At 44.3% G+C, this 138,166-nt stretch overlaps 1 protein-coding gene across 1 annotated transcript; it reads left to right on the forward strand.

Moving 5' to 3' along the window:
* The first annotated feature begins 4,678 nt into the window (after positions 1-4,678).
* Positions 4,679-121,280, forward strand: ATP1A3 (ATPase Na+/K+ transporting subunit alpha 3). Its single transcript, XM_029577136.1, has 23 exons — positions 4,679-4,908; positions 63,278-63,406; positions 63,657-63,716; positions 63,968-64,171; positions 69,979-70,092; positions 70,479-70,613; positions 77,518-77,635; positions 77,941-78,209; positions 78,445-78,643; positions 101,060-101,169; positions 102,216-102,350; positions 103,197-103,389; positions 104,752-104,927; positions 109,759-109,895; positions 110,620-110,770; positions 111,758-111,926; positions 112,035-112,189; positions 112,848-112,971; positions 113,310-113,455; positions 113,946-114,076; positions 114,368-114,469; positions 117,836-117,927; positions 119,209-121,280. The coding sequence occupies exons 1-23, from the start codon at positions 4,903-4,905 to the stop codon at positions 119,235-119,237; spliced, it is 3,084 nt and encodes a 1,027-aa protein (XP_029432996.1). The 5' UTR covers positions 4,679-4,902; the 3' UTR covers positions 119,238-121,280.
* The last annotated feature ends 16,886 nt before the right edge of the window (positions 121,281-138,166 follow it).

Consider the following 138,166-nt stretch of genomic DNA (forward strand, 5'->3'; position numbering starts at 1 on the left):
GCATTAACCAGAAGCGTCTGAATTTTACACAGGAGAGACTCGACTAGAGTTCTGGATTTTATTTTGATGGGAAAAAAAAGATTTCTGAAACTGGGTAAAATTCTTAAGAATCAAGATATAACTTTACAAGAGATGGCATTATGTTAACTGATAAAAAGACATATGATAATGCCTTCCACCCTAGGCTGACATTTGTTTGCTAGTGCTGCCTGTGGTTGATGGTTTCTTGTGGTTCTGTTTTGCTGACATCACTCATTCCTTCTTTTGTTATAATTGGTGTATTTATTTTCTCACTGCAGACTAAGAGAGGTTTGTGAGGATATGCTTTCTACAGCACTTCTGGTTCTGTGTATGTGTGCATATGTGTTGCTGGGTTCATACATCACACATCCATGTCCTCTAACTCCCATTCTGTCACCTTCAACCTTGGAATCCCAGAGATTTTCTTCTGAAGAAGGAGGGGAGAATAAAGGACAACTTCTTTGCAGTCAACTGTTCCTTTATGGAATAGAGTTGGACTTTGATACTAGGGATCTGTGTTGCAGAGAGGATGAGGACAATGCAGATGTGCCTGAGGTTGAGTGTATTTTACCTTTTCCCCAATGAAGGTCAACTTAACCTTTGGGTCTCCCATCAGCAAACACCTCTCTGCAGTAAAGTAATATTATACCACTGCAGTATTACCAGGTGATTGTTAAACTACAGTGTAACAAATCCTGAGCATTACCATAGGAATATTGTACAATCTAGTGTGCAAATCCCAGAGTATGATCTTAGAGAGCACTATAGTATGCCAAATCTAGAGTGCTCCCAGTATATTTCCACCACACTGCTAATGGGATCCATATTGCTATTGGAGAACTACCAGACTATTGCTAGACATCTTGAGTTTGGGAAGAGATATACAAACTTAGATTTGAAGTCCTCTGTAGGTAATCCACATTGAAGTGCCAGAAAAGTGGAATATAAATAAATAAAATAAATAAATTAGCAGAGTCAGTGAGTCCTGAGGAGAAGGAATTTAAAGAGGGAATGTGTGCGTATATGTGCATGTGTATGCATGTGTGTGTGTATGCATGTGTGTGAGAGAGAGAGACAGAGATTATTTATGTATTACATTGACAACATAAACAAAATATGGTGCCAAGAAAGTTTCTTGAATCTGAATCTGAGAGAGCGTGCAGTGAAAGAGAGAGAGGCTGTGAGTGAGGGGAGGTAGAATATGAGAAGGAAGGAGGATGTGAATGGACAGACATACAGAGGTAGGAGGGAGAAATGGAAGGAGAAAAAGGTACTTGTACAGAGTGTGGGCTTTTGGCTGGATGACTCTCTATATCTTTCACACTGCAGACTGAGTAATGTGTGAAGTCAAGCTCCAGAAATCTAAGTCTATTTTTGCAAAATCTGATTAGATTTATATTTATTAAAGGCCAGATGATTTGAAGATTAGCAATCTTATCCTCTACCCCCATAGCTGAAACCCCACTGCTCTCTTCCTTAGTATAAGTACCTTTTAGGATGCTTAGAGAGAGGGCAAAGATGGAAGCACAGAAAAAGACTCAGAATAATGGAAAAATGTAAAGAAGGAATTAGAAATAGCAATTGTGGAAATCAGAGAGGAGAGACAGAGGGAGAAAGGGGGTGAGGGGAATGGGCTTTGATCCATAGGTAAATGATGTAGTTGTCTTCTCTGATGAGAATCCCCTCTGTTACCATGCCAACTGAATGCCACGTGACCTCCAATCATCCTTTATTACTCAGCAGCTGCTTTCCTCAACAAAAAATGCAGAGGTGAAAGAGAGAGAGAGAGAGGCAAGCACAGAAAAAGAAAGAGACTGAGAGAAAAAAGTAGCAGACAAATAGAGAGAATTAGATGTGGAAGTAGAAGAGAGACATAGAGCAAGACTGAGATACAGAGACCAGGAGAAAGAGAGATACAGACAGAGCCAGGAAGAGACAGGGAGATAGAATGAAAAAGAGATAGAGAGTATGGATATAACCCTGGGGGAATTAGGAGATGCAGCACAGTACGTTGTATCCTGCCACCAGGCCAGAAACATGACCTGACCAGAGACAATACAACCAGTGCCAGAATCCAGGAATTGTCCTTGTTATTGTCCTCTCTATACTTTGTATAATACCAATAGTAAAATAAAATTACAGATATTTTACATATTTTTATCATTGTATGTATTACTTTGGGAACACTGTCATATCAATACAGTTTCTGAATCTCAGTGAGAGACAGACAAAGAGATGGAGAGAGAGAGTTGGAGTGAAGGATTTAGGGAAGAAAGGAAAATCAGCTCTCTACTGCAGGGAGAGAGCTAAGAATATGGTGCTAGATAGATGAAATGACTACCCAGACTGAAGTATTGTTAACTCTTAGAAAATGAATTGGAAACCATATCGCTGTCCTCCCTGGACTACTGTGGACTTTAACAATAATAACAGTAAATGATCTAAGGATCTGGCATACAGCAGCAGAATACAGAAAGGGAATCAGGAAAACAGTGTAATAAAGTCAAAGTTTGAAAGATATGTAAACAAATATTCCAGAAACAAAATAAGTAAATGGAACTAATAGTGATGCACCAAGTCAATATAAATACAACATATCATTTAAAAATCAAGTAAGAATTACATAAACATAATACATAGAATAAATCAGACAAAAATGCTCAGAAAAGCAATCAATGAATGCCCATTTATTGAAAAAAGAAATGCGTCAAAAATAAAACTGAAGTCCCAACATGGCCGTGTATTGACTTAAATTGCCTGCTTCAGGGACAATAAACAATTGTGCTGTTGATTTCATAGAGTAATATTCTTCAAGGTAGGGAAGAAATTCCCCCTGTCTCTTTTGTCCTGTATGTTTCTCTTGACCAGACTGTAAGCTTTATGGAGCAGGAGTTGTCTCTTCTGGTTATTTGTACAGTGCTGCATATACATTCATCTTGTAGAAATGATAAGAAGTAATAGGAATATGTTACTTACCTAGAGATGCTCCAAAGGTGAACTCTCAGTGCAGCTCAAGGACTCTCCAAACTGGTATCCCAAAATGTTATCCCTGGGTATTTAGAAAGCAGAGACTCATCATGAGTTGGTTCTTGGGCTCTACTGCAGTTCACTTTGCATGAGGGATTGTGACATTTTTTTGCCTCCCCTGTGAAGAGATTCTTGATATAGAATTGGGAGGAGGTGGTTCATGTGATTGGCTGAAAGCAAGCAACTTCACCACCCAGCCATTGCCTTGTCCTTCTGTCTGTCCAGCTATGCTCACTCATTTTCCCACCAGGCCTCTTCTTTTACATCTGTTCAGCATCCGGGCTCCTCCATTCCTTCATTCATTCCCCCATGCATCACACAGAAAGGTACATATATATACGGCAGAGAGAAGCACACATACCTGAGGTGCAAAGCAGTACGCCCGGCCGGAACTCCATGTGCACATAAACACAGAGCAGTGTAAACGTGAGAGGCGCAGGACCCTCGCTGCAGCTGCTCTGCTCCATTTGCCACCGTCAGTCTGCATCACTTCGTCCTACCCACCGCTATTCCTCCCCTCCCCCAGTCAAGCAGATGGCTACAGACCAGAGCCCCAGAACACAGTCTTTCTGAGAGGAGGACAAGAAAGGCAAGGTCATTCTGACATATCAATATAAGGAGTGATTCCTGAATGATTCTGAGGCGAGGGGAGCAAAAGGTCAAGAGATGTGGGTGTTTCTGCCAAAGTGTCCCATCCCTTCACCTGCCCGAGCGAGGGTCAGACGCTCAGAAAGAAAGCCGAATTCTAGCAATGTCAGAGCCTTGATAACAGGAACTTGGGCAGTCCCTTACCTTAAAGGATAGGCAGCTGTCCAAGACCTTCACATGGACAGGACAGTGCACTCTGACTTCTCTTTGGCAATGTGTGACTTTTTTTTGGGGGGGGGGGAGGGGGGGGGGAGAGATGAGTCGCTTTAAAAAAAAAAGTTAATTTTCTACTTTATTCCTGAAGAAAATCCATCCATTCTGTGAAATTGTCTTTGTATGTGAGCAAATGAAAGGACGAGGATGGTGTATAAGTGTGTTTGTGTGTGATGGGGTGTATACATGAGAGGCAGTGTGTGAATGTGTGGGTGGCATGTGTATGAGCACATCAGTTTGTTGGTGTGTGTGCGTAGCGGTATATTTTATAAACTCATGAGAGAGTTTACGTAGGTATGTGGGGAGAAGAGGGGTACATGAGATTATGTATACATGAGTGTGTTTAAACTACCCACCCGCACACACACAGCACACTTAAAACCCCAGAATTCTCACATTTTCCCTGATGGCTTCCCTTGTCATTCTCTTCTCTTCCACTCTACTGTTTCTCCACAGAAAGTCGGTCTCAGTGGCTGAGGATGGGGGATTCCTGGTGTGTGAGGTGAGGGTGGGGTTAGCTTGGAGGGGGTTGGCTATAGGTACACCAGGCCGTGCATGCCACAGATCTGCTGTCACACCCGCCCCTCCCCCCACAATATGCCATCCACCTTGAAGAAGGTGAACTCTGCAGTAAAGGGGGCGTGGCTTGCGAGAGGTGGGGTTAAGTTCTAGCCTTCTGATTAGCTCCCAGCCTTCTGCTGGGCGGAGCTGAAGGGGGCTGCAGCAGATCCCTCTGGCGTCGGAGAGAGGAGCTGAGAGTGGGGTTTGGTCCTTTGCTGGCCGAGGCTGGGAAAAAGCATAGCCAAGTCCAAGCAGATACCATCAAGGATCCCATCCTAGCCCTCCTCCTCTCCTTCCGTTCTCTTTCCACAACTGTTTCTTCTGCTTCTCTTAGCTGTTCTTTTTTTTTTTTTTAATTAAGCATTTGCAAATTTTCTGCTCTGGCTCCGTGAAGATTTTCTGCTCATCCAAAGCTGTTGCGCCGGAATCAAGATGGGGGTATGTACTTGCACAAAATAAGAGGAACTAAAAAAATAGAGTTTTAAAAGGACAGATTAGCTGCGTGTATGTGCAAAACAGCAGGGATAAAATTGATCTGTTTTCTACATACAACGGAAACAAATAAAAAATAAACACAACTGAAGTTTTAAATGTTTCCCCTTTGTTCCTTGGCGAGATCGTCACACATTAAATAATCATAAGGAGAGTCATAAGCTATTTAAGAAACGAATCTTTAGTCTATTGAAATGCTTTACTTCGTGGTGGGAAAAATTAGTAAGGAAATGGGTATTTTTATTCATTGCCAAAAATGGAGCATTCCATTTTAAAGAAAAAAGGTTAAAATAAATAATTCGTGTTATTTTGTTTCCAGGCGGAAGGAGAGAGTGTGTATGTGTATGCGAGAGAAATGGAAAAAAAATATTCACCTGGTATTAAGGAAATAAAGAATCGGGGGGGTTTGATGATTCAAGGACTGTTGATTTATGGAACGAGGATGAACTGAATGAGCTCATGAAGCAGAGAATTTATAGGGAGTGGGGGATGGGTGGTTAATATTTGCTGTGAACACTGAGTGCATTTACTATATGCGTTAGGGAAGGAGAAAGCAAGAGAGATGGGGAAAAGCAACAGGAGCGGGGAGAGTGAGAACTGAAAAAAAAAGAGGGCGATTGCATAATGAGGCAGAATAAAAGAGGAAAGGAGGAAGAGAAATGGAGAAGGGAGTGCAGCGAGGAGGAGAGATGGGAACGACGATTAGGAAGGAGGGATGCAGAGAGAAAGAAAGGGAAGGGGTAGGAAGTAGAGAAAAGAATGGAGAGAGATGAAGGGTAAGGAGTGAGAAGGATGGCGAGATGAAGGGTAGAAAGGAGAGATAGGTGGATGGAAAGAGAGAACATCCCAATAGAAACCCTGTAGCTTAGAATCTGGAGGGATGGCGAGAAAGAGAGGGAATCCAGTGAGCTGAAGGCATTCCTTGCTCCTGGTGTCACTGCAGCAGTCATCAGGATGCTGAGACTCTTCTCCTTTCAGGAAGGGTGGAGGGAGGGAACAGGAAGATGAGGAAGAGGCATAGAATTGCTTCTTCTATGGACTGGAGCTCTGGCTGCTCAGTCATTGAAATTCTGTAGCAGTTGCTGTCTGAAGATGCTCTGTGAGCCGGCAGCAAGGCAAAACGGGGTGAGAGTGACCTGGCATGATGATATTGGATGCCTCAGGCTATTTGGTTTTTGGGGGGCTGCCTGCCCACTGGTGTGGAAACATGGGATCCCATTCCCCATTTTGGATGGGGGCCCTTGTAGCCCCAACACTGCTGACTCCTGTCTGTGGAAAGTACAGCATTTTACTGTAGAAATGAGGCTGCTATGCAGCTGGAATCATGTGACCTCCATAAATCTGCATATTTTTGCTGATCACAGGGAGAAGTCCTATTTGCCTCCTCCCAAATACAACATTCTAAACCTTTCTATTTCACCAATCCATCACCAATATTCCAGATACTCCTTCCCTTTCCTTAGCACTCAGCCCCCATCTACAGCCCTCTGCTTACCCTCAGCTAACATTAATCCCAAATCCAGTCCCCTCGCCCTTCCTATCCTCACCAAGCTCCCAGCCCTCATCTAATCTCTTTAGCCCTTTACATCCCAATCTACATCCAATCCCATGGACTCATTAAACTCCCATCAAACATCAAACCTCATTCCAATCCGATTCAGCTTTTACATTCCTGACAGAATTCCCAGCCCACATTCAGTCCTATTCACACAATATACCCTCCACATAACATTCATCCCCATTCGATCCCCTGCACCTTTCCCATTTCTACCTGACACCTAGTCATCATCCAACTTTGTGCACTCTTCCCACCCCTTTCTAATTCTCAATCTCCATCACATCCCTTGAATCATTCCCATTTCCAGCTGATACCTAGGCACCTTTCAGACTCCTGCATCTTTTCATTTCTCACCTGACAGTCTGCATCAACCCAATCTTATATACTCTTCCTATATTACATCCAGTCCTTTGTACCATTTTATTTGACATATTTCCATTATCAGACTCTCTGCAGTCTTCCAACCCCTCTCTTAATAGCAAGCCCCCATTTAATCCAATTTGATTTTCCTACCTTCCATTTGATACCCAGTCCTCAGTCATTCTCATGCATCATTTTACTCCACTTAACAACCAGTCTATATCCAATCCCCTGCACCTTCCTACCCCATCTAACACCCAATCACCACCCAATACCATGCCTACTTTATATGTTCCACCAAATACCCAGCTCCCATTCAAACTTACGTATCTTAGTTACACAACACCCGATATGCAACATCATCCAATCACCTGCACCTTTACCCCTTCCTGCCATGCAGTGCCCTTTAAACCACTGCAACTTTTTACCCCCACACAACACCCAACTACCATCCATTCTTCATCTGACACCCAGCACCCTTCAGACCTATTCAGCCTTCCTAACTCCACCTATCCTCCAGTCTCTTGCACCATTCCTTTTCTCTACTTGAGATCTATCCCCATATAAACGCTTGCAGACTCCCTACGTCCACCTAATATCAAGCTCCCATTTAATCCACTACATTCTTTCCATCCTCTGTTTGACACCCAGGTCCTATCCAATCCTCTGCAACATTTGTATCCCCACCTGACATCCAGGTCACATCTTATCTCATACCCTTTCATCTAACATATAATCTCATCCAATTCCTTATATCATTTTACCCCATCTACTAACTAGCCCAAGTCTAATTGCTTGTATTCTTCCTACCCCTACCTAACATACCCCTACCTAACATCCATCCCATGCATAGTTTCATGCACCCTTTATATGCCCCACCAAGAACTCATTCTCATCCAACTGCTTGAACCCTTCATACCCCCACCTAATAGCCATGCCTTGCAGCCTTTCCATTCTCACCTGTCACCCAGCCCCTATCCTATCTGCTGTACAATTCTAATCTTCCACCTGACATCTAGACCCATCTAATTCTCTGCCACCTCTTATGCTTCACTAATAATCACTGTCCAGTTAATATTCAGTCTTCTGCAGTCTTCCTACTACTACCTGACCATATGCTCCATGCACTCTTTCCATGCCTACCTGGCATTCAACACCATTATATTTAATCCCACTCCCATAGGACATCCATCCATTTCCCCAAAACTGTCTCACCCCCATTTTATATCTAGTTCCTCTCCAGTTCTCATAATACTTTATATCTGCCACCTGACACTCAAACTCCCATCTAATCCTTTGCCACATTCCTATGATTCTTCCAACACTTAGTCAACATCCAGTCTCCTGTAGCCTTCCTACTACCACCTGAATCAAATGCTTATCCAATTTTATGCCTCTTCCAATCCACACCTAACATCACCACCCAATCCTTTATGCACACTTCATTCTCACCAAATACTAAGCCCCCATCCAGTGCTCTTCCTACCCTTATTTGACATGCAGCCCCCTTTACCTTTACCAAGTACATGACAGCCAGTCTTCAGTTGGTCCTATGCACTCCCTGTCTTTGCTTACTCCCCTGTATCCTTCTTACCACCTCTCCCCTTAATACGCTGCCCCATCCCATCACTATTCTTCCTGCCCTTCATATGACCTCTGTCATAACATGTAGCCCATTTAGTCTCCTGAACCCTTCCTGTCCTTCCGTCTGATCCTATGACTCATTAAAGCCCATGAGGTCTTCCAGTCCCTACCTGACAGTCAATCAGTTCAATCTTACTTTTATCCCAATGGTACACCCAGTCCACATCTGATATGCTGCACACCTTCACACCCTAATGTGATACCCAGCCTCTCTCCAATGCCCTGTAACCATCCTATCCCCAGTCCTTATCTAATCCCCTGCACATTTCCCCTACCACCTCATACCCAGTACTGACCCTCTCTCCAAGAATCTTAGACTTATTTGTGGGTACTGGGAAGGGTTTTTGCATATGGTGGGGGCACTAGTCTTGGATTAATTTCTGATGGTATTATCTTCACTTTTATAGTAACTGATCCTAGTCCATGGGTGTCACTTTTTGCTCTTTCCTGTGGACTGGAGGTTGGGTCCTAAACTTGTCCTAGGACTGAAAATGCTAGGGAGATGTTCCTGGCAGGAAGACCATGCTTAGGTGCAGAGGTTTGCAAGGTTCTTGAGCAATGTGGGCATTTGTGTGGGATCCAGCAGAGCAGTTCAGGATGTCCCAGAAAAGGCTGATGAGAGGCTTCCTCTGATTCTTGGCTCAAGCTCAGTTGCTGTGATATCTGTTTAAGGGAACTGGATGCTAGGGGTGTTAAGGAGTCCAGGGACTTAACTGTTGTGGGAGGAGAATGGGTGACCTATGGCATGTCCAGCTGTGGCTGGAATTATAGGATAAGACAGATTCATTTGGCAGTGTCTGGAAAGGGTGCTGCTGCATTGGGGGGGGGGGGGGGAAAAAAAAGAATTATGGCATCAGATGAAAGCAGGCAGACGGCAGCTGCAGCCTTCCAGTGGGAGGGAGGGCTGAAGGAATTGAGACAGACAAAGAGGAAGAAGGAAGAACAGAAGAAAAGGAAGCTAGAGAGAGATACAGAGATGGAGGGGAAACGAGAAATATAAATATATAATAGGAAAGGGGATAAGGAAGAGGGGCATACGGAAAAAGACAAAGGGAAAGACAAAGAAACAGAGGAGGAGGGGAGAGGGGGAGTTGTGAGTTTTGGCAGACAATAGGAAGAGAGGGTGAGATGGGAATGAGACTGGGAAGGAGAGACAGCAGGAGGGAGGCAGATCAATCCCTATTATTTGCTGAGATTGTGTTTGTTGGTTCTAGATTTACCTTTCTTCATTTTGGGCTGGACAGTCCACTGCTAATGTATACCCATGAAGAAATTGTTCCCTGGCTCAGGCTCCCTGAAAAGAGTTGGCAATCTCTGCAGGAGAAGGAGAGAGACCTTGCAGGTCCACCGTGGACCCCCAACAAAGTCACCCAACCCTTCTGACACATTGCTGCTGTGAAGAGGAGTAGGCAGGCAGATCTTCAGCACAGTGCTAGGGGATGGGTGACTAGGGAGATAGAAGGCATGGACCAGAAAAGAGAGGCAGAATATAGAGACTGTGAAAACAGATACAACAAGCAGGAAGGAAACAAAGTATGAGAGAAGAGAGAGTGAAAATGAACCAGAAAGGATGTGGGTGTTGGGAGAAGTGAGAGAATGGATTGCAGGAAGAGAAGGAATTGGAGAATTAGGGAGATGACATTAGAAGGGAGGTTGTGGTGGAAGAAGAGAAAGAGCGGTGAGTGTGAGACAGCCTGCACATACTGCTCACTTCTTGCTGATTGCTGTGGTGCTCAGGCCTCTCCGCCAGCTGTCTTATGCTTGCACAGTTGTCTCTTCTCACAGGCCTCCTTCACCTATCACTGAGTGCACATCCGTCTTCCTTCAGGATTAGGATTCTCATGATATCTCTCTTTGTTACTGGAACTCTCATGGTGTCTCTCCTCAGGAATCTCCTGGGGTCTCAGCACTGGGAGCCCCATGGTGTTTCCCCAGGACTGCATGTCTTATGAACTGTCCTTGGTATTGGGAATCTCAGGTCATGGGGTTGCCAGGATAGGAATATAACATACAAGATATTTTGACTGCTCCGCACATCTCTTAGTGAGACAGCTAAGTGCTTTCTTGGTCTGTGAGTATTTTGAAATGTATGCTTATGTTACTGGATACTTGGAAAGTGGAAGAACAGGGGAGGCAAGGTCAGCTTCACAGCCACTCCTGGCTGATCACAGAAAAGGAGACAGTATTGATGAGTTCCCCAGGAGATCTTTTCCTTCACAGATTGACCTCTCAGCAAAATGCAGGACCTTTCTTTAGAAGAATGAAATCCCTTCTAACCTTTCCACCTCAGTCTATCTTTGGGAATCTCATAATGCAGCAGGAGACTTCCTATGAGTCTACCTTATGGAGGAAGACAAATTGGAGCTCATATACTTGGGGGTGGGGGTGGTCAATTAATACCACAGAGAAGGTAATCCTAGTTCATGTACAGTTTACAGCAGTTGGGCTTATCAGTAGACATTTCTAAGACAATACGATGTTCCCCCCTCTCTTCTTGTGTCTTCCTGTCCATTTGTGCAGGGACTGCAGTGGCGCCCGACATCCTGTGGTACTGCAGCACTGGCCCTGTGCCAGCTGAGACACACTCTCTCTCAATCTCTGTCTCGCTCACTCCCTCCACCTTCCACCGCAGCACTGCAGAGGAGGTTGGGAAAGAGTGGGGGTAGGTAGATAGGTAGCAAGGGCAGAGTGTGATTATCACTGCTGGCCACTGAGCGTCTTGTACGGAGAACCAGAGAAGAGCAGACAATAGGAGAGAATGATAAGAAAGAGAGAAAGTGAAAAACTTAAAACACATTGAATCCTGTTGCTACCTGTCTGTGGTGAGAAAATACAATGATTCAGTGCCACCAGATGGCTCCAGGTCAGCAGAGACAGGCTGAGCATGTCATGATTGCACACCCATTGCCGTGGTTCAATTTTCTCATATGTAGCAGGAAGTAAATGTCCATAGATGCACCAAAGTAAAACAAGGACCGTCTCAGACATCTCTGATGACCTGGAGCAAGTTGGTCAGCCTAGAGTTATACTACTGGTAGAAAGGTTTGGATTCCCCTTCTAGTTGCTACCACATGGTTTGTACTATTTTGGGGGATTTCCATCCTCCATGGCATGCTGGGACTTGTAATGCTGCCTTCCCATGAAGGATGACCACTGATTTCAGGTTTCAGTAAGAAAGGGAATGCCCAGCTTGATCCATCTTTCCATATGGTGCTGAGGTCACCCACTTTTCACAGGGAAATGAGAACTATAAACTCCAAATAGGCTGACTCAGTTTATCCCTGTTGGCCTGAAGCCAACTGGTGACTGGCCCATGGAAATCACAGGGACAGAGCCATCTTTTGGCTGATGTGAATGGTGACACTTCACAAAATCCCATGTCTGAAAGGGTTCCTCAGTGATCACACTGCACAGGCCTAAAGATGGACCTATACTGTGATACTGTCAAAAAAAAGTAACTAAGTATTAATGGGTCAGAAGAGCTGGCTCACTTGTGGCCCAGCCGGATGAACATTGTTGGGGACAGGAGTCTAGATTGCTAACTAGCTCCAGGTTTTCAGGATAGGTAGATTCAGTCCTAGTTTTACCCCATTGCATGCTGGGATTTGTTCTAATTTTCCTTTTGCATTCCTAAGAAAAAGCAAGACTATAAGTATCTGCATGCAGGGGAGTAAAACCAGGACTGGATCAACCTGCCCAGAAAATCTGGAGCCAGTTGGCAATCCTACAGAAGCCATCTTGAACAAAAAGAGGAGAAGAGGAAATAAGCAGGGGAGGGGGGCAGAGAAAGGAGAATTAGAGATAAGAGCAATGAAACAAGAACAGGGAGAAGAGTGGTGGAGAGAAAATGGTGAAAGGAAGAAGAGTGGTGAAGATGGGGAAGGAGATAATGGTGAAGATGGGGTGGAGGAGAAATGTAGTGAGGAGAGATCATTGGAAGGTGAATGGGGAAAGAAGTGGTGGGGAAGGGGTCTGGGGAGATGAAAAAGGGAAATGAGGGATGGGGAGAAATGGTGAGGAAAGATAAGGGGAAGAAGGATGGGGAGAAAAGTAGTAAGGAGAGAAGAATGGGAGGACAGAGGAAGGGATTGATGAGCAACGTGGAGGAGACAGAAAGAGAGGGTAGGGAGGGAGAGAGAAGATGAGGAGGAGGAGAGACAGGGCAGGAGGTGAAGTCTCACCATTTATAGCAGCCAAAAGATGGTCCTATCTTTGTGATTTCCCTGGGCCAGTCACCAGCTGGCATCAGGCCAACAGGGATAAACTGAGTCAGCCTGTTTGGAGCTTCTAGTTCTCATTTTCCTGTGAAAAGTAGGTGACCCTGGCTCCAGATTATATGGAAAGGGGATGGGAGGAGGAGAAAGTCAAGGAAGATCTAGAGGGGTGAAATGTAGAGTTGCTAATGCTCAGTAAATTTACTCTCCGTTGGTAAAAACACAAACAATAAAATGACATGTCAGTAAAAATATCATGAGTGACAAGCGCCATGGACTCAGACTCCATGAGACTGCACTACTCAGAGTCTTGGTGCATAAACGGGCCAATTCAGCACTGGAAGTCGAGGCATGCACAAAATGGCAGCGGTAAAATGTATGTCCATATAAAAGTAAGGACGCCAGTAAAAATCTCAACACCATCAGTAAAAGATATGTTGAGTTGACAGCCCTGGTGAGGAGATGAGAAAAGAGGGTGGGGTAAAGGAAAATGAGAGAAACTGATAATGAGGTAAGAAAAAGTAAAACAGAAGCAAAACATACAACAAAAGAAATATAGAACAAAAGAAATGACATTGGAGAAAGTGAGGAGGCAAAACCCATGGTAAGATAAAAAAAACAAAACAGAAAACAAAGAAAAAGTCAAGAAACAGAGGATTTGAAAAAAAGAAAAAAAGAAAGAAAGAGGAAACAGAAGGAAAGAGGCATTAGAGAGGGGAGAAAGAAAAGAGAGAGAAACCCAAAGGCTGGAACCAAGCTAGTTTATTGAAAAGTATGAATGTGTTAATTACAGTATGATGGGCAAGGAGCAGGAAAGTGACCTGCTGGACCAGGGATCCTGAGTGAGGTGCAAGGGAGGGGGCAGATAAAGGTGCCAAGATAAGAAATGAAATGGAGGGGGTGGAAGCAAAAACAATTTAAGCTGACCTCCTCCTCTGTGTATATATAGTCAGGCAAAGATGGTGCAGAGTCAGCATTTTACTGATTTTCTTACACTTTTTTCTCACCTAACCACTGAGTGCTCTAGGTAGGGTACAGCATTAAAATACAGAAGTCTGAGGATGCGGTACATGCGGGGAAGGGGGAAGAGGGTAAGATACTGATATACATTGACTAGGAGAGAGATCTGATTACCTCCGATGATCTCAAGATAGTGAAATAGTTTGATAAGGCAATAACAATAGCTAGAGAGATGCTGGGGTGCACAGGTAGATGTCTATAAAATAATGAGTGGAGTGGAATGAGTAAACATGAATCAGTTGTTTACTCTTTCAAAAAGTACAAAGACTAGGGGGCATTCAATGAAATTACTCTGTGATACATTTAAGACAAATAGGAGAAAATATTATTTTACTCAACACATAATTAAACTCTGGAATTCGTTGCCAGAGGACTGGTGAAAGCTGTTGGTATAGCTGGGTTTAAAAAAGGTTTAGACAAGTTCCTGGAAGAAAAATCCATAAACCATTATTAAGGTAGACTTGGGGAAATCCACTGCTTATCCATGGGATATGCAGCATGGGATCTATTGACCTTTTGGGATCCTGCCAGGTACTTGTGACCTGGATTGGCCACTGTTGGAAACAGGATACTGGGCTTGATGGACCTTTGGTCTGACCCAGTATGGCAAATCTTATGTTCTTATGTTCTAGGAAGGGAAGTGATAATGCATCTATACAGGTCATTGATGCGATCCCATCTAGAATATGGTCTCCAGTTTTGGGGTCTATACCTCTTGAAAGATACAGTCAGACTGGAGACTGCAAACAGTCTAGAGAAAGACTACCAACATGACAGAAGATCTGCACCAGAAAACATATGAGATGACATTTAAAGACCTAAATATGTTACTCTAGAGAGGAAAGATTGAGGGGATATGGTAAAGATATTCAAATACCTCAATAAAGGAATGCTCTTTCAGAGTAAAGTAGGACACCCATGGGTGTCCTTCTTCTGGCCTATGGCAGCAACATCACTTCTGCCAGCCCATAGGAGAAGAAGTGACATTTGTAGAGTGGTTGAAGTGATGTCACCACTTCAGGCTGGGTCAAGATGTAAATCTTTGCTTTATGCTGTACCAAGGGGGTCTCCTTACCCCCTACTCCTCAGCTGGAGCTCCATAGGGGGCTTTCAGTGCACAATCCCCCACAATAGAGTAACCTGCCATTTAGGCAGAGCCATCAATGTGGCTGTCAGGCCAAAATGATTTGCCTAAGTGGTTACAATAAGAGGGTCTGGGGGAGGGGGTCAGGATCAGCATCAGAAGAGATTTCTTTGCTGAAAGGGTGGTGGATGCATGGAGTGGGTTTTCAGTAGAGATGGTGCAGACAAAAATAGTAATAGAATTCCAAAAAAGTCTGGGAAAAGCACAGAGGATCTTTAGTGGTGAAGAGTGAGGAGAAAGTCAGAGATTGGCTGGCATTGTACCAGGATTGAGGATGGGCACACTAAATGGGCCTAATGATTCTTATCTACCATCATATTATATGACAGTGGGAGGAATAGGGTTGGGAGGTTGCAGTGCTGCAAACAACTCATGCTTTCTCCCTCAAGCACAAAGGCAGGGCAGAGGTCATAGTAACAAAGCAAAGGATAGAGAAAGAAACTCAGCCTAGCTATTCCATAGACTGGGAGGTAGCCAGGTTGGTAGCAGCAAACTACAACTCCCCAGAAACCACCTAGGTCAGTGCTGGCAGGCTGGTGGTGGCCAAGTACTGTTCAGCAAGCCCAAGAAAATGTAGGAAGCTGGATGTTTGAGGAACAGCCTCACTAGTGCTCCATGGCCCGCTCCAGTCATTCTACTATATTGGCCAGTGTGGGTGTCTTGATTAATATAGGCGGTTACATTGTCAGTGATTGGATTTCTATGTGGATAGTGAAATACATTGAACCAGTGTCAGTAACTCTTACATTGTTGCAGTGATTGGTGGATCTCCGTATGTTGCTAAATTTCCAGTGATTGGTGGATTATTATATTCCCACTGACTGGGGCTTGTTCCAATGGCAGCAAATGATAGCGTTACAGTGATTGTTGGGACATTACGTGTAGATGATTGGAGGGTATATTGTTAGTGATTGTATGCCATTACATTGTTAGTGGTGGTAGGTGAGTTCTCATGCTATTAGTAGGATACTACATTGTCATTGATTTTTGGTTGTTACAGTGTTAGTGATTGATGGTTCGTTCTACACCTCAGCCATATGTGTGGATCGCAACCTCCCTACACCAATAGCCAGCACTGCAGTCATAGGTGAGGACCTCACAGCCTCTACAGTACTCCTCAGTATTACAGCTACATGTAAAGTCCCCTGCAGCTCAACTCAGCATTTCAGCTACAGAATCCTTATGAAAAGCATCTACAGGCGTAAGATGTTGTTTTATGTGCATAAAGAGGCTTTATGAAAATTACACTGTAGGCACAGTTTCATGCATACACTTCCATGTACTGCAAAGAGTCCTTCCTGGGGGCAGAGTGGGGGCAGGGTAATCATTTGTGCACATAATTTCACTTTTCCAAAATAGGAGTTTAAATATCCATGTGACATTTGTACCTCTTCTCTAGTAGACGTGAATTTGAGTGCTGATATCATGCTAAGGTACGCACGTTCTTGCTAATTTTCAAGGTGGATTTATGCAAGTAAGTCTGCTTTGAAAATAGGGCTGAAATCCATGTTTTTGCAGCTGCTATAAAAGTGAGCTCTATATGTACACGGTGCTGGCTTCCATACTAGGAGTCACCACCCAGGACAATACCTTGTGGACAATAGTTTGAAATCTTTGGCTCAGTGTGCGGCAGCAATCTAAAAAGAATGTTAGGAATTATTTGGATAGGAATGGAGAATACAACTGAGAATATCATAATGCATATCTATCAATCCATGATGTAACTCTACCTTAAGTATTATGTGCAGGTCTGGTCGCCTTAATAAAAGACATATTGGATGTAGAATAGGTACAGTGAAGGACAACAAACGTGTGTAAAGGGGATGAAAAGGCTCCTTTATGAAGATCAGGTTAGAGCTCTCCGACTTGGTGACGAGACTAAGAAGGGATATGTGAGGGGTGTGGAACACATTATCAGGGAATGGTTATTTACCCCTGACAAACAGTAGTAGGGACTAGGGAACACTTCATGATCCTAACAGGTTGTGGATGTAGAACACATTTAAGAAAGTATTTTTTTTTATAGTCCATGCACAAACTGTGGAATTTGTTGTTGGAGAATGTGGTAAAGGTTTGGACAAGTTTCTGGAGGACAGATCCATTAAGTTATTAGCCAGGTAGATATATAGGAGACCACCACCCCTTACATTTGGCTCTTCTATTAAGATCTGCTGGGTACTTCCAAGTGACTCAGATTGGTCACTGTCAGAAACAGGAAGCTGGGTTGGCTAATCCAGCATAGCGCGTTTTCTATTCCTGTGCCTTTATGTTACATGTGAGGGTTGCACACTCCTTGAATCTCTCACCAGTTCTACAGTCACAGAACAGAACATTTTCATAGAAACATAGAAATGACGGCAGAAGAAGACCAATAGGTCCATCCAGTCTGCCCAGCAAGCTTCACACTTCTTTTTTCTCATACTTATCTGTTTCTCTTGGCTCTTAGTAACCTTAGGTTCTATTTCCCTTTCACCCCCACTATTAATATAGAGAGCAGTGATGGAGCTGCTTCCAAGTGAAATATTAAGTTTGATTAGTTGGGTAAGCGGCAGCATAGCTTTCTGCCGTTGAAGCAGAGAGCAATGCTGGATATGCGTGAAGTATTAGTTTTTCTTCTCCCCTGCCGTTGAAGCAGGGAGCTATGCTGGATATGCATTGAAAGTGAAGTATGCTTTGAAAGTCACATTAACTATCATCAAATATTGAAAAGCCTAATAATTGGTAATTGAATAAGCCTAATAATTGGTAATACCTATATCCCATGAACCCAACCCTGTTTTTTTGTTTTGTTTTGTTTGTTTGTTTTCTTTTTTTTAATTGGGAGATGGCAGCCCTCCATCCTTCTGCTCCGTGAAGGTGGAACACCAACCACTGGCCACTGGCATCCCGCTCCGTGAATGCCTCTGTGGCTACTGCCGCTCCGTGCAGTGTTTTGCTGCCTGCTCTTTATACACGTCCTCTAGACCTGATGGATCCACAGTGTTTATCCCACACCCCTTTGAAGTGCTTCACAGTTTTGGACTTCACCACTTCCTCCGGAAGGGCATTCCAGGCATCCACCACTCTCTCCGTGAAGAAATACTTCCTGACATTGGTTCTTAGTCTTCCTCCTTGGAGCCTCAGCTCGTGACCTCTGATTCTGCTGATTTTTTTCTGACGGAAAAGGTTTGTCGTTGTCTTTGGATCGTTAAAGTTTTTCAAGTATCTGAAAGTCTGAATCATATCACCCCTGCTCCTCCTTTCCTCCAGGGTATACATATTTAGATTCTTCAATCTCTCCTCGTATGACATCCGATGAAGACCCTCCACCTTTCTGGTCGCCCTTCTCTGTACCGCTTCAATCTTGTCTCTGTCTCTTTGTAGAGATTGCTTGCCATGCCACAAAGGTGCCCAAGACAAGTTACAACAAACAATAAGATGATAAACAATTCATCCAAATAAAATAATAGCATTAGCAAAAGCAATGTAAAAATCAATAATAACACATATAAGCACAAAAGGTAAGGTAAAATTCATAAACAACATTAAGAAAATAATCACAATAAAAAAAGCTAATCAAGTAAAATAAATAACAATTGCAACTACTGGCTTTCACTACTCAATGAAATGGCACATAATCTATTGTCAGATGGGCGTCCCTGGGGAAAGAGTACCATAAAAACAAAATCAAGCAAGAAAAACTAATCTTTGAGTCCTCAAGAGTTTTACCTCTTTCACAGGGGAAACAGACAAAAAGGCCTCATGGGATGATCTTAGTGAACAGGTGGTCTCATAGGTAACATGGGGCTGAACCAGTAGAAGCCATGCATTGGGCATGAAAAGAAAAAGACTAGGAAGCCAATGTAGCCTCTTCAAAACAGGGGTTATGTTATCCATATATTTATCTCCCATCAGTACTGGGGCTGTGGCATTTTGTAATCTCCTAGTTGTCTTCTGCAGAAGGCTCAGATACAGGCTATTGCACAAGTCTAACCCTGAAATGACCATTCAAATGGACTAATCTCACCCATGGCTGGATTTAGGCAGAGGCAACATAGGGAAGTGCCTAGGGCAGAAAATTCTGAAGGTGTCCCAAACCTGGGATTTCCCCTTGCTACTCTTTAATTTCTGGGGACAAAACCCCCACCCCTATTCTTCAGCCTATAGGCACGTAATCTTAAAACTGGCCCTGATTTCACCAGATCTGATCTATTAACATAACCGTGTAATTTACATACACAGCATAGTTGAAAGAAGACTCTCTTAGAAATGTTAATTATATGTTCCTCAATGCTGAATTTAGAATCTACTCTCACGCCCAAATTCCGAACTTAGCCTTTAACAGGGAGAGAGACTCCATCTAACGCAAGTGAGAAATCTCTCATGTGTGTATAGAACCTTTCCCCACCCAAAGCATTCTGTTTTACATGGATTAAATAGTTATTTGTTAGTAATCAACCAATTCCCTTTTTCCTCAAGATAGTTATTCAGAAGGCTCACCTACCTTGACCCTTCAGAATCCAAGGAGATGTAAATTTCAGATCTGCTAGTAGTTTTACATAAATATTAAACAGCAGAGGGGACAGAATTGATTCTTGTGGTACCACCCACAGCTCAGAGACCTCCTGCTGGGATGTCCCCATCAAAAAAAGACTTAAACCATGATAAAATAATACCTTTTAACCTGAATTCCAATAGCCGATCTAATAAAATATCATGATCTACAGTGCCAAATGCGGTGGCCAAGTCTAGGAGAACCCACACCTCTATCAGAGGGCAAACACATGTCATTTGGTACTCTCACCAAAGTCTCAGTGCTGTGGCACACCACCGCTCCAAACCCATTTGTTGCTGTTCCAGGAACTGGAGGATTTCTATGACCACTGTTCAATTAATTAACTCCCTGCAGCACTCCCTAGTAAAAGGCCCTGCAGCTCTTCCCAGCACTACAACCACATCTGAGAGTCCCACGCACCCTGCAGCTCTTCCCAGCACTACAGCATCATCTGAGAGTCCCTGCAGCTCTTCCCAGCACTACAGCCACATGTGAGAGTCCCTGCAGCATTTCCTAGCACTACTGCCACATCTGAGAGTCCCCGCAGCTCTTCCCAGCATTACAGCTATATCTGAGAGTCCCACACATCCTGCATCACTTCCCAGCACTACAGCTACATGGAGAGTCCCACACACCCTGCATCACTTCCTAGCACTACAGCCACATGTGAGAGTCCCTGCAGCACTTCCTAGCACTACTGCCACATCTGAGAGTCCCCGCAGCTCTTCCCAGCATTACAGCTATATCTGAGAGTCCCACACATCCTGCATCACTTCCCAGCACTACAGCTACATGGAGAGTCCCACACACCCTGCATCACTTCCCAGCACTACAGCCACATGTGAGAGTCCCACACACCCTGCATCACTTCCCAGCACTACAGCTACATGGAGAGTCCCATACACCCTGCATCACTTCCCAGCACTACAGCTACATGGAGAGTCCCATACACCCTGCATCACTTCCCAGCACTACAGCTACATGTGAGAGTCCCACACACCCTGCATTACTTCCCAGCACTACAGCCACATGTGAGAGTCCCACACACCCTGCATCACTTCCCAGCACTACAGCTACATGGAGAGTCCCATACACCCTGCATCACTTCCCAGCACTACAGCCACATGTGAAAGTCCCACACACCCTGCATCACTTCCCAGCACTACAGCTACATGGAGAGTCCCACACACCCTGCATCACTTCCCAGCACTACAGCTACATGTGAGAGTCCCACACACCCTGCATCACTTCCCAGCACTACAGCCACATGTGAGAGTCCCACACACCCTGCATCACTTCCCACCTCTACAGCCACATGTGAGAGTCCCACACACCCTGCATCGCTTCCCAGCACTACAGCCACATGTGAGAGTCCCACACACCCTGCATCGCTTTCCAGAACTACAGCCACATCTGAGAGTCCCTGCAGGTCTTCCCAGCATTACAGCTACACCTGAGAGTCCCACACACCCTGCATCGCTTCCCAGCACTACAGCTACATGGAGAGTCCCATACACCCTGCATCACTTCCCAGCACTACAGCTACATGGAGAGTCCCATACACCCTGCATCACTTCCCAGCACTACAGCTACATGGAGAGTCCCATACACCCTGCATCACTTCCCAGCACTACAGCCACATGTGAAAGTCCCAGACACCCTGCATCACTTCCCAGCACTACAGCTACATGGAGAGTCCCACACACCCTGCATCACTTCCCAGCACTACAGCTACATGTGAGAGTCCCACACACCCTGCATCACTTCCCAGCACTACAGCTACATGTGAAAGTCCCACACACCCTGCATCACTTCCCAGCACTACAGCTACATGGAGAGTCCCACACACCCTGCATCACTTCCCAGCACTACAGCTACATGTGAGAGTCCCACACACCCTGCATCACTTCCCAGCACTACAGCCACATGTGAGAGTCCCACACACCCTGCATCACTTCCCAGCACTTCAGCCACATGTGAGAGTCCCACACACCCTGCATCGCTTCCCAGCACTACAGCCACATGTGAGAGTCCCACACACCCTGCATCGCTTTCCAGAACTACAGCCACATCTGAGAGTCCCTACAGTTCTTCCCAGCACTACAGCTACACCTGAGAGTCCCACACACCCTGCATCGCTTCCCAGCACTACAGCCACATGTGAGAGTCCCACACACCCTGCATCGCTTCCCAGCACTACAGCCACATGTGAGAGTCCCACACACCCTGCATCGCTTTCCAGCACTACAGCCACATCTGAGAGACCCTGCAGCACTTCCCAGCACTATAGCTACCTCTGAGAGTCCCACACACCCTGTAGCTCTTCCCAGCACTACAGTCACATGGAGAGTCCCACACACCTTGCATCACTTCCCAGCACTACAGCTACACCTGAGAGTCCCTGCAGCACTTCCCAGCACTATAGCCACATGAGAGAGTCCCTACAGTTTTTCCCAGCACTACAGCTACACCCGAGAGTCCCACACACCCTGCATCACTTCCCAGCACTACAGCCACATCTGCGAGTCCTTACAGTTCTTCCCAGCACTACAGCCACATCTGAGAGTCCCTGCAGCCCTACCCAGCACTACAGCCACCTCTGAGAGTCCCACACACCCTGCATCACGTCCCAGCACTACAGCCACATCTGAGAGTCCCTACAGTTCTTCCCAGCACTATAGCCATATGTGAGAGTCCCACACTCTCTGCAGCTCTACCCAGCACTACAGCCACCTCTGAGAGTCCCACACACCCTGCATCACGTCCCAGCACTACAGCTACACCTGAGAGTCCCTGCAGCACTTCCCAGCACTATAGCCATATGTGAGAGTCCCACACTCTCTGCAGCTCTACCCAGCACTACAGCCACATCTGAGAGTCCCACACTCCCTGCAGCTCTTCCCAGCACTACAGCCACATGTGAGTCCCACACTCTCTGCAGCTCTACCCAGCACTACAGCCACATCTGAGAGTCCCACACTCTCTGCAGCTCTTCCCAGCACTACAGCCACATGTGAGAGTCCCACACTCTCTGCAGCTCTACCCAGCACTACAGCCACATCTGAGAGTCCCACACTCCCTGCAGCTCTTCCCAGCACTACAGCCACATCTGAGAGTCCCACACTCTCTGCAGCTCTACCCGGCACTACAGCCACATCTGAGAGTCCCACACTCTCTGCAGCTCTACCCGGCACTACAGCCACATCTGAGAGTCCCACACTCTCTGCAGCTCTTCCCAGCACTACAGCCACATCTGAGAGTCCCACACTCTCTGCAGCTCTACCCAGCACTACAGCCACATCTGAGAGTCCCACACTCTCTGCAGCTCTACCCAGCACTACAGCCACATCTGAGAGTCCCACACTCTCTGCAGCTCTTCCCAGCACTACAGCCACATGTGAGAGTCCCACACTCTCTGCAGCTCTACCCAGCACTACAGCCACATCTGAGAGTCCCACACTCTCTGCAGCTCTTCCCAGCACTACAGCCACATGTGAGAGTCCCACACTCTCTGCAGCTCTACCCAGCACTACAGCCACATCTGAGAGTCCCACACTCCCTGCAGCTCTTCCCAGCACTACAGCCACATCTGAGAGTCCCACACTCTCTGCAGCTCTACCCAGCACTACAGCCACATCTGAGAGTCCCACACTCTCTGCATCTCTACCCAGCACTACAGCCACATCTGAGAGTCCCACACTCTCTGCAGCTCTTCCCAGCACTACAGCCACATGTGAGAGTCCCAAACTCTCTGCAGCTCTACCCAGCACTACAGCCACATCTGAGAGTCCCACACACCCTGCATCACTTCCCAGCACTACAGTCACATCTGAGAGTCCCTACAGTTCTTCTCAGCACTACAGCCACATCTAAGAGTCCCTACAGTTCTTCCCAGCACTACAGTTACACCTGAGAGTCCCTGCAGCACTTCCCAGCACTACAGCCACATCTGAGAGTCCCACACTCTCTGCAGCTCTACCCAGCACTACAGCCACATCTGAGAGTCCCACACTCTCTGCAGCTCTTCCCAGCACTACAGCCACATGTGAGAGTCCCACACTCTCTGCAGCTCTACCCAGCACTACAGCCACATCTGAGAGTCCCACACACCCTGCATCACTTCCCAGCACTACAGTCACATCTGAGAGTCCCTACAGTTCTTCCCAGCACTACAGCCACATCTAAGAGTCCCTACAGTTCTTCCCAGCACTACAGCTACACCTGAGAGTCCCTGCAGCACTTCCCAGCACTACAGCCACATCTGAGAGTCCCACACTCCCTGCAGCTCTTCCCAGCACTACAGCCACATCTGAGAGTCCCACACACCCTGTATCACCTCCCAGCACTACAGCTACACCTGAGAGTCCCTGCAGCACTTCCCAGCACTACAGCCACATCTGAGAGTCCCTGCAGCACTTCCCAGCACTACAGCCACATCTGAGAGTCCCACACTCTCTGCAGCTCTACCCAGCACTACAGCTACATCTGAGAGTCCCACACACCCTGCAGCTCTTCCCAGTACTACAGCTACATGGAGAGTCCCACACACCCTGTATCACCTCCCAGCACTACAGCCACATCTGAAAGTCCCTACAGTTCTTCCCAGCACTACAGCTACACCTGAGAGTCCCACACTCCCTGCAGCTCTTCCCAGCACTGCAGCCACATCTGAGAGACCCATGCTTCCTGCAGTGCTCCTCAGGTTCAGCTGTTGAACTTATTCAGAGCCATCCTTTGAAAGGGATGTGTGTCAGAGACAACTGCCTCTGGATAGGATTGTAAGCCTTGCTCTATGTACACAGTGTGAGCTATTTATAGATAGGGATTGTCAGTGTGGGTGAGTCAGGAACAAAGCTCATTAGGATTAGGTGAAAAGAACTTCAGGCAGGCCCAGGCTGCAGCAAGCTAAATTTAATATGACAGGAAAAGTTTTAAGTAGGATCCAGTACACTGTCCTCTTTAGAGCTGGGCAGGCCAGAGCAGGGTCTTCCTGACAAGCCAAAGGTACCCCTGCCTGCCTCTCTCCTCTGGCACTGACTGCATATCATCGCCACTACCTCTACTGCTCCCTTCCCTCTGGACTCAGAACAGAATGGTAGCAGTAGAGTGGACCTCTCCCTATAACCTGTGTCTGCCTCGCTCTCTCCTGAACCTACTGTTGGCCAGATGTGGAGTATAGAATGAGAGAGAAAAGGCAAAAGAGGAGATGAAAGGGAGGAAGAAAAAGAGGACATTGAAGAAGGCAGGGAAAGAGACTTGAGAGAGATTGAGAGAGGTAGATGTAGGAAAGGGAGAAATGAGAGAACGTAGTGGGGGGAAACCAGACGAGATATGTTGGGGTGCTGGAGGAATGTCAGGAGAAGTTACAAATCTCTCGTTCATTAGTGATGAGGTGCTGGAAAGCAGTATACAAACTGGGCTGGGGTTAGAGAGAAGAAAAAATGAGGGGTCTGAGAGAGAGATTAGATACAGAGATGGGACAAAAAAAAAGCTGAAGAAATGAGAGGAAGACAGGAAGAGAAGAAAAGAGGGAAAAGACTAAAGAGCCTTTTTACTAAGCTGGGTTAATGCTTATTAAGCATCAAATTCAGACAGGGTAAAGGGATCCCTAGGTCATTCTGTGTCATTTTAAATCGTGGTGCCAGTGGGGCAGGAGTGACTGAACATCCCTCCTGCGTTATGGACATTTCAGGCACTAAGGAGACGGAGTGGGGGGGGGGGATAGGGAGCATTCAGGAGAGTGCCAGGTGGAGGTTTCATTTTTTTACATCATGTTGGGGGGGGGGCTAATATGGGGAGGGGCGTTGAAGAGAGCAGCGTAGCTGGTACATTTTACCTGCATGCCTGGGGGGCTGGTGATGTGTCACTGTGTTAACCAGTTGTGTTGGGGAAAGCCGACAGTCACTCAGCAGTTCATGGTTCGGAAAAATGTATCCTTGAAGGATACTAATGAAACAGGAGAGTTAGGGCATCCCGACAGTGAGGTTCCAATAAAAGCAAACGTAGTCCATGTGCCTATATGTAAAAAATCACTGAAGCTAATGATTTCCAAATTATCCCTAAGAACTGAAAAGCAGGTTGTTAATACAAACAAAAAACACACTTTGAAATATCTGTATGCCAGTGCCAGAAGTCTAAGAAGTAAGACGGGAGAGTTAGAATGTATAGCAGAAAATGATGAGATTGACATAATTGGCATCACAGATACCTGGTGGAAGGAGGATAACCAATGGGACAGTGCTATATCAGGGTACAAATTATATCACAATGATAGGGAAGATCAACTTGGTGGGGGTGTGGCACTTTATGTCCGGGAGGGTATAGAGTCCAACAAAATAAAGATCATACAAGAGACTAAATGCTCAGTAGAATCTATATGGGTAGAAATCCCATGTGTGTTGGGTAAGAGTATAGTGATAGGAGTATACTACCATATACCTGGCCAAAATGAACAGGCAGAAGATGAAATGCTAAGAGAGATCAGGGAAGCTAACCAATTTGGCAGTGCAATAATAATGGGAGATTTCAATGACCCCAATATTGATTGGGTAAATGTAACATCAGGACATGCTAGAAATATAACTGAATGCTTCATGGAGCAATTGGTTCATGAACCGAGAGAGGGAGCTATTTTAGATTTAATTCTTAGTGGAACACAAGATTTGGTGAGAGAGGTAACGGTGGTGGGGCCACTTGGCAATAGTGATCATAACATGATCAAATTTAAACTAATAACTGGATGGGGGACAATAAGTAAATCTATAGCTCTAACACTAAATTTTCAAAGGGAAACGTTGATAAAATGAAGAAAATATTTAGAAAAAACTGAAAGGTGCAGCTGCAAAGGTTAAAAGTGTTCAACAGGCATGGACATTGTTTAAAAATACAATCCTAGACACACAGTCCAAATGTATTCCATGCATTAAGAAAGATGGAAGGAAGGCAAAACGATTACCGGCATGGTTAAAAGATGAGGTGAAAGAGGCTATTTTAGCCAAAAAACATCCTTCAAAAATTGGAAGAAGGATCCATCTGAAGAAAATAGGATAAAACATAAGCATTGTCAAATTAAGTGTAAAACATTGATAAGACAGGAGAAGAGAGAATTTGAAATGAAGTTGGCCGTAGAGGCAAAAACTCATAATAAAATTTTTTTAAAATATATCCAAAGCAAGAAACCTGTGAGGGAGTCTGTTGGCCTGTTAGATGATCGAGGGGTTAAAGGGGCTCTTAGGGAAGATAAGGCCATTGCAGAAAGACTAAATTAATTCTTTGCTTCTGTGTTTACTAATGAGGATGTTGGGGAGATACCAGTTCCAGAGATGGTTTTTAAGGGTGATGAGTCAGACGAACTGAACCAAATCATTGTGAACCTGGAAGATGTAGTAGGCCAGATTGACAAACTAAAGAGTAGCAAATCAACTGGACCGGATGGTATGCATTCTAGGGTACTGAAGGAACACAAAAATGAAATTTCTGATCTATTAATTAAAATTTGTAACCTATCATTAAAATCATCCATTGTACCTGAAGACTGGAGGGTGGCCAATGTAACCCCAATATTTAAAAAGGGCTCCAGGGGCGATCCGGGAAACTATAGACCAGCAAGCTTGAGTTCAGTGCTGGGAAAAATAGTGGAAACTATTCTAAAGATCAAAATCGTAGAGCATATAGAAAGACATGGTTTAATGGAACATAGTCTACATAGATTTACTCAAGGGAAGTCTTGCCTAACAAATCTGCTTCATTTTTTTGAAGGGGTTAATAAACATGTGGATAAAGGTGAACCGGTAGATGTAGTGTATTTGGATTTTCAGAAGGCGTTTGACAAAGTCCCTCATGAGAGACTTCTAAGGAAACTAAAATGTCATGGGATAGGAGGTGACTTCCTTTCGTGGATTACAAACTGGTTAAAAGACTGGAAACAGAGAGTAGGATTAAATGGTTAATTTTCTCAGTGGTAAACAGTGGAGTGCCTCAGGGATCTGTACTTGGACTGGTGCTTTTCAATATATTTATAAATGATCTGGAAAGGAATATGACGAGTGAGGTTATCAAATTTGCGTATGATACAAAATTATTCAAAGTATTTAAATCACAAGCGGATTGTGATAAATTACAGGAGGACCTTGTGAGACTGGAAGATTGGGCATCCAAATGGCAGATGAAATTTAATGTGGACAAGTGCAAGGTGTTGCATATAGGGAAAAATAACCCTTGCTGTAGTTACACGATGTTAGGTTCTCTATTAGGAGCTACCACCCAGGAAAAAGATCTAGGCATCATACTTTGAAACGTCAGCTCAGTGTGCTGCAGCAGGACTCTCTACCTGGGTAGCATCAAGCTAGGTGGAGAGAACATTGCCCAAATCTCATCTTGGAGTGAGTTTCCTCATTCCGAAGGTCATCAAATCTTCACAAGAGACCACTGTTCTGTTCGTACGTGTCATGTAGAATGTCAAAGTGGCCCCTAACCCCCTACACTCATACCTAAACCTCACCTCGAGTTACTAGGTGGGCCTACCATAGGGATACAAATACCTACCTATGGGGAAGACATTATGGCTAGCCTCTCTCTCTCTCTCTTTCTCTCTCTCACTAATTCACCTCACAAAAGGCAATGAAACCTTACTACACTATCACACAACCTAATGCAATTCAAAGTGTTGTTAAAATTGGCATTATAGCTGTGCAATAGCTCTTCACAGACAGGCTAACCCAACCCACTCTCCACTCCTCCTATTTTCTGAATTTGCATCGCACCATACAATATGGTGCTATCGCATGCGAAAATGCCTTATCACATTTTGATAAATGACCCCCTTAATTTGATAAGAACATAAGAACATAAGAAAATGCCATACTGGGTCAGACCAAGGGTCCATCAAGCCCAGCATCCTGTTTCCAACAGTGGCCAATCCAGGCCATAAGAACCTGGCAAGTACCCAAAAACTAAGTCTATTCCATGTAACCATTGCTAATGGCAGTGGCTATTCTCTAAGTGAACTTAATAGCAGGTAATGGACTTCTCCTCCAAGAACTTATCCAATCCTTTTTTAAACACAGCTATACTAACTGCACGAACCACATTCTCTGGCAACAAATTCCAGAGTTTAATTGTGCGTTGAGTAAAAAAGAACTTTCTCCGATTAGTTTTAAATGTGCCCCATGCTAACTTCATGGAGTGTCCCCTAGTCTTTCTACTATCCGAAAGAGTAAATAACCGATTCACATCTACCCGTTCTAGACCTCTCATGATTTTAAACACCTCTATCATATCCCCCCTCAGTCGTCTCTTCTCCAAGCTGAAAAGTCCTAACCTCTTTAGTCTTTCCTCATAGGGGAGTTGTTCCATTCCCCTTATCATTTTGGTAGCCCTTCTCTGTACCTTCTCCATCGCAATTATATCTTTTTTGAGATGCGGCGACCAGAATTGTACACAGTATTCAAGGTGCGGTCTCACCATGGAGCGATACAGAGGCATTATGACATTTTCCGTTTTATTCATCATTCCTTTTCTAATAATTCCCAACATTCTGTTTGCTTTTTTGACTGCCGCAGCACACTGAACCGACGATTTCAATGTGTTATCCACTATGACACCTAGATCTCTTTCTTGGGTTGTAGCACCTAATATGGAACCCAACATCGTGTAATTATAGCATGGGTTATTTTTCCCTATATGCATCACCTTGCACTTATCCACATTAAATTTCATCTGCCATTTGGATGCCCAATTTTCCAGTCTCACAAGGTCTTCCTGCAATTTATCACAATCTGCTTGTGATTTAACTACTCTGAACAATTTTGTGTCATCTGCAAATTTGATTATCTCACTCGTCGTATTTCTTTCCAGATCATTTATAAATATATTGAACAGTAAGGGTCCCAATACAGATCCCTGAGGCACTCCACTGTCCACTCCCTTCCACTGAGAAAATTGCCCATTTAATCCTACTCTCTGTTTCCTGTCTTTTAGCCAGTTTGCAATCCACGAAAGGACATCGCCACCTATCCCATGACTTTTTACTTTTCCTAGAAGCCTCTCATGAGGAACTTTGTCAAACGCCTTCTGAAAATCCAAGTATACTATATCTACCGGTTCACCTTTATCCACATGTTTATTAACTCCTTCAAAAAAGTGAAGCAGATTTGTGAGGCAAGACTTGCCCTGGGTAAAGCCATGCTGACTTTGTTCCATTAAACCATGTCTTTCTATATGTTCTGTGATTTTGATGTTTAGAACACTTTCCACTATTTTTCCTGGCACTGAAGTCAGGCTAACCGGTCTGTAGTTTCCCGGATCGCCCCTGGAGCCCTTTTTAAATATTGGGGTTACATTTGCTATCCTCCAGTCTTCAGGTACAATGGATGATTTTAATGATAAGTTACAAATTTTTACTAATAGGTCTGAAATTTCATTTTTTAGTTCCTTCAGAACTCTGGGGTGTATACCATCCGGTCCAGGTGATTTACTACTCTTCAGTTTGTCAATCAGGCCTACCACATCTTCTAGGTTCACCGTGATTTGATTCAGTCCATCTGAATCATTACCCATGAAAACCTTCTCCATTACGGGTACCTCCCCAACATCCTCTTCAGTAAACACCGAAGCAAAGAAATCATTTAATCTTTCCGCAATGGCCTTATCTTCTCTAAGTGCCCCTTTAACCCCTCGATCATCTAACGGTCCAACTGACTCCCTCACAGGCTTTCTGCTTCGGATATATTTAAAAAAGTTTTTACTGTGAGTTTTTGCCTCTACAGCCAACTTCTTTTCAAATTCTCTCTTAGCCTGTCTTATCAATGTCTTACATTTAACTTGCCAATGTTTATGCTTTATCCTATTTTCTTCTGTTGGATCCTTCTTCCAATTTTTGAATGAAGATCTTTTGGCTAAAATAGCTTCTTTCACCTCCCCTTTTAACCATGCCGGTAATCGTTTTGCCTTCTTTCCACCTTTCTTAATGTGTGGAATACATCTGGACTGTGCTTCTAGAATGGTATTTTTTAACAATGACCACGCCTCTTGGACATTTTTTACTTTTGTAGCTGCTCCTTTCAGTTTTTTTCTAACAATTTTTCTCATTTTATCAAAGTTTCCCTTTTGAAAGTTTAGCACGAGAGCCTTGGATTTGCACACTGTTCCTTTTCCAGTCATTAAATCAAATTTGATCATATTATGATCACTATTGCCAAGCGGCCCCACCACCGTTATCTATGATTGATCAGTGACCCACAGAAATGTGTTGCTGAATGATCCCAGTATTTTCTGTGTTTGGTCTGTGGATGTCATTTGTGGGAACTATGAAACCCCTGGCTTTAGTAGGGGTCACAGTTTCCTTAGAAACCACAATGGGATAGGTTTGCCAACTCACTCCAAATTTTCAGGACAGGTTCATCCAGTCCTGGTTTACTCCCACTGCTGGCATGGACTTGTAGTTCTGGTCTTCCTATTGATTTTCCTAGAAAAGCATGCTGGCAATGGGGTAAAATCAGGACTGTGTCAGTCTGTCCTGAAAATCACGAGCTAGTTGGCAACCCTACAATGGGATAGGTTATGGAGCAGGGAATTTACCCATAGGCAAGTGGAAACCTAGTTAGTGATCAGGAAGCACATGTACAGATGCAAACAAAACCTGTGTAATGACAACGGGTCTCTTCTAGAACCAAGGGTTAACCCTGAGTGTGTGTTAGGGGTAGCACTAAGACCTTAGGTGATAGATCTTTCTTTTCTGGTGGCAAAGGTGACATCATCAGGCACAGCATGAGAACTAGATTAGGGTCACCACCCACTGAGGGCTTCAGAGTGGAATTTACTCTGGAACATCCAGATACAGAGCACAGTGAATGACTACAACAGCAGCAGATCTCCCACTATTTAAATGTTGTTGGTAGAGTTAGGAGTTTAGCTAGGTGCTGATGGCAGAGAACAGCATGAAGCAACCTTGAATCCATAAACCATGCCTGTCCTACCCAAGGGAGTATCAGAATGTCCCAAGTTCCTCTCTTAGAGAGTGATGGCTCAGGCATGAGAATTAGTGTGGTCTGATACATCAGTGTCTGAAATCTAGCAGCTCTACATGCAGCTGCATAAAGAAGAGTAGGAAGCGGTACTGCAATGACAATAGCAAGAGCAGCACCAGCAAGAGTGGAAAAAGCAATTCCAGCTGGAGAAACTGAAGATGGAGATAGAAATGGATCACGTCCTAGAGTTCCAGAGATGCAATTTGTTAGTGTGCAGTACCTATACAGAAATGGCTTACATCTAAGAGTCCAACCCATCACTTGTGGAGAAAACAGAGAATGGCTCTACTGCCCAGACATGGCTCGGTTTGTTTGTCCAGTTTGACAATACTAGATGTAACTATGCAGAGAAAATATGCTGCCTAGATAAGCTACCTGAGAAGGACAAGGTATATATGGGAAGAAAGCACATTCAAAAAGCATACGAGATGTTCCAAGGACTGTCCATGGAGGTAAGCTCCCACTTTGAAAAGGTTCACAAATGACTATCACCAACCCCATGCTTCATAAAAGGCAGCTGAGCTATCCGACATCTTTGTGGCTAACAGCCCAGATCTAATTGGCCAAGAGACACCAGGGGTTGTTAGCCAAAGGTCAACCAATGTCCTGTCTAATGTTCTTGTGACTTCAAGGTCATTCAGCAAACCATCCAGTTTTCCTCAGAAACCCCAGGACTTTAAGAGTGAGTACCAATGTTACCAGTGTGGGTGCATAGACATTTCAAGATGGTTTGCCCTGATAATCCTAAGCCTGCCCCAAAAAGTATTCCGGCCTCTGCACTGAAACTGGCAGCGCTAGTGGACAGACTCAGTTTCTTGGAAGGGGCAATTGTGCCCATCAAGTGAAGGAGTGGTTGAGCTTCCACAATATTACAGTACCCCAGTAATTATGAATCAGATCTGGGTGATTGAGCTTATGGACACTGGCTGTAGCATAACCCTGCTGTGACCAGAGCTGGTGCCGAAAGTTGCTATTCTTCCAGGGTGTATTGTCAAGTTGCTATGGCTAATGGAACCCAAGAGACTGTACTCATTTCTCATGCACACCTAGACTGGAGTACCAAACCTGAATATAGAAAAGTCTGAGTAATGAAGGACATGCTGGTACCAATGCTGTATAGAAATGAGGTGGGTCCAATGAACATTACTCTTGATAAGGGAGTTAAATGCTGCTGCCATGGTACCTGAAATCAGATTTAGCAGCTCGACACATTGGTTCCAAATCCAGAGCCAGTTTAGGCAGAACCAGCTGACCTTTCAGCTGGGGTTTGTAATTCCATCATCCCAGCTGAACCAGCTCCTGAGTTGACCAGAGTGGTGAGTTTGGGAGAGTCTGATGTTTCTGACAAACCTACTGACCATACCATTGACCCTAATCTGACCGAGTCAACAGCTCAGATTCTTAACAGCTAATGGTAATAACACAGGGCAGAAATAAGCTTTCCAGGAAGCTCAGCATACTGACACTGATCCTGAAGTCCTAAGCCATTGGCCTAACCAATCCTATTGAAGAGGACAACTGTACAGGGAGACTGATCTTGATGGGGCGGATTGACCATTCACGCAATAGGGCACTGCCTGAGGACTCACAGCACTCTCCCCTAGCCTCGGATGCGTGGTTAACAGCCAATGAGGGGCCAATGACCCTTAGTGCCCTGGAGCCCAGATCACCCTCAGCTTACCCCTGGATTTTGTTGATGCCAACCAGCTGTAGAGCCCAGAGCATATAGGGAACTCCTTTAGACTGCACATGACATTCCACTAGTTGGACATTAGGGAGTGAAATGAGCATGTACCAGATTGACCCAGGACTTCTGTTGGCTGAGAGTGATCCTGGTATTTTATGGATTTGGTCTGAGGAGTCATTTCTGTGTGATGCCTGAGTTTTGGTGGAGGTCGCATCATCCTTAGAAACTACCAGGGGATAACTTATGGGGCAGAGCATTTGCCCATAGGCAAACAAGAACCCAGTTGGTGGGTAGGAGATGCCTTGTGCAGTGCCAGTGGAACTCTCTATCGGGCCGATTCAGTAAAGTCCGCGGGAGAGCGGGCGAACACCTGTGCGCGCGATTCAGTATTTAAATTAGGTCCGGCGGTAGAAACGGGCGTGTCCCTAGCACCTCCTTTTGCCCCGGAGCGGTGGCTGTCACCGGATTTGACAGCTTATGCTCAATTTTGCTGGCGTCAATTCTCGAGCCCGCTGACAGCCACAGGCTCGGAAACCGGACGCCGGCAAAATTGAGCGTCCGGTTTTCGACCCGACAGCCGCCGGCCGACTTCAAAATTTTTTTCTTTTTTTTTTACTTTTTTTACCCTTCGGGACCTCTGACTTAATATCGCCATGATATTAAATCGGAGGGTGCACAGAAAAGCTTTTCTACGCACTTTCCCGATGCCCGAAGAAATTAGCGCCTACCTTTGGGTAGGCGCTAATTTCTGAAAGTAAAATGTGTGGCTTGGCTGCACATTTTACTTACTGAATCATGCGCCAATACCTAATAGGGCCATCAACATGCATTTGCATGTTGAGGGCGCTATTAGGTTCGGCAGGTTGGACGCGCGTTTTCCACTCCTTACTGAATAAGGGGTAAAGGAAAACGCGCGTCCAATGGCAGGTTAACAGTGCACTCCGTCGGAGCGCACTGTACTGTATCGGCCCGTATGTGACTAAGGGGTTAACCCTGAATGAGTGTTAGTCATAGCGCTAAGGCATTATGTGCCAGACTCGTAATTGAAGTGCATTTGTTCAGCTGATGAGTTAATTACTTATGGGATTTTCAGTGGTTTTCTCATTTCACAAGAAGAAAAGTGCAATCACCTACATTGTGATGTATTACTATGATGCCACAGGATGAGGTCTACACTGCCATGTGGTTGCTCTGCTGAAGGTTTGAAACAAGTCTTTCTCACTATGAACTTTAGCCTTGAAAAGAAAGACAATGAAGAACCCTGGGAACACATTCTAAGGGAAATATTGTTTTTAGAAATGGAAGGTTTATTTTTTTGTGGTGTGAGCAATACATTGATTGTATTTATTAATTTGCTGACTTTTATTAGGTAAATTCAGCCTGGTGGCTGTTACACTTTGAGTTTGTTGATTGGGTTATTTTTCTATTTTTAGATGTGTTTGGTCTGTCTTTTTACTTTTCAGATTTTATCGATGTTGTAATTATTTTATTTTGTATACTTTTTATTATTTTAAAGCATTTTTTATCTTTGCAGTTTTTTTATTTAATTATGTTCATGACTTATAATTATGGAATGCTAGTAGATAAGTCCATCCAAGGAAGTATAGGAAGTGTGTAATTGAGATGCGTTAATAGTTGTAGTTGTGAAAGTGTCTACAGGAAAAGATCCTTCTAGGGTAGGGGACATGGACCTCCTTCTGCATGCCACCCCATGTTTTTTGTGTTATTTTAAAGTATTGTAAAATAGTAGTAAGTCCATCCAGAGACAGAGACATCCTGTGAAATGTAGCAGGCTGAACGCTGCCCCTCCTGCCATTTGCAGACAACCTGCCCCCGCCTCAGATTACCATATGCACTGCAGCTGAGGGCAGTAGCCAAGTCCAATTAATATATTTGCTTCTTTATTAAAGGAAAATAGATCTTAATGATTGGTGCTTGGGAGGATTGAGGGGGAGGATCTGGAAGTGGGTAAAGAAGGAATCTCAGGGGTGGGGAATGAAGAACAGATCTCAGGCAGGAGGGGTAGGGCAGGGTTTCTCAAACCGATCCTATGGGCCCTCCAGCCAGTCAGGTTTGAGGCATGAAGGCAGAGAGGGAGGAGAGGATGGGGGAAACAGGGGGGATAAAGAAAGGGATTGAGAGGAAGGGAAAGAAGAGGAATCCAGAAGGGAGGAGGGAGCTGGGTAGATGGGAAGAAAGGGAAGATTGTGGATGGGAGTGAGGATGGAGAAAGAAGGAGGAAAGATTGGAGATGGGATTATAGAAGGAGGTCCTGAGATTTTGTGAGGGAGGAGTTAGAGATCTCCAGGAAGTGTCCCCTCCTGTAGCTTCAGCCCTGCTCCCCCTCACATTCCAACCTATGGTCTCTGTCTTCTCTCTCTCACACACAGCCCCATCTTCCCTCCACCCCCAATTCTTTTCTTGGCCCCAACCCACCTGCCCTTAATCACACACCCACCCACACACCTACCCACCCACACACACCCTTTCCCAGATACTCTTTCACACAAATCCTGATTCCCCAGTACCCAATTACATATCTCTTCCATCCCTTGTCACAGCTCCCCCCAGCACCTTCATCACATACCCATCTCCCAGCCCTTTTCCCAAACCCCTCCAATCTCTGTATCACAACCCTGTTTCGCACAACACCTCATCCCCTCTTTCTCTTTTCCCTCCAGCCTCTCCCCCTCACACACCTTATAATCTCTTTCCCTTATCCCTCTCAGCCTCTCTCTATATCAAACAGTTACTCCACCCTTTTTCCTCATACCCCCTCCATCCTCTCCCTATTTAACCCAATCACCCCATCTCCTTTTCCCACTATTCCTTGCCTCTCCCTCTTTCACACAGTCACCTCTACCCTTTATTCCCCTTTTTCCTTCCAGCCTTGCAGTTTCCCCAAATCATCCCTATTGCCTATCACCCCAAAATCATCCCTATTGCCTATCACCCCCTTTACTTATTCCCCCTAACCTTCAGGCTCTCTAACTTCCTCCTCTCTCTCCAGCTTCTCCCTCCTCCCCCAGTGCTGGTTACTGGAAGGAGGAGTAGGATCGTGACAGCATATCAGGTCATGGCTTCCTCCTCTGCCAGCAGGGCCTGACAGCTACTTTCAACCATGGGACTATATAGTGTCCCACGTTTGAAAGTAGGAATTGCGCTTGACCGGCAGAGAAGGAACACACAGCCTAATGTACAGCCGCGACCCTACACGTCACACACTCACGAACGAGTCGGGGTGGGGAGGGGTATGGACCATGGACCACAAAGAATGGGAAAGGTCATAGTTATCTGGCAGGCAATGTGTCATAGTTATCTGGCAGGCAATGCTGGAGACAGCTCGCTAGTCCGCTGCGGCAATTCCATAGAGCTCTAAACTTTCCATGGGACGGGGCAGATAATGTGGCCCTCCCCATGCCCGTGGAATCACGGGAGACTAGAGGCCCTGCCCATGGCACTTCAACAGCCTAACTTCTAAGGTGCATGTGCCCAGCCAGGGCCTGCACAGTTGCAAACTGGCAATGCAGGTGCAGTGGCTATTCCCTAAGTTGACTTAGGGAATAGCCATTGTTTATTACTGGTGTTAGTAGCATGGGATCTATTTAATGTTGTTTGGGTATTTGCCAGGTGCTCGTAACCTGGACAAGCAATGTTGGAAGCAGGATGCTGGATATGATTGACCCTCAGGCTGACCCAGTATGGCAATTACTTATGCTGTTAACTTTCCTCTTTATGATAGTTACTCAGCTTTTATTTGCTGGTCACAGCCTAACATAGTAAAAGAAGAACATAAGAAGAACATAAGAACTGCCAAACTGGGTTAGAATGAAGGTCCGTGAAACTCAGTATTGTGTTTCCATCAGTGCCCAATCCAAGTTAAGCACATTGCAGGATCCCAAATACTAGATAGATCCCATGGTGCTAAACCCAGGGATAAGCAGTGGCTTTCCCCAAGTCTACTGGTTAATAACAATTTATGGGCTTTTCCTCTAAGAACCTGTCCAAACCTTTCTTAAACCCAGCTATGCTAACTGCCTTTACCACATCCTCCAGCAATGAATTCCATATTTTCTCTGATTTGTTTTAAATGTGCCACTTACTAACTTCATGGAGTGTTCCCAAGTCCTTGTATTTTTTGAAAGAGTAAACAACTGATTTGTATTTACCCTTTCTACTTCACTCATGATTTTATAGACCTCTAACATATCTCACCTCAGCCCTCTCTTCTCTGAGCTGAAGAGCCCAAACCTCCTTAGACTTTCCTCGTAGGGGAGCCATTCCATCTCCGTATCATTTTGATCACCTTTCTCCTTCTCTTTTCTCATTCTGCTATAATTTTTGTGAGATGCAGAGACCAGAATTATACAGTACTCTACGAGCAGTCTCACCACACAGTGATGCAGAGGTATTATGACATTCTCCATTCCTTTTCTAATAATTCCTAGATTATTGTTTGTTTATTGAATGCTGCCAGACACTGAGGCGAGGATTTCAAATTACTGTCCACCATAACATCTAGAATCTTTTCCTAAGTGGTAACTCCTAATATGGAACCTAACATTGTGTATCTACAGTTTTGGATTACTTTTCCCTATGTGCATCACTTTGCACTTGTCCACATTAAATTTCATCTACCAATTTAATGTCCAGTCTCCCAATCTTGTAAAGTCCTTCTATAGTTTGTCAATCTGCCCTATTTCATCTTCCAGGTTGACTGTGATTTGTTTCAGTTCTTTTGAATCTTCACCATTAAATACAGGTTCTGGCAAATGTATCTCCCAAACATCCTCTTCAGTAAACACCGAAGCAAATAATTAATGTAGTCTTTCCACTATAGCCTTATCTTCCCTAAGTGCCCCTTTAACCCTTCAGTCATTTGATGGTGCAAGCGAATCCTTTACAGGCTTCCTGCTTCGGATGTATTTGAAAAATGTTTTTATTTGGAGTTTTTGCCTTCATGGCTAGCTTCTTTTCAAAATCTTTTTGTTCACCTTATCAATGTTCTGCATCTAACTTGCCAGTGTTTATGCTCTCTTCTATTTTCTTCAGTTGGATTCTCTTTCTGTTTTTTGAAAGAAGCTCTTTTGGCTAAAATAGCCTTTTACACTTCACCTTTTAACCATGCTGGCAGTATTTGGCCTCCTTCTGCCTTTTTTTAATGCATGGAATACTTCTGGTCTGGGCTTCCAAGATGGTATTTTTAAACAATATCTATGCTGGATGTAAACTCTTAACCTTTGCAGCTGCACCTTTTAGTTTTTTCTATTTTCCTCATTATATCAGTCTTCCTTTATAAAGTTAAATGCTAGATCAGCAGTTTTGCATTACGTCCTCTCACTTATCATCATTATTGCCAAGCGGTCACACTACTGTTACCTCTCGCACCAATTCCTGTTTTCTACTAAGAATTAGGTCTCAAATAGCTCCCCCTATTGTCAGTTCCTGGACTAGCTGCTCCATGAAACAGTCATTTATTTCATCTAGACAGAAACTTCACCTCCTTAGCATGGCCTAGTGTTATATTCTAATGCTTCCATCTTATGTTTTAAATTTCTTGCCTTTGCATATAGACATTTCAAGATGTGTTTTTTATTTGCATATATAATTTTCTTAGCAATTGACAGGGATTATTTTCAGTCTTTTAACTCAATCTGTTCTTTACTTAAAGGCACCTGGTCTACTTTTTCCTTTATTGAAACCTCTCTATCAGGATGCTCTAACTCTGTTGTTATTATAGTATCCTTTCAAGATACTTCCCTCCGAACTATGCACTGCAGAGCAATTGTCGGCTTCCCCCATGTTCTAGTTTAAAAGCTGCTCTGTCTCCTTTTTAGTGTTTAGTACCTGCAGCTTGGTTTCACACTAGTTAAGGTGGAGCCCATTCTTTCAGAATAGGCTCCCCCTTTCTCAAAATGTTGCCCAGTTCTTATCAAAACTAAAGCCCTCTTCCCTACACCATCATCTCATCCACTCATTGAGACTCCGGAGCTTTGCCTGCCTCTGAGGTCCTGCGCATGGACTAGGGAGCATTTCAGAGGTTTTATCTAAAACTTCCTTTGTCATTGGTACCCATATGTACTATGACAGTTGGCTCCTCCCCTGCACTGCCTAAAATCCTATCTAGGTGACACGTGAGGTCCACCACCTTCACACCAGGTTGTCAAGTCTCCAAGAGACCCTCACAACCACCAGCTATCTACATTCCTAATGATTAAATCACCAACTATGACAGCCAACCTAAACCTTCCCTCCTGGGCACAAGCCCATCCTTGGTGCAAAAGGATAATTCATCACCTGAAAAGTAGGTCCTAGCTACAGGATTGCTTCCTGCTACACCAAGGTGATGCTCTCTTTCCAGGTAAACTTCCTCTTCCAAGGCTACATGGTGGCTGCCAGGCTGGAGTTGGGGTTTGGCTATTATGTCTCTGAATGTCTCCTTTCTGTCTGCCTCAGCTCCTCCAGATCTGCCCTCTAGCCTCCAGAGATTGGACTTGTTCTCTGAAAGCCAGGAGCTCTTTGCACCAGGTACACATATATAACACCTCACCAAAGGACTGGATAGCCCCCATCTCACTGCTGGACTGCTCTCTGCATCTTAATATTTTTTAGTTCTTAGTTATTTAATGTTGCTAAGGAGGTTGGGATGCTTAAAGTAAAGTTCTTTAAATGTATTTTATGTTAAGTTAGCAATGACTTGCAACGGTATAACAATGAATCTATTGATAAGAGCTGGGTCATTCCTTTGTTTTATCTAAATCCCTTATTGATTCTTGATGTGAAAATGGCTCTTGTCCTCTTAATTGGGATAAGAGTCTATAAATCAAAGAATGTGCTTAGGAGTGGGTGGGAGTAGGGGTGGGTTGATAAAATGCTTTTTTATAATCTGCAGAAATGGCTTTGAACATTGCCTTCCTACTGTGTAGTAACTGAGACGTGATGCTGCTTAAATCTTGTGAGTGGTACAGAAACATTCAGGTAAAGGGTACTCATGAGGTCTAATTTCTCTTACTCCCACCCCTTACACTGCTCCCCCTGACATCAGCAATGCAGACTTGGGCTGTCTGTCACCGGAAAGCTCAGCTACTAACTCTCAACATTTCTTCACAAGCGTGGGCTCCGCGTGGGAAAGTGTACAAGAATGCCCCGGCGTGTACAACAAGGAGGAGAGTTTGGTGCTTTCCTGCATCTTTCTGCACGTTGCCCCGCTTGCAGAAAATGCTGCAGCTTTCGGCCAATCTCCATAGTAAACTTTCACACATAGTCTACTATGTGTAAAACGCTTATTTAAGTTAAAAATGCATGAGCTGCTGCACTGCAAACATATGCAAAGCAGCACATTATTTATAAATTAGTAGAAAGCCAGTGCACAGAGATGAAGTTCTCTTTCTTTTCTGGACTTTCTGTGAATACATTTTTGCTTGAAAGTTTGCTGCCCAGCTCATTGACATGGGTAGCACATTTTCACATAAAGAGGCTTCTTACCTCTGGGAAATCTTGCAGTTTAGTAGTGCGCTTCATAGAGTAAATCACTCTCTATATATTTATTAAAAGTAAATCAGAAGAAAGGTCATTTTCCCACCGATCTGTGTCAAGAACAGAAGAAATATACAGCACATATTGAGTCACATGGTACAGGGATTAAAGTCCTTCCCCGGGCATTTCTATCCCTTCCATCTCACTGTATCAAATGCTGCAGGGAAAGACCATCCCCAGGGGTTTCTATCCCTTCCATCTCACTGTATCAAATGCTGCAGGGAATAAAGATCATCCCCAGGAATTTCTAACCCTTCTACCTCACTGTATCACAGGCTGCAGGGAATAAAGACCATCCCCAGGCATTTCATTCCCTTCTATCTCACTGTATCACAGGCTGCAGGGAATAAACACCATCCCCAGGGGTTTCTATCCCTTCTATCTCACTGTATCAAATGCTGCAGGGAATAAAGATCATCCCCAGGCGTTTCTATCCCTTCTATCTCACTGTATCAAATGCTGCAGGGAATAAAGACCATCCCCAGGCATTTCTAACCCTTCTACCTCACTGTATCACAGGCTGCAGGGAATAAAGATCATCCCCAGGTGTTTCATTCCCTTCTATCTCACTGTATCAGAGGCTGCAGGGAATAAAGACCATCCCCAGGTGTTTCTACCCCTTCTATCTCACTGTATCAAATGCTGCAGGGAATAAAGATCATTCCCATGCGTTTCTATCCCTTCTATCTCACTGTATCAAATGCTGCAGGGAATAAAGATCATCCCCGGGCATTTCTATCCCTTCTATCTCACTGATCACAGGCTGCAGGGAATAAAGACCATCCCTAGGCGTTTCATTCCCTTCTATCTTATCACAGGCTTCAGGGAATAAACACCATCCCCAGGTTTTTCTACCCCTTCTATCTCACTGTATCAAATGCTGCAGGGAATAAAGACCATCTCCAGGCATTTCTAACCCTTCTACCTCACTGTATTACAGGCTTCAGGGAATAAACACTATCCCCAGGTGTTTCTACCCCTTCTATCTCACTGTATCACATGCTGCAGGGGATAAAGACCTCTCCAGTTGTTTTAATTAGGGGCATGCACAGAAAACATTTTTAGTTTGGTTCATTCATTTTGGTTCTCAATTTCATTTGTTTCATTCCTTTCCATTAGTCAATGGGGGAAGCAATGCTTCCTATTTTGGGCTCTAACACTGAGGTCTTCTATCCAAAGAAATTTGTAGGCAGGCATCAGCAGCAGAGGGAACAACATTCCAAGATGGCACAGATGTGGAATATGGCAACAACCGTGGCATAAATAGTCTAAGGCACCATGATGAGAGCAAAGGATGTAAAAAACAGTGTTATTAACACCACATAGCACAGAGAAAGGGGCAAAGCAGCAAAAGCTGTGGCATGAAGACTCCAAAGCACCCAAAGAGGAGCAAAGGGCACCAATAATTGTGACATGAAGACCACAAAGCACCAAAAGAGGGGCAATGGACACCAACTATAGTGGCATTAGCACCCTGAGGCACCATGATAAGGCAAAGCCATGAGAGAGGGCCATGAAAAGTCTAAGATATCCAAGGGCACTGAACCAAGAGAGAGAGAGGCAGGGCAGGAGAAGCAGGCTAGGCAGCAACAGTGGCCCAATAACACAGCATAGAATTGAACCAGGGTATGAGGATCTGGCTAAGGAGGGGGCAGCGACAGCAGCAAGCATCCTAGATCCCAAGGCATCCAGCGGTGGGGGCACAGAACAGCTCTGTATAACCAGGAGAGAAGCAGGGCAGGAGAAACATGGCTGGGCAACAGCAGTGGCCCGAAATACAGCAAGACAGTAAGCCAGATGCAGGGTAGGAGGTGTGAGTCAGCAGGAGCAAGAGTAGCAATTGGCAGCAATACAGCAAGGTGCTGAGGTAAAACGTCTGGCCATTGGTTGGGTAGTAGTCAGCAAGTCCTCTTACCCCTCACATGTAAAAGGGTAAGAGGAATGTGGAGAAACCCAGTAGACAGATATATTATCCAAAGAAGTATAACCTCTAGCACATTCAAAAGATATCTATAAATGAATAAGTGAAGAGAATAAATGTATATTGTTTATATTATTTTGAAGATCTCAGCAACCACAATTTAAGAGAAAATTGACACCAGACGTAGAACTCTGGAGAAACTGCAAAAAAAGAGATACCTATTGACTTTTGTCACCTGCCAATCTTTCTCAAGTCTGTTTTCAATTTTTAAATTGCAGGTAAAACATTTTGGTATTAGAAGGGGAGGATAGAAGGGGAAGGAAGATGGAAGATGAGAGGTGAGAGGGTTTGGAAATGAAGGGAGAGAGAAGGATGGAAGTTGAGGGGATTGGAAAGGGAGGGAGTGGATAAAGAAGGATTGAAGGTGGGGAAGGGTTGGAAGGTGAGGGAGAGGAAGGGAAGAGTGGAAGGTGGGGCTGTGAAAGAGGAGGAAGAAGAGGGAAAGATGGAAGATGATGAAAGCAAGGTTGGGGATGATGGGCATTAGAAAGTGAAAAAGAGGAGAAGAAAGAATGGAAGTTGAGGGGTATGAAGGTGAGGAAGAGGAGGAGAAGAATGGTAGATAAGATAGGGCTGAGTGAGAATGGAAGAAGAGGAGGAGGGTAGAAAGTGGAGAGAAGGATGAAAGTTGAGGGAGGAAAGGGGAAAGATGGAAGGTAAGAGAGGTGGAAACATGATAGATGGGAGGCAGATAATTTCAGAGAAGAGGGAGGTTTTGAGAGAGCAAGAATGGAAGCAGCTGTTGAGAAAAAGGACATGAAGCCCAGGTAGTTGGAGATGGGGAAAGGAGTAAACCATGATGGGGGTTAAGAAGAGGCAAGAGGGGAGAATTGGGGAAGTGTAGGATTGGGACAGGGAGAACTGGAGGGGAAAAAAGAAGGATACAATCTAGCTATGAGTTTATAGTGAGGCAGAGAGAGAGAGAGAGAAATGGAGTAAAATGAGATGGACATGGAAAGAGAAATGTCAGATATGTGGAGAGGAAGTAAAGAGCACGGGGGAGAGAACAAATGGAAAATGGACAAGAGACCCTTGTAAACATTAGGACCAAAATGATTAAAACAATGTCCAGAAAACAAAGGTAGAAAGAAGCATTTTGTTTTCAGTTTCATGAATGGAATATGTCAACTTGGGAATGTGCGTCTCATGTCTTTATATTTTATGCAGTACAGGAAAAAACACATTTCTGTTTATATCTCTGTTGTTGCACTGCATGCAGACTCTGGCTTCTTGGGGCTTTCATTTCAGTTTCTGTTTACATGTTTCTATTTCTAATTTGAGGTCCCTTTTTCTATATTGAGGGTCTGTCTATGGGATGCTTGGCTTGAAGTCACACATTCTTTTTAAATCTCTACTGCCTAACAAGGTAGATATGACTAATCAGTTGGATAGAGGTTACGGGTCAGTTCTGGTAGTGGTTAAGGATCACATCTATACAGAACATAGGGTTACTCTTTGGGGACCAAGGTCCCATTTGTGTCTACTTAAATATTATAAATAATGGAGTTATATTTTCCATTTAACTGAGTCTCCCAGCTCATGGTGTCATGTGTTGGATACAAGGTGCTTATTCACTTGGCCATCGGTGCTAAATTATCTGGCCATAGCTGTGGGAGGAAGGGCCTTACCTCTTCCTCTCCCATTACTATGTTTGCCTTTTGATGCCAGTGACATAATGGAATTTATTAAAACATCATTAGTGGGTAGGGAGGAGCTTGTAGAGTTGCAATGTTTGTACACCCTAGTGTGGACACTCACAGACGGCAGACTGTCATAAACAGCACAATGAGTGAACTGATAATGCTCGCTGAGTGACTGTGTACAATGAGAAAATAAGTCAAACTTAGTGCAAGAAGCAGTAGTATACTGTCACACTGCTTTACATACAGAAAGCAGGAGGCTGCTTCTAAGTCCCTGCAGTGCAGAAACATGTCACATACTACAAGAACAGACAGTCTATGTCAGTATCTTTTCAGCTGTAGTGGGAGTCCTTGTCCTGATGATAAGAACATAAGAACATAAGAAAAATGCCATACTGGGTCAGACCAAGGGTCCATCAAGCCCAGCATCCTGTTTCCAACAGTGGCCAATCCAGGCCATAAGAACCTGGCAAGTACCCAAAAACTAAGTCTATTCCATGTAACCATTGCTAATGGCAGTGGCTATTCTCTAAGTGAACCTAATAGCAGGTAATGGACTTCTCCTCCAAGAACTTATCCAATCCTTTTTTAAACACAGCTATACTACCTGCACGAACCACATTCTCTGGCAACAAATTCCAGAGTTTAATTGTGCGTTGAGTAAAAAAGAACTTTCTCCGATTAGTTTTAAATGTGCCCCATGCTAACTTCATGGAGTGTCCCCTAGTCCTTCTACTATCTGAAAGAGTAAATAACCGATTCACATCTACCCGTTCTAGACCTCTCATGATTTTAAACACCTCTATCATATCCCCCCTCAGTCGTCTCTTCTCCAAGCTGAAAAGTCCTAATCTCTTTAGTCTTTCCTCATAGGGGAGTTGTTCCATTCCCCTTATCATTTTGGTAGCCCTTCTCTGTACCTTCTCCATCGCAATTATATCTTTTTTGAGATGCGGCGACCAGAATTGTACACAGTATTCAAGGTGCGGTCTCACCATGGAGCGATACAGAGGCATTATGACATTTTCCGTTTTATTCATCATTCCTTTTCTAATAATTCCCAACATTCTGTTTGCTTTTTTGACTGCCGCAGCACACTGAACCGACGATTTCAATGTGTTATCCACTATGACACCTAGATCTCTTTCTTGGGTTGTAGCACCTAATATGGAACCCAACATCGTGTAATTATAGCATGGGTTATTTTTCCCTATATGCATCACCTTGCACTTTTCCACATTAAATTTCATCTGCCATTTGGATGCCCAATTTTCCAGTCTCACAAGGTCTTCCTGCAATTTATCACAATCTGCTTGTGATTTAACTACTCTGCACAATTTTGTGTCATCTGCAAATTTGATTATCTCACTCGTCGTATTTCTTTCCAGATCATTTATAAATATATTGAACAGTAAGGGTCCCAATACAGATCCCTGAGGCACTCCACTGTCCACTCCCTTCCACTGAGAAAATTGCCCATTTAATCCTACTCTCTGTTTCCTGTCTTTTAGCCAGTTTGCAATCCACGAAAGGACATCGCCACCTATCCCATGACTTTTTACTTTTCCTAGAAGCCTCTCATGAGGAACTTTGTCAAACGCCTTCTGAAAATCCAAGTATACTATATCTACCGGTTCACCTTTATCCACATGTTTATTAACTCCTTCAAAAAAGTGAAGCAGATTTGTGAGGCAAGACTTGCCCTGGGTAAAGCCATGCTGACTTTGTTCCATTAAACCATGTCTTTCTATATGTTCTGTGATTTTGATGTTTAGAACACTTTCCACTATTTTTCCTGGCACTGAAGTCAGGCTAACCGGTCTGTAGTTTCCCGGATCGCCCCTGGAGCCCTTTTTAAATATTGGGGTTACATTTGCTATCCTCCAGTCTTCAGGTACAATGGATGATTTTAATGATAAGTTACAAATTTTTACTAATAGGTCTGAAATTTCATTTTTTAGTTCCTTCAGAACTCTGGGGTGTATACCATCCGGTCCAGGTGATTTACTACTCTTCAGTTTGTCAATCAGGCCTACCACATCTTCTAGGTTCACCGTGATTTGATTCAGTCCATCTGAATCATTACCCATGAAAACCTTCTCCATTACGGGTACCCTCCCCAACATCCTCTTCAGTAAACACCGAAGCAAAGAAATCATTTAATCTTTCCGCGATGGCCTTATCTTCTCTAAGTGCCCCTTTAACCCCTCGATCATCTAAAGGTCCAACTGACTCCCTCACAGGCTTTCTGCTTCGGATATATTTAAAAAAGTTTTTACTGTGAGTTTTTGCCTCTACAGCCAACTTTTTTTCAAATTCTCTCTTAGCCTGTCTTATCAATGTCTTACATTTAACTTGCCAATGTTTATGCTTTATCCTATTTTCTTCTGTTGGATCCTTCTTCCAATTTTTGAATGAAGATCTTTGGCTAAAATAGCTTCTTTCACCTCCCCTTTTAACCATGCCGGTAATCGTTTTGCCTTCTTTCCACCTTTCTTAATGTGTGGAATACATCTGGACTGTGCTTCTAGAATGGTATTTTTTAACAATGACCACGCCTCTTGGACATTTTTTACTTTTGTAGCTGCTCCTTTCAGTTTTTTTCTAACAATTTTTCTCATTTTATCAAAGTTTCCCTTTTGAAAGTTTAGCACGAGAGCTTTGGATTTGCACACTGTTCCTTTTCCAGTCATTAAATCAAATCTGATCATATTATGATCACTATTGCCAAGCGGCCCCACCACCGTTACCTCTCTCACCAAGTCCTGTGCTCCACTGAGAATTAGATCTAAAATTGCTCCCTCTCTCGTCGGTTCCTGAACCATTTGCTCCATAAAGCTATCATTTATTCCATCCAGGAACGTTATCTCTCTAGCGTGACCCGATGATACATTTACCCAGTCTATATTGGGGTAATTGAAGTCTCCCATTATTACTGCACTACCAATTTGGTTGGCTTCCCTAATTTCTCTTAGCATTTCACTGTCCATCTCACCATCTTGACCAGGTGGACGGTAGTATACCCCTATCACTGTAGTCTTCCCTGATACACAAGGGATTTCTACCCATAAAGATTCAATTTTGTATTTAGTCTCATGCAGGATGTTTATCCTGTTGGACTCTATGCCATCCCGGACATAAAGCGCCACACCTCCTCCCGACTGCTCCTCTCTGTCATTGCGATATAATTTGTACCCCGGTATAGCACTGTCCCATTGGTTATCCTCTTTCCACCATGTCTCTGAGATGCCAATTAAGTCTATGTCATCATTTACTGCTATACATTCTAATTCTCCCATCTTACTTCTTAGACTTCTGGCATTAGCATACAAACATTTCAAAGTTTGTTTTTTGATTGTATTTTTATTCTGCTTTTTAATTGATAGGGATAAGTTAGAATTTTTTAGCTCAGGTGAGTTTTTAGTTACAGGCATTTGGACTACTTTTCTAATTATTGGAACCTCACTGTCGGGATGCCCTAATTCTAGTGCATCATTAGTATCCTTTAAAGATACATCTCTCCGAACCATGCGCTGCTGAGCGACTGTCGGCTTTCCCCTTTGTTCTAGTTTAAAAGCTGCTCTATCTCCTTTTTAAGGGTTAGCGCCAGCAGTCTGGTTCCATCCTGGTTAAGGTGGAGCCCATCCCTTCGGAAGAGACTCCCCCTTCCCCAAAAGGTTCCCCAGTTCCTAACAAAACTGAATCCCTCTTCCTTGCACCATCGTCTCATCCACGCATTGAGACTCCGGAGCTCTGCCTGCCTCTGGTGACCTGCGCGTGGAACAGGGAGCATTTCAGAGAATGCTACCCTGGAGGTTCTGGATTTAATCTTTCTACCTAAGAGCCTAAATTTGGCTTCCAGAACCTCCCTCCCACATTTTCCTATGTCGTTGGTGCCCACGTGTACCACGACAGCCGGCTCCTCCCCAGCACTGTCTAAAATCCTATCTAGGTGACGCGTGAGGTCCGCCACCTTCGCACCAGGTAGGCATGTTACCAGGCGATCCTCACGCCCACCAGCCACCCAGCTATCTACATTCCTAATAATCGAATCACCAACTATGACGGCCGACCTAACCCTTCCCTCCTGGGCAGTAGGCCTTGGGGAGATATCCTCAGTGCGAAAGGACAATGCATCACCTAGAGAGCAGGTCCTTGCTACAGGATCCTTTCCTGCTACATCTGGTTGGTGCTCTCCCATTATGAGACCTTCTTCCTCCAAGGCAGCACCAGGGCTGCCAGTCTGAAGTTGGGACTGGACTACTATGTCCCTGAAGGTCTCATCTATATACCTCTCTGTCTCCCTCAGCTCCTCCAGGTCTGCCACTCTAGCCTCCAGAGATCGGACTCGTTCTCTGAGAGCCAGGAGCTCTTTGCATCGCGTGCACATGTACAACTTCTCACCGGTGGGTAAAAAATCATACATGTGACACTCGATGCAAAAGACTGGGAAGCCCCCCTCTTGCTGCTGGACTGCTGCCTTCATCTCAATTTTGATCAGTTCCTAGTTAAGTTTTAGGTTGCTATGGGATTAGGAATGTGTCTAAGTTCCTTTAAATGTATTAGTGAATTCACTATATGTCTGGTAGTGGCCTACTGGGGTCTGATCGAATTCTCAATAAAGTTTTTGTTGATGGGGTTTTTTATTTATTTTTTTTTTTTGGGTTTTTTTTTTTGTGCAAGTGGCACCTGCCTATAAATTAAGGGATGAGCTTGGGGTGGGTGGGCGAGGGGTGGGAGGGTTGGGAATTACAAACAGTCTAACTTTAGTTAGTCAGCCTGAGTGACTCACAGCTCCCTTGATTAACAAATGTTGTTCCCTATTCAAACCTAATCACACTACCTCAACACCTTTCCAAGGTGAGTAACTGAGCTGAAATATTCAACTTTTTTACTTTGGTATATACTGCTCCTAGCTTATTTCTAGCTTCTGGCTACTTTTTTTTTGGGTTTTTTTTTTTTTTTTTTTTGTGGATTTTTTTTGTTTTTCAATACAATGCACTCAGTTATTTATTAAATAAAACACTTAGCTCTTTAAAAGTCTGGAGGACACTTTAATAGTCAGGCAGACTTTTTAAAAAATAAACACACTACCTACTGCTACCTTATTGACTGACTATTTAAAAATGCAAACAGTCTAACTTGTTTTATTTACTGACTGACTATTAAAGGCACAAACACACAAACACACTAAATAATATTCCCAAATAGTTAACTTTGCCCCAATACTTTTAAAAAAGTCAATGTCAATGTCCCAAGCAAAAACTTACTGATTCCTTTCAGCCACCAGCAAGGTGATCCTCTCCTCTCAGTGTTTCCACTGGAATGTGGGTTACTGAGCTCTTTCCTTCTAATTTATAATGTGCTTCTAAAGTAAATTAGTGCAAAATAATCCCTTAGGAGATGTACACTTCAGTTAGATTTCCTGAGTGACCTTTCAGTTAGATTTCCTGCGTGACCTTTCAGTTAGATTTCCTGAGTGACTCACTGCTGTGCTGATTAACAAAGAATAGCACCTATTCACAAATACACAATAGTACCTATTAACAAAACACACAATCTTCACACTTAGTTAGTCAGCCTGAGTGACTCACAGCTCCCTTGATTAACAAATGTTGTTCCCTATTCAAACCTAATCACACTACCTCAACACCTTTCCAAGGTGAGTAACTGAGCTGAAATATTCAACTTTTTTACTTTGGTATATACTGCTCCTAGCTTATTTCTAGCTTCTGGCTACTTTTTTGTTGGGTTTTTTTTTTTTTTTTTTTTGTGGATTTTTTTTGTTTTTCAATACAATGCACTCAGTTATTTATTAAATAAAACACTTAGCTCTTTAAAAGTCTGGAGGACACTTTAATAGTCAGGCAGACTTTTTAAAAAATAAACACACTACCTACTGCTACCTTATTGACTGACTATTTAAAATGCAAACAGTCTAACTTGTTTTATTTACTGACTGACTATTAAAGGCACAAACACACAAACACACTAAATAATATTCCCAAATAGTTAACTTTGCCCCAATACTTTTAAAAAAGTCAATGTCAATGTCCCAAGCAAAAACTTACTGATTCCTTTCAGCCACCAGCAAGGTGATCCTCTCCTCTCAGTGTTTCCACTGGAATGTGGGTTACTGAGCTCTTTCCTTCTAATTTATAATGTGCTTCTAAAGTAAATTAGTGCAAAATAATCCCTTAGGAGATGTACACTTCAGTTAGATTTCCTGAGTGACCTTTCAGTTAGATTTCCTGCGTGACCTTTCAGTTAGATTTCCTGAGTGACTCACTGCTGTGCTGATTAACAAAGAATAGCACCTATTCACAAATACACAATAGTACCTATTAACAAAACACACAATCTTCACACTTAGTTAGTCAGCCTGAGTGACTCACAGCTCCCTTGATTAACAAATGTTGTTCCCTATTCAAACCTAATCACACTACCTCAACACCTTTCCAAGGTGAGTAACTGAGCTGAAATATTCAACTTTTTTACTTTGGTATATACTGCTCCTAGCTTATTTCTAGCTTCTGGCTACTTTTTTGTTGGGTTTTTTTTTTTTTTTTTTTGTGGATTTTTTTTTGTTTTTCAATACAATGCACTCAGTTATTTATTAAATAAAACACTTAGCTCTTTAAAAGTCTGGAGGACACTTTAATAGTCAGGCAGACTTTTTAAAAAATAAACACACTACCTACTGCTACCTTATTGACTGACTATTTAAAAATGCAAACAGTCTAACTTGTTTTATTTACTGACTGACTATTAAATATTTTATAATACTCTCTCACAGAGATCACAGGCTTTCTTCTGCTACTTGGTAGCACCCCAAACCACACCTAGGCACAGTATCTAACTCTCTGTAAATTATCTTTTTTTTCTATTTATTTCTTTTACTCTAAGATTTTCAAGAAAGGAGATTCAGAACCTGTGCCTTCTCTGTCTGAGATTCAGCAGAGGAATGAAAACAAAATGACCACTGCTCAAAGTTTCACTTGTATCTAAGGAAGATGAAGTCATGTCCTGCAGATGCCAGCTAGGATTAGCTGGTTGAAAAAGTACTGAAATATGATTGGTCCTATTCCTTCCTTCTGCCACCCCCAGCTGGCTTTGCTCTGTTTGGCTTGGAGTATAAAAAATGCATTGCTTTGCTTCCCTCATAGACTTAGCAAGGGGGCCTCTAGTCCTCATGAGCCAAAAAGGATTCAGATTTTTTTGGCGACCACAGCCATTTTGGTTTGGTGAAAACAAACAAAACATTGAGCTCTTTATTGTGTTTTTCCGTTTGGATCAAAACAAATAGTTTCTAGTCTTTTATTTCACTGCATCACACATTGCAGGGAATAAAGGCCATCCCCAAACTTTTCTATCCCTTCCATCTCATTGTATCACATGGTGCAGAAGATATAGACTATCCCCAGGTATTTCTTTCCCTTCTATCTTAATATCATAATGCAGGGAATAAAGACCATCCCCATGCATTTCTATCCCTTCCATCTCACTGTATCACATGGTGAAGAAGATACAGACTATCCCCAGGTATTTCTTTCCCTTCTATCTTAATATAATAATGCGGGGAATAAAGACCATCCCCAGGCATTTCTATCCCTTCTGTCTCACTGTATCACAGGCTGCAGGGAATAAAGACCATCCCCAGGCATTTCTATCCCTTCTATCTCACTGTATCACAGGCCACAGGGAATAAAGATCATCCCCAGGGGGTTTCTAATCCTTCCATCTCACTATTATTTAATGGTTTTATATTACGACGTTCATTGGGAATATCACATCGGTTTACATTAAATGTAAGCTACGCTTATATAGCGCTTAACAGAGAACTAGAAAATGCAAGCAACCTAGAACAAGAAATAGCAAAGGTTTTGCAGGGGAGGGGAGCGGGAGCTGAGATTCATGCAGGGGAAGAGGGAACAGTGGCTATATAAAAATTAAGTATAGAGGGGGGGGGGTGGAGGGAGGAATCCAATTTAAATGCATATCACTGTCACCTACACTCTTTAACATTTATCTTTTACCTATCTGCCAACTCCTCTCCAACCTTAACCTCAAACATTTTCTCTACGCCGACGACATCCAGATCGTGATACCCATTAAAGAATCTTACACAAAAACATTGGTTCACTGGGAAAACTGTCTCTTCGAAATTAAACATCTCCTGGCTAACCTAAACCTAGTTTTAAACTCCTCTAAAACAGAACTGCTTCTCATCTCCCCAGATAACAATGCCATCTCTAATCCTCCAACTATCCCAACTACTACACAGGTGAGAGATCTAGGAGTATTAATTGATAACCGGATGAACCTTAAAGCTTACATCAACAGAACCACCAAGGACTGTTTCCACAAACTCCAAGTTCTGAAAAGAATTAGACCACTCTTCCACACTCAGGACTTCAGAACCATTCTACAAGCTATCATTTTTTCTAAGATCGATTACTGTAACTCTATCCTACTGGGCCTACCTTCCTCCTATACTAGACCCCTCCAGATGTTACAAAACGCTGCGGCAAGATTACTGACAAACTCCAGGAGGAGGGACCATATATCTCCAATCCTAAAAGATCTCCACTGGTTGCCTGTTCACTTTAGAATCCTCTACAAATCTCTTTCCATAATATACAAAACCATCCATCAACACACCCCACTCGACTTACAATTCCCATTCCAAATTTATAACTCCTCCAGACCAACAAGAGACACACTCAGAGGATCTCTTCAAGTGCCCCCAGCCAGAACTACCAAACACATTACCTTGAGAGATCGGGCCTTTTCAACAGCCGGCCCCCTTCTATGGAACTCCATCCCACCGGACCTTAGACAGGAGCCCAGCCTCCCAACCTTCAGGAAGAGACTTAAGACCTGGCTGTTTAAAAAAGCTTTCCCGGACACCGATTAATTCTATTCAGCCAGATTCTACCACTTCCACATGTAAAAATGTTATTACTAATGTAAATACCTATACCTAATGTTATTCTCTCCCTTTTCTTCTCTCCTCCCAGTTCTGTTACCTTGTTATTTGTAACTGCTTCCTTCTACACAAATAGGTTATTGAATTGTTCACTGTACACCCCTGTTATATGTAAACCGGCATGATGTGTTTGCAACATGAATGCCGGTATATAAAAATTTTAAATAAAATAAATAAATAAAATAAATATTATACAGGCTATATTATAGGCTTCAGGGAATAAAGACCATCCCCAGGTGTTTCTCTTCCTTCTTTCTCACTATATCACAGGCTGCAGAGGATTTTTAGAAGGTGTTTGACAAAGTCCCTCATGAGAGACTCCTGAGGAAATTAAAAAGTCATGGGATAAAAGGCAAATGGATTGTGAGGCTGGGAACCACAGGCCAGTTAGTCAGACCTCTGTGCTGAGCAAATTAATGGAATTGCTGCTGAAACAGAGGCTAGTGGAGGTTCTGGAATCCAAAAGATTGCATGATCTGAGGTGCCATGGTTTTACCAAAGGTAGATCTTGTCAGACAAATCTGATCAATTTCTTTGAAAGGCTGATCAGAGTATTGGATCAGGGAGAGCACAAGATGTAGTGTACTTGAATTTCAGTAAGGCTTTTGACAAGCTTTGACATAGGTTAACTTATAAATAAACTGAGTGGCCTTGGATGGGGCAGAGAAAGGGAGGCTGGGTTAGAAACTGGTTGAGTGGAAGACAACAAAGGGTAATAGTAAATCCGAGGAGAGGGAAGTTACAAGCAGTGTGCTACAGGGATTGGTACTTGGACTGGCTCTTTTCAGCATTTTTCTGAGCAACATTGTGGAAAGATTATCAGGAAAAGTTTATCTCGTAGCCGATGATACTAAAGTTTAACAGGGTAGACAGCCAGGAAGGTGCAGAAACATGAGGCAAAGTTAGAGGAATGGTTTAGAGTCTGGAGGCTAAGATTAAGTGTTAAAAAATGCAGAGTTATGCATTTAGGAGGTAGGTTTCAAAAGATTTTTCACATGTAAATGGGTTTTTGAAAATCGCTCTTTTACGTGTGCAGTTTCTTTGAAATTTCAATAAATTTTCAAAAGGTATTCTCGCGTAAATGGACGTTAAGCATGTAAACAGGTTTTTGAAGATTGCTACAATATATGCAACTTTTACCCGCATAAATCCTTTTGAAAATTGCCTCCTTTGGCTGCAAACACCCAAGTGAGAGGTACAGAATAGATAGGGACCTTCATTTTCGGTTTTAATTTTATTTCAATGTTATGGCAAGGGGAAATCAATGGAAGAATTACTTTTCTACTTATTTTTCTTCTGTGTGTTATACAAAGTCATTTTGCACTGTTTTGTTTCTTGTCACATTGAAATTGCCAGTTACAAAGAGAGAGAAGCTGAAATCAAAAGTCCATAAGATTTGGGGGAGAAATTCTAAGCACAAAGGAAGAGCGGGATCTGGGGGTGATTGTATCTGATCATCTTAAAGTGGCCAAAGGGGTGGATAAAACAATGGCAGAAGCCAGAAAGATGCTTGATTGTCTAGGGAGTGGAATAGTCAGCAGAAAAAGGGAGGTGATATTACCCTGCAGAGGTCCCTGGTGAAACCTCATTTAGAATACTGTGCACAATTCTGGAGACTGCACCTTTAAAAGAATATAAACAGGATGGAGTCAGTCCAGAGGATGGCCACTAAAATGGTCAGTGGTCTTCATTCTAAAGCATATGAGGACAGACTTAAAGATCTAAACAAGTACACCCATAGAGGAAAATTGGGATAAGATAGATATGATAGAGACATTTAAATACCTTTAAGGTTTCCATGTACAGGAGGTAAGTCTCTTTCAATGGAAAGGAGGCTCTAGAAGGAGGGGGTCATGGAATGAGAGAGAAAGGGGGTAGACTCAGACGTAATCTAAGGAAATGTTTCTTTACAGAGAGGTGGTGGATGCAGGAACAGCCTCCCTGTGGAGGTGGTGGAAACAAGATAGAATCTGAATTCAAGAAAGCATGGGATAAATGCAGAGGTTCTCTGAGGCAGTGGTAGGGATTGTAAAGCTGAATATTTGGTGTGGATGGGAAGACTAGATAGGCTATAATGTATTTTTTTCTGCAGTCATGTTTCTGTTTCCTACCATGAGTAGGATTAAATGGTCAGTTTTCTCAATGGAGGAAGATGGATAGTGGAGTGCACCAGAAATCTGTACTGGGACCAGTGCTTTTTAATATATTTATAAATGATCTGGCAGAGGGAAAAACAAGCGAGATGATCAAATTTGCAGATGGCAAAAATTATTCTGAGTTGTTAAACCACAAGTATATTATGAGAAATTGCAGGTGGACTTTATATACTGGGAGATTGGGCATACAAATGGCAGATAAAATTTAATGTGGACAAGTGCAAAGTGATATGCATAGGGAAAAGTAATCCAAACTTTAGATACATGATGTTAGGTTCTATACCAGGATCATCATCCAGACAAAGGATCGATGTGTCATTGTGAACAATATTTTGAACTGTGTGCAGCAGCGGTCAAAAAACAAACAGAATGTAAGGAATTATTCTGAAACAATGGAGATTAAAATGGAGAATGCCATAATTCCTCTGTAGTGCTCCATATGGCAATTACATCTAGAGCAGTGGTTCTCAACCTTTTTCCCATCGTTCTTATAGTTCACTTAGAGAATAGCCACTGCCATTAGCAATGGTTACATGGAATAGACTTAGTTTTTGGGTACTTGCCAGGTTCTTGTGGCCTGGATTGGCCACTGTTGGAAACAGGATGCTGGGCTTGATGGACCCTTGGTCTGACCCAGTATGGCATTTTCTTATGTTCTTATGTTCAGAAATAATAATAAAAAAAGTCCCCATATTATTTTTATTATTAAGAATGACACAAGGGAACAATAAGAGTACTCTCTCTGAACAAAAATTATATAAATAGTAAACCAGAACAGCACCAACTTTCAGCACTCAAATCGTAACGACCTTACCTAAGAAAAGGCAACATTGAAAATATTACACCAGACCTTAAAACTCCAATATTTCTATTAGGAAAATGGAACAAGCCAGGCTGCTCTAGAGCCCTTCACAAAAACTACACACAAGTAGAAAACCTCACCTGAATCACATGTGTTGACCCTTACCTAACAAAGAATAAAGAAACCATAAAGCATAATTAGAAACATGCAGACAAAAACTGAGCTGGAAATCGCAACAAGCCAGAGAGACTGTATGCAGTGTAGCAAAGGAAAAAGAGAAACATCACCCATCCTCATAAAACAAATCAAGAATATAAAATCAATAGCAGTACAATCATACTAATAAAAAGAACAGATTATTTCAAAATAGCTGATGAATGGAATGTCCAAGCATTAAAAACTCATATAAAATGTTTCTAGACACCAATAAAATATTTCAAAACAACAGACACAAAGTCCTAATAATTAAGAATAATAAAGATTTAAAAAATGCTCTGCTCTCCATACCTGGAAACGTTTATTCATTTATTCATTACTCACTCGCTCACTATCTCTCTCCCCACCAAACTAGTGGCAGCAGCAGCCTCCTCCTCCTCTTCCAGCCCTTATGGCCTCGAGAAAGGAGCCCCATCGGCCTCAGGGCTAACTATGCTTCTCTTTTATCTCCGGGCTGCACTGCTCTTCTTTGGACCAGTGCTGCACACACCCATCTCACATGGTCTCTTCTTCCTGCGGGCAGGGCTGTTGCACACCACTTCCTCTTCCGGGCCATGGGGGGAGGGGTGGGAAGAAGAGTCCATGCTGGTGCCACTGACTGCAGCTCTCCTGCTGCATCACGCCCAGGCTATCAGCATTTTAAGCCTGGGTGGAGGAAGAGTTTCCATTTTGCTGGGGCAGGGGGAGCAGCTGGGTCAGCAGGGGACCAGGAAGTGTCGCGACACACCTGTGTGTGCCTGGGGACACACTGGTGTATCACGACACACCGGTTGAGAATCTCTGATCTAGAGTACTGTGTGAAATTCTGGTCACCACATCTCAAAAAAGATATAGCAGAATTAGAAAAGGTTCAGAGGAGGGTGACCAAAATGATAAAAGGAATGGAACAATTTCCCTATGAGGAAAGGCTAAAGAGGTTAAGGCTCTTCAGCCTGGAGAAGAGACAACTGAGGGGATGTATGACAGAGGTCTATAAAATCATGAGTGGAATGGGTAAATGTGAATCAGTTGTTTACTGTTTCAAAAAAATAAAAAAATTTGGGAACACTATGAAGTTACTAAGTAGCATATTTAAAACAATTGAAGATAATACTTTTTCACTTAATGCACAATTAAGCTCTGGAATTCATTGCTGGAGGATATGGTAAAGGCAGTTAATGTAGCTGGGTTTAGAAAAGGCATACGAGGAAAGCCACTGCTTACCCCTAGGCCTTAGCAACATGGGATCTATCTACTATTTGGGATCCTGCCAGGTAATGGTGACCAGGATTGGCCACTGTTGGAAACAGGATGCTGGGTTTGATGGATCCAGTAAGGTAATTCTTATGTAAGACAATCTCCGGGTGTTTCTATCCCTTCTGCATAACTGTATCACACTGCAGTTTAATATAATTCTGAAAAATCTATTCATCTAATGGAACAATGTAAGAAAAGAGATGCTTACCTTAAAATATTTATTTATTTGATTTACATTCTACTTTGTGGCACTTCAAAGTGTATTACATTCAGGTACTGTGGCTATATGAAGTTGTGCTTTGGGATACAGTATTTTATGTGTGCTATAGAAGGGATGTTTGTTGTACAGTGATGCATTGTAGGGTCATTTTGCATCCTGAGTTGTATTAGGGCTTAACAGTGCAGGTTGGGAAACTTTGAAGCTGTGTGGATTTTGCTTATTATTTACCCATACTGGATCTGGAGCATCTTCTCACAATTATATAGTGGCAAGAAGGCAAACACAATGTTTCTACTGGTTTATAATCAGAGGTTCTGTCTCATGTGTATCACTTTAACATTTTCTCAGAATTGTATCTAATTCAGTTGGGTAGTTGGTTCTTGGATGTTCAAGGAAACAGGTATCCAGGATATGGGAATTTGTATGTTTGAGATGTGTCTGTGGGTGTGTGGGTGGGTGGGAATAAAAGGGGGAAAAATAAATTTATTCAAACAAATTCATTCAAAAATTGGAAGAATGATCCAACAGAAGAACATAGGGTAAAGCATAAACATTGGCAAGTTAAATGTAAGACATTGATAAGACAGGCTAAGAGAGAATTTGAAAAGAAGTTGGCTGTAGAGGCAAAAACTCACAGTAAAAACTTTTTAAAATATATCCGAAGCAGAAAGCCTGTGAGGGAGTCAGATGGACCGTTAGATGATCGAGGGGTTAAAGGGGCACTTAGAGAAGATAAGGCCATCGTGGAAAGATTAAATGATTTCTTTGCTTCGGTATTTACTGAAGAAGATGTTGGGGAGGTACCCATAATGGAGAAGGTTTTCATAGGCAATGATTCAGATGGACTGAATCAAATCACGGTGAACCTAGAAGATGTGGCAGGCCTGATTGACAAACTGAAGAGTAGTAAATCACCTGGACCGGATGGTATACACCCCAGAGTTCTGAAGGAACTAAAAAATGAAATTTCAGACCTATTAGTAAAAATTTGTAACTTATCATTAAAATCATCCATTGTACCTGAAGACTGGAGGATAGCAAATGTAACCCCAATATTTAAAAAGGGCTCCAGGGGCGATCCGGGAAACTACAGACCGGTTAGCCTGACTTCAGTGCCAGGAAAAATAGTGGAAAGTGTTCTAAACATCAAAATCACAGAACATATAGAAAGACATGGTTTAATGGAACAAAGTCAGCATGGCTTTACCTAGGGCAAGTCTTGCCTCACAAATCTGCTTCACTTTTTTGAAAGAGTTAATAAACATGTGGATAAAGGTGAACCGGTAGATATAGTATACTTGGATTTTCAGAAGGCATTTGACAAAGTTCCTCATGAGAGGCTTCTAGGAAAAGTAAAAAGTCATGGGATAGGTGGCAATGTCCTTTCGTGGATTGCAAACTGGCTAAAAGACAGGAAACAGAGAGCAGGATTAAATGGGCAATTTTCTCAGTGGAAGGGAGTGGACAGTGGAGTGCCTCAGGGATCTGTATTGGGACCCTTACTTTTCAATATATTTATAAATGATCTGGAAAGAAATACGACGAGTGAGATAATCAAATTTGCAGATGACACAAAATTGTTCAGAGTAGTTAAATCACAAGCAGATTGTGATAAATTGCAGGAAGACCTTGTAAGACTGGAAAATTGGGCATCCAAATGACAGATGAAATTTAATGTGGATAAGTGCAAGGTGATGCATATAGGGAAAAATAACCCATGCTATAATTACATAATGTTGGGTTCCATATTAGGTGCTACCACCCAAGAAAGAGATCTAGGTGTCATAGTGGATAACACATTGAAATCGTCGGTACAGTGTGCTGCGGCAGTCAAAAAAGCAAACAGAATGTTGGGAATTATTAGAAAGGAAATGGTGAATAAAACGGAAAATGTCATAATGCCTCTGTATCGCTCCATGGTGAGACCGCACCTTGAATACTGTGTACAATTCTGGTCGCCGCATCTCAAAAAAGATATAATTGCAATGGAGAAGGTACAGAGAAGGACTACCAAAATGATAAGGGGAATGGAACAGCTCCCCTATGAGGAAAGACTAAAGAGGTTAGGACTTTTCAGCTTGGAGAAGAGACGACTGAGGGGGGATATGATAGAGGTGTTTAAAATCATGAGAGGTCTAGAACGGGTAGATGTGAATCGGTTATTTACTCTTTCGGATAGTAGAAAGACTAGGGGGCACTCCATGAAGTTAGCATGGGGCACATTTAAAACTAATCGGAGAAAGTTCTTTTTTACTCAACGCACAATTAAACTCTGGAATTTGTTGCCAGAGGATGTGGTTAGTGCAGTTAGTATAGCTGTGTTTAAAAAAGGATTGGATAAGTTCTTGGAGGATAAGTCCATTACCTGCTATTAAGTTCACTTAGAGAATAGCCACTGCCATTAGTAATGGTAACATGGAATAGACTTAGTTTTTGGGTACTTGCCAGGTTCTTATGGCCTGGATTGGCCACTGTTGGAAACAGGATGCTGGGCTTGATGGACCCTTGGTCTGACCCAGTATGGCATTTTCTTATGTTCTTATGTTCTTAAATTCTTGATAGAGCCGACAATGTTGATATGTTATACAGTTTGCGATTACTGTTACCATATGATGGTACTGAAATTTAGTACTGGAACCTGTTTTCCAGCTGTTTTGTCATATCTATTTTTTCCTGAATAAACATGTTTAAACATAAAATTGTCTCACAGTACATAACAGTTATGCTGTGATGTCACCAGGTACTGTTGGAACTTCAAAGCACTGCACAACTGCATTGTAATGTCATCAGGCATGGTTCCGAGCCTCCAAGCCTGGCACACATGCATTATGATACCATAAGGTATTGTTAGAACCTTAAAGCACTTCACAACTGCATTGTGATCTCAGGCATGGTTCCGAGCCTCCAAGTCTGGCACACATGCATTATGATACCATAAGGTATTGTTAGAACCTTAAAGCACTTCACAACTGCATTGTGATGTTATCAGGCATGGTTCCGAGCCCCCAAGCCAGGCACACATGCATTATAATACCATAAGGTATTGTTAGAACCTTAAAGCACTTCACAACTGCATTGTGATGTCATCAGGCATGGTTCCGAGCCTCCAAGCCTGGCACACAGGCATTATGATACCATAAGGTATTGTTAGAACCTCACAACACAACTGCATTGTCAGTTGAAGAAAAATGACTTCCCACTGATTTTTCTCCTGCGTGTTATGTCAAAGTCATTTTTCCACTGACATTTTTTGTTCTAACATTGAAATTCCCAGGGAAAATAAAATAAAAACTGAAAATGAAGGTCCCTAGGTATGGGTAAAGCCCTAGTGATAGCACAGCTGCACTGTGATGTCATCAGTCAAATTCCTTTGATTTGTTCAACATGTATTGGAATTGCTCAATCTCCTTACAGGATTTTCTAGGGGTTTTGATTGTCCCTGCATGGGCTCATGTTGGGATATGGCATTGGCTGGCCTCTCCCTGTCTGAGCACTGGGACTCAAGCCTTTACTCACTGTTTGTCAATATATGTTTTGCCGAGATTGCTGCCAGCTGAGTTGGAACCACTCTCTGTTGGGTTACAATGCCATGAGCCTTCATTTTCTTCTACCCATGGTTTAGCCCCTATTTTATATTCCCTTTCCAACTTAGCCTGATTAATGCAGCCATAGTCCTTAGGCTGGGGGCCATGCACTAGGGATGTTCTGGAACTCAGCTAACATGGACCCTAAGCCTGGCAAGTAGGTACTGTTATACAATGACTGGGATGCCCTCCCTCCAGAGGCTGTGTGTGCTGCTTCTGTAGCACCCTCAGCTGTTGCTGACCTGGGAAGACCTGACCCTGGAATTGGACCAAGATCCTCCACATGGCAGTGCATACCAGTAAGCCACCAGGACAGAGAGGATATTGTACAATCATCCATTGGATAAAGGTCTCACTCTCCTGTTCTTGTGTGGGAGAAGCTCCCATAATTCATGAGCTATGGCTCAGTTATGGAGAACCCCCCTCCTCAAAAGCCAGTATGGAAGCTGAATGGTACTTTAGGCCAATGCCCATTCTGGATCCTGTTCGTGATAAAACAAATGTTAGCTTTACAGCCATTTGGCTATTTCACAATGATTTGGCTTGAATGTATTACAGATAGTTTAATGGCCTGAGGTGTGTAGCAGTGTAGCAGTGAGGTGTGACAAGGCGAGTACCACTGCCTTACAATTGCACGCCTCATGCATGTTGTAGGTTGTCAAGGCTTCTTTATCATGACTGAGAGTTTTGGATGCTGGACTGTAAGACATATTTGCCCAAAACGTTCACACCATTTTAGTGGCACAAAACAATAGCTGAACCAATGACATCATCGGTTGCCTTCAGACAGTGATGTCATTCACATGAGATGTGGGAGAACTCATTCCTTTTTTGGATAGAAGGGATGGGTGGTGCTGGGGATATTTACTCTGGTATTGTTTTCTAACTTTACATAGGATGTAACATTTATTTTCATTAATATTATTTATTTGATTTTATTGACTGTAATTCCACATTATATCATCAAAGCAGTTCACAAATAATAACATAAATTTACAAGCTAAAATAAACATATAAAAAAGCAGTCACAAGTTATCTTAATTTATAATACATTTCCATATGTAATTTAAATTCAATAATAAAAGCAATCATATATAATCAGCTAAACAAAAACATTTAATAATGATCTTAAACAATTATAAAAAATGCAAATAAATTCAAAATTTAAAAAAGTTTAAAGTAATAAAATCTGAGAACCCTCCATCTAAAAGAGAAAAAAATTAAAAAAGTATTTAACAGTCTTGATAAGTTTGTGAGAACAGCCATGTTTTCAAGTTTTTCTGAAACCTTCTCGGTTTCTTTCCTTCTATCTGGAATTCTATTCCTCAATGATGGGGGCCATAAAACTGGAAGCTTTTTGATAAGTAAGTTCCAATCTGAGTTTAGTATGAGAAGGTACTACAAGAAGATCTTTCTATGAAGAACGCCAATCATGGGTGAGGTAATAAGCCTGTAAGTGATTAGCTAAGTACTGATGATAACCCCAATGAAAAGCTTTGAATGTTTAGGAAATAATATAGAGTTTAACCCTCTGAACTATAGGTAGCAATGAAGCTTTATTAAAAGTGGAATAGCAGTATTTTGTACTACTTGAAAGGACTGAAATTGTCTAATGATAGATCCAACAAGGGTGGGAATCAGAAGTCAGTAGTCAAGTGACAATGCTTGACCTATTTTTCCAGCATTCCTTATGTACCAATCTCACTGGCTCCTCCGACCCTGTTCTTCCTGTAACTAATGGAACCTCTCTGTCTGTCTCTCGGCACAGTATGGAAGGTCGGACAGTTACCGTGTGGCTACCACGCAGGACAACAAAGATGACTCAAATTCACCTAAATCAGGCAAAGGGTTAGTCCCAAAGAAGGAAATGGATGATCTGAAGAAGGAAGTGGCCATGGTAAGTCAGGTCAAATAGCCAAAGAACCACAAGGAAGGGGGAGCTGTGGGCCAGCTCAAAGCTTTGGCAGTCACATACTTTCCCAGCAGGAAGCACTGTAGGGAATAGTGCAGCTGCGCTGGCTGTGGGGGGACTCTCAGTTTCTGCAGTCTTAACCGCTTACACCAGGAGGTGCTGTAGGTAAATAATCTCTTCTGTATATCCTGAGAACAATTAAATTCTGTGTACATTTTCTACTCTTTTTGAATAGACAGAGCACAAGATGTCAGTGGAGGAGGTATGCAGAAAGTACAACACAGACTGTGTGCAGGTGAGTAGAGAAGGAAAGAGAGAACTGATGATCTAGAGAAGTGAAAGGCGGAGTCAGTCCACTAAGCCACCCAGTCTTTGAATGGAAACATCTGTGTCTCCTGAGCCATCCCTTCTAGAGATGACAGATTCTATATCCCTGTGCCCTTCCTGTTGGGATTACCCAGTCTTAGAGGTGAAAGGATGTGGTTTTGCCTTTGATCTTGCTGCTATTGATTTGCTGAGTGTATTTTTTATGTTTGCATGCTGCAGGGTCTGACTCTTAGCAAAGCTGCTGAGATCTTGGCTCGCGACGGTCCTAATGCCCTCACACCACCTCCTACCACCCCAGAGTGGATAAAGTTCTGCCGACAGCTCTTTGGAGGCTTCTCTATCCTACTGTGGATTGGTGCCATCCTCTGCTTCCTGGCCTACGGCATCCAAGCAGGCATGGAAGATGATCCAGCTGGAGACAATGTGAGTGTAAAACTAGTCACCTCCCCCACCCAGAATCACATATCTGCCTCTTCTGAATTTATAACTTCTAGAATTTTGTACAGAGTCAGGGTGTTTATATAACATCTATTGAGATGGTGCAGGGACTGTGTAGAAGGTCTGTGTTCCTGCAACACATCTGCCGTAATATAGCAAGGATGATTCTTTGAAGGCAAGCCAGTTCACCTACTAAACAAGTGGATCAAATTGTGTTGAATAGAAAGGCAAAAACTTCTCTCTGTGACAGTTCCCATGCTGCGGTGCTCCCACAGCTCTTGGCAGATGTGTTTTCTTCCTGCAGCATTTAGTGATGAATTCTCTCTTTTCCTAATTTTGGCTCTTCTGCTATATCTTGCCTACTGGAGTTTGTCTTACTAGGGTTTTTCAGCACATACCCAAATTGTATTACTTTCTATGTTTCTGCCTTGCTGGCCCTATGTCTTATTTATGTGCTGGCATGCCACCTAGCCAAACGTTTCTTCCTCAATGGATTGTCTTTCTTTAAAGAACAGGAAAATGTCTTAATTTGATTTGATGTCAACAATTTTCTTCACCATATCCTAAAAGCAAGCCAGCAGCTTTAAGTTGTCACAGATGCAACCAAATCATCACAAGGTTTGCCACAGATGTTTGGAACAAGACTATAGTTGTGATATCTTAGCAAGAATGTCGTCCAAAATGGTTCAGACCATGAAGGATAGACTTTGAGCTTTTCTTGTCAGTGAGGTTAGGTCCAGTTCCTCAAAGCTGGTCTCAAAGGCCTGGCACAAAGACCACAGAGCTAATCATGACATGGTGACCAGGATTTGCTGAAGAGGCCCTCAACCTGTTTGGCTCTTTAACCAGAAGTTAGGCTTGAGTCGTGAGAAATCTCACTCTCCCAACTCAAATTGTGACAAGAGCTTCAAAGACTTGAGAAAGGAACTAAAATGAGCTGGCACTGAACCTTGAGCATAGGCATCAAAACAACTCTTTGATGCTCAGTCCTGACAGCCCAGAAGTGCAGGAAGTTCTGTATCTCTGAAGAGGCCATGTCTGCAAGTGAGCTCTGCCTCTCAGGCTTGCAAGTTGCCACACCAGTCTCTCCAGGACCAGTCAGGGGTTTTCAAGTAACACCTTCAAAGAGCAATGAAGAGAGTTCTATAAGGCTAATCCCAGTGCAGTCATCTGCCTTTATCATTGGCAGAGCTGGACAAGAAGAATGCTAAGGCTTTCACTTTCACCTGGATGTCACTAGAGCATTTTGATTATGCTGGGTACATCAAGAAATCCACCCTTGGGCACCTCCCCTTACTCATCAAGTATGTTGACACCAACATCATTTGGCACACTTTGCCTGTTTTGTTGCCATCCATGCCAAGCACAGGTTGAACAGTTTTGGGGCAGGGATTCTCTTCTGCCTCTCAATGTGGCTGAGCCTCAAGGACCACTGAGCTAAATTTCAGGCCTTTATAGGCTTCAGGTCCAGGGTTGACACATTTTCAGACATCCTTGGAACTTCTGTTTATAGAGAAATAAAAGTATGAGAGGATTATAAGGACATATTTATTTCCAGTCTGATAAATTATGTTCTGAAGAGGTCTACTCCATAGATTTCCCTTCAAGGTCCTCTCTGCCCCAGGCACAGAATAGATCTGAGGACTTATCCTAGATTTAGTAAAAAGAATGACCAAGGCCATTTACTTTGAGCTGCAGATCGAGGGTGAGCCCGAACACGTCTTCTTGGCCTCAAGTATCTGGATGCACCCAAAAAATTGATGGAGGGCCCATCCATTCTGTCTTTCAGGATGTGGGGAAGAGGATATAGGAGATCCCACACATTTATACTTCTTATTAATAAGAAAGCTGACACTAAGGACTGTGGCCAGACAGCTCAAGGATTTGATGAACTACAATTGCCACACCACAATGTGGTGATTCAGCTCACAATCAAAGGGTGCAATAATTAAACCTGCCCATGCTGGTGCAAACTCCATGGATACTTTTATCTGCAGGGCTTGCACCAATAATCAAAGCAAAAGCTTTGATTATTACTCCCATAAAAATTGCCTGCAGAAATTGTTCTCGCTTTCTCTCTGGGTAGATTTTTGATTGGAAATAACATGAACCTCTCTCTACCCCTGGAAATGCCTTCAGAGTCCATGAGTGAAAGCATGCAGATTGATGAACAATGCATATACTTTTACCTGCAGGCAGGGTTGGGCAGTATTCAAAGCTCCCAACTTCCATTGATAAAATACATTTGTAATCATGGAAAGGGCTTTGAATACTGCCTTCAAAGGCTAAGAAGTCAAGAACCCATGTCTTGATGCACCCTGGATGAGATTGTCAGAAGGAAGAGAAAACATTCCCAAAATGCTGTGCTTCATTTTTAAGCAATTTCTTACCAGATTTACATGATCATTTCCTATATACAATCCTGTAAGGAGTGTAAGATTCACTTAGTTTCTCCCTCACGGGAAACAGACTAAATTCTGTCACCTAGTAGATGCATATGAGGTGTGTGAAAAATAGCTCATTCATATGACCTATAATGTTTCTGAGATGTCATTGAGAGCTTCTGCCATGGCTATTGACATGAGCAGACTCTCGTTGCTGCCACTTCAGGTCTCCTTGAGCATGTCCAGGAAAGGTTTGCAGACAATGCCATGCAGTGGAAGCAATTTCTTTGGAGATGGGGTTCCGAGCGCTGTGGATCTTATCAAAGACTTTCATTCTGTGTTTTAAACCCCATCCATTGCCACCTCCAAACCATTTTTAATATTTCAAAGGTTTCACAGCAGGCCAATCCGGAAGCACTTTTGTCCTCAAAAGTAATCCCAGGACCTGTTCATCCCGGAACAGAGCTCAAGGCCTCATCAAAATGAGCAAAGGAGATCAAAGCCCCATACCGCCAACCAGGATTGGGGTTTTGACTGGATCTTGAGAACTTAACCAGAATTCCACTCTCTGTTCCAGAAGATCTCTTAGCAGAAGAGAGGTTAAGGTTTTCATAGAACACTGGCCCACTGTAACTTCAGACAGCTAGGTACTCAGGAATGTACATATCTCCAAATTTCCATACCCAAAGAGCATTCAAACTTCAATAACAGATTGGAAATCTCCTCCCTCTTGCAGGCCAAAGTGGTCAAATATGTCCAACTGTAGGAGAGAGGGTGAAAAATGTCTGCCAGGTTCTTCCTGTTCACCAAATAGAGTGGAGAGCCATGAACAAGTTCCTAGGAAAAAAACCATACATAATGGTTACCATAGACACTATTATTTCCTTCTTAACCAAGGGATACTTGCTATATTCTTTAGATCTAAAGGAGGCTTCTACACATCCAAGTCACAAGAAGTATCTCAGATTTGTAGTAATGACACAGCACCTCCATTGGCCTGACAGTAGCTGTAGCTTATCTAAACAAATTCATGTGTTTCCCTACTTAGATAATTAGCTGATCAGCAGCATATCAGGCAGGAGCGGATGAATTCATACAGATCACAGTCTGTGTGTTGCAATCACTAGGGTTTTATTATCAAATTTTCCAAAGTCCAAACTGAACTTAACACCTTCACTGGAATTTTTAGAGGTGTGTTAAATATGGCCTACCTCCTCACCAACACGGCCAATGACATTGTGGCTGTGATGGAAGAGATATTTCAGAATTAGTAGACATCAGCTAGGTCGCTGTTGAGAATACTGAGCCTAATGGCTTCCAGCACTGTACAGGTAACTCCCATGATATGTCTCCGTATGAGACAAATCCATCAGAGCCTAAACTCCCAGTGGAACTAAATCACCCAATGCTTTTAGGGGATCATATGTATCATGGAAGAGCTCAGAGATTCTCGGTCTTGGTGGCTTCTTCATTACAATGTAACCTTGGGTTTGCTCTTTCAAATCCCTCCTCACCAAATTGTCTGTACCACTGATGCATCCAACTTGAGTTGGGAAGCTTACATAAAAGTGCTTCATACCCAGAGCACTTGGGTCTTTCAAGAAAAGAGGCTACATATTAGCCTTCTGGAGTTAAATACAGCACTGGATGCTCTAAAGACGTTAAAAAATCAGGTAGACAATAAAATTGCCCTTGTACAAACAATCAGGTAGTCATGTTCTCCCTGAACAAGCAGAAAGGAACAAGTTCTTTCTTCCTGTGTGGGGAGATTGTCAAGGTGTGGAAATGGGCCACCTCTCACAGAATGGCCCTAAGAACCAAGTGCCTTGAAGGAAAAGACAACAGCCTGGCAGGCAGACAAAGTCAGTAGCCATCTTGACCCCCACGAGTAGTCCCAGGTCTAGGATGTAGCAAATAGGAGCTTGCTTGAGTATCCACCAGAAGTAGATCTGTTTGTAACATCGCTGAACAGGAAGGTACCAGTCTTCTGTTCCAGGAGATCAGAAGGCAGACTAATGGCAGATGCCTTCTTCCTTCATTGGGGGACCAGTCTTCCATACATGCATCCTATAATACCTATGGTGGCCAAAAGAAAGGACTGAGGAAGTATAATCATCATAGTCCCATTTTGGCCAAAGCAGACTTGGTTTTAGCACTTTAGGGTTTATCCTTGAAGAAACCTATCAAGTTGGGAACATCCTGAGTTTCTGCCTAAGGTGATATTGGACATCCCATATAATCTGTCAATTATGCCACACGTTCATAAAAGTAAAAGGTTTCTTCAACTCTCCGGATTGCAAAAGAACTCTTGCCTTCTACAAGGAGTGAACTCAAATGAAAGCCCATGCAAATTTTTGTTTCGTTTGATCCCAGTAGGACTGGGGTTGAAGTAAGAAACATAGTAACATAGTAACTGATGGCAGATAAAGACCTAAATGGGCCATCCAGTCTGAAGCAGAACATTTCTAGTTAGATAGCAGATTGCATCTCCTATTATGGCCAGATAGACCTGACCTTAGAAGGACATGGCAAGGCCCATAATGTAAGGGCCATGATAAGATCAGTCACTCATCTAAGGTTTGATTCTACCTCCATTCAGAAGATTTACAAAGCTGTGAGATGATATTCCTCACTTTCACATCCATTATTGTCTGGACATAACCTTTGAGTGGGTTAGCATTTAGGCTGTCTGTCCTTCATGGTTTCTTTCAGGGTTAGATCTAAACTCCATCCTTCTTTGGGTCCATTCTTATGATTTGGAGCTGTTTTCTTTGCTGTTTAAAAAATAACAAAGTGAGAAAAGAGTTATCCCCCATTTTATTCAACAACCCATAGCTAGGGAGTCCCACATGTGTGACTTGGTGAACTGCCTGTCTTCAGAGAAAGCAAATGTGCTTACCTGTAATGGATGCTCTTTAAAGACAGCAGATCACTGGTCACACAAACCTGCCCATCTCTCCTTTGGAGTTGTTCTTCCCCAAACCAAAGCTATATGAATAGAACTGAGCGGTCACAGGACTGCTATGGGAACTACTCTGTATGAACGGAGAAGGGTCTGGAAGTTTCCATCTATTTGAGACAAGGCCTGATCATGTGACCCATGTGAGTGACTGGTGAGGTGCTATCTTCAGTTACCTGTTAAAGGTAAGCAGCAGCTGCGCTGTGTTCCTGTAACATATATATGTCATGTTATTGCAAGGGACTCTGTAACATATCTGTCATAGGAGGCAGTTTGTAGAAATGCCAAGTGTTCTCACAGTGTCTCTCAGGGGTGCATATAGTCACTTATGCTGTGTGACAGTCTAACCCCAGAGTGGAAATTGGCGAAAACACTGAACTATGATGCAGCATTTCCTTTAAGATCTATCTTCTTCCCCATCTTCCCCCACCATCCCCTTTCTCTCATAGCTGTATCTGGGCATCGTGCTGGCTGCTGTTGTCATCATCACAGGCTGTTTCTCCTACTATCAAGAAGCAAAGAGCTCCAAGATCATGGAGTCCTTCAAGAACATGGTGCCTCAGGTGAGAGAAAGGGGGAAATGGGAGGGGAGTGAAGGTAAAAAGGGAGTGGGGGGGAAGAGGAGGATTATTGTCATGGGAAGTTACAATAGAGAATAGATGCGAGCTAGATGGGAAGAATTAAGGAAAAGGGTTATACAGGATGACTTCATAGTGACAGCCTGATGGGATGGAGTAAGGAGGGAGACCATTTATGATGGCTTCCTAATGAGAGACAGATGGAAAGTAGTAAGAAAGTAATCAGAGATGTCATGGGTTTTAGCTTCCATAGGAGAGGCAAATGGGATAATCATTCTTGTTATGCCCCAGCCAGAAGCATGCTACTCTTTATATGACTTCAGAGACCTTTCTCATTAACCCAACTTGCATATATACCCTGTTTCCTTCAGCAAGCATTGGTGATCCGTGAAGGGGAGAAGATGCAGCTCAATGCTGAGGAGGTGGTGGTGGGAGATTTGGTGGAAATCAAAGGAGGAGACAGAGTCCCTGCAGACCTTCGGATCATTTCAGCCCATGGCTGTAAGGTATCTATTCTGGGACACATCCCCTACTCCCATCCCTTGACCACCCTGTCCTGAGAGAAATTCCAGTTAATCTTCTTCATCATCTCAAGCTCCATCTGACTACTGCTGGAGAAAAAGTCTCACTGAAATGTCTCCATGAGTCCACTGCAGAAGGTGAGATCTTACTGAGAAACTCCAAGAATCCACTGCAGCCCACAGCTGGTAATGGACTGTTCCACTAAAGATTGACAATGTAATGGTTTATTTCACTCTAGTAGGGTTAGTATACAAACACAAATCAAGGGATGAAAATATTATTAAATTCAACATCAAATACCAAAAAACTGTTTATAAGACTATTTAGAACACGGCATCAGAAATAATGGTGTAAACTTAATTTACATCCACTGCCTCTTGCCACGCAATGGGCCCCAAGCAGTATCATCAATGGACACCTCTGATCTCATTCATATGCCGGTTCGAAAGACTATTTTTTTTTGTTATGACCAAATATGTTGTTTATTTTTGATTATGGATATAAATGTAATTAAAAATCCAAGCCTATACTCAAATCATTTATTACACAACTCTTAAACATCAACATAAATCTAGAAAATGGTTATTCATCTTAAAGAGACAAGGATTACTTCTACGTCCTCACTGAAAACTCCAAAATCAAAACACCCGACGAGCCCATGTTTTGGCGGACAACGGCATCTGCTTTAGGGGTGACAATTTAAACTGGGATAACCATTTACTGTTGCCTGTTGTAGGGGTCATCAATCAGTTTTAACAGAGTAATATATGAGGTCTGACAATTAAGTTCATGAACTCATCCCAGAAAAAGTTCTACATACCTTATTGCTGAATATCACTACGATCACCTTCGAAGTACTCCCCTTGGGAAGCTATTCACCGATGCCAACACCTAGTCCACCCTTCAAGACAATTTTGGAAGTTTTTTTTTGGAATCGCCATCAGAGCTGTCGTCGTATTACCCTTGATGTCTTGAATGTGATCAAAATGTCTTCCTTTCAATATTTCCTTTATCTTCGGATAAAGAAAAAAGTCATTGGGGGCCAGATTAGGTGAGTAGGAAGGGTGTTCCAATACAGTTATTTGTTTACTAGCTAAAAACTCCCTCACAGACAGTGCCATGTGAGCTGGTGCATTGTTATGATGCAAGAGCCATGAGTTATTGGCGAAAAGTTCAGGTCTTTTTCGTCTAACTTTTTCACGCAGCCTTTCAGCACTTCCAAATAGTAAACTTGGTTAACAGTTTGTCCAGTTGGTACAAATTCATAATGAATAATCCCATTGATATCAAAAAGGGTTAGCAACATCGCTTTGATGCTTGATTTGGACTGACGGAACTTTTTTGGTCGTGAAGAATTGGCTGACTTCCATTGTGCACTTTGATGCTTTTTTCAGGGTCATATTGATACACCCATGTTTCATCACCAGTGATAAAATGGCCCAAAACATCATCTTGCCTCTCCAAAATGTCTTGGCAAACTTCGACTCTCCTTTGCTTTTGTTCATTGGTGAGCTCCTTTGGAACCATTTTTGCACACACCTTTCTCATACCAAGATTTTCGATTAAGATTTTCCTAACTGCTTATCCATTGATGTTTACTTGGTCCGCTATGTTTCTCACAGTCAGCCGATGATTTTGATTAATAATTCAATTAATTTTTGTAATGTTTTCATCGGTTCTGCTCATTATTGGCTGCTCTGACCTCTCTTCATCAGTGACGCTTTCTCTCCCCTCAGAAAACCGTTTACTCCATTTGTACACTGCTGTTTTCTTCATGGCATTATCTCCATAAACTTGACTAATGTGTCCCTGATTTCACTTCCACTCTTGCCAGGTTTAACAAGAAATTTAATGTTTGTTCATTGCTCTATTTCAAGTTCCGACATTTTCGCGATGGCACACAAAAACATGCAACTGTTATGGAGTCTCAGTTTAGTGGACCCTTGGGCCGGCCTGCAGGAGACTGGGAAAGGTGTACAATGTCTCTGGTATGCTGCAGGTTGGGAGGCAGATGTTAGGCAGGACGTAGAGGTGCTCTTCACCCTGGAAGCTGGTGCTCCCTCGGGAGGAGCCCGTAGGAGCCCAGTCGCTGGGAATTAGGTGGTTTCATCCTTGGAAGCTGAAGCCCCCCCTGGAGGAGCCCGCAGGGACCCGGCCACTGGGACTTAGGCGGGTTGATGATCAGGACTGAGAACTGGAACCAGACTAGAATAGTAGACAGGAACTGTAGCAGGACTCGGGTACTGGAACCAGGCAGGAACTGTAGCAGGACTCGGGTACTGGAACCAGGCAGGAACTATAGCAGGACTCGGGTACTGGAACCAGGCAGGAACTATAGCAGGACTAGGGTACTGGAACCAGGCAGGAACTGTAGCAGGACTCGGGTACTAGAACCAGGCAGGCTCTGTAGCTGGCAAGCAGGAACCAAGCAGGCTCTGTAGCTGGCAAGCTGGAACCAAGCAGGCTCTGTAGCAGGAACGGAGCGAGTTCCAAAGGCAGCTCACTTCGGGGCACGAAGCAACAGGGAACCGGATGGTAGGCCTGTTGCAAGGCAAAGCCAGAATGAAGTTGAAGTCCTTTTATAGGGCTGCAGACCGGCGACTCCCTGGGAGGAGTTTGGCAGGCCCACACCTAGCTGGCCCTATAACTACGGAGAAGTGCTGCAGGCCAGGCCCTAGGGAGAAGGGCGTAGCTCAAACCAGGAGGTTCATGCAAACACAAGCAGCCTCGGGCAGGCCCCAAGGACATCGAGGCCTCCCAGGCCCTGGAGCAAATCCTGGATAGTTCGCAGGCGAGACCCTGGTTCCGGAGCGGCCTCCAGGTAGAGGTAAGGAGCCTCCTGTAGCACCGCTACAGGAGGGTTCATAACAGTACCCCCCCTCAAAGGCCCCCTCCTCAAAGCCCCCCTCCTCATCGTCCAGTCAACAATTCCGAGGAGAGGGGTAACAGTCCATAGCGAATGGAGGTATTCGAGGATCCAAAAAGTGGAAGCTGGTAACACTGGGGACAGCATGAACAGAGAAAACCAGCAGGGAACTACAAAAAAAACATGAAGACATGATGAGAGACCAAGAGCACGAGTCCGAGAGCAGACGAGACCAAGGGAACATGGGACCAAGTGAGCAGAGACCGAGTGAACGGAGACCACGCGAGCAGCGACTGCACGAGCAGCGACCTCGCGAACGGCGACCGAGCGACCGACAACACAAAAACACAAAAGAGGGAGCAAGGGAGCGGAGAGCAAGGGAGCAGCGAGCAAGGGAGCAGAGAGCAAGGGAGCAGAGAGCAAGGGAACTCAAGGAGCGAAAGAGCCAAGAGCGAGAGAGCAGAAAGCGAAAGAGTGAAGGGCGAAAAAGCGACAGAACGAGAGCTGGGAAACAAGGGAACGGAACACGGGAACAAGGAGCACACAAGCAGGAAACGCAGATGGGCAAAGAACAGGCAAGAAACAAAACAAGAACAGGACCAGCGAACAGCAAGCGAGAAACAACAAGGAACATCAAAAAGCCCAGGGGGTAAAGAAAGACCAGCAAACCAGTAGGGGTGCAGGCGCCTCCTGCAGGTCGTAAAACCCCAACCTGGTAACAGGATAGCCAAAAAAGGGTCTGGATACAGGCGCCTCCTGTAGGTCATTTCAAAATGGAAATCCAGACAGCTGGCGCCTCCAGCAGTTCATAAACAGGCAAGAACAGTCCAGAAAAAGATTTTTTGGAGCAGTCTGATAATTCCCCTACCGAAGCAGTAAGGACCTCGAGGTACTGTTGTTAATACTGCAACTGCTGGGCCACTTCTGGCAGGTCCAAGGGGACAGGCACATCTGCCGAGTCCATGGCCTTGCAATCTGTTATGGAGTCTCAGTTTAGTGGACCCTTGGGCCGGCCTGCAGGAGACTGGGAAAGGTGTACAATGTTTCTGGTATGCTGCAGGTCGGGAAGCAGATGTTCAGGCAGGACATAGAGGTGCTCTTCACCCTGGAAGCTGGTGCTCCCTCGGGAGGAGCCCGCAGGGACCCAGCCGCTGGGACGTAGGCGGGTTGATGATCAGGACTGAGAACTGGAACCAGACTAGAACAGTAGACAGGAACTGTAGCAGGACTCGGGTACTGGAACCAGGCAGGAACTGTAGCAAGACTCGGGTACTGGAACCAGGCAGGAACTGTAGCAAGACTCGGGTACTGGAACCAGGCAGGAACTGTAGCAGGACTCGGGTACTGGAACCAGGCAGGAACTGTAGCAGGACTCGGGTACTGGAACCAGGCAGGAACTGTAGCAAGACTCGGGTACTGGAACCAGGCAGGAACTGTAGCAGGATTCGGGTACTGGAACCAGGCAGGAACTGTAGCAGGACTCGGGTACTGGAACCAGGCAGGCTCTGTAGCTGGCAAGCAGGAACCAAGCAGGCTCTGTAGCAGGAATGGAGCGAGTTCCAAAGGCAGCTCACTCCGGGGCACGGAGCAACAGGGAACCAGATGGTAGGCCCATTGCAAGGCAAAGCCAGAATGAAGTTGAAGTCCTTTTATAGGGCTGCAGACCAGTGACTCCCTGAGAGGAATTTGGCAGGCCCATACGTAGCTGGCCCTATAACTACAGAGAAGTGCTGCGGGCCAGCCCCTAGGGAGAAAGGCGTGGCTCAAACCAGGAAGTTCCTGCAAACACAAGCAGCCTCGGGCAGGCCCCAAGGACATTGAGGCCTCCCAGGCCCTGGAGCAAATCCTGAATAGTTCGCAGGTGAGACCCTGGTTCCGGAGCGGCCTCCAGGTAGAGGTAAGGAGCCTCCCCTAGCACCACTACAGGAGGGTTCATAACAGCAACAACAATAATGAATGCCATTCAGAAATACAGTGCCACACATCGACATGAACACAGCTGTGAGACACTGATATAATGTAATGCCCTGTTACTAGGCCTACCTAACACTACAGTAAGACCTCTACAGATTTTACAAAATGCTGCTGCAAGAATCCTCACTGGAAAAAACAAAAGAGATCACATAACAGATACACTCACCACCCTACATTGGCTTCCCATTGAACAAAGAATACAGTTCAAAGCACTGTGCTTAATACACAAACTCATCCACGACGATAAAGCAGAATGGCTGAACACAGCACTTAGAGTACACATCCCACACAGAAATCTAAGGTCAGCAAACAGAGCACTCCTTCCCATTCCTTCTGTGAAAACCGCAAGACTTACCCAAGTGAGGGAGCGAGCTCTGTCCCTAGCCGGTCCCATATTATGGAACTCCATGCCCCTTGACCTTAGACTCCAGAGCAATCACAAACTTTTCAAAACACAGCTCAAAACCTGGCTCTACATACAAGCCTTCAAGAAAGAAAACTGATGCAGGTTATTTGAAGTAAAAGATATGCGGCATAAAGCACCAAATGCCTAATTTTATAAATCCTTACTGAATTAGTTCAACATTTTTTTTAACTGTAAGCAACATTCAGGTCATATTGCTATGATACACTTAATCCCCCTAATAAACCCCTTATTGTTACCGAACACTATTGGCACCACCTATGTAATGTACGACCCATATTTTTTACTGGTGCCCTATTGTAAACCGTTGTGATGGTGATTAACTTAATGACGGTATATAAAAACTCTTAAATAAATAAAATAAACATTACCGAGCTGTTTGTACAGTGCTGTCAATGTAAGCACACAGTGGCAAGTTCACGAACTTAATTGTCAGACCTCGTACAGTGAATGGTTGTCCCAGTTTAAATTGTCACCCCTAAAGCAGGCGCCATTATCCACCAAAACGTTGGCTCATGTCAGGAGTTTTGATTTTGGAGTTTTCACTGAGGACATGGAAGTAATCCTTGTCTCTTTAAGATGAATAACCATTTTCTAGATTTATGTTGATGTTTAAGAGTTGTGTAATAAATGATTTGAGTGTAGGCTTGGATTTTTAATTATATTTATATCCATATAAAAAAACCCCAACATATTTAGTCATAACAAAAAAATGGTCTTTTGAACCAGCATATGAATGAGATCAGAGGTGTCCATTGCTGATACTGTTTGAGGCCCATTGCATGGCGAGAGGCGGTGGATGTAAATTAGGTTTACACCATTATTTCTGATGCCGTGTTCTAAACAGTCTTATAAACAGTTCTTTTGGTATTTGATATTGAATTTAACAATATTTTCATCCCTTGATTTTTGTTTGTATACTTGGTCTGAAGGGATATCTGCTTGTGTATATTTGTACTTTAGTAGGGTTGCCATCTTACTTCATTTGGGAAAATGGCCTCATTTTACTTAAAAATTAGCCATATTTGTAGTCTGTACTACAAAGATAGTGGAACTTAAGAACTTTGTTCTTCATTCCCACATGTCCCAAAGTGTCCTTCAAAATAGATTCTGTAGTTCCACTGCCTATAAGGGTATCAGACCATTAGATGGCACTAGGTGTGTTAATTTAGTTTCATCTTTGGCATATTTTAGCAAAATCAGAGTGAACAGAATTAAAATAAAGTTATAGATTATTGTATTTTGACTGTATAGTTTTCTGTTGTTTATTTTATTATTTTTATTTATTACAAATATATTTTATATTTTCTGTTGCCATTCATTTTGTTTTGCATTTTTTATCATAATCTGCCTTGTGCTGAATGGTGGAAAGGCAGAAAAATCAAATATAAATAAATACATAAATTTGTAAGACTAGAGGGCTAATAAGATGGTTCCACTGTGCTTTTTTAGGTAGACAAGAGAAATGGATGACTATATCTTTCTACTGCAGGACTAGGGAGTTGTAACAGTTAGAACATCATTTTCTGCTCAGCTGTGAGCCACCAATCTCTTCCCCTAAAGGTGACCTCAAAAGGGAAATGCTAGACATAATGAACCATTCCTATGTTCTCCTTCCATTTAGGTGGATAATTCCTCTCTTACTGGTGAATCAGAACCCCAAACTCGATCACCTGACTGCACACATGATAATCCACTTGAGACCAGGAACATCACCTTCTTTTCCACCAATTGTGTTGAGGGTAAGAACTTAGCATGCTCAGAATATGCCATGCTCCTTTTCAGGATGTTGTGCATTCCAAGAAGTGCTCGCTAAACTATATTGTCTGCTGAAAGATCAGAATTTGGTTCAGGCTGATGGTAACTGAAGGTCATTCCCATCTATTAGTCACTTTGTAGTCAATGTGGCATGATTTGACAGTCCTGTTGAGTTTTTCTGAATAAAATTGCTTTGCTTTTTTAAACTGAGATAATGCTGAGACAGAATGGAATGGAAAGTGCAGTATGTGTTCTTGACTACTCTTTGTATCATTACATGTGTTTTTAGGGACTGCTCGTGGTATTGTTGTTGCTACTGGAGACCGCACTGTCATGGGACGCATAGCTACGCTGGCATCTGGGCTAGAGGTTGGCAAGACGCCCATCGCTAAAGAAATCGAGCATTTCATCCACCTAATCACTGGTGTGGCAGTCTTCCTCGGCATCACTTTCTTTGTTCTCTCCCTTATCCTGGGATACTCGTGGCTGGAAGCAGTTATCTTCCTCATTGGGATCATTGTTGCCAATGTGCCAGAGGGACTCCTAGCTACTGTCACTGTACGTATATTGACCCTGTCCTGGCTACCATCTCTGCCTTATGCACACTGGCCCTATGTGTATGTTAGCTCTGTTCTGTTAGTCTTCTACATATACAAATACTGTTCTATCCATTGTCCCTGTATGTATACTGACCATGAGTTTGATTATATTATTGAACATTACACAAGCTTCCAATGTGCTGCCTTTGTCTGTTGATTTAGTCTCTCTCCCTCTTTCTTTCTCCTCCTCCTAGGTCTGTCTCACATTGACTGCAAAGCGTATGGCCCGCAAGAACTGTTTGGTTAAGAACCTGGAGGCTGTGGAGACCCTAGGATCTACATCTACCATCTGCTCTGACAAGACAGGAACCCTAACTCAGAACCGCATGACTGTGGCTCACATGTGGTTTGATAACCAGATCCACGAGGCTGACACAACAGAGGATCAGTCAGGTATATAGTAGGTGGCACGCAGTTGGAATTGACGGCATTGTAATGCTAGAAAAATGTACTAAACAGCTCAGTGTATTACTAGAGTTATGTGCAGTGCAAGACAGTGTAACATTAGTAGTATATCAGGAACAGTGTAGCACTAATGGTATACATAGTGCAGGGAAATATAGGACTAGAGGTGTATAGGATACAGGGCAGCATATCCTATACACAGCTATATGCAGCTAAGTGTACACTAGAGGTATATAGAAACATATTTGGCAGAAAAAGACTGCATGGCCTATCTAATCTGCCCAAATGCCCAATTAATTTAGTTTTACAATTCTGTGTGGAGAGAGTCAAAGAAATGGCAGAAATATTAAGTAAATACTTCAGTTTAATATTCACTAAAGAAGACCTTGGAGGAGGACTGTTGCTGGTTGAGAAGACCGTAGATCGGGGTAGGATAGATGAAACTCCATTTACAGAAGAGAATGTATGGAAAGAGCTAGGAAAACTGAAAGTGGACAGGCCATGGGGCTGGATGAGGTACATCCCAGGATACTGAGGGAGTTCAGAGATGTGCTGGTAGTCCGCTAAAAGACCTGTTCAATAGATCCCTAGAAACAGGAGTGGTGCCACATGACTGGAAAAGAGCTGCGGTAATCCTGCTTCACAGTAGTGGGAACAGGCCAGTTAGCCTCACCTCTGTGGTGGGAAAATTAATGGAGACTCTGTTTGTAGTAAACTTTCTACAAACTGGTGGGTTGCTGGACCCGAGGCAGCATGGATTCACCAGGGGAAAGTTCTCTCAGTCAAATCTAATAGATTTTTTTGATTGAGTGACTAGAGAATTGAATTGAGGAAGAGCGCTCAATGTGATCTACTTGGATTTCAGCAAAGCTTTTGATATGGTCTCGCATATGAGGCTCATGAATAAAATGAGAAGCTTGGGACTTGGCACCAAGGTAATGGAGTGGCCTACAAACTGGTTGACTGTCAGGAGACAGCATGTAATGGTAAACAGAACCTACTCTGAAGAGAGATCGGTGTTAAGTGGAGTGTTGCAGGGATCTGTTTTGGGTCCGGTTATGTTCAATATCTTTGTGAACAACATTATTGAAGGGATAGAAGGTAAAGTTTGTCTATTTGCAGATGATACCAAGATCTGCAAAATACAGACCTTCAGATATCAGAAAGGTTTTAATGATGCATGAATGTCAAACTTTTTCCATTGGAAAGCAAACAGTAGAACTAGGGGTCACGATATGAAGCTTCAGGAGGGACAATTCAGAACCAACATCAGGAAATATTTTTTCATGGAGAGGATGATGGCTGCCTAAAATTCCCTGCCCGAAGGGGTGGTGAAGATGAGAACAGTAAACAAATTCAAAAAGGCTTGGGATAAACACTGTGGATCCTTAAAGACTGGAGGTGGAATGAAGAAAAGGGGCATGGGGGTAACCTGCATGGAGTGGCAGTTACTACCCTTAAAAAATTAGCCTTGATGCAACTGCAACATTGCTCTCCTCTTCAATGGGTGGGGATGGGGGGGGGGGGCAGAAAAAAGGGGGATTTAGATGACAGCCAATGTTGGGCCCTCAGTTTTATGGTTTGAGGTACTGATACACAGACATCAGGGAAAGAGCACAGAACTGCATCTATGGCCAAAAGCACATTCAAACAGCACTGTCTGAATTATCAAGAAGGCTGCTCACCCTATGTTACTAGCAGTAATTTTGTTATGGGTTTAACAGTTGCTTGGTTTGGATTGTAAATATAACTCCCTTAACATAAGTCTTAGGGATAACTGCATGGAGAGGCAGTTACTAACCTTAACAGAAATGGGGGCTACCTGCATGGAGCAGCAGTTTCAACCAAAAGAAACTGGCTGAGCAGACTGTATGGACCATTTGGTCTTTTTCTGCCATCAGTACTATGTTACCATGTTATATTTCCAATGCTCTCTTAGAGATCTCCTTTGTTTACCCAATGCTTTCTTGAATTCAGATATTGTTTTTGTTTTCACTACCTCCATTGGGAGGCTGTTCCATGCACCCACTGTCTTCCCTGTAAAGAAATATTTCCTAAAATTAATCCTAAATCTACCCCCTTTCACCATCATCCCATGATCCCCTAGTTCTAGAGCCTCCTTTCCACTGAAACAGGCTTACTTCCTGTGCATGGAAATCTTGGAGGTATTTAAATGTCTCTGTCATATCTCCCCTATCTCGCTTTTCCTCTGTGGTATACATGTTTAGATTTTTAAGTCTTTCCCCATATGCTTTAGAAAGAAGACCACTGACCATTTTAGTAGCCACCCTCTGGATCAACTCCATCCTGTTTATATCCTTTTGAAGGTGCAGCTCCAGAAATGCCTACAGTATTCCAAGTGAAGTTTCACTAGGACCTATACAGGGGCAATATCACCTCTCGTTATCTACTGGCTATTCCTCTCCCTATGCAGCCAAGCATCTTTCTGGGTTTTACAGTCATTTTATCCACCTGTTTGACCACCTTAAGATCATCAGATACAATCACCCTCAGATCTCACTCTTCTTTCGTGCTTACAATAATTTCACCTCCAATACTGTACCTCTCTCATGGGTTTTTGCAGCGTAATCCATAACTCTGCATTATTTAGCAATAAATCTTAGCTGCCAGACGCTAGACCAGGGGTGGCCAACTCTGGTCCTCGAGAGCCACTAACAGGTTTGGTTTTCAGGATAACCACAATGAACATGCATGAGATACTGGAGGTAGTGCACATCTTATGCAAATTCATTGTGGATATCTTGAAAACCAAACCTGTTTGTGGCTTTCAAGGATCGGAATTGGCCACCCCTACCCTACACATTCCTCAAGCTTTACTAGATCCCTCCTCATATTTTCCATACCTTCCTGGCTGTTTACCTTGTTGCAGATTTTGATATTGGCAAAAAGACAAACCTTTCCCAATGATCCTTCTGCAATGCTGCATATGAAAATGTTGAAAAAAAACAAACAACAGTTTAAGGACCAATCCTTGAGGCACACTGCTAGTAGCGCCCCCCTTCTCCGAATGAACTCCATTTACCACTTCTCTTTCTCACCTCTCACTCAGCCAGTTTCTAACCCAGTCAGTTACTCTAGGGCCCATACCAAGAGCACTCAATTTAATTAGAAGCCTCCTATGTGGAACTGTGTCAAAGGCCTTAATGAAATCCAAGTACACTATTGTATTCTATTTATTTATTAATTATATTCCACTTTTTGGCACTTCAAAGTGGATTACGTTCAAGCACTGTAGGTATTTCCCTGTCTCTAGAGAGCTCAAAATATAACATAGTGACATAGTAAATGATGGCAGAAAAAGACCCAAGTTGTGCATCCGGTTTGCCCAGTAAGCTTTATTTATTTATTCTTTGAATTAATTTATTTCTATTCTGTTAATGTAGCGACTGCCGCTCCTTGCAGGTTGTTATTCCTTATCTTCATTTCCATCCTTTAGCACTAGGGATCCTCTGTTTTTATCCCAAGCTCTTTTGAATTACAGTTCTCATCTTAACTACCTCTACCAGGAGGGCACGCCATGCATCCACCATTCTTTCCATGAAGAAATATTTCCTGGTATTATTCCTGAGTCTACTCCTTTGGAGCTTCATATTTTGATTCCTAGTTCTACAGCTTTCCTTCTACTGGAAAAAGCTTGATTCCCATGCATAATTTATACCCTTTAAGTATTTTAAAATCTGTATCATATCTCGCCTCTCCCTTCTCTCCTCCAGGGCATCCCTATTTATATCCTCAGTCTCATTTCATGTGGCTTTTGATGCAGAATGCACAACATTTTGTTTGCCTTTCGATCCTGTTTCTATCTTTTTTAAGGAATGATAGGGGCAATATCATCTCCTTTTTCCTGCTGGATAAGTCTCTTTCACTGTAGCCCTTCATTCTTCTGGTCTTAGCTACCACTTTATCACATTGTTTTGTAGCTTTCAGATCATCCAACATATCACCTGAGGTCTTTTTCCCAGTCTGTGCTCATCAGTCTCTTGCCCCTCATCACATATGGATTTCTGATCCCAGATGCGTGACTCTGTACTTCTTGGCATTGAATCCCAGCTGCCAAACCTTTGATGATCCTCAAGCTTTCTTAGATCACCTTTCATTCTCTCCTTTAGGCGTGTCCTCTTTGTTGTAGATCTTAGAATCATCCGCAAAAAGACAAACCTTTCCTTTTCGACCTTTCTGCTATGTTGCTCACAAAGATATTGAACAAAACCATCCCCAGAGCTGATCCTTGAGGCACTCCACTTATCACTCTTCTCTCCTCAGAATAGATTCCTTTTACCACCACTCACTGTTGCCTGTTAGTCCACCAGTTTGTAATCCATTCTACCACCTTGGGACCCACTCCTAGGCTTCTCCTTTTGTTCTAGGAATGTGCATTCGTTTTGAATGAATGCGCAATCCGCAATGTATAGGTCCCTATTCGTTGCATTCGTGGGGTTCTGAAACGTATGGCGAACCCCCACGAATGCAACATATCACTAACGAATAAAACCCCCACCCTCCTGACCCCCCCCCCAAGACTTGCCAAAAGTCCCTGGTGGTGCAGCGGGGGTCCTGGAGCAATCTCCTGCACTCGGGCCGTCAGCTGCCGGTATTCAAAATGGCGCTGATAGCCTTTGCCCTTACTAAGTCACAGGGGCTACCGGGGCCATTGTTCAGCCCCTGTCACATGGTAGGAGCAATGGATGGCCGGAGCCCCAGAAAACATCCAGTGCCAGTCTCGACATTTAATACACTGAGACGATGCAGAGATTTTCATCTTATGACGCTTGACATCATCAGTATAGGCATGATGAATCAATTTAAATTTCATCTCGCTCAAATGAGTACATTCCTTTAAAGGACAACTTAACAGTCTCAGGCATGATTGACATTCCCAACAAAGAGGACTAGTACATACTTAACGAGTCCAAATGTTGCCCTTGAAGATGAAGCTTGCATAATTTATGCCATCCCGAAATGGAATTTCCTTTCTCCAGTGTATTCTGCACATCATGCAAGAAAGAGGATTCTAGTGTGATATCTCCTTCCATCCAGCACAGTGCAGACAGATAATGGCGAGCTGCAGGAAGGAATAAAATTGAGAGGAAGGGATCTGGTTTAATCTCCACACTGCTTTGAATGACAAGCAGTGCTATTGACAGAAAATGGGGCTGTATTCCACACCCGGGAGAAAGTCTTTGTGGCCGAGGAGAGGAATAAGCAGTGATTGACTTGTTCCCAGCCGCCATGTCTTTTGAAGCCAGTACCATGCCAAGACACAAGGTTTGCATAAAATATTGGCATTCACCAAATCTAGCAGCTGTTTATCAGTAGTGTGAATTAAATCCATGGAATTCCATAGGTAAATCATACTATCAAGCATACCCTTTTCCTGAAATCTACTCACCTAGGAAATGCAACTGACATGCCATATTATAGTATCTGAGATCAGGGAAATCTATCCTCCCAATCTCTTTTCCACACATTAATTTAGAGCAACTAATCCTGGCTCCCTTTCCATTCCAAATAAAAAAACAAGTGAAGATCTTAGTCTCTTCAAATCCCGTGCAGGGAAGCATCTGCATTTGATATGAGATTTATGGGAGAACCACCATCTTCACAGGAGCACATTTACCCAAAACGGATAATGGCAGAGAGTTCCATGAACTAAGCTGTGTCTGAAGATTTGTAAAAACTTCTCCAAAATTTAAAACAGAGAAAGAGAGACAAGATTATATGGAATCCAAATTCCTAGATACTTAATTTTTTGATTTGCCCATGTGAAGGGAAAAGAAGAGGGTCCTACCCATGCCTCAGGATCACTGGGGCTTAGTGCAATGCTTCTGATTTATTAAAATTTATTTTTAAACCAGCAACCCATTGAAATTGGGAGAATATGTTCACTATCGCAGGTATTTTCTCTTTTGGGCATCCAAAGAACAATAAAATGTCATTAGTGGACATAGCCATTTTTAACCAATGCTTGCCCACAGATATGCCATGAAAATCCCTCTCTTCCCTTAAACATGTAGTTTAAGGGAAGAAAATAGGTGCACTGAGGTTGCTATACATTACCAACAGCCATTGTGGCATGTGACCTGTAAAGCCATATTATGTTAGCGAGTCAAAAGCTTTCCTCGCCTCCAAGCAGAGAATCAGAGCATCAGATTTGGACTGATCATTTAAAGCCGCAATAAGATGCCATACATTTTTAACACCATGATGTCCTTTGACAAACCCATGTATCAGGCCTGGAAGTACCAAATTAATTCTACCCACTAAAACTGCATGTCGAGATTTTTAAGCGAGATGGACCCATAAAACCAACCTCTAAAGGATCTTTGCCTTTTTTAGGCAAAACCACCATTACTGATTGGTTCATCTCCAATTTTATTTATTTAGACTTATATTCTGCTCTTTGCACTTTTTTCAGTGCTTCAAAGTGGATTACATTCAAGTACTGTAGGTATTTCCCTGTCCCCAGAGGGCTTACAAATCTAAGTTTGTACCTGTGGCAATGGCCAAGGTGCAACAGCAGGATGCAAACCCTGGTCTCCTGGTTTATAGCCCACTGCCCTAACCACTAGGCTACTCTTCCACTCCCTGTAAATCTATCCTGATGGGATAGACTGACAGGTTACATATGGTTGAAAAATGCAGCAAGAGAAGGCAGTAAGGGAAAACACTAAATTAAAAAAAAATTCTATTCCTAACCCATCTATCCCAGCTGCCTTCCCCACTTTAAGGTTTTGGATTACCCTAAAAAATTCTTTGTCACTTATAGACCTATTTAATTTATTCACCTGGTCCAGGGATAGTTTGGGCCACTTATTTGTGAAAAACTCATTTCTAACTTCTTTATCCATTTCTTTGTGGTCATATAGCTCTTGATAATATTCTAAGAACCTAGAAGTGATATTTTCCAAAGTTTGCATATTCGTTCTCTTTTTATCTTTTATGCCTGAAATGTGAGATTTAGGAACTTTTATATAGGGATGTGCAGAGGGACGCCATACGTTGCATTTGGGATTCATATGCGTCGGGGGGCAGATACGTTTCATTCGGCAAGGGGGGCCCCCGATACGTACATGCATTAATTCTTATTCGTTTCCCGGCTAAAATTGAATTAAGTACAACCCCCCACCCTCCTGACCCCCCCAAGACTTACCAAATCTTCCTGGTGGTCCAGCGGGGGGTCCTTGAGCCATCTCCTGTACTCACACCCTTGGCTTCCGGTATTCGAAATGGCACCGATAGTCTTTGACTTTCTATGTCACAGGGGCTACCGGTGCCATTGGTCAGCCCCTGTCACATGGTAGGAGCAATGGATGGCCGGGTGTGAGTGCAGGAGATAGCTCCCGGACCCCCCGCTGGACCACCAGGGAGTTTTGGTAAGTCTTGGGGGGGTCAGGAGGGTGGGGGGGGTTTGTTTAAATTCGCCTCTTTAGACGGCCGAATAATTCAGCGAAGATTCGTTGTATTCATGGGGAATCACGATACGTTTCGCTTCCCCACAAATACAATGAATATGGCCCTATACGTTACGGATTACAAATACGTAGGAAATGAATGCACACCCCTACTTTTATATGAATTAGGTTTGCCAAAAGTTTGCTAGGTTTTTTTCCATACCTATAGAGTTGATATTGAAGAAAATGAAGTGATTTCGAGGCTCTCTGAAATAGCAGGTGGTTGAACACTTCCTGAGTGGTATCTGCTGCCCTCTTATTCTGCTCTGATATACTAGCAACATGCCTACTCAGAGCTTCTTTCAATGCTTTCGTCATTTGTATTATATCAGCATTTTGGATTCTATTAACTTTTGCTACATAAGCAATTATATGCCCTCACATCACCGCCTTCGCAGCTTCCCAAAACACCGACACGGATACCTCACCATTGGAACAGGTAGCTACATACTCAGTCCACTTTTCTTTTAAGTATGTCTGAATATTTTCATCAAAATATAACCCTGGGTTCACCAGCCAGGAAAAGGGTGAATGCTTACATTTTCCCAGCTCCAAGCTAAGAAACAGGCGCATGATCTGAAATAGAGATTGTTCCAATAGAGGAACTCCCAACCCTGGGAAACAAACCCTAAGAAATTAAAAAAGAATCCAGTCGAGAAGATTCTTTGTGGGGATTTGAAAAAAATGTGAAATCCAGCTCCCCAGGATGGAGGGTCTTCCAAATGTCCAGCAAGCCTTTACCTACATAGTTCATGCCTAACTCTTCAGTGCCAGGCTTAGGAATTTTTGCAGGTTTATAATCCTCTCTGCACTTTGCAACTGTATTGAAATCCCCTCCCACAATCAATTTATAGTCTAGAAACCCCAGCAATTTGAGCTACTGTTTCCTTAAAAAAAAGGCTGTGAAGATGTGTTTGGGGCATACAAGTTGCAAAGAGCCAATTTCTGTTGGTATAACGTACCAAGTGCAATGATGTTTCTGCCTTCAGTGTCATGTATCTGGCATTCCACCTGGAACGATAACTGTTTGTGGGCGAGTATTGCCACTCTTCTCTGCTGACTAGAAAAAGAAGAATATCAACACCGCCTCACCTTGGCATGCTCAATATCATTCGGGTACGTCTCTTGAAGAAACCCAATCTGAGACTTCAATCGTTTGAACATATTAGCTTCATACGTTTCACTGGCACGTGGAGTCCATCAACATTGAGTTGTTACATTGACCTTCACCATGCTTACAAATCACTATTGCCCATAGAATAGTGCTCTGAGCCCAGTGCAGTAACTTAGACAGCGTGTCTGAAAGGCCTCCCAGGCAAGCAAACTGCCGTTACTCAGCCCCACTTTGGTTTGTGTATTGTGAGGCAGCCTTGCCATCCAGAACAAAATAGCCACAATATCTCTTAACATACACATTCGCACATCCAGTCATACCCCCCCCCCCCTCCCCGACATTTGTGCACTCTCACCTCCCCTACGAATCTGATATCCCCTCCTTCGTTGACCATTCCAAGGAACTACTACCCCCATCTCCTTCCTTTTCATTATGAGGTGTGTCCTCGAACATCTCTCTTCAGTATCTAAAAATAATTCTGCCTGGTTTAGAAAATTTGTACAAGCACTTATCAGTGTATATGCCCTCTGAAACCTAAAAGAAAAAATAATGATTACTAAAGAACTGCAACATATATAATCAGTAACATTAAACACGTCGCAAAAGCAAAGCCTGAGCCTGTGGTAAGACTAATCTTCGCTCTGGAGATTATGTCACTGCGCAGGCTAAGACATTTGTCTTTTCCTCTCTTTGTTGGGGTTGTTTTTTTTGTTTTTTTTAGGAATTGTCCCATCTTCTAGACACAATTTAAAAGAAAAATGGCCTGAACACAGACTTACCCCCATCTTCAAGAAGATACATACTTCAACTACAAACATGAAGCACCCCGAGGCCAGAAAAACATTAGTTATTGACACAGTAGAAGAAACAGGATGGGACTTCAGGAAACCTCAGAACGCCCAAATCATGTAACTAGCATGTGAACAGACAGCCCAGGCGGGGTGCAGACTCAGGTAGTGGAACCTCCCGGGCCTCCCAATGAATGTTTTCTGAACCACCCCCGGGAACAGGAGATAGGGGAACGCCTCTTTTGTCAGAGGTGGGTTGAAATCACATTGGACTAGTGGGTCCTAGAGGCAATTCGAGAGGGATATGCGCTGGAGTTCACAGTGGACTAGTGGGTCCTAGAGGCAAATCGAGAGGGATATGCGCTGGAGTTCACAGTGTTCCTCAGGAAGTGTTCATGGAGTCTCCCTGCCGCTCCCCTCAGAAGAAGCAGTTAGTGGAGTGTCAAGGCTCCTCAGACTATATGGGTCGATATTCCATTTATTTCATTGTGCACAAGGTCTCCTTTTATACCATCCTGGATCTCAAAGAGGTCAACCGTCATTTGTGGGTGAATCATTTTCACATGGAAACATTGCGCTCGGTAATAATGGCCGTGCAGTCAGAATTTCTGACCTCCTTGGACCTGTCCGAGGCATATTTGCATATTCCTATCCAACTAGAGCACCACCGTTTTCTGCAGTTCGTGGTTTTGGGACGCCATTATCAGTTTTGGGTGCTGCCTTTTGGTCTGGCCACTGCACCCAGAACCTTTTCCAAGGTTATGGTGGTGATGACAGCAGAGTTGGGATCCTGGAACACCCGCATTTGGACAACTGGCTGATTTAGGCAAAGTCTCTGGAAGAGAGTCGTCTGGTGACCCTGGTGATTTTTCTGTTGCAGGAGCTCGGCTGGGTGGTGAACCTGGCTAAGAGCAGTCTTCAACCTTCTTGGTCGCTAGAGTATCTCTGTGTTCGGTTCGACACGAAACAGGGCAGGGTTTTCTTGCTGGAATCTCGTATTCAGAAGTTGATTGTACAGGTGCATCTGAACACTATACACCCAAAAGTGAAGTCCTATCTGCAGGTACTCTGGTGGCAAACCTGGAAGTGGTGCCATGGGCGAGGGTGCATATTATATCCTCTTCAGCGCTCCCTGCTGTCTCATTGGAGCCCACAGTCTCAGGGCTAATTGATTCAGCTCCAACTGCTGATGGAAGTCTGCTCTCAACTACAGTAGTGGTTACAAGCGGAACATCTAAGAAAGGGAGTTTTTCTAAAATCACTGGACTGGTTAGTATACACGATAGATGTGAGCCTCCAGGGTTGGGGTGCTCACTGTCAGGACCTGGAGTGCAGAAGAGTCTTCATGAAACATCAATTGGCTGGAAGCCAGGACGGTCCGGTTGGTGTGCTTGCAATTCAGCGACAGGTTGCAGGGTGGAGCGGTCCGGATAATGTTGGACAATGAAACGACAGTGGCTTAAATCAATTAGCAGGGAGGAACCAAGAGTCAGCAAGTGTTGCAGGAGATAGGCCAACTTATGAAATGGGCAGAAGCTCATCTTCAGGAGATCTTGGCCTCGGACATTGTAGGAAGTGAGAGCAGACTTTCTCAGTAGAGAGAATCTGGACTGAGGATCCATGGATATTGTCAGATGAAGGGTTTTAGCTGATAATGCATTATTGGGGCCTTCCGTTTCTAGACCTGCTGGCGACTTCTCACAATGTGAGGGTTCCTCAATTCTTCAGTTGCAGGAGAGATCCGAAGTCCTTGGGTATTGATGTCCTCATGCAGAAATGGCCAGCAGGACAAGCTGCTGTATGCCTTTCCCTGTGGCACATGTTGGCCAGAATGGTTTGGAGGGTCACGGAGGTATTGTGCTTCTGGTGGCCCCAGAATGGGCCAGGAGACCATGGTATGTGGATCTGCGAATGCTCCTGGTAGATTTCCCCCCCCCCCCCCCGCAGTTTCTGGCACACAGAAATCTGTTGCATCAGGGACCCGTTCACGAAGATCCGACTCTTAATCAAGCCCCTTAAGAGGGCTTGATTGCTGAAGTGTGGATATTGCCACCTTGCTAAGCGAGAACGTTCTCCATGTTCTTGGTGAGTGTTTGAGGTTTGGTGTGAAGATCGAGGTGGTGTTCCTCATTTGGTTAAGATCCCACTCATTTTGGAATTTTTGCAGGGTGGGTTGAATAAAGGGTTAAGAACATAAGAAGTTGCCATACTGGGTCAGACCAAGGGTCCATCAAGCCTAACATCCTGTTTCCAACAGTGGCCAATCCAAGCTACAAGTACCTGGCAAGTACCCAAAGATTAAGTAGATCCCATGCTACTGATGCCAATAATAGCAGTGGCTATTCCCTAAGTCAACTTGATTAATGGACTTCTCCTCCTATAACTTATCCAAATATTTTTTTAAACCCAGCTACGCTAACTGCACTAACCACATCCTCTGGCAACAAATTCCAGAGCTTAATTGTGCATTGAGTGAAAGAATTTTCTCCATTTTAGTTTTAAATGTGCTACTTGCTAACTTTATGGAATGCCCCCTAGTCCTTCTCTTATCTGAAAGAGTAAATAATCGATTCATATTTACCCATTCTAGACCTCTTGTGATTTTAAACACCTCAGTCATCTCTTCTCCACGCTGAACAGCCCTAATCTCTTTAGCCTTTCCTCATAGGGGAGCTGTTTCATCCCCTTTATCATTTTGGTTGCCCTTCTCTGTACTTCTCCAGTGCAATTATATCTTTTTTTGAGATGCAGCGACCAGAATTGTTCACAGTACTCAAGGTGCAGTCTCATCATGGAGCGATACAGAGGCATTATGACATTTTTCATTTTATTCACCATTCCCTTCCTAATAATTCCTAACATTGTTTGCTTTTTTGACTGCTGCAGTACACTAAGCTGACAATTTCAATGTATTATCCGCTATGATGCCTAGATCTTTTTCCTGGCTGGTAACTCCTAATATGGAACTTAAATTCGTGTAACTACAGCATGAGTTATTTTTCCTTATATGCAATATCTTGCACTTGCCCACATTAAATTTCATTTGCCATTTGGATGCCCAATCTTCCAGTCTTTCAAGATCCTCCTACAATTTATCACAATCCACTTGTCATTTAACTATTCTGAATAATTTTGTATCATCTCATTCGTTGTATTCCTTTCCAGATCATTTAAAGGGTTGGCCCTTAATTCCTTAAAGGTACAAGTAGCAGCTCTTGCCTGTTTCAGGGTTCAGGTAAATGGTAGTCCTTTGTCAGCTCATCCAGATGTGGCCCATTTCTTGAAAGGAATGAAGCATCTTTGTCCTCCCTTGTGGTAACTGGTGCCCTTGTGGAGTCTTAATCTGGTTCTGGATTTCTTAGCGGGCCCTATGTTTAAATCAATGCATAACCTTTCCTTGTGGTTATTGACCTTGAAAACAGTGTTTCTTGTGGTGATTTTGTTCTGTGCGTTGAATTTCTGAGCTGCAGGCCTAGACTTGCTGGGAGCTGTTCCTCCGAGTGATTCTAGGGGTGAAACAGCTGTGTACTGTTCCTTTCTTTTTGCCAAAAGTGGTCTCAGATTTTCACTTGAATCAATTCATTTCCCTGCCTTCTCTGGATAGGGAAAGAAATGCGGAGGAATATCATCTCTTGCAACTCTTGGATGTCAAGAGACATATCATGAGCTAACTGGAGGTTTCACAACCTTTCCGGAAGACGGATCACCTGTTTGTCCTCCCCAGTGGTAATAAACAGGGTGAGCCGGCTTAGTGGGCTACAGTACCTCCTGGATTAAAGAGGCGGACACGCCTGTCTATGTGGATGCTGAATAGCTGTTGTCAGGTTAGGGCTCATTCCACTAGGACTCAGGCAGTGTCATGGGCAGAAGTTAGATTGTTGTCGCCCGTCAACATTTGCCGAGTTGCAACATGGTCCTCCTTATACACCTTTTCCAGGTATTATCGTCTGGATGTGCAGACCTGAGAGGGCACAGCCTTTGCACATGCAGTTTTTGACTGGACCGCGGGAAGCCTCCCGCCCTGTTCAGGAATAGCTTGGGTACATCCCACTGGTTTTGGATTCATCTGACTAGACACTAAGAAATGAGAAATTACTACTTACGTGATAATTTCCTTTTCTTTAAGATAGTCAGATGAATCCGGCTTCCCACCCTTAGTTGCCGAATGATTGTGCTATGGTTCTCCTGTGTGGCTACGTGTTCCAGGGGTTACTGGTGAGTTTTAGTCCAGTCCCTAGACTAGTGTTAATATGTTCTTTGAGCTCAGTGTTTCCTGTTGGCTGAGTACTGAAATGGTTTCTGTTATTGATCAAGTTTTTGCCACTATATCCACAATTGGCTTTCGAAGAGAATACTGGCAGGCTGATGTCACTGCAGGAGTATATGTACTGTGGTGTCAGCTTTGCTCAGTCTCCGTCTGCTGGTGGAGGTGTATGGCCCACTGGTTCTGGATTTATCTGACTATTGTAAAGAAAAGGAAATTGTTAGGTAAGTAATAATTTCTCAATAGGAATTAGGAAGTGAATGGTGAATAAAATGGAGAATGTCATAATGCCTCTGTGTTGCTCCATTGTGAAACTGCACCTTGAATACTGTGTACAGTTCTGGTCGCTGTACCTCAAGAAAGAAACAGCGACCAGATACAGCCTCCCTGACAGGCACGTCCTCTTTCGCTGCTTGACCTCCCGACCAGGCTGAGGGCTCCCGCGCGGCCGGCGTGAAAAAGATACAGCCTCCCTGCCGGCACTTCCTCTTTTGCCGCTCGACCTCCCGACCAGGCTGAGGGCTCCCGCGCGGCCGGCGCAGACCCATCGGGGTCCCGGAGCCCCCTCGACCTGCGAGACCTCCCAGCCGATCACCACGCGGAATTGGACCGCCCCTGCCGCATCATCATCCGGGGCTGCAGGCAAGTTAAAGCCCTGCCTCCCTGCCGGCCTGCCCCTTAGTGCGCCCTTTTGTGCTCCCCTTCTCTCCCCTTCCCCCCCCCCCCCCCCCCCGCCGTTCTGAGCTCAAATCCTGCCTGCAGCACCATTGTACCCTGATCAATCTGCTCCCAATATTTCCATCTGAATTCAGCGTTTGTTCTATCCACGCTGCTTCTACTCCATCTCCAAAGCTCTCCAAGACACGACTCTCTCACTCAGAGCTACGCTTACTCACCCCCACGAGGACTGGTATGCGTTTAATTTTTCAGTTCCATACCACTAACACCAACTGCTCAACACTGTTTTCCAACTTCTGTATCTGACTCTGCTTTGTCTTTTTGCTAGTATTGCTAGTATTGCACTGTATTGCTAGTTCTGCACTGTATTCTCCTTCAGCTGCTGTACCTGGTACCATCGCTCTGTAATACAGCTATCAAATGTTTATTTACTGTTCTGTATCTATCCCACAAGTCAACTTCAATCGGCTGCTCACCCATCCCTCCTCCTCCCTCTCCACCTTCTCTTCTCCCCGCCCCCCACGCTCCCCTGTCTGCTTCCTCCCCCGGAGGTCTCTCCCACCATGCCCTCATACTCCCACCCCACTCTCTCATTTTTCCCCATACTCCGTATACACCCCACCATACCCAGACCACCCCTCTTCGCATTGCTAACCCACAAGCAAAGCACAAATCCCTTCTCCCCATCCTTGCCTCCCCTTTAACTCAACTCCTTGGCCTCACCTCTTTAACGCTCCTGCTAATTAATGCCCACTCCATTACCAAAAAACCCCACATTATAGATGACCTGATCCATGATTACAAACCTGAAATCTGTGCTGTTACAGAGACTTGGCTCAAGGACACCGACACTATTATCCTGAACCAGCTCCCTACATTATCCCATGACATTTTCTCCATCCCCAGACAAAAAAAGAAAGGTGGTGGCATCCTCCTTATCTCCAAAAAATCCCTTAAACTCAGGCCCATGAATATCAACCCTCCACCGAAACTGGAAGTCGGTCTATTTAAATCTACCAACCTCCAAATTTGCCTCATCTATGCCCCCCCTGGTCTCCTGGAACAAAACCCTTCCCCCCTCATCGAACTCATTTCCAATAATATAAACAATGAAAAACCCGCCATACTACTAGGAGACTTCAACCTCCATGTAGATTCCACTCCCCTCTCACCATCCTGTGAAACCTTCCTCACTGCCCTGCAGGCCCTAGGCTTCACCCAAACCATCGCAGCACCCCCACACAATGCGGGGCATCCACTGGACCTCATTTTCACCAACTCTTGTATCCAGACCCCATTGCCACCTATATGTACCCCTGTACCATGGTCTGATCATGCACTTATTGAGACCCGGATTACCCTTAGTGCCTATAAACCCTGTAACCACCCACAAAATAACAACTCCTTCTCCTACCGCAAAACCTGCAATACTGAAGAGCTCACCTCTGTTCTCTCTGAATCCATGGACAACCTTGACTGTTCATCCCCTGACACTGCACTCAGCTCTTGGATCAGTATCACTCAAGACATTGCCGATAAGTTATGCCTCATCATCACCCGTAAGCAATGTACCGCTCCCTCCAATAACAAACCCTGGTACACAAAGGAACTTCGTCAAATGAAGCACAACCTTAGGCTCAAAGAAAGAGCTTGGTGCAAAGACCCTACCTTTCAGCACTCCAATTCCTACAAATCCTACCTTCACACCTACCGCCTGGCCATTCAAAATGCCAAATGAGACAACTACGCCTCCAAAATCCATCAATACACTTTCAATCCGAAAGCCCTTTTCTCCTATGTTGCTACCCTCACCAACCCCCCCACCCCATTCATCGCTGAGGAAGAAACTAGCACAAAATGCGAAGAACTCGCTCGTTTTTTCCACAACAAAATAACTAGCATACTCCTCAGGTTTCCCCCTACAGCTATTAACATGCCCCTCCCTCCTAAGCCCATCCACAACCCCCCTCCCTGAAAAATTCACTCAACACTCTCCATCCCCACTACTATTGCCCAACCCCTAGCAAATATTATTAACTGCTCTCTGTCCACCGGCTCAATCCCGGATCCCCTCAAACATGCTATAGTCAAACCCCTCCTAAAGAAGCCTTCTCTTGACCCCAAAGACCCCTCCAACTATCGTCCTATCTCCAACCTCCCTCTCATTTCAAAAATCATGGAGAAGGTAGTAAATGCCCAGCTCATGGAATACCTTGACGACAATAACATACTCCACGCCTCTCAATTCGGCTTTCGCAAAAACCTAAGTACTGAAACCCTCCTACTATCACTCACGGATTTCCTCCTCACTGGCCTCGACCAAGGTCATAATTTTCTCATCGCTTTCCTCGACATTTCAGCGGCATTCGACACGATAAGCCACGAACTGCTCATCTCCCGCTTAATCGACATTGGAATCTCTGGCACCGCCCTCCTGTGGTTCAGATCCTACCTCACCAACAGACGCTTCTCTGTAAAACTTGGCCCATCAGAATCTTCCCTTTTCACCCTATCTCAAGGAGTACCCCAAGGCTCCTCCCTCTCCTCCACCCTATTTAACATATACCTCCTCCCTCTCTGCCATCATCTTTCTGATCTCGGACTCAGATTCTACATCTATGCAGATGATGTCCAAATCATCATCCCTATCCGTGAATCCCTACCTGCCACCATATCCTTCTGGGAGAAATGCCTTGCCTCCATTAACACACTGCTCACCTCCCTTCAACTCGCCCTCAATTCTACAAAAACTGAGCTCCTCCTCATCCATAACCAACAGACCCTTATGCTGACCCCATCTAATGACCCCTCGACCACCTCCCTCAGTTCACAACCCGCTGTACGAAACCTATGTGTACTAATTGACCCTCATCTGAGCCTCAAGAGCCACAACAACTCCGTCATAAAAGGAGGTTTTTAATAAGCTTATGGTCATAAAAAAGCTCAAGCCCCTACTCCATACCCATGATCTCAAAACTGTTATCCAAGCTACCCTAACGTCGAAGTTGGATTACTGCAACTCATTGTACCTTGGCCTCCCCTTCTCCACTATCAGACCTCTCCAGATACTTCAAAATGCGACAGCTAGGATAATCAGTAACGCACGTAAATCAGACCATATAACCCCCATCCTCAAAGACCTACACTGGCTCCCCATCCCCTCCCGTATCCTGTTCAAAACCATCACCATCATACATAAAACTATCTACAATCATAACTCCCTATGGCTCAATGAACTTCTCCAACCCGCTCAATCCGCCCGCCCCACCAGAACGAACCTTAAATGCACCTACAAGTCCCCTCACTCAAGAAAGCCCGACTCTCAGCAACAAGGACCCGTGCCGTCTCCATTGTGGGCCCCACCCTTTGGAACTCTCTTCCTCCCTACCTCCACCTGGAGCAATGCCCATATAAATTCCGAAAACTGCTAAAGACCTGGCTTTATCACCAGGCCTTTCCAGATTAACTCTTTTGACACCACTGCCCTGCCCCCTCCCTTCGCCAGCCTACTCAGTCTAATAAACTTCTAACCCTGCTAAACCCTACTTAATCAGTGTAATCCAACCTTCTAGACCAAGTAATCTTATCAGTTCCATTTGTAAATTTTGTAAATAAAATACTCTTGAATAACCTGTATACTTCCCAGACTTGTTAATCATGTTACCTCTATCCTGCTTCTCTCCTTCATTTAGTTTGCCAGGTTTGCTGTTTTTTGAACCTTCTTTCAGTTGTCCTCCCCCCCATCCCTGTTATTTGTAATTTACACCTTTTGTTATTATGTAAACCGATATGATGTGTACTTTAATGTCGGTATAGAAAAGCTGTCAAATAAATAAATAAATAAATAAATAAATAAATAAATAGTTGCGATGGAGAAGGGCGACCAAAATGATAAAGGGGATGGAACTGCTCCCCTATGAGGAAAGGCTAAAGAGTTAGGGCTGTTCATCTTGGAGAAGAGATGGCTGAGGGGGGATATGACAGAGGTCTTTAAAATCATGAGAGGTCTAGAACGGGTAAATGTGAATCTGTTACTCTTTTGGATAATAGAAGGACTAGGGTGCACTCCATGAAGTTAGCATGTAGCACATTTAGAACTAATTGGAGAAAATTCTTTTTCACTCAACATACAATTAAACTCTGGAATTTAGTGCAGTTAGTGTAGCTGGGTTTAAAAAAGGTTTGCATAAGTTCTTGGAAGAGAAGTTCATTAACTGCTATTAATCAAGTTTGACTTAAAAAAAAAATAGCCACTGCTATTACTAGGATCAGTAGTGTGGGATATTCTTAGTTTTTGGGTACTTGCCAGGTACTTGTAGCCTGGATTGGCCACTGTTGGAAACAGGATGCTGGGCTTGATGGACCCTTGGTCTGACCCAGTATGGCAATTTCTTATTTATTTATTTATTTAGGATTTTTATATACCGAAGTTCTTGTAAGAAATACAAATCAATCCGGTTTACATGGAACAGAAATAAACATGCCCAAGGCCTAAGTAGAGGCCCTAGGTTATACATAAAATAATGGAACAGGAACACTCCATACTACAGTTTGAACAGTAATTCAATCTCCCCTAGATATAGAAACATGCCTAGGGGCTATAAATAAAATACATTAGAAACTATGAATAAGATACATTAGAAACGATTTGAACAAATTAAATCATCTTATACAGAAAAATGAAACGGTTTTACGTAAAAGAATGAACAATGTGGTAGTGAAGATAGCATGTGACAAGAGCGTAAGTATGACAAAAAATATAACTGGCATTAGAAAAGATAACTGAACTAAGTAAGTTCCGAACTGAGGGCTGCTGATATCCAATTGGATTTTGCTTAAGTGTCTGGGAAAGCTTGGGTGAAGAGCCAAGTTTTTAGCTTTTTTTTAAATACCGGGTGGCTAGATTCAAGTCGTAGATCTGGGGGGAGCGCATTCCATTGGTGGGGTCCTCCAGCGGATAGAGCTCGTTTCTTAAGTGAAGTTTTTGCAGGTGGTGCATACAATGTGCCTTTGTAAGCGTTTCTGATGGGTCTGGAGGAAGTGTGCAGTCGAAGTGGTGATTTTAAGTTGATGGGGGAGATGTTGTGAATTGCTTTGTGAATTATGGTAAGGACTTTGAAGAGAATCCTGTGCTTGATAGGTAGCCAGTGTAGGTTGCGGAGAATGGGGGTGATGTGTTCTCTTTTGTTGGAGTTTGTGAGGATTCTGGCGGCGGAATTCTGGACCATCTGTAGGGGTTTGATTGAGTTAGAGGGGAGTCCGAGTAAGAGGGAGTTGCAATAGTCAATTTTTGTTAGGACAATGGATTGGAGTACTAGGCGAAAGTCGTTGAAGTGAAGGAGAGTTTTTAACTTTTTAAGGACTTGCAATTTGTAAAAGCAGTCCTTTGTTGTGGTGTTTATGTTCTTCTTATGTTCTTATGAACAGTCACAAAGCTCCACTCGGTAAAAATAGGGTCCTATCCACTTGGGCAGGGCTCAATACTGAAAAAACTAAAGCCACTGATCCTTTGTGAACCCAACTGAAAAAACTGGATCAAACTACTGCAGTTAGTGCACGAGAAAGAATCAGAATTAACGGCTGCCATTTTACCACTCTTAAACCTGCTGCTTAACAGTTTGAGAACATTCGCAATCCCCATCAGACATAGACAAAGAAGACAAGATCTTTATCGCTTCACTCTTCTTGGAGAAGTACAGCACTTTATTCCCATGTTGAACTCATAGTTTGGCCAGGAACAGTAGGGGAAACCGGACGCCTCTACAGAGCAGCTCTGAGCCCTGTCATTTCTTTACTGGGTGCTGCTATGTGTGCTGAGAAATCATTGAAAAGGAGGATCTTACTGCCCCTGTACTTGATAAGCTCTTGCTGACGATATGCCTGAAAGATCTTAGTCTTATGAGACTAATTTAGTATCCACTCCATCATGGCTCTGTGCTTACCATCTGAATCTCGTGGTGGGCCCATCCAATGGATCCTCTACATCACAGGCAATCATTCAGGAAGATGAGACCCAGGCTCTCAGGCAACCACTGTTCCATGAAATTATATAGATTTTCTTTTTGAAGTGATTCCGGCAGCCCAACAATTTTTAAATTGATTTGTTGACTCCGGTTCTCTTGATCCTCGATCTGGTCCAGCAAAGCAACATTTTTCTTCTTCAAGTCAGTGATCTCCTTCCTTTCAGCGTCCTTTCTGCTTGCAATGAAATACATTACTCCACATAATCTAGAAGCTTTGACTGCCCTTCCAAACTTCCTTTTATTTCCTCCACTGCCGCTTGTATTTTAATTAAATGATCATCTAGAGCCGACATAACGTTCTTGGCGATCTGCTGTAAGGCCTCTTCAGAAATGTTGGCCAGCATCTTGTCAGCACCGTCATTCTCCACCATTTTTGTCTATGCCTGCTTTCTGTCCCAGCCAAATCGCATCACTTTTGTGCTTATAACCACTTAACGACTGCTTTGATTGAAAGTGTTTTAAGCTTCCAGCTAGAATGTAGAGTAGGTAGGTACTTCACAGATGTAAATTGCAGACACTTCACTTCGAAAAGTAATGATTTTTAGGAGAGACACTCCGGAGCTCAAACCCCCAACATCCAATCAAGCACACATCATAGTCAGAAGTCCCTACCTCACTTTATCTTATATGTGTTTGTTTTATGTGGTCTTGTTCCTGGCTCTTCCACAGTGAACAGTTAAGCAATTTCACTTTTTCCTCATCAACCTTTAATATATTCCTCCACTTCACTTAGTCTCACAATGCTATTTTTGCACTTCCTTCTATCACTAACATATCTAAGAAAAAGTCTTGTTCCCCTGTTTTACCTTATTTGTTGTTTTTTTTCTTCTATTTGAATTTTTGGATTCCTGACTACTTTCCCAGCTTCTCAGCTTTTCCAGATATTGTTGCCTGTCTTCCTCTTTCTGTGATCTCTTGTAGTTTATGAATGCTAACCTTTTCTCCTGTACCTTTTCAGCTACTTCTGTAGAAAACCATAATGGCCTCTTTTTCCTCTTCCTTTTATTTACTTTCCTAACAAAAAGGTTAGTAGCCCTTTTAATATCTCCTTTTAGTTTTACCCACTACTCTTCTACTTCTCCTAGATTTTCCCATCCAGCAAATGACTCCTTAAGGTACTCCCCCATCCATTTTAACAAAGTTTTCCTTAAGTCTAGGACCCTTGCCTTTGAATGAAACCTCATTGCCTGCATTCTAATACTCAACCACACCATCGGGTGATCACTGAATCCCAGATGATCATCCAGTACAACATCAGAGATACTGTCATTGCTGATAAATACCAGGTCCAGGTATATAGATTATAGGTCAGTATAGGACTAGAGTTATGTGCACTGCAAGGCATTGCAATACTAAAGGTATATACAGTGCAGGGCAGTGTATCAGTATACAGTGTGGCAGATGAATATAAGAGCACAGGGCAGTGTAGCACTAGGAGCCATATTGAGTTCAGGGCAGTGTAGGACTAGCATTATGTACAGTGCAGGGCAGTGTAGCACTAGAGGTATGTATATATAATATAGTGCAATGTAGCACTAGAGTATGTATACAGTACAGGGCAGAGTAGTGCAGGACTAGATTTATGTACAATGTAGGGTATTGTAAGAATATCCCACACATATAGATGTGTACAGAATATAAACATTTTAAAATATATATATTTAATATAACTAGAAGTATATACAGTACAGTACTGTATAGGACTACAGTAATGTACAGTGCAGGGCATTGTAGCACAAGTATATATATATATATATACTTCTAGTGCTACACAGCCCCGTACTATATACACCTCTAGCGTTACAATGAACTCTAGTATTACAGTGCCTGGCACTGTCCATAGCTCTAAACTTGAAACAATACGGGTACTTTTAGCCTTTGAAAATCTGCTTTGTAAGGATAAAACCAAATTTACAAACATACAGCCTTGTGCAAAGGTAGATGGCAACCAGCTTTTTGGAACTGCACATCAGAATGTAGAGATGGATAAACAGTTTTTGAATTCTGTATCTCAGGCACGGACAACACTTTCTTCTTTTCTCTGCTTCTTATCCCATACCTGTAGGCGCCTCGTTTGATAAAAGCTCTCCTACCTGGGTAGCTCTGTCTCGAATCGCTGCACTGTGTAATCGGGCCGTATTCAAAGCTGGCAATGACAACATCCCTGTCCTAAAGGTAACCCATGGCACATAAGAAAGAAATCTTTAAGAAAACAGGAGGGAAGGAACTCCAGCCCTGACATCAGCCGAGCCTGAGGCACCCACTTGCCCTGACACTAGCAAAGACTGAGGGAGCCCCTCACCCTGGCATTAGCACAGTCTGAGGGAGTAACTCTCCTGCATTAACATAGACTGAGGAAGCCCCTCTCCCTGGCATTAACACAGATGGAGCTCCTCTCCCTGACACTAGCACAGACGGAGGGAGCCCTTCTCTCTTACACTAGCACAGACTGAAGAAGCCCCTCTCCCTACATTAGCACAAACTGAGGGAGTCCCTCACCCTGAATTAGCACAGAATGAGGGAGCCCCTCTCCCTGGCATTAACATAGACTGAGGGAGCCCCTCTCCCTGCATTAACACAGACTGAGGGAGCCCCTCACCCTGTATTAGCACAGAATGAGGGAGCCCCTCACCTTGTATTAGCACAGAATGAGGGAGCTCCTCTCCCTGCATTAACACAGACTGAGGGAGCCCCTCACCCTGGCATTAGCACAGATGGAGCTCCTCTCCCTGACACTAGCACAGACGGAGGGAGCCCTTCTCTCTTACACTAGCACAGACTGAAGAAGCCCCTCTCCCTACATTAGCACAAACTGAGGGAGCCCCTCACCCTGAATTAGCACAGAATGAGGGAGCCCCTCTTCCTGCATTAACACAAACTAAGGGAGCCCCTCACCCTGGCATTAATACGGACTAGGGATCCCCCCTCCCTGACACTAGGACAGACTGAAGAAGCCCCTCTCCCTACATTAGCACAAACTGAGGGAGCCCCTCACCCTGAATTAGCACAGATTGAGGGAGCCCCTCTCCCTGGCATTAGCACAGACTGAGGGAGCCCCTCTCCCTGGCACTAGCATAGATGAAAGGAGACAATCACCTTGTGATCTGATTTTTGATGTTTGCTTTTCCGGCCTTGCTTCCCATCCTGTTTTCTGCCTCTTGTCTCCTCGTGATCCTCTTTCCATACTGTCTCCACTCTCCTCGTGACCTTGCTATCCGCAGCGTGATGTGGCTGGGGATGCCTCAGAATCGGCCCTACTGAAATGTATTGAGTTATCCTGTGGCTCGGTCAAACTTATGCGTGAAAAGAACAAGAAGGTGGCAGAAATCCCCTTCAACTCCACCAACAAATACCAGGTAATGCCAGACCTCTTACCTCGTATTTCTTCTCTACTGCTAAATGCCAGTTAGCCCCTGACTTTTACTTGGTCCAAATGCTTAATTAGATGGTAACAGACAGGATGTAGAGCTTAGGCCTCTGATAGCTCAATATCTTCTATACTGTATATACTGTGGAATTAGGGTTTCTCATTTTAGGTTTTAAGCAATAAACCCCGATAAAACATCCTGGATGCAATTTAAAAAAAAGGTTTATTAGATAAACACTGGAAAGCACTTTCCCTAATGCTCTCTCACCCCTCCTTTGCCTGTTCTGGATCCTCCACTTTGTGCCTTTTCCATGCCTCAGCTGCGCAAATGAATCTTTGTGTTTCAACCAGAAGAGGCACACAACAATAGGACCTGTGCCACGAATACACCGATAAACATCCCCCAAATGTATCTGGAAAATACACATCTAAATTTACAATTTATAAATGCTTAAAATCAGAAGCCCTAAATATCATACACATATCTGTCAAACTTGTGGTATCCTTGTCATTTTGCATTGTTCTGGATCGGACCACTAGGAGGCGCTCCCAGCAATAGAATGTGCATTCTTGGCAAAAAAGCATGCACGCTGGATGGAGGCAGTGGGAAGGACAGGCAGGAAAAAGGAGGCTGGCAACTGGACCAGAAGAAGAGCAAAAAAGGGAAGCGTTCTAGCATCAGTCGAGTCAGATAGAGGAAGTGTGCCGTGAAAACGGGGGACAGGGTACTGTGTTGCTCTGGGGAAGTAGGGATCACATATCTTCCACTGAATTTTCAATAGGATTGCAGCTAGCCCATGTATATTGTTGAAATGGTCATTGTTTGCGCTCCCAGCTCTCCATTCATGAGACTGAAGATCCCAATGACAACCGCTACCTGCTGGTGATGAAGGGAGCCCCTGAGAGAATTCTGGACTGCTGTAACACTATCCTCCTCCAGGGCAAGGAGCAGCAACTGGATGAGGAGATGAAGGAGGCTTTTCAGAATGCATATCTGGAACTGGGCGGCCTGGGGGAGAGGGTACTGGGTAAGCACATCATATATGACAGAGCTTGGAGAGATGGTATCGGTGGGTAATTCCCTTGCTGTGTATCCTGCATTAACACGGAATGATGGCTTCCCCTGCTGTGTACCCTGCACTAACACGGAATGATGGCTTCCCCTGCTGTGTTCCCTGCACTAACACTGAATGATGGCTTCCCCTGCTGTGTTCCCTGCACTAACACTGAATGATGGCTTCCCCTGCTGTGTTCCCTGCACTAACACTGAATGATGGCTTCCCCTGCTGTGTACCCTGCACTAACACTGAATGATGGCTTCCCCTGCTGTGTACCCTGCACTAACACTGAATGATGGCTTCCCCTTCTGTGTACATTGTAGAACAAAGCAGGGACTGTCTCTAGGGGTACCACCTGCTCCATATCTTAAGGAACAGGCTAATCCCATCCTGGTTTACCCCATTGCATTCAGGGTCCTAGAGTTCTGAATGCCCCATTAATAGGTAAATGGGTCCCTGCATGCAATGGGGTAAAAGCAGGACTGGATTTTCCTGCTCCTCATAACATGGAGCTAGGTGGCCATTCTAGCTGTCTCTGATGTGTGTGTGCACAGCGCTGAATGGGGGCTTGTAGTTCTTTAAAAGTGGATGACAGTAAAGTACAGTAGCAGTACATTCAGGACATCCCCTCCAGTAACATGGGGAGGGAAAAGTTCACAAGCCACTGACCTGGGTATGCAGGGGCTGCCTGAAAACTGCTCACCCTTATGTGGGTAAAAAGATGCGTGAGAATCAACAGCTCTTACTCATGGGATCTGAGGTGGGATCAGGTCAGGGAGGAAACAGCGCTCATAAATGTGGATTTTCCACACCATGCCTGCTGTTTTTCAGAGAAAAAGCAGGCGCAGATCTCTGCTGGTATTTTCTCCTAGGGCAGTTTTCAAAGAGAAAATCCACTCATCCTTTCCCTTCGGGACCTGCGCACCGTGCGCCTGTCCGGGTGATTCAGAAAATTTAGAGCAGTGTCTGTGCTGAGCTCTTCAGATTGCAGCTGGGGCCCCTTCCTGAATATAATTCCCTCCCCAGGAGGAGATGGGTGAGCTCAGAAACTCTTCCTGATACTTTTAATTAGGTAGAAATTGCATCAATGCATCTGTCTCTCATGGAATGATGGGAGAAATGCAGGGTCAGAGGGGATTCTTTCAGGGGATTAGAGACGGACTTGTGAGCTCATCATTTTCTTCTCTGGCTGTATGTGCATTTCCTTCCCTTGTAGCTTGCTTTCAGTTACTAAATGTGCAGAGTCTGCTGAACTCCTTGATCTTGTTGTGGGTGGGTGAGAGACTCGCTTCCATGCTTTTCCTTCACCTGTAATTTTGGTTTGATTGCCAGGATTCTGCCACTATCTCCTCCCTGAGGAGCAGTATCCCAAGGGCTTCGCCTTCGATACAGAAGATGTGAATTTCGGCACCGATAACCTCTGTTTCGTGGGTCTGATGTCCATGATTGACCCACCCAGGGCGGCTGTGCCTGATGCTGTGGGCAAGTGCAGAAGTGCGGGAATCAAGGTTAGTGATCGGGGGTGCTGTGCTTGGGGTAAGAGCTGCAGATATGGGGAGCCCATGTGATGGAAAGTTCAAGGGTACGGGGGCAAGGGACATGCAGGTGTGAAAGGCCCAAGACTTAAAAGCCCAGATATAAAGGGATCCAGGGTTGGGAAGTCCAGAGATGAGGAGCACAGGCATAGAGAACCTAGGGATACAAGAGCCAGGATGAAGAGGCCCTGGAGAGAGGGAGGCCAGGCATATGAGCTCATGGACAGAGCAGCCAGAGGTGAGACATCCAGGGATGGAGAGGGACCCCAAGGACTGTGGGGCGAGGGATTCAGAGCTTAGGATGTGGAGTGAAGGACTACCAGGCCCCCGGTATGTGAGGTCTGGGAATGAGAACCATGGGGTACAGGATTGAGGCGTGTGGAAACCAGGGTTGCTGGTTACAAGAAGAGGAAAAAGCAAAGAGAGTTACATTTAGATACAGGATGTATTCCCCCTTCCCAGAAAGCTTACAATCTAAGGGGTAGATTTTCAGACCGCGCGAATAGGCGTACTTTTGCTGGCGCATCAGGCGCAAGCAAAAGTACGCGGGATTTTAGTAGATACGCGCGGAGCCGCGCGTATCCGCTAAAATCCGGGATCGGCGCGCGCAAGGCTATGGATTCCGTATAGCCGGCGCACGCCGAGCCGCGCAGCCTACCTCCGTTCCCTCCGAGGCCGCTCCGAAATCGGAGCGGCCTCGGAGGGAACTTTCTTTTGCCCTCCCCTCCCCTTCCCCTCCCTTCCCCTATCTAACCCACCCGCCCGGCCCTGTCTAAATCCCATCCTTACCTTTGTCGGGGGATTTACGCCTCCCTCTGGGAGGCGTAAATCCCCGCGCGCCAGCGGGCCGCTAGCGCGCCGGGACGCGACCTGGGGGCGGGTCAGGAGGGTGCGGCCACGCCCCGGACCGCCCCGGGCCGTAACCACGCCCCCGGACCCGCCCCCGTAACGCTCCTGACACGCCCCCAAAACGGCGCTGCGCTCGGTCCCGCCCCCGACACGCCCCCCTCCGAAAACCCCAGGACTTATGCGAGTCCCGGGGCTCTGCGCGCGCCGGTAGGCCTATGTAAAATAGGCTCACCGGCGCGCAGGGCCCTGCTCGCCTAAATCCGCCCGGATTTGGGCGGATTTAGGCGAGCAGGGCTCTTAAAATCCGCCCCTAAGTTTGTACCTGAGGCAATGGAAGGTGACATGATTTGCCCAATGAGCAGCAGTGGGATTTGAGGCCAGGCTTTGGTAGGTCTCTGCCCACTGCCCTGCCCACTAGGCTACTCCTCCATTCCTCAGTGTCGCTGTTGGTGAAACTGTGCGTTGCTATCCTATAGGTTATTAGGTACCTCTGCGTCAACTGGGACAGGTTGATCCTGACCTGGTTTTACCCCTTTGCATGCATGAACTTGCAGTTCTGATTTCCATAAGAGGAGCAGGAGCTACATTTTTATGCATGCAGTGGGAGGTTAGCCTATCTCAAATTACATTTATTTATTTCAAGTTAAAACCCACTGAATCATTTAAAAAAATGCTTTTTAACAATGTACAATAACCAAAAAACATCACAAACGATGTACAGTTAAACTTAACACTCCAAAAATATGTGTAAATTCAATGTTACAGACCTAATTAAAAAAACAGGATATTAACATACATGGACCAGCTACAACCATCAAGTCACAAATGTTTTTGCAGAACAATACCAGCAAGAGAACATTCCTTTTATAAATAATATCCTCCTGAAACAAAAAGTAAAAATAATTAAAAAATAACACTTTAAAATAAGCAAAAGGTGCAGCCCTAGGCCACAGAGAATCACAGCAGAAAGCACAAAGCCCTTCTAGTAGTTAGCTATTTATATCTCTATAGGAGGCCCACCTAGTAACTCGAGGTGAGGATTAGGTAGTAGTGTAGGGGTTAGGGGCCACTTTTACATGCAGAGTGAGACGTACGAACAGAACAGTGCACTCTTGTGAATATTTGATGTCCCTCGGAGTGAGGAAACTCACACAAAGATAAGATTTGTACAATGTTCTCTCAACCTAGCTTGATGGACTCTCTACCTGGGTAACATCAAGCTAGGTTGAAAGGACATTGTACAAATCTTATCTTTGTGTGAGTTTCCTCACTCCGAAGGACATCAAATATTCACAAGAGTGTACTGTACATCTCACTCTGCATGTAAAAGTGGCCCCTAACCCCTACACTACTACATAAACCTCACCTCGAGTTACTAGGTGGGCCTCCTATAGGAGCATAAATAGCTGCTTACTATGGTGTTACCCACAGAGGTTCTCTCTCTCTCTCTCTCTCTCTCTCTCTCTCTCTCCCCTCTCCCCTCCCTCTCCTGCTTTGCAAAGCCAGCCCACATTTTTGGAAATCCCATCCCTGACTCCTCCCCTTTTAAAAATTTGCATTGTACCATGCATTATGGTGCTTATCATGTGCATTAAGGCATTTGCAAAAACACCTTAATGCATGTAAAAACACCATAACACAATTTGATAAATGACCCTGTAATTTTGTACCCAAGACAATGGAATGTATAAGTGATATGCCCAAAGAGCAGCAGTGGGATTTGAACTGTAGCTTCCCTGGTTTTTAATATATTACTTGAATTACTAGGCTACTACTTCACTTATAATGTGGACAAGTACAAGGTGTTGCATATAGGGAAAAATAACCCTTGCTGTAGTTACACGATGTTAGGTTCCATATTAGGAGCTACCACCCAGGAAAAAGATCTAGGCATCATAGTGGATAATACTTTAAAATCGTCAGCTCAGTGTGCTGCAGCAGTCAAAACAGCAAACAGAATGTTAGGAATTATTAGGAAGGGAATGGTTAATAAAACGAAAAATGTCATAATGCCTCTATATTGCTCCATGGTGAGACCGCACATTGAATTCTGTGTACAATTCTGGTCGCCGCATCTCAGAAAAGATATAGTTGCGTTGGAGAAGGTACAGAGAAGGGCAACCAAAATGATAAAGGGGATGGAACAGCTCCCCTATGAGGAAAGGCTGAAGAGGTTAGGGCTGTTCAGCTTGGAGAAGAGACGGCTGAGGGGGGATATGATTAGAGGTCTTTAAGATCATTAGAGGTCTTGAAAAAGTAGATGTGACTTGGTTATTTACACTTTCGAATAATAGAAGGACTAGGGGGCATTCCATGAAGTTAGCAAGTAGCACATTTAAGACTAATCGGAGAAAATTCTTTTTCACTCAACGCACAATAAAGCTCTGGAATTTGTTGCCAGAGGATGTGGTTAGTGCAGTTAGTGTAGCTGGGTCAAAAAAGGTTTGGATAAGTTCTTGGAGGAGAAGTCCATTAACTGCTATTAATCAAGTTTACTTAGGGAATAGCCACTGCTATTAATTGCATCAGTGGCTTGGGATCTTAGTGTTTGGGTAATTGCCAGGTTCTTGTGGCCTGGTTTGGCCTCTGTTGGAAACAGGATCCTGGGCTTGATGGACCCTTGGTCTGACCCAGCATGGCAATTTCTTATGTTCTTATATAACACCTCCATTCTACTCCTAACAACCATCAGAAGTCAACTCTTGGTTATGAGAGTCCCACCATGCACTGCACAGTCCTTACTTGCACCTGCATATGCCCCTATTCTGGTAACCTTCCACTGGCCAATTGGGTTAAAATTTGCCTCTAGGCAAATATACTGTCAATAAGTTATTCTCTGATGGTTTCTGGGGACACTGTTACTACACAAATCCCAGAAAAGTATTTATAGTCCACACATCCAAAAATACTGTAATCGATGGCAATTTAATATTATCTGGTCACTGATGAGTCACAAAAGCACAGCTAATAAACTAAAAAGTTTATTATTAAGAAGGGTATACAGTGAACACAAAAATATTAAAAACTATAACAGCAAGGGGAAAATAAACTGGATTTTTACACACTGATAAAGTAATTTGCCTATTTCAGTCAAATCTAAGGTTCCTGACAATCTCCCAGTCATTGTCTGGGCTATTCTGTTAAAATGAACTGAGAGAAAACTAGATTGCCTTATGTTTCCTGTCAGAAAACAGCTTTACAGCACTTATAAACTGTGTTTGCAAAACGTTTCTCTCAGCTTTTAATCTCAGTGTAACTGTCTCTCCCTTTCTCCCTCAGTTTCTAATGGCATATCTCAGTTGTTAACTGAACACTGCTCAGGGTGATGTTAGCAGCTCATTCTGACTCAGGGGTTAAACCCAGTGCTATCTTTCTGGAAAAAAAAGATGCTGGTACTCACATGCAGGATGCATGTTATTTTGAGGGCTCACAGGGCAAATCAAATAGCTGATGGAAAAAGGTGTTGGTACTTAGTACCAGCAAATACAACCTGAAAAGAAGCTCTGATTAAACCAATGTGTTGCAGCTGCCAAGGACTCTAGAAGGTGGCAGCACTGTTATGCTGCCACCTTCTGTTTAACTTACAAATTGTCATGGAAAAAGTTCTTGGAGTGGAAAGGTGTTTCATAGGGCAGGCAAATAATGACATTAAAAATTAAACCTTTTTCATGATAGAATTCAGCTAAAAATTGACTGAAAAAGCCAGGTTTCATATAGTGACTCTAGTTCTATGTACAGTTTTCCACCTAGACTTATTTTTAACATTGAAAGACACAAGCGGGAGGAGCCACCAAAATTATCACACATAATACAGTGGCACCATGCATTATCCAGGTGTGATTCTGAAACACAACATGTAAGGGTTATCACAGTTACCAAAATCTTTGTATGACAGCCTCTCATCTACCATCTTTCAAATTTTTGTATTTGAACGACCTGTCTTTTCTTCCTGAAGGTCATCATGGTAACTGGGGATCATCCAATCACAGCCAAAGCCATTGCCAAGGGTGTGGGAATTATCTCTGAGGGTAATGAAACAGTGGAGGACATTGCAGCTCGATTGAACATCCCTGTCAGTCAGGTAAACCCCAGGTAAGCCAGCAGATGCCTAGAGTAATGGATCAAACAATAGCTGTAAACCTAAGGCATCCAGCAGCCATCTCTGAATTGGGCAAAAAGCAGCACATAGAAACCACTGGGATTTGGAAGGGAAAATGAAAAGAAATACAAGAAAACTGTAAAACTGCAAAGCAAAAACTGAAAGATACCAGCTGATTGGCCCTCCTCAAAATATGTGGGGCTAAAGTAATAACTTCTTAACAATGCATTAGGTATTATTAATTTGGCAGTAACATCCAAGGAGAGCTGATGTTTCAGGATAACTTTACATTTCTGCATGTATTTGCTTCCAAAATCAGTATAGTGCAATTGGCTTTTTTTTTTTTTTTTTGCCCAAATTAAAGATTGCTGCTATGTGCCTCAAGACTTCTTAGGATTCCAAGATGGTTCCAGATAATCCAGGGACAGGCTGAGTGGCCTATTAGAGTGGGAGGGCATTTCAGATTGTATGCAACATAGGTGTCTGGCAATACAGATGCAGGGCAAAACATTCCTATTACTCTTCTTTCCAACTCCATTTCTACAGGAATGTAATGCTTGTTACTTTCGTTCATAGCAGCCTCTGGGGAATGTTAGGACCAAAACTTGCATAGTGATTGGTTATGCTTGAGGTTTGTCTCTCTTTCCCCTTCCCTGAAACCCCAACCTGCCTGGTTGTCTGAGGTACTCTTGCTTTTTTTTTTTTGCATTTCCACAGGGATGCCAAAGCCTGCGTTATCCATGGGACAGACCTGAAGGACATGGGTGTGGAGCAGATAGACGAGATCTTGCAGAACCATACTGAGATCGTCTTTGCCCGCACCTCCCCTCAGCAGAAGCTCATCATTGTGGAAGGCTGCCAACGACAGGTGCTGCCCTTTCCCAACCCTCTGTCCCTCTTCTCTTCCTCTGTGTCAGTTCTGTACTGAGGGTATAACAATTCTATCCCAGTGCATTCTGGTATTTGTATTCCCTACTTGTAGTGAAAAACACCCAAGTTCCTTTGCATAAATATGATCTTCAAATATTTTACTAAAGGAATGTTGTCAAGCTTTATGTGTTGGGGACAGAAGGGAAGAGGTCTAGGTTTATCAGGAGTGGGGTAGTGTCTCCAAATGGGTTTGTTTTGTGTTTAACGTGACAGGAATGAATGTAATCCAGGGAAGATTGGGTATGATCTTAATCTCTCGTACGCTTTGTTCTGGAGTTCATGCTATGTAATATGCACAGGCTCTTGGAAGTTCTTTTCCATCAAGCCAGTGGTGCCCACTACATTTGGGATGATTCTGCTGTAGAGTGGCTGTGTTGTCCCTTATTTTTACCTCAGCTAGAAGAGGAAGGACATTTCCAATAAAACGTGACCCCTGCTATATTTAATTCAATTCCCTTCTTTTGCACAGTAAAAGAGAATTGGCTACATAGACACACTTTTTTTTTTTTTTTTTTTAAATCTTCCTCTGGATTACCTTCTAGAGAGAGAGCTGTGCAGTGATTAGGAGAAGCTGCACTCCTGAGATCTGTGATCTTCTTCCAACCCAACCAACTACTGAAAAAATGATTGTTTAAAAATAAATAATTGTATTTGCAGATCCCCTGTCTATAAAGAATGTAGACTTTTGTCCTTGAAAGCTTATGCCTCAATAAATCTGTTAGTCTATGAGGTACCACCAGCCTCTGCATTATTTTTGTTATGCATACTTACATGGCTATCCGTCTGGATGGTTTATTCAGGATAAGCATAATACACAACAGGTCACCTGTCTTCAACTATTATCAAATTGCTTAAAAAGAGACTGACTTGTTCCCAGCTGTCTTGACTTGGTCTCTTTGTGTCTTCCTTCCCGCCTTCCTTCCAGGGTGCCATTGTAGCTGTGACTGGTGATGGTGTAAATGATTCGCCTGCCTTGAAGAAAGCTGACATTGGTGTTGCCATGGGCATTGCTGGTTCCGATGTATCCAAGCAAGCTGCTGATATGATTCTTTTAGATGATAATTTTGCCTCTATTGTTACAGGAGTGGAAGAAGGTAACTCAGCTCATCTCTTTCCCTGCCTCCATTATCCATCTGCTGCTAACTTGCTTGCTCTGAGCTTCCTTCACCTCTGATTATGCCCATGATATTGTTCCTCTGCAGGCCGTCTGATCTTTGATAACTTGAAGAAGTCCATTGCCTACACATTGACCAGTAACATCCCTGAGATCACACCCTTCCTACTATTCATCATGGCCAATATCCCCCTGCCTCTGGGAACCATCACCATCCTGTGCATTGATCTGGGAACTGATATGGTGGGTTTCAGATATTTTTCCTGTAGCTTACTTTATTCATACAATCCTTATATGAGCCAACTATTTTCCATGTAGCTGTCCATCTTTTTCTGAATCCATTCATCCATTTTCTATCCATCCTTTTCCTGTGTTCATCCATCCATATGGTCACCCATCTATTCTTCCCAATATTATCTTCCCTTTCTTTCAGTTATCTCTCACTCTGTCCATCAATCCATCATATATTCATCCATCTCTCTTTTCCTGCATCCACCCATCATCCATCAATATTCTCCTTTATCCATTGTCCTTTCATCTTCATCTGTGTCCATTCATCTATTCTCCATCATCCAGCCTCTCCTGTGTCATCTATCGATTATCCATCCTTCTTTCATTCAATTAGTCATCACCTATCCATATTTACCTTCAACCATCCATTGTTTATATTCTCTTCTGTCCATCAGTCCATTCATTATCCCTTTCTACAGCTTTGCATTCATTCATATTCCCGTCTAACAATTAATCAGTTACTAATATATGCCCATCAGAACATCCATTGCTGATGCATTTATCATCCCATTTGTTCATTGTTTCCAAGCTTGCACATTTTGAGGGCCCAGACTATGACTCAGAGGTCCTCAGGTTTAGAGACGGTTTTATTTTCTGTTTCTTGCCATAGGTGCCTGCCATCTCCCTAGCGTATGAAGCGGCAGAAAGTGACATCATGAAGAGGCAGCCACGTAATCCACGCACAGACAAGCTGGTGAATGAGCGACTGATCAGCATGGCATATGGGCAGATTGGTAAGGGCAATTCATGCAATCACAGCCTGGTAAGGGGTGATTTTATCTAACTACAGCTCAGTAAACATGATTGCACCCAATCAGATCTTGATAAGGGTTGTTCCTCCAGTCACAGCTTGGTAAGAATAATTCCACCAATCACAGATTGGTAAGGGTCAGTAAGGGATTGTTAAATTTCTTCCTGACTCTCGTGGATTCCTCACAGATGTCTCACACTCAGTCACACATACACATAAGCATAGATAAAGACTCACACATGCATACCTATGTTACATACTGCCTGCCATCTCTTAGAATATGATCCCCCATCTCACAGTTTTCTCATTCCTTCCTGGCAGGCATGATCCAGGCTCTGGGTGGCTTCTTCGCTTACTTTGTGATTTTGGCTGAGAATGGCTTCCTTCCATCACACCTGGTTGGGATCCGGTTGAAATGGGATGACAGGACAGTCAATGATCTGGAAGACAGCTATGGACAGCAGTGGGTCAGTGTCTGGGGAAGAGAGGCATTAAAATTAGCAGGGACAAACCCTTTTGAAATTTTATCTCAAGTTCATCAAAACAAATTTCTATAATCTATGTAAAGAGTCATATTTTTCCATGTTACTTGAGTGACAGCCTGCAATTGGAACTGGAATGGGGGGTGGGTGATGCCAGATGAATTTCTTTCCTGGAAAGCAGTCTCCTTGGGACCCTTCTCTCTCTATGGGGTTTGGACAAGCTCCTGGAGGAAAAAGGTCGTGAACAATTATTAAGCATGCAAACTCAGGGAAACTCACTGCTTGCTTATCCCTGAGAGTGCCCAACAAAGAATTGGACCTACTCTTCGGAATCGTCCAGGTAGAGTGACCCAGACTGGCCACTGTCGGACAACAGGATGCTGGGCTTCTGACCCAGCACAGCAGATCTTATGCTGTTATGACTCCTCTATCTCCTTGGGACTCCTGTTAATCATGTCTATGAATTGTTTTTCAGACATACGAACAGCGAAAGATTGTGGAGTTTACATGTCACACAGCTTTCTTCGTCAGCATCGTGGTTGTGCAGTGGGCTGATGTGATCATTTGCAAAACCAGGAGGAACTCTGTCTTCCAGCAGGGAATGAAGTAAGTGTTAACTGGAGACCAAGAAAGGTATGAGTAAAGGGAAGAGCGGCAGAATAAAGATGGGGGAAGGGGAGAGAGAAGTGTGGGAAACTGTGGAAGTGGAAGGAGGAGTGGACTGGATGGGAGAAGAGTGATGGATGAGGAAGGAGGGAGGAAGAGGGAGTGTGTTACAAGATGCAGGGGATAGGTGGATGGGTGCATCCAAGATTAGTTCTCCAGAAAGGACTTCAAGGGCAGAGAGTGAAGGTTTCTGGATAGAAAATCACTAGTTTCTCTGTCTCATGTCCCCAGGAACAAGATCTTAATTTTTGGTCTATTTGAAGAGACAGCACTAGCCGCATTCCTGTCCTACTGCCCCGGGATGGATGTGGCCCTTCGAATGTACCCCCTCAAGTAAGTGTGCATGGCGAAACGACGCAGTGTTACAGACCTGCAGCAGAGCCACGTGCCATGCCAAGAACACACTGCAGAGTCATGCTCACTGAGGAGATATGCATGGTGCCTTAGACAGGCTGAAGGCCATGTGTGGTGACAGGTTTCTACCAAGTCAGAAGCTGTATCATACTAGGGGTGAGCAAACATTTTGAGCCATTCATCCAACTGGTTGGAGTGCCCAAGATGGGTTAATATAAATATGCATATATCATATATATAGTACATACATGCACACATACACATATACATTATATATTTATTTATTTATTTATTTCAAATTTTTATATACCGGCATTCGAGACAGCAGTCACATCATGCTGGTTCACATAAAACAGGGGTGCATAGTAAACATAACTATAACAATGGTGCTGAAAAGGCAGTTACATATAACAGGGTGATAAGAACTTGGCTGAGAAGGAAGAGAAAGGACAGGATTAATTCACACAGGTAAACGATAGAAGATATGGTTAATCAAGATATGGTTAATCAAGGTGTAGTTGGAGATTAGTTGACCATGTTGGTGTCTGGGAAAGCTTGTATGAATATATGTGTGTGTGTGTGTGTATAGATATATAGATATAGATATACAGAGAGATAAAGATATCTAGAATTATATCTATCTAGATATATAGATAAATATATAGATAGATATTTATAGAGATAGATATACACACATTCATATTTGAATGTATTCACCCATCAGCTACACTTCCAACCAGTGGCTCAAAGCCTTCATTTTGTTTCTCTTCAAGTTGCTGAAAGAAGTAAGCTCACACATACACACAGATACAGAGAGACAGACACAGAGAGAAACAGATACCTCATAAACTGACAGATACACACACCCTACACCCAGACCAACATAAAGACCCCTTACATAAGAATATACAATTGCTCCATATTCACAGACAAAGATACACCACACACAGACACAGACACCCCACAGAGAGACAGAAACTAAACACATGGGCACAGAGAAACAGACATACCACACCTAGTCAGAAAAACACAGACAGGTGCACCACACTCAGACAGAAGACAGACACATAGACAGAGAGAGGCATATACAAAACACACCCAGACAGACAAACACAAAAACACCCAGACACAGAGAGAGACACAGGAAGACGCACCACATCCAGACACAGGCAGACACACCACACCCAGTCACACAGAGAGACCCAGGCAGACACTCCACACCCAGATACGGAGAGAGAGAAACACAGGCAGACACACCACACTCAGATGCAGGGAGAGACCTACACAAGCAGACCCACCACACCCAGATACAGAAAGGAAGACACAGGCAGACACACCACACCCAGATACAGAAAGAGAGAGACCCACGGGGAAATACACCAAACCCAGACACAAAAAGAGAGAGAGACAGGAAGACACACCACACCCAGACAGAGAGAGAGAGAGAGACTCAGGTAGACATACCACACCCAGACACAGAGAGAGAGAGAGAGAGAGACACACACACATTCAGACACACCACAACCAGATACAGAGAGAGAGAGAGAGACACGCACACAGGCAAACACACCACACCCAGACACAAAAAGAGAGAGACACAGGCAGACACACCACATCCAGACACAGAGAGAGAGAGGGGGGGGGGGGGGCAGACACACCACACCCAGATACAGAGAGAAAGGGACAGACACACCACACACAGACACAAAGACACAGGCAGATGCACCACACCCAGATACAGAGAGAGAGACACACAGGCAGACATACCACACCCAGACACAGAGAGAAAGACACAGGCAGACAAACCACACCTGGACACAGAGAGACACAGGCAGACATACCACATCCAGACACAGAGAGACACAGGCAGACACACCACACCCAGACACAGAGAGAAAGACACAGGCAGACACACCACATCCATACACAGAGAGACACAGGCAGACACAGCACACCCAGACAGAGACAAAGGAAGACACCACACACCCACAGAGAGAGACACAGGCAGACACACCACATGCAAACACAGAGGAAGAAACACAGGCAGATACACTACACCCTGACACATGCAGCCACATCACACCCACACCACAACCAGACACACAGACACAGGCAGACAGACCACATCACACACAGAGACAAAGAATAAAGCACACCAGATAAATGCATAAATACATCATACCCAGACACATAGACCACCTACCACAATGATAAGGGCTGGAAAATGTTTTCAAAAACTGAGGTACCAGCTACAGTATTTTAGGATCTGAGAAAAACTCCATTCCACCCTACCCAACTTTTTTTTTACTCATTTTTCCTATTTTTCTCTCTATTTTTATTTTTTTTCTTAGTTTGCTTATCTTTTTATTTTCTCATGTTTTCATTTGCTTATTTCACTTTGTTACACTTTTTTCCTTTATTCTTCCTTCCCTGTCTCCTTCCTCTCTCCCTCCCATTTTCTCATTCTCTCTGGCCTCTTTGCCCATTCCCCTCCCCTGCCTCAGCACTTCTTTTCCCTCTGCGAGCAGCAGCTGTGATATCTTTTCCTGGGTAGGGACCCGTCAGCAGCAGGAACACTTTCTAGGCCGAGGGGGCAGCTCTTCCTGGGTTGTGGAACTGGCAGATGTCAGCCAGCAGTGCTTACCTGTTGCTGCTTCTTCCTCCTGTACCAGCTTCGCTTTGCAGTCCGAACAGGGTGGGCCCGTGGGTCTTGCAAGACTACAAGGACCCATGTGTTTCAATTACAGAGGGAAGCCATCAGAAGAGGAAGAAGCAGCAGCAGCAGATAAGTGCTGTTGGCCGACTCCCCCATCTGGCGGGAGGGCATCCTACAGGCCAGGAGTTGTAGGGGGTGGGGGGCAGAGAAGGATAAAATGAAGACTTTCCCTGGCCGGTAGCAGCAGCAGCAGCAGTAGCTCAGACCCACCTCAGCAAGTCTTCCTTTTGGATCCTAGTTAGCTGAAGGAAAACTGCACTACACACTTGCTCTTCAGCCATGGCACCCCAACTGGAAAATGTTGTGCAATACCATGGACCTGCTGCAGGACTTGCTATGGAGTCATGCATGGGGCTGCAGACTTCCTGAGGTGCCACGCACAATGCCATGGACCAACTGCTGAGGTAGAAATAGTGTCACTAGTACTTTGTAGGGCCACCCACAGTGCTATGGGCCATATATGGAGTCATATGGGATGTTAAGGACTCACCATGGAGCAATATGCAGTGCCATGGCATTGTTGCACGGTCACAAGTGATGTCAGGAACCTGCTACATAGCCACTTAGCATGCAATGGGCCAACTGTCTAGTCATCCTGGCTTGGTCTGAGCTCTCCCTTTCCTCTGCAGGCCCAGCTGGTGGTTCTGTGCCTTCCCTTACAGCTTCCTCATCTTCATCTATGATGAAATCCGTAAACTCATTCTCCGCCGGCATCCTGGAGGTAAGAGGTCTCTTCTTTCCCCTCCTGGCACTACAATCCAGACTCTTATAACATCAGTACTTGGGGGAGTGGAAGAGGGGGGGGGCAGAAGTTTTCATGGTGATGTTAGTATTGTGGTTAGCCACCATTGTGAGGGCCAGGTAATCAATCTGAGCAATAACTAGTTAGTTTTGGAGCACAGGTTAATTAATATGAGGCATAGGTTAGCTAGATTTTGGGTGTCAGGTAACTGACAGGCTGATACAGTACTGTCAGGTAACTGACAGGCTGATACAGTACTGTTAACCGGCATTTGGACGCGTGTTTTCGACGCGCTAGCTTTACCCCTTATTCAGTAAGAGGTAATAGCCCGTCAAAACGCGTGTCCAACCCCCCCGAGACTAATAGCGCCCACAACATGCAAATGCATGTTGATGGCCCTATTAGTCATTCCCACGCAATACAGTAAGTAAAATGTGCAGCCAAGCCGCACATTTTACTTTAGGAAATTAGCGCCTACCCAGAGGTAGGCGTTAATTTCTGCAGGCGCCGGGTGCACAGAAAAGCAGTAAAAACTGCTTTTCTGTGCACCCTCCGACTTAATATCATGGCGATATTAAGTCGGAGGTCCCAAAAGTTAAAAAAAGTAAAAAATAAAAAAATTTAAAAGCAGCCCGCGGCTCGTAGGTTGAAAACCGGACGCTCAATTTTGCCAGCGTCCGGTTTCCAAACCCGTGGCTGTCAGCGGGTTTGAGAACCGACGCCGGCAAAATTGAGCATCGGCTGTCAAACTCGCTGACCGTCGCTGCTCCTGTCCAAAAAGAGGCGCTAGGGACGCACTAGTGTCCCTAGCGCCTCTTTTTACCGCAGGCCCTAATTTAAATAAATTAAGTTACTGAATCGCGCGCACAGGAGAGTGGCCTGTGCGCTCGCCCGCTCTCCCGCGATTTTTACTGTATCGGCTCGTGAGTGAGCTCTGGCTAACTAGTTGTGGGAACTGGTAGGTTGGTTTTGTGGTTAGAGGGTGAGTATGAGCCAAAGAAGAGCTATCGCCCTGACAGAAAGACAGCTAAGATGGGAATTGTCATTGTGGGCTCAATGTAGAAGCAGAGGATGTTGTAATGAGCTATACACTGCAGTCTGGAATTGTATCCAGTGTTGTCCCTAATTTGAAAGCCTGCTTCATTAAAACCAGTGTCTGAACATTCTTCTGAGAGCTGAGAACTTCCAGACTTGTGTCATGCATTTGCTTGAACTCTAACATGGGCTTCACCTTGTCCTTGGTTATTTTTTTCTTTGCAGGCTGGGTGGAAAAGGAAACCTATTATTGAGCCAAAACAGCGGCCCTCCTTTCGCCTTGCCCCCTCCCCCTGCCTCCCTCCTCTCTCCCCAAAACACAATGGAGAAACATCCTCAGAGAAAACACCACAGGAAGACCAGATGGGCAGACAGACTGCACTCTCCCACCACTCTTTTCTAAGATCAATCTCTGGATATCTTATTCTAACTATTAATATATATATATTTTTTAATTTTATTTTGCATTTCTGTCGTCTTTGGTTTTTGTTTTTCCTTTCTGTAAAATTATAAATATATATATGTGTATATATATATATATAAATATAAATATAATGAGCTGTATTTTTTATTTTAACGATGGCTGGCCAGAGGCTCTCTGGGGGGGGATCAGGCTTCAGCGGATCGAGGGCTGAAGTTGATCTTTACTTCCCATAGGGGAAGGGAGGAAATGGGGAGGTGGCAGGGTATCCCCTCATTTTTGCACTTTTCTTTCATTTCTTTCTGTGTCTTGGTATGAGAGGGAGGCACAAGAGGGACTAGGCAAGGTAGGAAAATATTAGAATTAATAAAATAAAAGCTTGGGCAGCTAATTAACAATTGTGGAGGATTATTTTAGAGTGCAGGTGGTGATGGTTTTCAGTTTTCACTCTCGACCCCAATGAGTTGTCTTTTTAATGCAGTTTAGAAACGAAAGCCAGCCAACGAGTTGTAGGTGAGACCTTTTATGTTTGTCTGTCTTTGTACGTTTGTGACCCGCTTTTGAGAGCTGCCCTCCCTCCATCGAGTCTGTTTCAGACTGAGCAAAGGCTGATGAGGCCTGAATCATACAAGTAAATGGTAGGGTGGCTTGCAGCAGGAGTGTTTCCATTCAGAGATGTGAAGGGTGGTACAGTAAAAGAGCTGGGAGTGAGACCAGGAACGCTGAGGGAGGCTATTGGAACAACCATTAACTTGCCTTTCCTCCTCTCACCCCCCCACTCTTTTTGCAGCTTGAGGCTGTCGAACCTGCCACCGTTAGGGCACTGTGTGGAGCCCTCCCAGGCTAGGTTCATCAAACAGAAAGGACACCTAATGGCTCCCGTAATATTTCACTTTAGTCCAATGTACATACATGCATGGAGACAGCATAAAATCCATACACTAATCTATTTCAGAAATTACAGGACTGTACATCATTTTAGATCATTCGTTAATAATCTGCTGATAATTGGATAATTGAACTGCTATGTGGATTCCCATATAAGGTAAAACTCTGATTTAGTCCAGTAGTAGTTATCTACTTCTAGCAGTTTCTGCACCTTCATGAATAATAATTCCTGCCCTGTACAGTCTTTGCTTCCCAAAACATTTTTCTACTGCAGTGAGCTTCAATTTGACCTTGGAAAAAACACAACCAGGCCAATGGCCAGTTCTACAATGCTGTAATTCAACCCTCAGTTTACTTGTATGATTCAGACATCATCATCCTTTGCTCAGTCCGCCCTGACCTGATGACAAGGGCTCAGCTCTCAAATGTACCAAGGCACATAAATAAAAAGGGTCTCACCTTCAGCTTCTTGGTTGACCTTTATTTCTACATAACTAAGCCATCTAACACGGCAACCACAGTAATTTTAGAAATGCTCTTATCTACTTGACCCTTCAGCCCTCCCCATCCCATGAAAATGAGCACAAGGTATGGGGGGGAAAGGTGTGAAGGGAGAGTTAGGGGATCTGCACAGGCACTGGGGAGGTCGTGATCTTCTCTGCACCTAGAGAGGTTTGGGTAGGGCCCAGGGAGCGGGTTGGGGGAGCAGTGATTCCTGAGGTGGAACAAGGGTACACCTTATCTTTAACAAACATACGAGTTAAATAAAAGGACGCCCAGCAGTCCAGCCTGTCCATGCCTGCTGGTTTTGTCTTCCAAATGTTTACTGAGTTAGGTGGTGCAGAGCAGTGACAATAATGAATGCTCTCAGAGGTCCAAACACATGCTAGAAGAAGTCTCTCCCTCAATATCTGTATCTCGCCCCTCTCTTTTCTCTTGATCCCTCCAGTTCTTCTGTCTCCCCTCTCTCTAATCCCCCCACCAGTCACTCTTTCCTTTTCCCTGTGCTCTGGAAGAAGTGGAGAGCCGCTCAAAGCTGTAGTAGGGTTATAGGAGGGGAGGCTCTCCATGGGGAAGGCTGCCCAGGAAAGTCAGCAATAGCAAGTGACACCCAGTGGGCAGTGTTTTTGTGAAGGTCAGGGCAAGGTCATTATGCCCCATTCATCCTTCCATTTGCCCCCACCCATGGGTGGAAGGGAGGGGGGCCCATCTGGGACAGCATGCAAACTCCAGAGCAGAATCCTGCTGCTATCATCACCCCCTCTCCAACCGTCTGTCTGTCCGTTTAGTCCTCAGGCATCAGTCTCTTCACTCATGCATTCATTGCGTTATTTCACTGTGCTTTTTCTTGTCCGTCTGTCGCTGTTTTATTTTTATTTTCAGATTTATTTATTTCCTGTGGTTTTACAAAGATATTAAAAAAGAAGTCTCTCCGTTGCTTTCTCATTTTATTTCCTTACCTCTGCGCAGTGGGTGGGGGAAGCACGCGGCGCAGCATGGGGGATGGGAGCAGCGGAGTTGCCCCCGTCATCTGCTACAGGGTCCATATGTTGCTAGGCCTGGTTTCCTGGGTGCCTAGATCCCCAGTGCATTGTGGGATTTGTTGCTCTTTCCTCCATGGCACATCAACACTACCAGCACAAGAGGACACCAGGAGTGGCTCCGTTTGTACAGTCCTGGGTTTTACCCCATTCTAGTCATCACAGGGGCTGAAACATTAAAGCCTGCTAATGCGTAACATGGCACACTAAACAGGCTAAGCACTAATGAGAACCAGGATAAATCGGGCATGTGCATGCAGACTAGAAATTAGCACACATACAAAATATGCAAATAAGTAGGTAATGAGCTTATTAGCTCTTATCATTGTATGCCCAAAGAATCATCAAGTGTTGGGTCCTGGTAAATTTAGCACCTGCTGGAAGGCGATGGTGTTATGCCAGCAGAGCTGCTATGCTGACATTTAACACAGGGCTGCAGACCCCGCCCACCAATCCCATCTGCAACACAAAGGAAGACCTCCTCACCTCTACCCTATCCTAATCCACCTCCCTCCCCTATACCAAAATGAAAGGCCTCCGTGGGCTCCCTAGCATGATGGAGTAAGGAGGACTGCTGGCTCTGCTACTCGCTGGTGCATCTCCACCTTGATGTTGTCCTTCTGGAAGGCAGGGAGGTTTTGGATCATGGAGTAGGAAGGGGTTGGGAGGTCCAAAAGGGACTTTTGTGCATTTGGGGGGAGGTGGGCTTCTTTAGTTTGGGGGTGGGAGGATCCCCTCATTCTAAATGGCCCTTGTACTATAGCCCAGTTTATGCAAGAGTGTTAGAGATGCAAAGCATGCACACAGCCAAAGGTCCGCTCTCCCTTTAATGCAGATCTTTTACCATGTGCACGCTCAACCTCTCCTGAACTTACAGCTAGGGAATTAATGTGCCCTTTAAGAACACCACCCCATTTCTTTGGGCATATAACTTAGGTCTGGCTCTTTTTGTTAGATAATACTGCCAGTTCTGATTTCGCTATGTGCAAAGGGAATGGGCTTAGTCTCCTAGAGCAAATGAAGATCATGACTGTGTGAAAGCAAAGCTTGAGAAGGCAGAAGATCAATAAGAAAACTAACAGGGTAATAATATTTTAAGGATAATTTTTAAAAAATTACAAAAGACAAATATAACAAAATAAAGCAATGCACTGAGAATCATTTCAGTGAGACTGTTTGCTCCCTACTGGTACTTGTACTGACTGCAGTGCAGGAAGTCCCTTTCACGGCTGAGTCAGATCAGGAGGAAGAAGGTGGTTCAGCCCTCCGTCTGCGGGCACCAGATGGCTCTAGGTCCTCAGGCACTGACTGAGCCATTCTTGGTTTTATGTCCATTATATCTATAGACTTACAATTCCTGACTTTTAATATTGAAACTGCAACCACATTAAGGCAAAACCCAGACCAAGGCAGCTGGTGATCCTAAGCTTTCAATCCCTTCCCTTGGGTGCTTTGGATAGGCAGGATGATCAATTGGCCACTTGCCATGTGGCCAGCTTGAGCAGGCTCAGATTTGCCTCTTGGCACCTATGAATATTAGACAAGTTCATGCAAACAGTAGCAGTAACACCAGGACTGGCCCAGTCTGTCCATCTGATGATTCTCTAGTAGGGATACCACACTCCACTCCATAAAGGCTACAAATGGCTCTTTTTTCAGGATACCCCACAACAAAATTCTTGAGATTTATTTGCATGCAGTTCCTCTTGACTATTGTTAATGTTTATGTTTTGATTATACATACATAGTTGATCAGGCTGAAAAAAGATCAGAAGTGCTGTGAAACCCACCTTTTTCTGGTTGCTTCACAATTATTTCTTTTCCTGTAATCTAGGAAAGGCAAAAATCAGTCTGTATCTGTAGCTAATTCTGCAAAAACAAACAAACAAACAAAAAACCCAACTCCTTCCTAACCCCAAATCTGATGATCAAATTAATCCTGAGATTCTGAGCTGATCTAGCATGTAGCTCAAAACTGAGGAGTTAATTTTCAAAGGAGTTCTGCACGAAAAATTAGCATATACATGTATAAGTAGCATCCATGTGATTTTATAAACATTAAAAGTATGCACATGTTTTTGGTTTCACACACATTTACCTGCTCAAGAAAGGGGGCGATCCAGAAGTGTCCTGGATGGGGCCAGGAGGTAGGCGCAGAAAGTGCTGTTTATAGGAGATTTACATGAATACGATATATTTGTGCAATGTAACCACGTTTGCATTTGCACATCTTTTTTCTAATGTAAAAGACCCACTGTGAACATTTTTTCAGCATACATAAACCCGCTATTAGCTCAGTGACCTTTCTTTGTACCTTTTCTAACAGTTTGGATATCCCAATGTCCAAATACCTTCGACAGTGGGAAAATGAGAATGAGCCCCAGCAGCAGCCCTGATTTATTCTCAAAACCAGAGCGCTTTTGCCCCTCGAATGCTCTAGAAGGACATTTTCCAGACCTCTGGAATCAATCCTTATTTGGATGGTTTAGGAACTGCTGGGAAGGGAAGGTGAGGTGGGTAGGTGACGGTGTTGAATCCTCCTTCAGTCTGCCCATATAGGAGAGTGGGACAGACCAGTAATTCCTCCCTAATTAGCAAGCAAAGTCGTTCTTAATCTCTCCCTCTATAAAAAGCTAATCCTCCTCCTGCTCTATGGTATGGTACTGTTTCCCTGCATAATAAAGCATTGTGCTTTGTGCAAGCCTTTCTTCAGGTGTAGATTTAACGAGATTAGATAAATCACAGAGGGACTGGACTTTAACCAAAATCTGGTGGTAGGGATGTGATGGGGGGAAGGGAGGGTTAAGAGAGAGAGTGGTGGGGATGGGTAGGGATGCATGGGAGAAAGACTGATGGAGATAGATTGGGTGGGAAAGGGGAGGGGAGGGAGAGCATGGTGGAGACAGGTTAGAAGGGGAGAGAGTGGTAAGGATGGGTTGGGGTGCATGGGAGAGAGACTGATGGAGACAGACTGGGGAGGAGAGAGAGAACATGGTGGAGACAGGTTATGGTTCTAGGAAACATTTAGAGTTTTAAGACTAATTTGAGCACAAACATTTTGTGGGTCGCTGTAGTATTGTTTGTAATAATGTTAAAGTCTTAGCATTCTGCTTTGTGTCCTACAACACACAAAGAAAACTACCCCATGGCTAGTGAAGCAATTTCTCATTTGCTGCTCTCTCACTCTCTCGCCTGTGTCTCTACCTCTTCAATGCCCTACTAAGGTCACAGGAATGCTATGCCTATGATCCATCTAGAAACAATTCAAGAATTAAAAAGAAAAAATGAAGAGACTTGAAAAGACTTGATTATTCCACCCCACCCCACCCCCCCTTTCTCTGTAAATTAGACAGCAGAAACAACGTCCTTACACCACTGAATGAGCAGTTTAAAAGTGGAAGTAATTTCCCTTTTATGCGGTTTTAGTTTTTTTGGCCCAGCAGTTTCCTCCTGCATCTTTGGGGCTCCAGCTGAATCAGAACCAGCCCGGTCACCGTAGTGACGGGCCTGGGCCAGACAGAGCTGGAGAGCCAAGAGGATACATCAGATCCCACCGCCCACCGTGCCGTGTTGAGAGCGGTTAGTTAACTAAGAGGTAAAGCAGGAGGGAACAGAGGCGAGACCGAAGAGTGTGATCAGTGGAGTCACATGCTGAGGAAATATCACGACTGCACCACCTTGAGATTCCTTCGCTCATGCCTATTTGGTTAAAGAATGATGGAGGTAAGAATCAATGAAGATGGCCGAACGTTTGAAATTATTGGCATTCGTCCTGGAGGCTATGTGCCTATAGTTCCTGGTTGCTATCTTCACTTGTTCAGCATAGTTGAGGCCTCATTTGCTAAGCATTTTTCCCATAGTCAAAGCTTTAGTAAATCAGACCCTTAATTTGTGTGGGTAGGACTGGTGTGGGGGTCTCAAGGAGCTCAGTGAAATTTGCATTGACTCCAAGTAGGGACACTGCAATCTTAACAAGTGTGTAAATACCCAGTAATGCACACTTCTGAACCAACCATACTGTAGGATATCGCAGCCCATTGATAGCAGCACTTTTAGCATCACCGAATGAGGAGAAAGGGAACGTGTGCAGTGCATGCACAGGCAGTGCAAGAGAAATATTATCAATATTAGGTGAACCCATATGAAAGCTCCTTTAGGATTTCACACTGCATAAGACAATGCTCTTTATGGTACCTAATGCAGATTTCTGAACATGCTCAGGTATTTCTATTCCTTCTATCCTATAAATCACACTGCTGGGGATAATGAACATGCCTAGGCATTTTCACCTCTTCCTTCTCACATACTACAGAGAATAAAGAACATGCCCAGGCATTTCTACCCCTTCCACCAAGAGAGGATGCAGAGAAAGCGGAAAAAACTTGCTTTCCACTGCATGGAAACTGGAATATAGCTTCTTTCAGCAGCAGACAGCACACTGCCACCGACTCCCCATTAATCTAGTTACAGAACTGATATGCAGTCCTAGAATCACAGAAAGAAGATGGCACCCCCTACAACGAAGTGGGAAAGCAGGGAACTCCAGAGGCCTCAATAAAGAAAATGAGGACAGTGGAAAACATCTACTAACCAGACCTGTGTCTGGGGAGTGAGTGAGTGTGTGTGTGTGTGTGTGTGGGCTGGGACGAGCATGTCAGAAGCCTGAATTTGAGACAAAGTGAGGTTTATCAAAACTCTTCAAGGCCTCTGACCACTACTCCATGATATTCCTCCATATGGGCACCAATGATACCACTGGGTATGACCCTGAGCAAACCAGAAGAGATTACATGGCACTAGCAGGACAGGTGAAAGAAGTAGGGACACAGGCGACGTTCTGGTCTATTTTTCCAGTCAAGGGTAAAGGCAAGATAAGGGACAGATATTTTAAAGACAAACATACTGTTGATGGCAGGCCTTTGGTGATTTTAGATCATGGCATGTCATTTTGAGAAGATCTGTTAACCAGAAATGGGATATATCTTGAAAGAAATGAGTACTTTTGTCCATAGATTTGCCAACCTAGTGAAGAAGGCTTTCAAATAAGTTCATCAGGAGATGGTGACAACATCTCCCAGGGAATCAGGAGAAATGGTAACCAGAATGAAATTATGGAAATGGAAAGATGTCAGAGTCTGCTGTATTAATGGGGGGATACACTGAAGCATTAGTACAGAGGTGGTCAACTCCAGTCCTTAAGAGCTACAAGCAGGTCTGGTTTTCAGGAAAGCCATGATGAATATGCATGAGATAGCTCTGCATGCATTCCCTCTGTAGTAATACATTGGAATTGGCCACTCCTGCATTAGTAAATTGAAGATAATTTATAATAGTAGATGGAAACTGGACGATTGTGAATTGGGGAGAACAAGGAGGCTGGTCAGGTAGTGATAGGGCAGTGTTTACCAACCCTCTCCTGGAGGTACATTTAGCCAGTCGGGTTTTCAGGACTGCCACAAAGAATATGCATAAGATAGATTTGAATAATATGCAAGTCTATCTCATGCATATTTATTATGGATACCCTGAAAATCTGAATGGTTAAGTGTGCTTCCAGGAGAGGTTGGGAAATACTGTGAGAGGGCGAATGGTGCAAATCCTAAGAAAGAACACACAGAAAACAAAAAAGGAAGTGATAGAAAAACAGACTTAATGAACATCTGCACACGTGAGTGCTGGTTGTGGGAACAGCTATAGGGATTGCTGGAGAAGGGCTGGCTTTGGGAGGAAGCAGTCAGGAATTTTGGAGGAGTACTGGGGTTAGGTTAGCCATAACAACATAAGACTCGCCACAGTGGGTCAGACCAAAGGTCCATCAAGGCCCAGTATTCTCACTGTGGCCAATCCAGGTCCCAAGTACCTGGCAGGATCCCAAACGTTCAACAGATTCCATTCTGCTTATCCCAGGGATGAGCAATGGATTTCCCCACATCCACCTTAATAATGGCTTAGGGACTTTTCTTTCAGGAACTTGTCCAAATCTTTTTTAAATCCAGCTACACTGATAGCTTCTACCCCATCCTTCAGCAATGAATTCCAAAGCTTAATTATGCATTGAGTAAAAAATATTTTCTATTTGTTTTAAATGTATTATCTAGTAACTTCATTGCATGTCCCCTAGTCTCTGTACTTTTTGAAAGAGTAAACAACTGATTCAAATGTTGTATGCTCCAAATTTTATTTTGCAATTTCATGTATTATGCATTTTTATTTCGTGGCTGTACCATGCTGAGGGATTTTTTTTTATACTCAGCATGTCATAAATAAAGTAATAAATCAATAATTGAGGGTGGGTGTTGCCCAATCAATCATGGCAGTGGATAAAACCTTTTTTTTTTTTAGATATGTCAATGAAAGAAGGAAGACCAAAAGGGGATTAGTAACAATTAAATGGGAGGGTGGGTTTAATGAAGAGAAGGATCAGAGGAATGCAGGTATCTTGAATAATTTTGCTTACCATTCATAGTACAGACAAAGGCAAAAGGAAAGGAGAGAAGGGAATGCGGAGTGAACACATTACCATCTACTTAGGAGGCAGTATTTAGAGGATTGATATAATTGAAAGTAGACAAGGCTATGGGACCTATGGCGATACATTCCAGAATACCTGAAGGTAGCAACTTGACCCCTCACAGCTCTGTTCAACCAATCATTTGACAGATTCCAAATGACAGGAGAAGAGCAGATGTAGTACCGCTCCAGAAGGGCGGGAGCAAAGAGGAAATGGAAAACTATAGGAGGTAATAGTTTGACATCAGTCATGCACAAATTAATGGAAACTCTATAGGACAAAACAGAGCAATACCTTGAAGCCAGTGGGCAGCAGGATTTCACAAAGGGAAGATCTTATCCAACAAACTTGATTGAATTCTTTGATAATGTGACCTATCTGGAAATCAGTAAAGCTTTTGATATTGTTTCACATAAAACACTGGTGAGCAAAACCAGTCAATCTGGGAGCTGGAAGAAAAAATTATAAAACTGTTGGTTGAGCAACGGCACTCAGACAATGTTCAATGTATTTATAAGGTACAATGGGGAGGGAATAGAAGGGAAAGCCTGCCTGTTTGAAGATGATATGAAAATCTGGTAAAAGGAACTGATAAGATGGAAAATGACTTTTAAAAAAATGGTCAACAGTTTGAAAACGGCATTTTAGTCCAAAAAACTACATAATAATGCATTCGAGGTGCAGAAATCCACATTAGAGGGGAGGAATTAGCAGCCACCAAACAGGAAAGACCTCAAAATTTCAAGTCAGTGTGACAAAGCAATTGGGAGGCTAATAGTATACTTGGCTGCATGGAGAAGTATCACTAGTAGAGAGAAGTAATATTTCCTCTTCAGGTAAGACTCCATCTTGAGTAATGTGTGCACTTCTAAAGACTATTTCCAAAAGTAAATTGATAAGACGGAGACCACTCAAAAGAAAGGCCACAAAAATTGTACTTGGCCTGCATTATAAGCCATAAATTGAAAGACTGAAGAAGCTAAAAATGGACTCTCAAGAAAATGGAGTTATGATATCAATGCTCAAATGTCTAGCAGGCTTTAATAAGGCACCAGAAGGAAGCATTTTCTGTACAATGATAAGAAGTCATCATTATGAAGCTGGAGGGAGGCTGAGAAGGCATGGGAGAAAATACTTGTTTGCCGAGTGGGTGGTAGATATCTGAAACAGTACAGGTAGTCAGAGCCAAAAGTGGCAGAATTCAAGCATACATGGGACAAACACAAGGGGAAGCAGCCCACATACTGAGTAACAACTGTGACAGCACAGCAGGCATGTACAAACAGCAGACTGGGTGAACCAAGTGGCACTTACTTGCTGACAACTTCCATGTTTCTGTCTCACAGTGCTGAGAATAAAGAACATCCCCAGGTATTATCATCATTATCTAGGATCACAAGATGGCTCCATTTTAAAGTGAACATGCTGTTCCTGCTTTTACCCTTTTGTAGGCCTGATTTTCTTTGGAAAATCAGGATTACATCTTCATGCATGTGATGGGATAAAACCTGGACTGGCTTAGCTTGTACCACCCTACATCTATCTCACTATATCACAGACCGCAGGGAATAAAGATCATCCCCATGCATTTCTATCCCTTCTATCTCACTGTATCAGAGGCTGCAGGGAATAAAGACCATTCCCAGGCATTTCTATCCCTTCTATATCACCTTATCACATGGTGCAGAAGATATAGACTATCCCCAGGTATTTCTTTCCCTTCTATCTTAATATAATAATGCAAGGAATAAAGATCATCCCCAGGTGTTTCTATCTTCTATCTCACTATATCACAGGCCGCAGGGAATAAAGATCATTCCCAGGCGTTTCTATCCCTTCTATCTCACTGTATCACAGGCCGCAGAGAATAAAGATCATCCCCAGGGGTTTCTATTGCTTCCATCTCACTGTATCACAGGCTGCAGGGAATAAAGATCATCCCCAGGCGTTTCTATCCCTTCCATCTCACTGTATCACAGGCTGCAGGGAATACAGACCATCCCCAGGCATTTCTATCCCTTCTATCTCACTGTATCACAGGCTGCAGGGAATACAGACCATGCCCAGGCGTTTCTATCCCTTCTATCTCACTGTATCAGAGGTTGCAGGGAATAAAGACCATGCCCAGGCGTTTCTATCCCTTCTATCTCACAGACTGCAGGGAATAAAGACCATGCCCAGGCATTTCTATCCCTTCTATCTCACTGTATCACAGGCGGCAGGGAATAAAGACCATCCCCAGGTGTTTTTATCCTTTCTATCTCACTGTATCACAGGCTGCAGGGAATAAAGACCATCCCCAGGCGTTTCATTCCCTTCTATCTCACTGTATCACAGGCTGCAGGGAATAAAGACCATCCCCAGGTGTTTCTATCCCTCCTATCTCATTGTATCTCAGGCTGCAGGGAATAAAGATCATTTCCAGACGTTTCTACCCCTTCTGTCTCACTGTATCACTCATTACAGGAAATAAAGACCATCCCCAGGGGTTTCCATCCCTTTTATTTCTGTTTTACACCTGAGGGAAAAAAAGCCCATCCCAAGTGTTTCTTTCCCTTCTATCTTACAGGCCAATGTACTAATGTGTGCTAACATGAGCTGCTAATGCATGATATTTAGATCAGTGGTCCCCAACTCTGTCCTGGGGGGGGGGGGGGTGTCCACCAGGCAGTTGGGTTGCATGTGTGCATGCAAATTTTCTCTCATGCATATTCATTGTGGATATCCTAAAAACCCAACTGGCTGGTGGCCACCCCCAGGGCAGGGTTGGGGACCACCGATTTAGATCACCTTAACAGCTCATGTAAATGAGTCTCATGTTCATTTATTATAATTGTTTCCATATTAACACAGACATTCTCACAGATACTTAGGTACAGCTCATGGAAGTATAGTTTTGGGGTTTTTTTGCATTGGTTGGTCTGTGTTCATTTTTGCACATTTTAACACTTTTCTATGCACTAATAGCTAATGAGCTACTTTGCATCTCATTATCTCAATAGGTTTTTGCATTAAACCTCTCACAAGCCAATGCATGTAGATTGTGCCTGCTAACAGTACTTTTAACACGAGACCACTAGCAAAAGTGTTAGTGCACTTTAGGACAGACTTCTTAGCTTGTTACAATATATCTGTAATATTTTGTCTTTATTAGTTTAAAAAGATAATAAAAGTGTGAATTCTGACAACTCCAAGGCAATAATTCATTCTGCCTTGTAATTATTCACTCAAACGCAGACTCCTCCACTAGAAGGCAATTCCTATATTAAAAGAAAACACTTCAATGTATTCGTGTAGGATGGTTGGTCATTGTCTGCCTCTACTCCCATAATGCTGTCATTAACTAAGACGCAAGCAAAAAAAACAGGTTTAAAAAGCCTGTATTTATTATTTATTTTATAGACTTACATCCTTGAAAACCAGCTGCATTTTAGCAATTCTTGCTAAATATCCTTCAGTTCTGTAATTCCTTTGTGTGTTACAATTATATTAGAAGAAAAATGCTTAGTGCTCTATTAATTTCTTGGGGGTGTTATGATTCACGTCTGGTTCTGGGGATGGGCATTTCTCTCATGTGAATATGAAGTCTCTCTCAGTGGCATGCACAAGGTCCCTGGTTCAATCTCTTGATCACCTCTTCTGCATCCCAAGGTGGCTGGAGTTAGGAATTAGCTGTGCTCATCAATATAAGGCTGACAGAAATATATTTTATGTAGAAAATACAGGAAAATTAGGTTCTTACCTTTGCTAATTTTCGTTCCAGTAGTACCATGGATCAGTCCAGACAGCTGGGTTATGCCTCCCCTCCAGCAGATGGAGTCAGAGAGAAAACTGAAAGCACCCCCTAGATATACTGGTGTGCCACCTGCGATCCTTCAGTATATGTGATATCAAAGCAGAAGTAAAGAATTAACCACCGTCAATACTGCCCCCAAGAATCCCGACTTCCTTCTTATGTGCTTAACAAGTGACTAGATCAAGTAGAAACATCCTTGAGAACAGATAAAACCAGACACAACAATAGGACACCAAGAGTGTACAGGAAAAAACACAATAAACTGATATAAAGATAAACCTGAAACCTGTGGTAACTGTCACCAAACAAACTGAAAAGGAAAAATAGACAATACGAGCGGACTTCCAGAAGACACCGTGGGCGGGCGTCTGGACTGATCCATGGTACTACTGGAACGAAAATTAGCAAAGGTAAGAACCTAATTTTCCTTTCCCAGTACGTACCAGGATCAGTCCAGACAGCTGGGATGTACCCGAGCCGCCTTAACTGGGGTGGGACCCGGCAAGTCCCGCTCGAATCACACTGCTCCCAAAGCACACTGCAGGCGGACCACGGACATCCAGGCGATAATGCCTGGCAAATGTATGCCAAGATTTCCATGTGGCCGCCCGACATATCTCTTGGCAGGAGACCAAGTGATGCTCTGCCCACGAAGTCGCCTGAGACCTCAGAGAATGAGCTTTAAGTCCAGGAGGAACAGGCTTACCGCAGGCCACATACGTGGATGCAATAGCACCCTTTAACCAGCGTGCAATAGTAGCCTTAGAAGCCTGAAGACCCTTCCTGGGTCCATTCCACAATACGAAAAGGTGATCCGACCGCCAAAAATCATTGGTAACCTCCAAATAGCGTAAAAGAATCCGACGGACGTCAAGACGCCACAATTCCCTACCTTGAGAAGACTGGAGATCCTCTTCCGAAAGGAAGGCAATTCCACCGTTTGGTTAACATGAAACGCGGAAACCACCTTAGGCAAGAAGGACGGAACCGTCCGCAGAGAAACTCCTGACGCGGAGATGCGCAGGAATGGTTCCCTGCAAGAGAGAGCCTGGAGCTCCGACACTTGACGAGCCGAGGAAATGGCCACAAGGAAAACCGCCTTGAGGGTCAGATCCTTCAATGAAGCTGCCTTGATAGGTTCAAACGGAGCTGCACACAAGCCACGGAGAACCAGATTCAGATTCCAAGATGGACAGGGAAGCCTGACAGGAGGACGCAAGTTTCTAACCCCTCGTAAAAACGAGCCACATCTGGATGACTCGCGAGGGAAGACCCTTCGACCTTACCCCTCAAGCATCCCAAGGCCGCCACTTGAACATGAAGCGAATTATACGCCAGACCCTTCGTCAAGCCATCCTGCAAGAACAGAAGGATATCCGCCACGGACGAACGCCTGGTCGAGGTACCCGTCGTATCACACCAATCATGGAAAACTTTCCAAACCCGTGCATAGGCCAGCGAAGTGGAAGAACGACGCGCCCGAAGAGGGTAGACACCACCGCATCCGAATAACCTCTCTTTCTCAGTTGCCGCCTCTCATAAGCCAAGCCGCCAGACAAAAATGATCCGCCAGATCGAAAAATACTGGACCCTGACGAAGGAGATTGGGCAGATGACCGAGACGCAGGGGACCGTCCACTGCGAGGTTGACGAGATCCGCAAACCACGGACGACGCGGCCATTCCGGAGCTACGAGAATCACCGGACCGCGATGGGACTCTATGCGTCTTAGCACCTTCCCTACTAGGGGCCACGGAGGAAACACATAAAGAAGGATGTGTCGAGGCCAAGGAAGTACCAGTGCGTCCACCCCTTCTGACGCGTGTTTGCGGCGGCGACTGAAGAACCGCACCGCCTTTGTGTTTTGGTAGGTCGCCATTAGATCCAAGCGTGGGATCCCCCAACGTCGAGTGATGAGAAACATCGCCACCGACGAGAGCTCCCATTCTCCTGGATCTAGGTGCTGCCGGCTGAGGTAATCCGCCTGAACGTTGTCCACGCCGGCAATGTGGGTGGCCGCAAGACGTTCTATGTGCCGTTCCGCCCAGGACATCAACAGCGCCGCCTCTGTCGCTACCGCTCGACTTCTTGTGCCTCCTTGCCGATTTATGTACGCCACTGTGGTCGCATTGTCCGACAGAACTCTTACCGCTCGACCGCGCACCAACGGAAGGAGGCGGCGCAAGGCCAGGCGAACCGCTCTGGTTTCCAATCGGTTGATGGACCACTTCGCTTGGAGCGCTGACCAGGTACCCTGGACTGCACGGGACTGGCAGACCGCCCCCCAGCCCGAAAGGCTGGCATCCGTTGTCACTACCAACCACGACGGGGGTTCGAGGTCCACCCCCTGTAGGAGATTGTCCGGAATCAGCCACCAGGAGAGACTGGAGCGGGCCGGCTCCAGCAAAGGCAATTCTATCCCGTAATCCTCTGATCTGGGATCCCACCGAGATAGAAGTGCTCTTTGTAACGGCCGCATATGCGCAAACGCCCATTGCACCATTTCCATAGTAGACACCATATGACCAATGACTTGTAAATAATCCCAAAACGTGGGAGTCGCGAGGTTCAAGAGGCGACGCACCTGAGCCATGAGATTGAGCATGCGTGGCTGCGGAAGAAACACCTTGCCTACCACGGTATCGAACCGAGCTCCCAGGAACTCCAGCTGTTGGGTCGGCTCGAGCCTGCTCTTCACGAAGTTGACTACCCAACCCAACGCCTGGAGCTGGCGCACCACTAAGGAAACCGCCTGGGCGCAGGCCGCATGCGACTTTGCTCGGATGAGCCAATCGTCTAGATAGGGATGCACAAGGACTCCTTGGCGACGGAGGGAAGCCGCTACCACCACGAGAACCTTGGTGAACACCCTCGGCGCGGTGGCCAAGCCAAAGGGGAGGGCGCAAAACTGGTAGTGGGACCCCATCACCATGAACCTTAAGTTCCTTTGATGGCGCTCTCGGATCCCTATGTGGAGGTATGCCTCTGTCAGGTCCAAAGAAGCCAAAAATTCTCCCTTGTGGACGGCCGCAATAACAGACCGTAGAGTCTCCATCCGGAAGCGAGGCACCCGCAACACCTTGTTTACCCCTTTGAGATCCAGAATGGGTCGGAAGGTGCCCTCCTTTTTGGGAACCAGGAAGTATATGGAATACCGACCCGTCCGGAGCTGATCCTGCGGAACCGGAACCACCGCCCCCAGAGCCTGAAGATGATCGACCGTTTGGGCGATAGCTAACTGTTTTTCCACCGGCCCGCACGGCGATATCATAAAGAGATCCCGGGGGGACATACAAAATCCAACTCGTAGCCGTACCGAACAACGTCGAGGACCCATTGGTCCGAAGTTATTTTGACCCACTCCTCCCAGAACCGGGACAGCCGACCTCCGATAACGGGAATGGAGGAGTGGGCCTGCGCACCTTCATTGCGCGGGCTTGCTGGCAGCGAAACTCTGCGAGGAGCCCCCGCGTTGAGGCCTCCTGCCGCGAAAGGAAGGCGACCATGATTGTGCTCTCGCTGACTGCTGCCTCTGGGGAAAAGAGCCACCTCTGCCCGCACGGTACCGCCGTTGACCCCGAAAGCGAGCCCTGGCATTCCCAACAGACCGAGGCTGCCGGGGCTTATCCTCGGGCAATTTGTAAACTTTGTTGTCTCCCAGGTCCTTAATGAGCTGATCCAGTTCCTCGCCAAACAATAACTTACCCTTAAAGGGGAAGGACCCCAAACGCGCCTTGGAGGTGGCATCCGCTGACCAACGACGGAGCCACAACAACCCTCCTTGCTGAGACCGCCGAAGACATAATCCGAGCTGAGGTGCGCAACAAATCATATAAGGCATCCGCCGTATAAGCGACCGCAGCTTCCACACAATTGGCCTGCTCCGCTTCGCCCGGAGGAAGTTCCTGCGTGGTCAGCAGCTGTTGGACCCAGCGCAGGTTGGCCCTCTGCACTAGGCTGCTGCATGCAGCCGCCCGGACACCCAGGGCCGCCACATCAAAAATGCGCTTCAATAAGACCTCCAGCTTGCGATCCTGGAGATCCTTCAATGCTATACCCCCCGTCACGGGGATAGTCGTATGCTTGACCACGGCCGTGACAGCCGAGTCTACCGCGGGCATCTTCAAAAGCTCCAATGAGTCCTTAGGCAAGGGATACAGCTTTTCCATGGCTCGATTCACGCGCAGGGAAGCCTCTGGCAGCTCCCATTCCTTCGAGACGATCTGTAAGACCTTGTGATGGAATGGAAAGGTCTGCGGGGGGGCTCTAAGCCCTGCCATCGCGATATCCCCTGTGGACGTGTCCGCCTCCTGAGACGGCGTCGTTAACTCCAACTCCTGCAACACGTGGAGAATAAGGGAGCTTAATTCCTCTTTTCCAAACAAGCGTAGTATCTGGGGGTCATCCCCCTCTACGGCCCCCTGATCATCCGCAGTCAGCAAGTCCGGAGCCCCCGGGGATTCCGGAGCGGCCCCTGCGTCTCCTATGTCCTCGGCGCTCCCCCCCCCCCTCGGGCGGGTACCCTTGCCCCCGGAGGACCCCACGCCCGGTGGACTCCCTCGGGGCGAGGGAGTAGTCTTGGGGACCTTCGGGGGAGCGGGAGCCTCTGCCTCCCAGCCAGATTCTGCCTGCAAAAATGCTTTGTGCATTAAAAGCACAAAGTCAGAAGAGAATGGCACCGCCCGTTTTAAATTTTTCCTCGGGCCATCCGATAAGGGGGGGCCTCGGGAGGACCCCAAATCGGGCTGGGAGCGCGGGCTCTGTGCCCCAGGAGAGGGAGGAGGGGAGATTTCCTCCTCCGATGCTGAAAACTCAGTCTGCCGCGTGTCCAAAATGGCCGCCGCACGCCTCACCGGTGGAGGAGGGGCCGGAGAACGGTCGCCGGAGATGCTGCTGTGCCGCGCCGAAGAGGGGAGAGAAGACCCGTTGCGGGCAGCGCTCGGCCCCCCCCCGAGGGTCCCTCGCCCCCGGAAACACATCGGGGGCAGAGACCCCCGCAGGAGAGTCGCGCCCCCGCCTCTCCACAGGTCAGGCAGACCGAAGACCTAGGCATCAGCGCAGAGAGCAGAGCAGGAAAAAAATTGGCGCCAAAAATCAGGTAAGGCGATCCCCACAGACAAACGCGCGCCGGGTGAGCTAGCCACCCCCTCCGGGGTCCGAGCAGGCACTGGCAGGCCAGGGTCAAGAGAAAAGGAGCTCACTGCCTGTCCCCAACAGGACTTAAGTGGCTCTGAAATAAAACTTCTTTTTTTTTTTTTTTTCAAACCCCCTTCAGGACTGACCACCTGGAATTAAGGGGGGGGGTGTGACCGGCCCACCGGTAAGCTCTCCCCCAGCCTTGCGGACACACTAACCCGGGAATATCAGAAGGGTATAACCCTCCGAGCCTGCCTTACACTGAACTCTAACCGCGCAGCGCAAGAAAATCACACAGACTCTCACGCAGACAGAGGAGAGAAAGGAAGCATCAACTGATCTTGTCCCCTTGTCCTACCTCACTTTTTTTTTTTTTTTTTTTTTTTTTTTTAATTCCCAGTCCCGAGAACTGACCAGACCAGGACCGCAGGTTATGCCTCTCAATCTGCTGGAGTCAGAGAATATACTGAAGGATCGCAGGTGGCACACCAGTATATCTAGGGGGTGCTTTCAGTTTTCTCTCTGACTCCATCTGCTGGAGGGGAGGCATAACCCAGCTGTCTGGACTGATCCTGGTACGTACTGGGAAATTGTGTTTGTGGTAAAGAATGTGACTATACAGCTATGCATCACTAATCTCTGTAAATGTTGATCTTTGTATAAGATATAGAAAGACTCCAAGTATTGTGCCTGTGCATGATATTGACTATTGAGATTTGTGCAATGTGGATGGGCGGACTAGATAAGAGTGTATGATTTAGGTCTACCGTCACGTGTGTGTATGTGTCTGCAAAAGTTGTCTAGCATATATGAGATGTGTGTGCGCATGTGAGAGAGTTTGCAACTGTGACTGCTGAGGTGTGTGTGTAAGACTGACTGCTGGTGTGTGG

This window comes from Rhinatrema bivittatum, chromosome 14 (genome assembly GCF_901001135.1).
Source record: "Rhinatrema bivittatum chromosome 14, aRhiBiv1.1, whole genome shotgun sequence".
NCBI lineage: Eukaryota > Metazoa > Chordata > Amphibia > Gymnophiona > Rhinatrematidae > Rhinatrema > Rhinatrema bivittatum.

Coding starts and splice junctions, on each gene's coding strand:
- ATP1A3 (XM_029577136.1), top strand. Junction 101,170..102,215: donor ACAACATCCCTGTCCTAAAG/GTAACCCATGGC, acceptor TGCTATCCGCAG/CGTGATGTGGCTGGGGATGC. Junction 110,771..111,757: donor TGGAAGGCTGCCAACGACAG/GTGCTGCCCTTT, acceptor CCTTCCTTCCAG/GGTGCCATTGTAGCTGTGAC.